At 48.7% G+C, this 125945-nt stretch overlaps 1 protein-coding gene, 1 non-coding gene and 1 pseudogene across 3 annotated transcripts; 2 read left to right on the top strand and 1 right to left on the bottom strand.

Moving 5' to 3' along the window:
• Positions 1 to 17503: 17503 nt before the first annotated feature.
• On the top strand, positions 17504 to 19015 carry LOC144138527 (26S proteasome regulatory subunit 6A-B pseudogene; annotated as a pseudogene).
• Positions 19016 to 22661: 3646 nt separating this feature from the next.
• Positions 22662 to 108345, bottom strand: LOC144138526 (uncharacterized). 2 transcript variants are annotated; one of them, XM_077670857.1, is made up of 7 exons: positions 106710 to 108345; positions 84383 to 84495; positions 46346 to 46494; positions 42033 to 42273; positions 36446 to 36568; positions 31568 to 31665; positions 22662 to 26296 (listed from the first exon to the last, which is right to left on the bottom strand). In XM_077670857.1, the coding sequence occupies exons 1-7, from the start codon at positions 106759 to 106761 to the stop codon at positions 25351 to 25353; spliced, it is 1722 nt and encodes a 573-aa protein (XP_077526983.1). In that variant the 5' UTR covers positions 106762 to 108345; the 3' UTR covers positions 22662 to 25350. The 2 variants fall into 2 exon arrangements, with proteins under 2 accessions (XP_077526983.1, XP_077526984.1); XM_077670858.1 differs by lacking the exons at positions 84383 to 84495; positions 106710 to 108345 and adding an exon at positions 49664 to 50060.
• Positions 108346 to 109976: 1631 nt separating this feature from the next.
• Trnas-gcu (transfer RNA serine (anticodon GCU)) lies at positions 109977 to 110058 on the top strand. Its single transcript has one exon. It is a non-coding gene; the product is annotated as a tRNA-Ser (tRNA).
• Positions 110059 to 125945: the final 15887 nt, after the last annotated feature.

The following is a 125945-nucleotide window of genomic DNA, read 5'->3' as shown; positions in this document are numbered from 1 at the left end:
CCACCACCACCATCCTTTCTCTCGCGAGGATGGTTATGCCCTTATCTATTGAACTGGATGGAGTGAGATGGAGTGGATGGCCAGAAAGTCGTGGTATCGGAACCGGTCACCGCCGCGTCAATTGCACTTTCTCTGGCGACGCCACTTCCGTGACGGATATCACGTCACCAAAATCTTTGTGTAGCCGGGAATAAAACACTTTCGTGTTTAAAAACCAAGCCTTCTGGAGTTCGAACGAAACAAAAGTATATATTTTCTTTTCACATCAAGTCGCCTCCGTCTCTTTGGCTAGCCTACTCGGTGTATCTAAATGGCTGGCACGTCTCAATCAACGTCGTGTAGATTCGCTCCTCCCAAGCATACCGTGAGCTCGTGCACCGTGCAGAGCTTCGACACGAACGTTTGAACAATCCAGCAACACTTCTGGGCGAAGTCTTCTGAACTTATTTACGCAGCGTAGAAGTCCGGCCTCGTGCGTTGGGAGGCGCCGGGAGGGAGTTAGCATTGTTCGCGACTCCCGCTGTCTGCGCTGCACGAGGACCACCGCTCCCGCGCCACCCAGGGCTTGCTCGTCCCAGCGGGTACTGAACGCCTCAGGGCCAATTATCCTAATCAACACTGCCGGCACTTAGGCCGTAAGAAGGAGCAGCTCGTGATAGCGGGAACGCTGGTTTCTGACACACCTGCGGGATGGCCCATGCAGTGAGTATCCCCGTGGCGGGCGTCGAAACAGCAGGTAACGGTCTAAATAGTGTTGCATCATGGCGGCCATGGGAGCAATCATAGTTGACTTCAGCCAACCCGACCAGCCGCTTCTGCTCACTGACTAGCCACAGTCACTGTTAATTAAGGATAGTGGCGCTGGCTAGTCGGTGAGCGGAAGCGGCTGGTCGGGATGGCTGAAGTCAACTATGATCGCTCCCACGGCGGCCATCATGCTACACTAATTAGACCATTGCCGAAACAGGAATGAACCACCAGATGCGGCTGTGGCACTGACCCCCGCCGTGTTGGCCGTCGCTGGTAGTGCAGAGGGCGGTAGAGAGAGAGAATAAACGTTTATTTCAATCAACAGGGGGGATTGTGCTGAAGCTTGAAGGAGGCGTCCTCAGTCCAGGATGCCTTGAGCGCGGGCAGCATCGATAGCCCTTTGAGCCAGCCGAAGCTGGTCGTCCAGGCTGGTGCTCGCCAAGGCGCTCTCCCAAAGCTCGACAGTGGAAAGTTGCAGGTTGGCAGGAATCAGTGGAGATTGGTCACATCCTCCGACCATATGGCGTAGCGTTCCGGGTTCTCCGCAAAATCGGCAAAGCGGGGAGTTCTGTCGGTCGAAAAGGTGAAGCCGGATAGGATGGGGGAATGTATTAGTCTGGAGAGCACGTAAATGACGTTCGTGCTCTCGGAGTAGAGATTTGTGGGGGGGGGGGGGAGCGAGTGTCTGACGCGACAGCCTGTAGTGCTGCGTGATCTCGGCGTAAGAGGTCAAGGGCTGCATGCGCTCGGTTTCGGCAACGCTGCTCTCGGCGCCCGCTCGGTGGGATTCCGCCGCCTCGTTTCCAGGGACACCGTGATGTGCCGGAGCCCATACAATTCTGATTAGCCTCTTCAGGGGCTGCTGCTGAATGATGCGTAGAGTTGTTGTGTGAAGGCGCCCCCTAGCGAAATTCCGACAAGCCTGCTGCGAGACGGTGACAATGACCGCTGCGTTAGTTTGTACGACGGCGAGCGCGATTTCCACTTCCTCTGCCTGTATAGTATTCTCGCATGCAAGCGAGAGGCTGCAACTGTGCTTGTTTTCGACGACTACGGTGGAAACCGCCGCGGACCTACCCGGATAAGACGCCGCGTCCGTATACGCTGTTGTTGGTTGATTGCCATAGATCTTGTATATGGCTTTTGCTCTGGCTTCCCTCCTGTCGACTTGGTACACGGGGTGCATATTACTGGGCAGGGGGTTTACCGTGAAGTTTTTACGGACTTCGTGCGCTAGGTTTCCCGTGAGTCCAGGCGGGTGGTCGAGTGGAGCCGAGAGTCTCAGACGTGAGGGGATCGCCCTCCCCGTTTCTGTAACCCCCAGCCTCGCTCTTTCGTTGGTTAGATGAGCCTCAATTAGCTTCCAGGCAGTGTTGTGAATGCCGAGCCGAAGAAGTCTTTCGGTGGAGGTGGAGACCGGAAGTCCGAGCGCTTGTTTATAGGCCTTGCGGATCATCGTGTTGACCTTCTGTGTCTCGGTGATGTTGAGCAGAGTGTATGGCAACGCGTATATAATCCTAGACACGACAAAGGCCTGGACGAGCCGAAGCAGGTCCACCTCTCCCATGCCACGGGTTTTCGTGGCGATCCGGCGTATCATGTGAGTCACCTGATCGGTCATTGTCCTGAGTTTAGCAATGAGTAGTGAGTTGGTCTTGTTTGCTTGAAAGGTCATTCCGAGAATCTTTATATGCTGAGATGGAGTGATGGTGTGGCCATCCAACTTGAGGCAGATGGTGGGTGTGCCTGGGACATGTTTCTGGCGTGGCGAAACGACTAGCAACTCCGATTTTTGCGGAACGCAGCAGAGGCCGCATGACTTCGCTTATTCGCTTACCACATCCGCTGCTTCTTGCAAGCGATCCTGCATTGCCCGAATTGACCCCGTGGACGTCCAGATGGTAATGTCATCCGCGTATAGGCCATGCCTGATCCCCGGGATGTTGATGAGGAGAGGCGGAAGCCCAACGAGGGCAACGTTAAACAGCACGGGAGAGAGCACTGCTCCCTGAGGCGTACCGCGACCTCCCAGGAGGAACGGTTTTGTGGAGGTATCACCCATTTTTACGATAGCTTTCGTGCCGGAAAGGAAATCCTTCATGTATCTGTATGTGCGCCCGCCGCATCCAAGTGCGTTAAGGTTCTGAAGGAGCTTTGTGTGCTGCACATTGACAAAAGCACCCTTGAGGTCAAGTCAGGATGGCCGTTGGGGCATTGCGGGTAGCTGGTATCATGACTTCTTCCTCAAGCTGGAGGAGGATACCTTGGGCTGAGAGGTGAGGACGAAACCCCATTATCGTAGTTGGAAATAGGCCCGAATTTTCAAGATAGGGTTGCAAGCGGTTAAGAATTACATGCTCGAGTATCTTGTCGACGCACGACGTGAGGGATATTGGCCTTAAATACTCAATAGATGGTTGTTTCCCCGGTTTTGGTATAAAGCGAACCTCCGCAGTTTTCCATTCCTCTAGTATACCTTCCAGCCACACGTTGTTGAGTTATGCTGTAAGTTCAATTATTGAATTGTCATCGAGGTTAATGAGCGCCTTGTTAGTAACCTGGTCAATGCCAGGGGCAGTGTGGCGCCTAAGAGCGTGAATGGCCGCGGTTACGTCGTAAATATGGATGTCTTAATCTAGCAACTCGTTGGGTTCGCCGGTGTAAGGTGGAAGTGCTTCGTTGGGTTCATCGGGGAAATAGCGGGTCTTTAAGGCAGCAAGGAGTTGCTTGTCTCCACCGGGGAATGCGTAAATTATTCGAGCCATGTTCTTGTGGGACTCCGTCTTACAGGCCAGCTGAAGCGCCAGCTTCATGTGCAACAGACAAAGCTGACCGAGTATGGCTTCTTTTCCACAAATAGGCAGCAGTAGAACCTTGCTTGCCTGCAAACAAATTGTTTTAAGCTCTGCTACGTCTTTTTATTTGCAAACCATATATAACAATCATCGGTTATAACGACGGGATTTCCTTTGCATTTGGATATGGTTATAAGTGGGCTAGACTGTATATGCTAAGACGAAACCACTCATTCGTGAGCGTCAGGTCCCCGTAGCAACAGAAGGACGACGTAGCCCAAGACGTCAAGCTCGACCAGGAGTCCACACTGTGCGCGCCTCACGAAAGCATGCATGATTCCCAATGACAGCAGAAAGATGGCGGAGTGGCACCGCGCGAGCTGCACCGAGAGCAGGATGCTGTGGCGCCGGGTTTGCCATCTGTGCCGAACCCCAAGCCGGTCTCGAATCTTTTGCAACTCGCGGAGTTACAGTCAAACCCGTTTATAGCGAACTCCATTATGCGCCACGATTATTTCGATATATCCAATAGTTCGAAATAGCCGAACCCGCCGATAACGAGTTTTTTTTTTTTTGTTACGAGTTCGCAATACGCGGGACCCCCCCACCCCATCCTCGTCCTGCCATCCCCGCATGCAGAAACGAACACCATAAAGTATGTCATTACCATACACAAAACTATCTATTTATTGCAAGCAATAAAGCCACTGTCCGCTGTAACTACCTACTTTCCCAAAAAGCGGTGATTCTTGTCTTGAATATCGTTTTGGCGGCGTCAACTAGCACATCATTTGCATCAGTTTGCGCTGCTGAGCACGAAGTCGCGGGTTCGATTCCCGGCCGCGGCGGCCGCTTTTTTGATGGAGGCGAAAAGCAAAAACGCCCGTGTGTACGAGATTTCGGTGCACGTTAAAGATCCCCAGGTGGTCGAAATTAATCCGGAGCCCTTCACTACGGCGCGCCTCATCGCCTGCGTTGCATCGGCGCGTTAAACCCTACAATCAATCAATCAATCAATCAATCAATCAATCAATCAATCAATCAATCAATCAATCAATCAATCAATCAATCAATCAATCAATCAATCAATCAATCAATCAATCAATTCGCATCAGTTGCAGTCCGCGTCCTTCAATATCCAAGCAATACTGGTGGAGTAAATTGACTGCCGAAAGCGCTTCATTAAGCACCGGACGGCCTTCACTCGCGACATCCTCTGCCTCTTCGGTGCTTCCAGCAGCGCCAGCAGCTATGACATCGGCGACTTTGTCGGTGTCCGACGGGCTCACAGTGAAGGCAACGTCGTCGTCGACACTCAGGCAATCCTCGAAGGGCACTCCTGCCAACACAACATCGGGAACGTTGGTGAGCTCTTGTCACAGTTCTTCGATGCTTCCATCTTGGTCCGGACTCACTGACTGGGAGGGTTAAATCATGAGACAGGCGCGTCGGAAACTGTTAGTGACCGTGCCGGGAGTCACATCGCTCCATGAGAGGCTCAACATATCCATCGCAGCCAATCGACATCTCAATTTTGGCGGCAATTCTAAGCGCGCCGAGTTCGAAATAGAAGATGTAAACTTCGTTATAAGAAATATTTTTCGCATGTATTTTCGTAACTGTGTTTTTTTTGTTCGATATATAGCATAATTGGCTCGATACGGGTTCGTTATAATCGGGTATGACTGTATTCCATCAGGGCGACAGGTGCGTCGGGTCGCTGCCAAGGGTGCATGGCATGCGCGACTATACCAACTATACCTGGCGCACAGTATATGACTCCGCCGGAGCGACGCACACGGATGTAAACGCGGACGCGCGTTTTTAAGCAATATCGTGCTTAATAACATGGCCTTTTTTTTTCCCACCTAGCTTTTTGCCGTCCTTGAAAAGATTTAGAAACAGTTGTTGTGACAGAAATCACAGAAACTTATTGTGTTGCGTTCAAAACATTCGCACTAAGGCACATATTGCGGCGCGCGGAGGAGCAGCCTGCTGCGTGATACGGCGCTTGGGCAGCTTCAGGTGGCCATATATATGTGTTTAGGTACCTATACTTGAAAAGCGTGGACACGTAGTGTTTAAGGAAGACGATGAAATACGATGAAATACGGAAAGAACAGTGGAGAATCCAAAACAACCAAAGTACACAAAGCAGAGGCAAGGCAGATAGAAACGAATATACGGAGAGAAAAAAATGGAAGCTAAAACGTCGTTAGAGATGTACAGGGCTGAGAAATCGGACATGAGAAATCAAAATTTCTACGATAAATCCCAGGGCAGTGCTTTGCTTTTTGAGGCTAGAGCAGGTTGCTTGCGAACTAAGAGCTTCGTGGGAAAGTATACACAGAACGATGGGGTATGCGTGGTCTGCGGAAAAGAAACAAACTGTGCGGCACATAGTGTTAGAATGCGAGGGTATGCATCCAAATCTACGTGAGGGGAATATTCCGCTTCCAGAAGCCGTAGGATTTAAGGGTAGAACAGAGGGAGTTAACTTCAGGGCTGTCGAGGCGACGAAAAGAAGATTAGAATGCGGGTGGACGAAAAGCAGGGAGGGGAATATTGCCTGGGACAGTTACCACCAGTAACAGGAAAAAAAGTATTTTGTGCCTAAAACGTTTTTTTGTGTCTGTTCTAAGCAGCGCTAGTAATAAATCAAGAGCGTAAAACATATGTATATTATTCATTTTTGGTAATATGACCCGTCATCACCCCGCTACAAAGGGGAAGCCAATAGCAGTCATCATCATCATCACCTTGCTGATCTTAAGTTGTCGCCGAGCATAGATGATGCGTCTCTTCCTGCTTGATAAAATTCAAGACAGCAGGTCGAAGTGATCCGGATAGCGGGGTAACTTATGCAAGAAGAAATCACATTTGCTTCGAAGTCTTTGCTGCGTTCTTTGAATCCTGCTCGCCACACGATGCTCCGCCACCCCCTGATCGGGAGGAACAACCATCGATGTCGCATTCTGCAGCATGAACGCGGTAAAATACCTGAGATACGTCTCAACGTACTTCCCTTGTATACAGGAAGGTGATGCTCCTCTCAATCGACCTCAATCCAGCACCGCCGACACATCGCACTGCCTTTGCGCTGCTGAGCAAAGGTCGCGGGTTCGATTCCCGGCCGCGGCGGCCGCTTTTCTGATGGAGGCGAAAAGCAAAAACGCCCGTGTGTACGAGATTTCGGCGCACGATAAAGATCCCCAGGTGGTCAAAATTAATCCGGAGCCCTCCACTACGGCGCGCCTCATCGCCTGCGTTGCGTCGGCGCGTTAAACCCTACAATCAATCAATCAACATTGCACTGCCTGAGATAAAATGCATTGCTTTCGCCTTCCGGCACGCGAGTAGTCGTACCTGTCCGCCTGAACCTTTTCACGCTCCCCCACAACAACTCAATGAGACATAAATGGTGCGCGTAGCCGAATGTCAGTAAGGTCCCTGCATGCATGCTGTTGACTGAGTCACCACCCGAGGCTGCTAGAAAGTGTGGCAGCCTCTATGGGATCACGCATTCAATTGCCAATGAATCTATTCATAGCCAATAAATACGGCAAAGGAGGCCGCGTCCTGTCAGCGGCCTCCTTTAGCATCGGCTTGTTATAGAGGAGGCGTTGGAAGGTCGGGTATGGCACTGGAACACGCACCTTTCAGCCGTTGCGACAACATGTTCTCGCAGCGGCTTTAATTTTTGTAGCGAAAGCTACACTACGCTACCTCGGGCAGTCTTCGCGGGGTGACCAGTTTTGACCTTGAGAGATAGAGGTCAAACCACAACCCTTTCCGCAGGCGCCCTATGCGGAGCAGCGGCCCGATGAAGGGGAGAGATACACGAACAGGGAACAAAGACGCGCGCGCAGCCCGTGTCCTCAGCTGGCGGAGGAAGGCGAGGAGGCCGCTGCCGCCACAGCGATAAGCGCGCGCCACAAAGGAAGGCCAGGAGGCCACGTGCGGCGGAAAGCCGCGTGCGATGGAGGAAGACGAACATCCAGCTGTGGTCGCTCGTACAGCGGCGAGGCTTAAACAACGCCGTGAGGCGAAAAAAGGTGGCAAATAAACAGTGTATTTCTTGCAAATGTGTATGCATATCATTTCAAAACCACACCTCGACAATGGGCGTAGCCAGGGTATACCAAAGCGAAACCACGGCAATTTTTTTTTTCCCGCTGAGCATAGCGCATGCCTAGCTACAAGCAAAAGTTCAATTGTTCGTCGGATGCACATATTTTCATAAAACGACCGGTACCAGGAATAAAGGAAGTTACTGGAGCTGCACGCGTTGTAACGCATAGGCTTTAACTTTTTTTTCTACACTTTGCACCCCCCTTGATTACATGAGGTGTCTACGCATCCTTGGGCACGGCAGCATAACGCCGTAGTCACTCATCTGGAGTCCTGGAAATAGGACTTCACCCATAACTCTTTCCACATTCCCGTCTTCCTATTTTCAAATAAAGTTTACTCTCTCTCTCTCTCTCTCTCTCTCTCTCTCTCTCTCTCTCTCTCACTCACTCAGCTACTACGGTGGCTAGGTGGCCAACACCCATGAAGCAACACGGAGCCAACCGCGCTCAGTTTCTCACATGACGCCTAAGTGCAACTCGGAATCTCGAATATTGCAGCAGACAATACTATAATAGCGCCAGCGCTGAAAAAAAGGCAAACGATCACAGCAGAACCGTACTTGGGGGTCCCGCTCAGAATAAGGGCTTCGTAGTAAAAAAAAAATTCGCCTACCTTCACCATTTAGATGCAGAAACTGAGAAAACGGCGGAGATGGTGGTTTCACTTGCTTTAACTTGGCTTTTAGCAACGGCAGTCGTCGCCCGGAATGATGCAGCTGGGCACCTACAAACGATCGCGAGCGCTACTTAGCACAGCTGCCGAATCAGTCGCGACGCAATATCGTGTAAATATCGCAACATCGCGTGATCACTCGAACTTGTTATATAACAGCAACAAAAAAAATCCCTTCACGATTAACAAACTGTCTTCTACCTGTTCCCCGCCCCTCAGTGCTGCGCGAACCGCGATAGTTTCGTATCTCGGCGTTATGCTGCACTTCCAGCAACGTTTTTAGATTAGGTTACTAACCTAACCTAACCTAATCTAAAAACGTTGACTTCCAGTTACATCGCCCAAGAAAACAAAACCAAAACCGGCGATAGAAATCATGCACTAAATGCATGAACATACATTATTGCATAACTGTATGCCACCGAAGTACTTTTAAATAAAATTTATTAGGTTTTTGCTCCTAAAATTTATTATATGTATTTTTAACCCTTCGACAGGCAAATGATTTCAGTGATCTGACACCCCGATTAGAATCGACATCAGCCTGAAGAAGCCGGACCTCGTGGCATAGTAATCCAGCACGTTTCAGCTTATTGTTCTGGGATTGTACTCGGGTTAAGGCGAGCAAAAATGTCTGCAGGCCCTCTACCGCTTGAAGATGAGTCCCTGTGGATGAGCGGTGGGCCACAGGGACGGGAAGTGCGAGGAGCCTGCGCGCTGCACTCTTGGCTTCACCGGAGCTCAGTGCAAGGTAGTGTGCGAGGAGGCTGCAGGATGGGGTCCTTGTCGGGCTTTGGGATGGACGTCACAACGGCGTGCTTCAGCTCTGCTGGTACCAGAGTTTGTTGACGTAGCCAAGAGGCCCCTCCTCCATTGGATTGCTGTTAAACCTTTTATTCAAAAAATGGAGGGCCGCAGCCCATGTGGCACAATTGGGACCGGGAGGGGGATTCACTTGACCAAATGGGTGCGTAGGTAATAAATTCGTGATGCTCGAAAGGTGGCATGAGTTTTTAAACACAGACTTTTGGCTTGTCTGTATGTCTTTCTGCCTGTCTGTCGGTGACTCGATTCAGCCAGACGGCCAAAGTGAAGCAAAAACTGCGCAATAGTCTTATATACCCACATCCAAATCTAAACGTCTAAGTCCGATGGCTATGTTCATACTTGTCAACATTGTTCAACAAGAACAAGACATTACGCAAATATAAGCCCGAAAATCAATACATGAGTGATATTTGGAGTGCCCCTTTATTAGGAATTTTTCCCGGATGATTGGTTTTCGCGATAGCTAATGAAATAATACATCAACTGCAGAAAACCGTCGCTTGCTGTTGCCAGCGCTACTCTAGCTCCTGGTGGCATTTAAAGGGACCCTGCAACACTCTTCATGGAGTGCAAGTAAACCTGCGCGACGTTTAGATTACACTGCCAGGAACACCCGAGCCAAATATTACACGTGCACGTGATGCGGTAAGCGCGCAAATAGCCGTGAAAGACGCGGAAAAACCGACCGCGCTCTCTTCAATTCTCCTCATTATGCACACCCTGGCATGGCCTCAACGACGTCATTCGGGCCATGGTTGTCATGGCTGTCCTATTGGCTGTCGGTTGTGAACTTCGCGGGTAATTTCTGGCATTTCCTCTAACGATCCGCCGTCGTCGGTGGTGTGTACCAACCTCTTCTATGTCTGAACCTGTCCGCGTACTTTTGGTGTTTCTTTTGTTTTGAGTGAGCGCAGATTTTGAGTGACGAACTAAATATTCCGCTGTCAACGAGCTCACTCGACAACAAACGTTTATTGCTCCAAAAACGCCCTACCAGCCTGAGCGCTTGCTTGCCAGCAGGCCGCCATGCGTGCTTTTTTGTGGCACGAGACCGGAAATAGACCCCTCCACGCTGCGAAGAAAATGAGAAAACTCCCCGGCCTGTGACATATCGAAGGAGAGAGAGAAACTGTTTATTAAAATGAAAATATTTACAAGGCGAAGTTTTGCCTCTCGACAGAGGGCACAGGTCTCGCCGGGAAAAAAAATGGTTTGAAAAAAAAAAAAAAAAAAGCCGCCGAACAGAACGCCGCGAGCCGGCCCCCTCTCCGGGAGAGAGCGCGCAGCTTTCGTCGCGTTGTCCGCGGTTGAGTTGAGAGGGAACAATTATGCGCGATTTCTCATCGCGCGTATTTTCGGTGATAGTGAACGAATTTTCACAATTCTTGCGGAAGGAGATTGCTGGGACAGTGGACTTTACCTCAAAATACATTCAGAGTAGTCGATGGCAAATGTTGCAGGGCCCCTTTAAGAAATTAAACGGCAAACGCAACGAAAGGTTCCACTAGATAGGTTCCACGTTCCGCTTGGCACGCTCGTGGAGTAGGGCGACATGGTTCTATAAGCATTGTAGTAGGGTGCCTCGACTCACGCGCGTCTCCGCCGTACCGCAGCGCTGGCATCGAGGCACCCTGCCTGGAGCAGTGGAACTCGGTAAATGTAAATTTATTTGAGCAAACCTCTAGCGTGTTATCTTGGTAGGAACGAGACGGGATACGAGCAGAGTGAGAGGTGAGTGGGAAAGAGAAGGGAAGCCCTTACTTGGCAGGGGCGCCAGTCGACTATCGTCTTTTGGCGACATTTGCAACGAGAGGCGCAGATACGCGGCCACTTTTTTTATCATGGCCTATTCACCGGTGTAGGCCATCGCTATTAACTCTCGCTAGACCGCTCTTAGTGGCGAACTCTATAATCAGGTTGATAGTGTGTTCATCTAATGTGAGGGGATCGGTATCGTTTGTGGGATCATGGTATGGGGAAGTAAAACTGCGGTAACGGGAGAAATTGGGGCATATCCAGAACAGTTGATGTAAATCAGCACTGACACAGTGAGCATTTCGGGTTAATGGGGGTAGTACAATTTGGGCATATTTCCGGTGAAAATGATGCACTTCCGTAGAATCTGGATTACGGAGCAGGGCCCAGGTGATGCCGCCCTTCACCGGGGCGCTAGCTACACGGACTTGCGCCAGCGCTACGGCAAGTTCAGCCAAGGTGGATGGTTTCCTGGTGTGATGTACTGGCGAATTTACTGGCCGAACATTTACAGGCCAATGTTCGTAGATGGCTGCGGTTACCTAGAGGCTGCCTCGCAAATTACTGCGCTAATTTCAGGTTGCCTTGCACCCATTTTAGTGTCACCGAAGTCCGTCGAAGGTTTTTCTTCTTTCGACAACATCGTGCAATAACTGCGCCCTCCATTTCTTCCTGCACAATGTTACTCTGCTTCGTTAGTCTCGGAGTTTATCAAATTTCACCTTGCGGCTCGAGTCTGTATTCTTTTTTAAAGTGAAAGTTTACTTCACTTTTTGCTGTCCTAGGCGGATGGGACTACAGGATTGTGAAACTGAACGGCAATATTGAATGGGTCATAGTTACCCATGAAATGCGAGAATGCCGACCGACACAGTTCGGATAACTTATTGCAGCATACAGTCGAACACGGTTATATCGAACACGGGTATATCGAATTATTGTCTATATCGAACTCATGAATTATCCCCTTGAAAATTCTGTGGATAAGTATAGGAATTCGTGCGTTTATATCGAACGGTATTTTTCCCGACATTGGGTATATCGAACGCCGCGTGAGCTGGAATGTGCTCTTCGGCGGTCGCTGCACCCCCCGCTTTCCGCAGTCGCTTAGTGCCTTTGCCGAAACCCTACAGGCACAGAAGCCCGGGCCTCGGAGCGTCACGCTTGCTTTCTCATGGATAACTGCTCGGCCAACCAAACCATCTGCGAGCTCGACAACATCGAGCTCAAGTTTCTGCCTCCAAACACAATAGCCAGGCTGCAGCCGCTCGACCGCTTGGCTAAGTCGTTCAACGTTGGATACAGGAGGCGACTCCTCGGTAGGCTTTTGATGAACCTCCGCGTGGGCACCTAGCTTAAAGTTGACCAGCTGGGGGCCATACACATGATGGCGGGTGCCTGAAACAGCGTAAAGCAGAGCGTGGCCAACTGCTTCCGGAAGGCAGGCTTCGTGACGTCTGAATTTTAGGAAGTTTGCGAAGACGGCGATGACGACGAAGAGGGCATGGAGGACACCTTTCGCGAGCTGTCGTCCGTTTTGCCGGCTGCTGTTCCAGCCGGAGTGTCTACCGGCAACTTCGCGAACGCTGACAGGAATGTTTAGGCTGTTCCGAGCGCCGGTGACGAGGATATCGTAGCTGCGGTTGCAGGAACCCAGGCTCATAGCTCGGGTGGCGAAAATCATCCGGACGCGGATGAAGCTACACGATCGTACTCCACCGGTGAACTGGAGGCTGCGTTCCGCTTCATTCGACGTAGTTGCGGCGACATGGAGGGAACGGGGATGTCGCACCTGGATATCCTCGAGAAGATCGAGACCAGCGTCTTTAATTCCATATACAGGACGAAGAAGCAGGCCAAGATCAGCGATTTCTTTTCACGCAAAGAAAGCATCCTGTTGCGTCGTTTGTGTGGACTTAGTTGTCATTCTTGATTGCACCGATCGGTAAGTGGTCGTCCGCCACAGGTGAGGTCTCAGAGCCCATATTTTTTATATCGAATTTTTCATATATCGAACTATTTCGCGATCCCCTTGGAGTTCGATATATCCGTGTTCGACTGTATTCGCTTCGTACAACATTCTTGCGCAGCGGGCCCTCATTTGTGCCGCGAGTGCAAATACCGCTCTGACATAAAGTGAGTTTTACTTTCAATCCGACCGCGTGTTACTTAAACAAATCTGGGTCAGCTGGGATAAGTTGAGGATAAGAACTCCGCTTCAAATTTGAGAAAATGAAGGAAGCTCACACGAACGCGTAAGACTTGAAGGTGGCGAAACTGTACGCAACCTTCACGACCATCCCGACGGTTTAAGTCCAGGATTGCAGCCGATTTGCTTCTTTTTCGCTGCCGCGACGACTTTTACTCCATCTTTGTTGCTATAACGGCGAAGAAGGAGCAAATCGAAGAAGCAGAACGAATGAACGAAACGCGCACATAGGCGCTCGCAGGCGCAACGTGTACCCTGTCACGTGTTCTGCGTTACGTTGCATATTGTTGACGAGAGGCTATAAATATGAAAAAATTAAAGCCGTTCCACTCAATGTGAAAGCTGCCGGAAGTGCAGAGCAGTGATTCGCCATATTGGGCTGAACCGCCGTTATCCGCTTACTGCTACCACACCTTGCAAATCAAATTTCCCGCCTTCGCAGTGCTCGCGCGTCCCCTGCCTGAAACTGCGCCAGCGGGAGTTCTGTTCTCTTTGTGCTTTTCTCCCCGCACGTGCCGGCGTCACACTGCCACATTTTGCGCAAGCGCGATTATTGGATTGAATTGGATTGGGTTTTGATTGGATTGAATTTGAATTCCATGATAAGCAGCAGTAAGCATGATAATCAGCCAATCCCAGACAACCAGGAAAGCTAAGAATAACCAGCTGAACCTTAGCTCACGCTACGTATATCCTGGTATAGCCCAGCTAAGCCACTGCTAAGCGCCAGCGGTTCACGAGTTTCGAGCGCTTATGACTAAATTAAAGCCGTTCCACTCAACGTGAAAGCTGTCGGAAGTGCAGAGCAGTGATTCGCCATAATGGGCTGTACCGCCGTTATCCGCTTACTACTACCACCCCATGCAATTCAAATTTCACTCCTTCGCAGTGATCGCGCACCCCCTGCCTGAAACTGCGCCAGCGGGAGTTCTGGATTGCAGTGGATTGGATTGGATTAGATTAAATTATATTTGCATTGGATTTTGATTGGGTTTGGATTGGATGATAAGCAGCAGTAATAATGATAATCAGCTAATCGTAGACAACCAGGAAAGCTAAATATAACCAGCTGAACCTTAGGTCACGCTACGTATGTTCAGGCCACGACCAACAGTTGGTCGTGATTCTGGCATAGCCGCTTGGCTTTCGAAGTCTCTGGGTTACGCCGCGGCGAAGGGACCGTGACAGGCTACACCTAGAGCCACTAAATAAGCTAAACTTCTTCATCTAGTGGCTCTAGCTACACCGTAACGCCGTGGCGATATGCTTGGTTCCAGCGAGCGAGCTAGGACGACAAGGCGAGCGCCTAAAGTGCTCTGCACTTAAAATAGTCGTAGCCGATTGGCTAAGACGACTTACTTTAACTCCATTGATCTGCCACATACAGGTTCGAATCCTGCCGGTGATTTTTTTTAGTGAAACGTCGGGATCAACTAGGTGCTAAACAGCCTCGCTGTATATTCAGCCGCGATAATCGCTGTAGGCTTGAAATACGAACGTGTCACCTCCTACACCACGACCCAGCCGCCTGCCCGTAGAAGCGCACAAAGCATTGCCGCAGCCATTAATTTATAGGATGACGGCAGGTCGTATATATCCCACAAGATCCATGAAATGATTGGTAGGCAGAGTTATTTCCAAGATCGAGTTCAAAGAGCATTTAACGAGTCTTTACAAAAAGAACAAAAAGAACTCATGGCCCCCATGTTGTTGGCTAAACTTGAAGACCTCCAATGACGAGGGTGTTCTCCGTCAGTTCTCATTCATCGCGTGGAGCCTGCGCTGGGTTGACCAGTTCGAAGCGGTCGGTGGGGCCGGTGATTTTTAGCGTGTCCACTATTGTTTGCGCGGATAGCTTGTGGCGCAAAATTATAGCCTTTTCTGGTGGTTCATCGACGGGATCACACACCAACCTATGCGTATTTGCCACGGATCTGATTATGTCCCTCTCTTCAGAGTCGAAGTCTGGTGAGAAGACGAGGTCCTTTAGTACGCCGTTGCACTTGCAATCATTCACTAGGTGCTCAATCTTGGCCCTAAAAGCGATTGCCGGAGACTCGTTAGGGGTGGAAGTTCCGCTTGGATTGTCAGATGTCCCCGCACTTACGCTAATGGCGTCCACGTGCGCCTTTGTGACATCGGCGGAGTACTTGTCAAGGAGCTGCTTTACCTTGAGCGTTGGGACAACGCTTCTCAGGTACTTGAGCGCCGCGCTTGCCGCTCTCTTCTTAGCTGTCGCCATTTCTGCACCGGCGGCCAGCATGACAACACGCTGTTTTAGTCTATACGTGCAAATAACGCCTCCAGGGCAGCTTTCCCGCTCGTACTTTTCTCGAAAGCCGTGAAGCGCGGCGGTGCGCTTCAAAACCTTGGCGGGGTCGGGGTCGGGGTCGCCGGTGAGGTTCACTAGGAGGACAAGCCCGGCATCAGCAGCCGCGAACACGGGATGGGTGGGTGCAGACGTTTTTTTCACGGCGACGCCGCTCTGTGGGCTCTTTGGGCCGAAGCAGGTTTCCCTTGGAAGATCCGCGTCCACTGCCGAGTTCTGCGAATAGAGCAGCAGAGACACCCAAACAGAGCGCAGGGCATCTTGCTCTGCTTGCGCTTCCTGCTCAGCTGACGCCCGAACTACGACGAAGCTCCCGCACGAAATTGTGCAGCGGAAGCAGGCCGGCGTCTTCACCTTTTTAGGAATGCTTGCCATGGCTACCACTGGGTCCACGGAACACCTTACGAAGGCCGAAAGCAACATTTCCGTAGTGGTGAATTCCTTGAGGGCGCCACTTCTCACCAACCGTAACAGCGGCACCAGGAAGCCGGGTAGGGGGATCACGTCGACAAGAGTTTCAGGAGTGGCCGCAACAGAAGAGTCGGTTGGCGCGGTGTTGCGAGGGGTTTTGGCCGCACCTGCGCCAGCAGCCTCATCGCCCTAAGCCCGTCTTTTGCTGGGGTGGGAGGGTGTGTGGGCACCACTCATCCTATGGCGGATTGCCGGGGGCGATCGTCGGCGGTGTCCGCGCTGAAGTGCCGAGCCTAACGTCGGCGGCAGTGCTGAACCTGGCTGCGTCGTTCACCGGGCACCTGCCTAACGCCTGGCTGGTGGAGTCTCTGGGTGCGCAAGGAGGCGGCGGAGACGCGATGGGCGTCGCAGAAAACGACGTAGAACGTCAGCCCCACAGTCGGTCGCCCGTTCGCTGGGCTGGTCACGAGCAAGTGCCACGAGTGCGAGGCAGGCGCGAGCTAGGCCCGTACCGCCCTTCCCGTGCGAGCCGCCTCTTTATTGTCATCATTATCCTTTTCCTTCAACGCCCTCCCCTGCCGCCGATTCTGATGACCTTGGCGGGCTGGCCTCAAGGAGATTGAGGCGCTGAATCTGGAGTTTAGTTTCTTGTCCTGGGGAGACGCGCAAAAGACGCGACCGGACGACACTATCTCGCTTTCGGAAAGCCCCTCCGGTACCCGTCGCCTGCTACACGCGCGTACTGGTGAGAACGTAGAAAACCACGCAAAGGTGACACACGAAAATCTTTACAGTAGCATTTTTTGTCCCCAGGCACTTGCGAGGCGGAATGGTTCAAAAGTTGCGCTCGGAAAAGGGCAAAGGACAGTGGCACGATCGCGGAGAGAAAAGCAACAAGATCTGATTACAGCAACCCACGCTCAGTTTCGCACACAAGCCGCATGTCGCCCAGCGCAAACTTGTAATCGCGAATATTCAAGCAGCGGTGAAAACATGTCAGACGATCACAGCAGGCGATCACAGCAGACGTACACTCGTCGTTCCCGCGAAGCACTGCGGCTTCGCGGTAAAAAAGTTCGCGTGAGAGATTCGCCGGCCGAACGAGACTCCCGAGGATGGTGACGCCGTCGACGTGTAAGCGCTGACCATCTCACCATGCGACGCCAAACCCTGCCGTGCTCGAACTTGACGTGTTACGTACAGACGAACGCTGCCGAGCACAAACGCCGAATCAATCACGGCGCAATATCGTGGAAATGTCGCGACAGTAGGCGCTATCTCTCGATCTCCTCGCGTGATCAATATTTATCGCAGCAAAGGAAATACCTTCACAATAAAAAAAAACTATCGTCTGCGTGCCGTCCGCCTCGCAGTGAGGCGCCCACCGTGGTAGTTTCGTATCTCGGCGATATGCTCAATTTACCGTTAGAGCGCGGAGGGAAAAAAAATCCAAAACCGACTCAGACAACCACGCAATGAATGCTTGGCACATGCATTTCTATATAGTTATATACTTCTTGGGTACTTTTACTTTATATTTTTGAGGTTGTGCTTCTTGAAGTTCGGTTTAATTTTGTTTTGCAACGCTCGCAGCTGCAGCATGATTGCAGTGCTAGCACCCGCATTCGTATCGGCATCAGTCTGAGAAAGGCGGACCTCGTGGCGAAGTAATCCAGAACATCACAGCTTATTGTTTGGCGATTGTACTCGGGTTAAGGAGAGCAAACATGGCTACAAGTCCTCTACCGCTCGAAGATGAGACCCTGTGGATGGACGATGGAGCTTCGGGAGACGACGTGTCAAGGATGTCCACGGAGGAAATTACTATCAGGACGAAGATGCTGAACGAACAAATCAGGTACATGAAAAGCGAGATTCTGCACGTCCAGCACGAGATCCAAGCGAAGAAGCAGATCAAAGAGAACGCCGACAAGATCAAGGTCAACAAGGCGCACCCGCACCTAGTGTCGCACGTCGTCGAGCTGCTCGACATCAACCCCGAGGAACTCGGCGAAGAGGACGGCGCCAACGTGGACCTCTATTCTCAGCGCAAGGGCAAGACTGCCGTCATCAAGACGTCCACTCGCCAGACGTTCTTTCTGCCACTAATCGGACTCGTGGAGGCCGAAGAGCTGCGCCCCGGCGACCTGGTCGGCGTCAACAAGGACTCGCACATCATCCTGGAGACCCTGCCGCCAATGTACGACGCCCGCGTCAGCGCCATGGAGGTAGTTGACCGACCCACTGAGGAGTACAGCGACATCGGCGGCCTGGACAAACAGATCCAGGAGATGGTCGAGGCCGTGGTGCTGCCCTTGACGCACAAGGAGAAGTTCACGAACATCGGAATAAGTCCCCCGAAGGGAGTCCTGCTCTACGGACCGCCAGGAACCGGCAAGACGCTCCTGGCTCGTGCCTGCGCCGCGCAGACCAAGGCCACCTTCCTGAAACTCGCGGGCCCCCAGCTTGTGCAGATGTTCATCGGCGAGGGAGCGAAGCTGGTGCGAGACGCCTTCTCGCTGGCCAAGGAGAAGGCGCCGGCCATTGTTTTCATCGACGAGCTGGACGCCATCGGGACCAAGCGTTTCAACTCCGAGAAGGCCGGCGACAGGGAGGTGCAGCGCACCATGCTCGAGCTTCTGAGTCAACTGGACGGCTTCAGCTCGAGGGCGGACATCAAGGTGATCGCGGCCACCAACCGCGTGGACGTCCTCGACCCGGCCCTGCTGAGGTCCGGCCGCCTGGACAGAAAGATCGAGTTCCCGGCCCCCGACGAAGAGGCCCGTGCCCGCATCATGCAGATCCACTCCCGCAAGATGAACTTCGCCAAGGAGGTGAACTTCGAAGAGCTGGCGCGCTGCACCGACGGATTCAACGGGGCCCAGTGCAAGGCAGTCTGCGTCGAGGCCGGCATGATTGCCCTGAGGCGCGCGGGCAGCGTCATTACCCACGAGGACTACAACGAGGCCGTCATGGAGGTGCAGGCGAGGAAGAAAGCCAACCTGAACTACTACGTGTGAAAGCACTTTTTTTTTCCTTCACTCCTCTTTTAAGCCCTTCATTCTTACCCATCTTTTCAAGTTTTTCCTCTCAATAAACCTTTTTGTCTGGTGAAAGGTTTTTGCCTTGAGCTTCCTTCGTGGCGCACCACTTTCTAATAGTAGGTGCTGTGTCATGGTTCTGTAATTACCTGCCGAACTATCATGTGATGGTGTTTCATGCTATGTGCACTACTGTCCTGACATTTAGAGTTCAAAGATGTACTGCTAATTTAGTCTGAACAATGCATAGACCAAGTGCAAGAAGAGGTTTGTATGGAGTAATGCTTTTGCATGTGAGGTTGCGGCGTATAGGTTGCATTCACTGGCGGGGCACACATGGAGGAAACCATGTGAGTGCGCCGTCACTGTTTATGCCGGGCTCCGTGGGATGGCGCTACTTGTCCATGCTAAACATGATATGTGTTGGACGTTCCAAGCTCTACCCCACCTAACGTAAAGTAATGCCTAGACTCTCTTACTCACACCTTCCCCCTACCCCAATCAACATCTTGGAAATCTCCCACCTTTTCTCTCACAAGTACAATTTATCCATTCCTGAGTCAATAAACTCCACCTCACCGCTCCCCTTAAAAGTTGGGCCTCAGCATTGCTCGAAAGCATCTTCCAGCCTCTGTTTGTGAAGCCATCCAAGTCACCCTTGACAAATGCTTACCTCATCACAGCCAGCTAGTCCGTATTCATGGCGGGACCATACAGGCCCATACTTGCAACAAGCAAACCAACACTCATCTCAGCAAATATTTTAACCATTTTTCGATACGCTCCATTGAATCTCCCACTGTCACGAGGGAACAGAATCTTATCGAACTCAGTACGAACTTGCTGAGGGCTTGCTCTTCTCAAAGACCTTTGAAACTGTAGCCAATCAGTCTTTGGCGTACCACTGGCACGAATAGGTTAAAATATGACCCATAACCAAGAGTATGCACTCCACGATTCACCCAGGCAGACGTCTCGCTCATAGCCAAGCCCATCAACAGACATACGGAAAACGCCACATCATCTCATACACAGCTGCAAGCCTTTATACCTCACCCCATCTTGCGATCTGGCAGCGGTCACTACCAAAGCTAAAGACGTCACTTGCGCCTCCCACAACACTTCTGCCATCTGGGTCGCCGAAGAATTCACCATAGCTCTTGCCAACAATCATACTACACCCTTTGCAAGGGCAGATCCAGGTTTTTTCTAAGGGGGGGGGAGTCAACTTCTATCAATGTTGATGATGATGGTGATGATTAGGAGGAGGACAAAAGGGTAGTCACCAAAATTATAGAAAACCAGAAATACAACAAATAGAGAAAAATCAACTATGTAGACATTTTCTGCAACCTGAGCGATCATCTTCTTGGGGGTATAAATTCGGAAATAAATTCCGCAATTTTCTAACCCAATGTTTCACTGAGGCATTCATGCTTGAGACACTATAATGAGTTATTTCTTTCAGTGCAGCGGCCTTTTCTAACCCTCGAAAAGGGGTCTACGAACTATGTTGGAAAAGCGCACTAGCTGTGTCTAAATTTGCATTGTCGACGCCCGGTTTACTCAGGAAACTAGCTTCAGTCCACAGCCTGCATGGTATGCTAACCGGTTAGGACATCTTTAATAAGTACGTGTTGTATCTGTTCACAGGAAAGGAATGAAAAAGATAAAGGCTGATAAGAAAAATCCCAAACGTTGCTGGAGTTGGTGGCATCTCGTGGCTAATGCTAGCCCTGGGACGTACGCTGACTTGTCCTGTGTTTTGAAAACTACTGTTTTAGGTTTTAATTTCAGTTGGTACCACCTGCTCAATCACTACCAGTTCTGTTTCCTGAATGAGACAGAATTTCAGTTCGTAGACACGACGTATTACTTGGCAGTTTGATGGCCAAGCTGTAGAAAAGGAGGTTTGTTACGTTTCATCAACCTCAGAGAACAAAGATTTTTTGTACAGAAGGATCACCTTGAGGCTCTACTGTCCCGTTACGAGTGACTCTGGAGATTAGCCTTTTGTATTGGCTCAATAGACTACATCAATGCACTCACCTGAAAGGAAACCAACACTTCATCAATGACCTCTGCATAAACATAGAATGCTTGATGACAAAAACACTGTTTTGAGATTCAAGTACAAAATCCTAATTGGAAGCATTTTTCTTGATGACAAAAACACTATTTTGAGATTCAAGTACAAAATCGTAATTGAAAGCATTTTCCTTGCGGTTCAAAGATTCATGGACAGTTTTTTTTTTTTTTTGCTTGTGAAAAAAATCTTTGGAAATCTGCACACACATTACGGTAGAAGGGGGAAGTGGTACAAATACACCAAAATGTACTTAGCAACGATGTGAATGCACTGGCACTTTCGTTTCAATTGGGAGCCAATTTAACTGCTGTCAAGAGGACACGTACAAAAGGGAAAATCTAACCAAATTCTCTATGTTACTAAGCTCCAATTTACATTACTGCCTGCCTTTGTGTGCAAACTTTCTCCAGAATGCAATATGTGAAGTCGAGATACAGAAGTAATCAGTCAAACACCAGAATTGGGCAGCCATTACTGACTCATCATCTCCATCACTTAACTCATCCATTACTCTCCATCGCTTAAGGACTCTCAAAAGAATTTCTTTTAATTTTTAAGTAAACTCTGTGAAACTTTGTCAGTCTTGCTGCTTTTTTCCCACAGGTTTCAAATATGCCATTACTTTTTGAGTCAGTCATTTAGTTACCAAGATAACTAGAGATAATTGGTCATTTTTGGAGGAACAATAGACACAACAGTGTTAGTCACAAAACTGTAATCTTTATATTTTTCAATACTATGAACCCTGGTGAGTGCAATAAGAGAATCGGTTTTTTGATGCACCACCTGGAACTAATTTTACAGCTCATTCAAATTTCGTGTTTGAAATGGGCACTCAAAATGGTTCCTTGCCACTGGTGCCACCAAAGTTTAATAAGCTGTAAAATTAGTTTCAACTGGTGCATCAGAATCTGATTCTTTAAGTGCAGTGTCCCCCCTTAAGGCCCATGTCTCAACTCTTGCAAGAGAGACAATTGTGTTCATTCAAATATAGATTTTTCTCTCAGTACCCTACATCCTCTTTCGCTGCTGCCACATGCTTCCTCATCTATACATGTATTAACATAATAAAGATCAGAAATATGCTATATGTGGATCCTAGCTTCGCGCCTGAAATATTTTGCAGAGCATTATGCTCCACATTTATTGAATCGTATGATTATCATATCTGACATTGCTGCAAATCAGTTGTTTCTGGTTTACTAGGTTACAAGTTGCATCCATTCCGATTTGTGCCCTTCCTGTAGTACAGCTTCATAGACATCGCGTGTTTTAATCGGTAACCGTTATTGTTCTTAGCCCAAATATATGGTAACCACATGCCTGTTTTTTTTTTATCCTAGAAAAACTGTGTGGAAAGGCTTAATTTTTAGGACCTAATGACTTGGTTGATTAACAAGGAATCACTTCAGCAGTGGGTTATCATAGCCCTGCCCTTGACGCCATCACTGATCCCTAATCCACCGCTATGGTCAAAAAGTTTGCAAGCCCACTGCTCTAGATTGGTGAAAACCTAGAACATCAAGTGGTAATCAGAGTTATCTAGGCAACTTGTACATAATGTGCGCTACATTAAATTACATTAGATGAGTGTAAATTATGTATATTACAATCTTATTGAATTAAAAAAATGACCAAACAAACTTGATAAAATCTCGTATACTTTATTTCAGAGGTTTAAATGTTTACAAGCTCTGCGAGAGTTTGTACAAACCTGCGTCGCACACAGTTTAAAAACGTGAACCACACACTTGAAACAGGAGCAAAGCTACAGCTTTGACATATATGCAAGATACCTCAGTTTTTAACCGAACATAAAGAAAATACACTTGGCATCTTGCATTGGCACTCTGGGACTTTTCGTAACCACTCGTCGTATTTACACGCATATTTATATCCATTGTAGCAAGATCTCCAAGTGCATTCCTCTGTGTATTTTGCCTTTTATGTACACAAACATCAAACAGTGCCTCAGAACGCGTTCAACATCCACTAAATGCATGCCAACAGCATAATACTTCTGGCACTTCACTCGGTAAAAATGACTTCCCAGTCATTGCGCGAAGAGCTATGCCAAGACTACTCGCAAAAGCGTATCACGACATATACATGACACAATTCAACTACATTGGAGCTTGCCACTGCAGTAAGGCTAAGTTGTAACAATCGCTGAACACGGGCAAGAGAGAGTCTTTGTGACTGTGGCAGAAGTCAAGTTTTCAGACTTGGTCAAGATATCTCAGAGAGGTTTTCTGCTACAAGGCTTCACAAACAGACTGCATTTAGATGGCATTCACTATACTGGAGAAGTATCCCACAGACATGTAAGAGGACATTAAGAAGGCATAACCTATCGATTACCGAAAAGTTAAAAGCCGGTGTTCCTTTTAAAGGTGCACTAACACAATTTCGAGCGCCTGAGAATGAGGAGCAATATCTCCCTCTTGAACTAAGACCGAAGCAAAATGAGGACTGAGTGCAGCCAAACGAGAAGAAAGCTGTTCAGGATAAAGTGATATGTTCAAATTCAAATGTGGAGAGACCAACATTCAATGCCGTAGGTGCATGTGGTCTATCGAATACTGTTTCACAGCTGTAATGTGACCGCAAAACATGTGAACAGGTCGAGTGTTAAAAAAAAGTCAGGTCATAGCTCGGACATCAACAGGGTAACCTTAAATACTCCCAGTAAAGTTTCAAAGGTAACTAGAAAGAAGTTGACATGTGGTCATTCTACAAACAGCGTGCAGATAAAAAAACTTTAAACAAACTTAACTAAAATGAAGTGCAAAATGTTGAACGTAAAATTAGCTTACTTAATCCTTGAAAATACAAGGAAATGCGCAAAGATGGGACAAGCAAATAAGTGGACAAACAACATGCTTATTTGTGAGCAAGAGTTTCGGTGAGAAAAAAAATTTTAGTATTATTTCTACGCTTTCTCTCCAAGGCTGTTGAAATGGATTACTGTGTTTGATTTGGTTGAAACATTTCAGTGTTGCAAAGAATGACAGGGAACAGATAAAATGTATGAAGCATAGTTCAGCTATTTGCCGACAGTTATCGACAGCAGGATAAGCTCACGGACATCTCAAGTCATGGCATTTACAGACAGCTTTCAAGATGTTTCTCATGCATGTGCCTGCTGTTTAAGTTTAATCAGTAAGTAACTATTTAAAATGCATGCCTAAGAGATAAAATAGTGGTTTTCAGTTATAGGGTGCCCGGAGGCATCTTATTTTCAACTTGAACGAAGAACTTGACCTGTTATAGATTTCACTGCATTTGTTTGATGACAAAAGCTGACTTCTTTGTTTGGATATCGACAATAAAAGCTTCAGCTTCTCTCAATTCTCCAAGAAAATGGGCTGCACAAGTATTGATGGTTCTTTTTTGGCCAAGTAACACGAATTGTTTTCCCCCAAGAAAAACGCGTTCAAAGTGGCATTTTTGTGCGACAACCCTTTTCACGGGATTCAATAATGTCAGCTTAAGAGCTTTCAGTTATGCTTGTTTTGTACAAGCTCGAAAAACAGAAAGTCACTGTTTGCCATGAAGGAGAGAATCACAATTGTACAGACTTAGTTATCAAACTGGTGTGATGTTTCTGTTGTACCTCAAGAAAGAGTTTTGACAGCCGCATGGCGTTTTCTTATTCCCAGTGTCTGCTAATAAAGTTTGGTTCCAGACAAAAAAATTAAGCATTTCACGAAATGATTCACAGGACTTGCCTGCAAATAACAATTTGACAAATTTACTTTACCGCCCCCTTAACATCCGTGTTTGTCCACTAATTCGCCTACCCCATCGTTATACTTTCCTTGTGTGCAATACAAAGGGTGTGTATGATAGAAAGACACGTCATTTAACAGCCAAGTGAGCATTTTAAGAAATGACTGTGGGTACATTACGCAACCATGACTTAGTAATGACGGTAACGCTAGGCTGTGTTTTCAAGGTTGAGCTCGAACATCGCTGGCAATAAGTCTGCACCGATTCGCCCAACAAGGGCCCTCAAATGCCAAACTCATTGCAGCAACTCATTGTGAAGAGGTTTTCTCAGGGAAAAAAATGAACACAAAAGTGTGGAAGCGTTGCGCTCGAAGTTACACAAAATATTTCTGTTGCTCGTGGTTCTTCTATACTGAAGTCAATTTTTACCCGCAAAAGAGTGAAGTTGGCGTAAACTCTAGCTATCCTAATTTTGTGTTCCCGTCCCGAGTGGTTCGCGTTGCCGTCCTGAGCGGTTTAAGACAAAAAAGGTTCCCCCAACAGCTAGCCAGCAGTCTCCCTTCTCCCCCAGTAGATTCTCACGGCGATGCCAGACGACCGCGACTTCACTTTCCCGGAACTTTACGTTCCACATTTCCCCGGCGCAATAGCCGTCCCCTTCGGACAGCCTCCGCGTAGGTGATCCCCCCCGGCAGCCGATACTTGACCTCCTCCGTCTGACAAGTTGGTCCCGGTGCAACGTCGCACAGCTTGCTAATGTCCAAGTTGGTCTTCCACTTGCGTTGCGGTGGCGTGTTCGGACTCAAAGCTCGAGTCTGCGCGTTCTTGCAGCAGGCCGGCGCAGCCGCCGCTACCACCTCCGCCGGAGGCGAAATTTCCACCTTCTCAACAATGGCTCCATCCGTCACAGTCCGTTTCAGCACCGCAAAGATCTCGGCAAAGAGCTTCTTGTACTCCGGCGGACTTCGCGAGAAGTGCTGACCGAGCGGATCGCCCTGGCTTGCGATGGCTGTCAAGTCCAGTGCCAGCTGTCGCCTCGCTTCGGCTGTTGACCCATCCGTCTGCACTCCCTGGTCGGCGAACAGCCGCTCCGCGGCCATCTCGGAGAAGCCGGAGGAAAGCGATGCTTCTCCGGACTCGGCTGACTCAGCATCACTTCCGGTTGAGAGCGACGGGTAGTCGGCCTTTTTGGCCGCCGTTGCCGGTGCGGCGGCCGGCTTGGTGCCGGACACCCATCCGGCTTCGGGGGCCGGACCATCTAGGCCTAACGACCGGCAGCGTGCATCTAGGAGCGCTTCGTATTTGTCAATTAGGAGGCGATACTGTGCGTCCAGTTCGCTCAGCAGAGACACCTGGCTCTCGGCGTCCTGGCTTTGTGTGGCCGCCGGTTGGGTGTCGACAATGGCTTCCGGAAGCCCCTCCTGGTCTCCGTAGACGACGAGACCGTCTTTGAGCTGGACCATGGAGAAGTGGTCGAGCTCGGTGAGCTCTTCTTCCGGTTCCTCGCATCGGTCGAGCTTGCTGAGTGTCCGGCAGTTTGGGCAGAGGTGCCTGCGCATGGGTGAAGAGGAGGCAGCAACCCTGATGCAAAGGTCAAACAGGTATGCTGAATCGGTCAAAGTTTGAAATGCGAACAGCACGAGTAAATATGTAGGCATTGCATTTTCTTCATATTTACTGATGCATGCCGAAAAGAGGGTCCATATTCCGATTTTTGGAATTTAGTTATTACAGTAAAACCTCGTTACAGGAGACACCGTTACAAGAGACACTTGGTTGTAAGGGAGATTTGAATGAAAATGGCTTGGTTGGTTTTCCTATGTCCGCCATGTTAGCAACTTCATGTACAAACGACCTTGGTTACAAGCGATGTTTCCAGGTCCCTTGAGTGTCTCTTGTAATGAGGTTTTATTGTACCAAAATATGGTGGGGGAATAAAGCAGCTGGCCATGTCTGGCCAACATCTATAAAACGCAGGTTGTCACACCAACTGTAAAGATCTGATACAAATTTACCACATGCAGCCTTAAGGTTTGCCCCAAACATTTCATTTTCGGTAACAAAGACTCCCACTGGGGATTCCAAAAGCCTGGCAGCAAGCCTGCCTGTTTTTCTTTCTTTTTTTGCTTAGAATTCTTGCTGGCAACGAAAATGAACACTGGAAGTTATAAAAAAACATTACTGGAAGTGAGGAAGTATTCATTTTGCTGTTTGTCATTTTTTTTATCGTTTGGTGCAAAACTTGGAAAAACCTTCCCTGAGTTGCAAATCGCGGGCTCAGAATAATTCAGCGATAACCAATTTGCACATATGTGCCCTCAGTTCAGCAAGCTTGAACAGTAAATCATTTTCTCAAGGCAGTTCATTCCAGTAAGCTTTAATTACTACATGCTGGCTGTTGTCACATGTCAACATGTGTGAACAATATTTCAAGCCATGAAAGACTTGCAAATACTGAAAAACGGGAGCGATCATAAAACATGGACTGATAAATGCGAACAAGTACTTGCTCTGTTTAAGAAAATAAGTACAGAAAGATACAACATCTACTAATTGCCAGAAGACTGGATAGTTACTAGTCATCCTTAATTAAAAAAGACATCTGAGCATTCTACTACTGAGTGCATGAACTTGTACAAGTTCATGAGGTTTTACTTACTAAAATGCCTTTCAGGTTGCTCTGGAAGCCACTGAAATGAAGCCTTAGGGAAATCAGGTGTGCTATTCTTGAGGTTCCGTATACCTGTCTTACAATATCAGAGCAATTTTGGAGCAAGCTAACAGCTTTCTGACAGTTCCGCTCCCGTACTTTGCTACCATAGTGACCAGTAAGTGCAATATGCTTCACAAAATTTCAGGGCCAGATAGTCTTAGAAGGAGGCTTTGAACCTAGCTACAAATGTGAAAAACAACACAAGATATTTCGGGAAATTTAACTTTCTGTTTTCACATATGGATATTGTGTCTTAGGCATACGCCTGCCTTGACCCAATCATGACACGTTTACAGTTTAATTACTGGCTGCAACACCTATTTTTCTGATGGAGGTGAAAAACGGAAATGCTACAGTAGTATCAAGAATTCGGGGCACATGGTCTAGTTATTTAGACCATCAGGGTGTCTTTAATTGTGGCCCTCGATTATAGTGTGCGTCACAGCCAAGAAGTAGCTTCAACATGCACGACAAGTTGAATTTTTTCTTGAGCCTGCAAAGTGAGGGAACAAAAACCCAATGGCACATACCCGCTGTGTGGATGACTTGATATTATACAAACGCGAAACAGTTAGAAACGAAAAATCGGGCAAGTTTCTGATCTTGAAAACAAATTTTTTAAGCAGCTAAGTAAGAAGCTTTATACGACAATGCGGCCAATTCAAGGTCAGAATACCAGTCCTCTAAAAAAAATTTGCCCTAAATCCTTAAAATTTCCAAACCGCAATTGTTGGGCACATTTGTGGCCACTAAATTTCGCAATTCTGAGCTCAGGCTATACAATGCACCTAGGCTCTGGAATTTACTTCTTTCCCTTACATTTCATGACATAATCAAACACCCAGTTTTAATACAATTGAAGGCACTTATAAAACAGAGAAGGAGGGCTTACACTATGCTTAATAACTTGAGTTTATTTTTGGCTCTCTATAATCTATCAGAGGCTTAATTGTTGAATCAAATAATTACATTTACAAACAGCTGGCAAATTTTTACCTTTACAACTGCTGCCTTGTTGCCCGCACCATACTAAAACTACCATACTTATAAAGGCTAACAAGGAATATTATTGGATGCATTGGTAAAGTATACAGCAACTGAATTGTAGCGAAAAAAAGAGAAAAAAACTAAGATAGACACCTGGTTCTGGTTTTCTTTGGTCTCCTAGTTTATACCCACATACATACCTACATTCCACAACTTGTTTTGTCTGAACTCTGCTAATATGCAGCCATGTACGGCATAGTTCAACTTCGAATGTAGTACACCCATAATTGTTGATCTGGCCATTACAGCTACAACAGAACCCCAGTAAATCAGTGTCTGTTAGACCATCAAAAATGCTTACGACGAGTTTTTTTCTACTCACACAGATAGGACAGAATACGGGATGAATAGTGCGAATGTTTTCATGGTGATGTTCGTAAGAGAATTAACTGGAACATTTCAGTGTTCTTGCATCCCTTGATAGGTACAAATTCCCACTCCAAGAATGAACCAATGCATAAAAAGCCAACATAAACATCCCAAAATCCTTATATATGAAACCAGAGCTCTTAACAGGTGCCACCTAATGTACCTGACACCCGCTTATGCGTATTACTGTAGCAAGTTGAAAAACAAAGTTTTGCATTGTGCCTGAATATTTTGTGTTTAGTCACCGCAGAATACAAACAGAAATTTGTCAGTGTAATTAAAAACCCAGTGTTAGCAGGGGAATTATTGTTCTGAAGCAACACCGGAGCTGTGAGGTACAGTGCATTGGTTGGCACTGCAGAGTAGCTTCTTTGACCCACAAAAACGCACACCAAGTGTACTTCACTGTTTTCATTTTCAACCTCCATGAGAAACATGGCTACACTTTGACAGAAACAAAAACCATAACTTTGTGCCCAGTTCCAAAATAAGTCAGTCAGTGCAATAGCAGTGGTTACTTCCAATATTACTAAATAATTGCAACTTACAACAGTTATCCTTCTGACTGAATATGTATAATTATGTCTGGAATGCTACTGTGACTGCATCTAAAGTGCAGTGTACATCCCTTAGCATCTATGTAGCATGAGGAATGGAACGTTTCCCATTACCATTTGCATACATAGATTTTGTGTCCAGATATAGCGAAAAGCGGATAATATAACGAACTGATTTCAGTTTCCCGATGTGTTCGTTATAAGCGGGCTTGACTGTATTTACAAACCAAGCTGCGCGCACAACCCACCTTTCAAGCATTCTTTCTTTACCACCACTCAAACGAACACCCCTTAAAAACACAGGCACGGTGTATATTTCTAGTCTATCTCGCATCAGCTGCTGCTGCAAGGTTTTTCGGAATCATGGACGCAGCTTCAAGTAAACGTTTGATTTTTTTGAAAGAGGGCGTTTGCCATTTTTTGGAAATAGGAAGACTGGATGCCCTAGTAGCAGAATCCCGGCCAAAAGCATTGTGGTCATGCACTCGGAACGCAAGCCTTTGCAGTTTTCCACCTTGTTTGCTCGAAAAGCTGTAGGCTGTTGCTTATCGGCACAACATTCCAGTGTGGCAGCTAGCTATCTCCCGAAGTGGGAAAAGGGAGAGGGCGGCTGCTTATAAGCGGAAAATTCTGCTAAAAAACTTGTGGCACAGTGGCTCACTATCTATCCCCCAGACGCGCCAAGGGAAATGTGCAAACAAAAAAGTGTTTTATTTCTACTTTCCCAGGGTCTTATCCTTTCAGCCCTGATTTCTTTATTCCAAACAAAATATTGTTTTCTGTGTGCTTTCTTAAATTTTAGGGCCCAAGAAGCCCACAGAAAAGTGAGCTAATAGTGCAAGCATTCATGATTTAGAAATGAGGCAGCAATCAATTAGGACAACTGGCAAATAAAACTTTCGCGTTGAGAAGGAACATCTTTTTTTGCATGTTTTCCTCAATGTTATGACCACATGAGCCTACAAACAAAAAATGACCTTCATAGTGCACGTATTTATGGATTTACAAGCTTGGGAATAAAGCTAGGACTTCTGTTTTTTTAGCCTCAATGCCGTAATTTTGTCTTCACTGAAGATTCTTCTTCTTTGTACAGTCCAGCTCCTCTAAAATTCAACAATGTTATGTCTATCATAATAGGCATCATTGAAGAACGATTCCTCAGAAAACTAGCAGTTTTTGTTTTGTTCTCTATGCGTTAGAGGAACTTTTATGCGATGGCGTCAATTAACACTTCCAGGGCCAAAAGGATCGGAGGGTGAGGCGAACGTGTTGTGTTTAATTGTTGACTCCTGCATTTTTTTAAATTGTGGCCCTGAAACGATGCGCCAACTGCTTGTGCTTCGGATAACCGTTTATTTATGCCATAAGTGGTCAGCACTGTAACATGGAAATCTAGCAAAGATGACGACTGTCACAATCAAAACATTCACCCAGGCAGTCCCTTCAGTACGCATAAATGTGAAAGCCACAGTTTCCCTTACAAAATTGGTTATGTCAAACTCCTAAGCTTGGGTTCACACTTCTTGGCCATACTAACAACACTTTATAAGTAGCCCTTCTGCCTCCCAAAGAGATACAATTGCATGAGGCTCCACTGTTGCCCTACAATATGATGTAGTGTACGCTAAAAGTGCTGTACTAGAATCTACACGTCAAACAAACAGTGCGATCTTATTGTATACCCTTTGACATAGAGCGCAATCACAAGCATGAAACTTTTATTCATGCCTTCTCTATCAGCTCCATTTTTTTCTGCTCAAACAGGTGAATTCGTTAAACTATTAGGTGCAAACTCGAGTTAGCATCGAAATGTATATAAAGACCAAAAAAGGCAACCAACCACCGGATTGAGCAAAAAATTAGGTTGTCTAGCTATGCAGTTTAAACTACCAGCATTGTAGCCCCCTCTCTGCTGAGCACTTGCTGGTATTAACCAGCTATTCCCAGTTTGTGGTAGCGTGAGAGCATAACACGCCACCTTTGGAAAACCACTTGACAGTGTCATGTGGTGCTGTAACAACCCAATACAGAAAGAAAAAAGGTGTGTTGTGTTGCAGCGCTACAAGATTGAGACAACTGACAACTAGGCACATTGTCAACGAAGAGACGGTAAGAGCAGATTCAAGAGGCACTTGCTTGTCATCATCCAAGATGTCCATCTCCATCTGGAGGTTGAGGCACTGGTGCTCACGCTCCTGCGATGCCAGCACCTCCTCCTGCAGCCGCATGTTCTCCTGGGGTGGCCCAGCAAGGACGCAACAGAAAGAAAACCGGTGCCCAATCAACTTGCTGCAAACTTACTAGTATATCGGGAAAACAGGGGGTGCGATGTTAAATAGGAGCGGGGAGAATACTGAGCCTTGGGGTGTACCTCTACTCCTGAGGGTGATAGGACCCAGTAGTATACTAGTAGTATACTAGTATAGCATGCGTTGTGGTGTTGATAGCTGTGAATCCTCTGAGTAATTCGACAGTTCTTCCATATGTAACCACTAACAGTAGAAAAAGCACATGACGGTTTCTCGTGAAGCATACATGTATGTGACTCGTTTCACATCTTGTTTTCACCAGGTGACCATTTTCTTTTTGGTTTGCTTTGGTAGCCTTTCATAACTGAGCTGGTGATACACCGCCACTACGATGGTTCAACACCGCCACTACGATGGTTCAACACCGCCACTACGATGGTTCAACAAGTGAGCGTGCAGGCTGCGTTCTGTACGTACAAATGTGAGTAGTCACTCTAGTGTCATTTGCTATTATTTTTCTTCATTCGAGAGTGAGTGGACACAAAAGGCCCATTTTCAGTCAGAAGATGGTCTTCCTCCTTGACATGTGCTTACACTCCCTAGAGCACACAATAGAAGATGCAACAAGCACACAAACTACAATTTGGCTTTCCGACTCGGTTTAGCGGTTCAGTGAGTGTTGTTAACTTCCCACAATCTATGACAAACTACATTTCCTTTTCTCAAGATCCCAACTGCTCTACTAGAGCAGCAATAGAAGCTCCCTATCCCACTGCGAGAAACACTTATGCGTCATCTCATTTATGTAGGAAATTTGGACCTTCAAGAGTTCGCTCTCTTCTAAGCAGAGAAGTTTCACTCACATCTGGGGAGAGCTTTGCAATTGCAAAAGGGCTTCCTCGGTAAAGCCAAAACTCTCCCAGTATTTTTTGACTGCAGCAGAGGAATACCTCACTGTTCTCAAATGTGTAACGGTGCTAAAAATATGTACTTGCAGTGCAAAGGTGTGAAGTACACAGAAACTGAAATTCAAAACTGTAGAGGCATCACATTTCAGCCAGGGAGCAGCAACTTCTGTACTATATATTTGAGGCACTGGAAAAGGAACAAAACTTTTTCAACAGTGTGCCAGATGGCATGAAAGTTTGCCACTGCACCGAGAAGTTAATAGCCACAGATCCTCTCAGTGTGCGACTATTTGGACCATTAATATATGGGAATGGTCACCAAGCTAAACTTGTCAACTCGGTTTCTGCGAAAGCTTTTCCCCAGATTGTGGGAAAAGCTGGTGCAAAGTAGCTAGAGAAATGACGCTGTTTACAGAAGCATTTGAATTTTTAAAAAGAAAATGTTTTATGCCGGAGTACAGCAAGACCTCATCGATGTCATATCCATCATGGAAATCATGGGATATGACATTCCCACAAAAAGTTCCACTGACGCGGCGGCGCTAGGTTTCGAGCCAACGATCACTCTGGCCGTTGCGGGAGGTGTGAGACGCTCTGCCAACTGGGCTATGAACTCACGGCAAAAAAAACTGTCAACGATGACGACTGGCGAATGTCGCGCTTATTACTGCTTTAGTGCGACGAGAGACGTCAGCGGGAAGTGGAATGTGTTCACGCATTCACGTTTCAAGCTGTGAACTCTGCTTTCGTGTTCCACAAGCTCAGCTCGTTGCAACGCAACCACCTGCCGTACACGCCATGGAGCAGGACCGAAGTGGTCGCACGTTTTTTTCATTTTATTTCACTCACTCTCTCACTCCCTCACCCCCTCACTCAAGCTTGTCGCTGCTATTTATGGGAGCTGTTGTTTTATCATCTTACGGTCTACTGAAAAGCAGTGCCACTGTTGAATCTTGCTGCAATATTACGAATCAGAAAGCTGAGATGCTGAGTCCCAGTGCAAAATTTCTGCCGAATTTGCTGCCTGGCAATCAGCAGGCAAATGACATCGCAGTTACATGAGAGCTGTTTCCCCTAAGCAAGTAGTGGCGAATGTTTTCTGAAAAGTATCATGGGAGGAGACAAAACATTTCTTTGTGGTTGTGATGCCAGACGAAGAATCCAGTGATTGGAACAGGCACTAAAAGGCAGTGAATTGTTCACAAACCAAGGTGATGAGACATTGCTTTTGGGTATCATGCTGAAGCAAGGGTACAGTGATTGCTACTGGTGGCAAAGACTATCATGAGTTCGTCACAAATCAAGGTTAATTCACGTGCTAATAAAGTTCCTTTAATACTCCCCTGGTAAGGCCAACACTCTCCCATTAAGCCAAGTTAGTAACAAGAGCTCCGATAGCAAGGAAAGAGTTGCAGCTGAATGTTCTTTTGTGTATCTGAAAGACTTTGTGAGCAGCTAAGGGGCCCAAATTGCATTGCCATAACAAAGGCTTAGTCTTCTTTGTAAACACACACAAAGAGTTAAGCATGCCAAGTTGTTCTGTAAACAAAAACACTTAAAACAACAATTAAAAATGACAGCATCTCCACTCCGTGGATGATGGCGAGGGTGCGGAGTACAGGGACTCGAAATGACATCCAATTTGTGCCCCGACCGTCATTTGATTTGAGCCGTGAGTTGCACCTTGATTATTCCCTAAATCGCTTGATGGTGGTGTGCGCACGGATGGACGCAGACAGACATTGGGAGATCCTAATGTACTCTGCACCGTTACAGGTGAGGGAGTAAGTGTTTGACTCTCGGGTACTAACTCATGGTCGTAGCCCGATGGGTGAGACAACTGACACCAACTCTGTCTGGTCTACCAGGCACAGGCTAGAATCCTGCCGGTGCCCGTGTGATTTTTTTGCGATTATAAATGCTATGCGCATGGACGCGGACGGACATTGTGCGGTCCTAAGGTACTCCGCACCTAAAACAAATTTTATACAATTTAACTGTCACTTCAGGCCAACAAGGACAACCTATCCTGTGGGAATTAAAAGAGCGAGTGCGATATAAAGCTCCGAGCAGTTAGCTGCAACTCTGCTCATCAAACATTTGACCCCAGAAATAGGGGAGCCCGAGCTAATCATAATCACACCTGTTATATACCTAAGTAATGATTGTGAGGCTTACGCTTCCCCTAGGGGTTGAACTGACAAAAACTGGCATCAAAAACAGTTGTTGGCACACCTGTCGATTGGACGTTGCAGTTAATGCATAGATGACTTTCTAGCCAGCTATCTTAGTTCCTCACCCATCTAGTAAACAGAGTGAACCGCTCTTTCTCACTTTTTTAAGGTCCAGGTACCTTCACCCGTAAACAGATGGCCACAAAGCGCAGAAGAAGAAATTGTTTGGGTTGTTGCCTCCGAGCAACGCTGGCAGGGGTGAGACAGCCCAAAGAGATTTGGGAGCAGTTTTCGGAGCAGCAAAATTTCGATTTTGGAGCAGAAGAATCTTGATTTGGAGCATTTAGGGACATTTATTATATGGTCTTGTGAGCTTAAAAAATGATAACTTTAGCAATTTGAAGGGTCAAGTACACAATCAAATCAGTTTTGAATACACAGAACACTGAAACAGCCTTACGTGAAAGAATTTTTTAAGAGTATCACAAAGTTCTAACTGCACTACCTCCTTCCTAACTAGTGATATTGTGTTGCAGCTGTACGCAACACTGACAACAAAACTGCCACTAACATTACCAAATTTAAGGGACCTGCAATTGTGGGGTGTTTTTTTACCATTTCAATGCTAAAATTATTACTTTTGTAATCCCAGGCTGCGTTGTACGAACGAGTGTAGTCACGGCAACAGTTGAGCAACTTCGAGCTAACGGTCGCATAGCCCAACCAACCTACCTGTTGCAGTCCGTGGGCGCACGTTCACCCCATGGTCTTTTGAGTAGCGTTACTGTTTAGCCACCTAGATTTTGGCATTAAATTTCACTTCGCATACATCAAATGTTATTAGTCGCGTGCTATGGCAACCATGCAGTCCTGCAGCCATTGGGCGCTGCCTGAACAGCACAGCCCGCAACTTTCGTGTCGACCGTTCCACCCCCGAGGCTCGCGATCACACTTCAAAGCACAGCAACACCTCAGCATTTTATAACACCACAGTGAGCCAAAAAGTTCACCTCACGAACCCGATTATACATGCATGCACCGCGTTTCGCACTTTAGGACAAGTCACGCGGAAGTCTTAAGCCCCACATTTCAATGAACTTTTTTTCGAGCCGCGCAACTTCTCGTAATCTCGCACCAATCTCAAACCATAACCCCCGGTTAACGTCACTGTTCAGAGCTACAACTGATAGAAATAATAGACTGGAACCCAGCTGATTGCGTAAAATAAACCATGGAAAATATCGGCGATGCGCACTGAGCGCGTGAAGTAGGCAGAAGCAGCCGGATCAGGCGGTGGCCATGTTTGTAGCCCCAGTGATGTCCAATCAGGAAGGCCGTTTCAGCGAACCCGGACGGAAAGGCAATCGTGTTTTTGAAGCTATCGTTTGCTTAATTTCAGTCTTTCTATTTCTGCCATTTCTGTGTTTGCAATTGACCGACAATAAAAGTGGTGACCAGGCTGTGCTAGGCTTTCGTTCCCGCCAGAACTGACATAAGCATCAAAATCCGTGCCTTTCAGGCTCTTCTGGAGCTGTTTGGCGCAATTTTCGCAATTTTCATGCTTTTGGAGCAGCTTGGCGCAGAGCAATGGAATTGTATCAAAAAGGCGCAATATGCACAGCTGTCTTACCCCTGCGCTGGGCATCAAAGGGTTAGAAGAACAAGAAGCGTGAGGCTGCCCACCTGCACCAGGTTGTCCACCTCGGTCTGGAGCTCCTCGCGGGTCTGCTGCTCCTTGGACAGCTGGCACTTGAGCCGCGACAGGGAGCACCGCAGGCGCACCAGTTCCGTGCCGAAGGGGCTCTCCTGCAGCACCAGGGGGGAGGGGGAAAGTGCCTCGCTTGTAGTACATACACAGGCCGAAAATGCGAAAAATAGATTGAAAAAAGAAAAAGAAAAAAAGAAACTGGCGCAGCTTGCACTAGTAGTGCAAGGCTGGAGAACCAGTAGAGCTGGGGGGTCAACCTAGCTTCCCCCCACACTGCCAGCGAATCCCAAGAGAGAGGGAGCAGCTGGACCTGAACAGTGCAAAGACGTTTTGGGAGGCACTGTCAAGCAAAGATCATTAAAGTATGTATAGGGTTGTTGGTTTATAGTAGCTGGTGTATATAGTACTAGCTGGGAACTGCTGTTTAGTCATACAGTAGCTATATATCGTTTAGCTGGTGGTGTATAGTAGCTGGTGCCAGCAAGGACCAGCTACTTCAAGCTGGGAATTAAACCCAGCTTGAAGTTTGAAATTAAACCCAGCGACCATAAACAAGCTGGGATGAGCTGCCATTTTCTCGTGGGTTATATATTTTCAAAAGGGGGGGGGGGGGGGGGGGTAAAAATCAGGTGCCAGTTTTTCAATCTGCCAATCGGGGCGAAATTAGAATTTTTGTAAGAACATTCCAAAATTCTGGCTTTTTCACTTTAAAGCCACAGGTGTGCTGAGTAATAAACTCACTTTATTTTACTTATATTTTGTTTATCACGATACCCCCAATCAGAAGTAATCATGAGCTTCTTAAATCTGCCGCATTAAAATTGGTGTTCTTTTCAAGCTGGTAATCGGGGTGCATCAGGGTTTCCTAGCAAATATCTCTCTAAAATTTGGCGTTTCTTTGGAAATGAATCAGTAATGATGACAGTAAAAAGCAATAACTTCTAAGAAGTGAAACATTTTATTTACAAAAAGTTGGCGAGTGGTTTTTTTACACATCCTCGTTTACATGCATTATCATCTGCATGCACAACTTGTCGGACTCCATTCAAGACGTGTCCAGTCATTAAACGTATCTGAGCTGGGAGAAAGTTCTCTTGACTTCACAGCTTCCATTACCTCTGCACAACAATGTCAGTGCAACATTCGCAGCCTGGGGTAGCTAGCCATACAGCCATTCCAATACTCAATGAGTTGGAAAGCTGTGTCTGGTCGTTAAAAAAACCGGACAGGTGGCAACCCTACCGGAGAGAAGAAACTAGGGCTAAGGCAGGGCAGCATTCTCGAACAATCAGACCACAGAAACAACGCCGATGATGACGATAACTGAAGAAGAAGAATGTACAAATGTGCAGAATGATGATGAGTATGTACATGGAGTATGGAAGATGTTCTGCGGAATGTACCCATCAGTTTACACAATATTGTTTGCATAGTACTTTAATTATGAGATTATCTGGGATGCTTTAGAGGATAAAACAACTGTTACTTTAAGTAAATGGCACATGATTTAAGTTCAAAAAGCCAGGGCCAACCTGTGTGAAAAAACACGAAAGATGCTCACACTAACACGCAAGACTTGAAAGTAGTGAAGCCGTACGCAAACTTCACAACCAACACGAAGGACACGACTGCATTTGATTTGCTTCTTCTTCGCCACTGCAGCAACGACCTTTACTTCATCACTGTTGCTATAAATTTGAGTTGCTTTCACTTCTTTGGAAGTGATAATCATTGGACATCACCTTGGAGGGGCATACGCTATGACTTGACTTTCTAGTTCTGAGCAAGTGCTGCCACGATTATAATGAACTCTGGAGATTTCTGGGCCAACCTTGGCCAATCTCCCTGAGTGGGTATGCTTGTCTTGCCAAACGTGCGCAGGGACCACTGTGTGGTTGTCGTGAGGGCCGCACACATAAGCACTACGCATTTTTTTGGTTTTGTTAAGGGCCGTGCGGTCACCGTGAGGCGTGCGCTGACATGCATGTGCTAGGAATTTCTTGGTATTCTTAACTGTGGACACGGACCATCATCATATCATTATAATCGTCTTCAATTCCATGGTACCCACTACGCCAGACAGGTGGCCCAGCGGTTGTTACCACTCACCCACACCACACGGCCCGCCCAACCTCTCACGTAACTTGTCCTAGAGCAGCGTGCATTGCCTGGTCCACAACACGCCTTTCTTATGCATTAGTGTCAACCCTGTGCCACACATTACAAAAAACGCATCGTCCCTCCACCCCAACATCATGCTATATATATAAGGGTCCAACAACCGTATTATGTTGCCTGTTGTAGGCGGTCCGTCTTTTCCCTTGTGCCTCTCAGCCTTCGGAGCTCGAGCTCTGCGCTTTGCTTAGAGTCATTTGGGCGCTGGTGTGTGTGTGTGTGTTGCGAGAGCTCACAACACCCACGTCAGGTCTGAGGCTGCGTCCTCTACGACCCGGACATCACTGCTTCCAGTCGTCGTACCTCCCAGATACCGGGCGAGCCTGCTTCCCAGCTGGCCTGCACTTGTCTCGACACCACTCGCCAGATGTGTGGAGTTCGCTGACCATGGCGGAGATGGAGCCGGCCTTAATGCGGTCGCATCTCCTAGGTGCCGCGTGAGCACCGTTTCCATGGCAACGAACTCCCAGAGGACCACGGCTGGCCGCCGAGCCACGCTTCTGCCGCACTGGGCTTTGCTTCTACCGACGCCGGACGCATGGGCTGAGCTACGCTCGCCTATGCACACAGGCGTGGTACACCGCACTTATGGCGGTGCGCAGTGTGCGTGACACGTACACGGCGTCTCTAGACCCCACGGGGCACCTGGAGTGATCTGGGTGTTGGTGCGTGGCAAGCACCGGGTGTAACCGTAGCCCCCACATTCAAGTTGTGGTCCCGTGATGAGGAATTGTAAGCGGAAGGGCAGAACGCGTGAACGGGGCGTTTTCCACACCTCACGGGACACCTGGAGCAATCTGGGTGTTGGTGCGTGGCGAGCACCGGGTCTAACCGTAGCCCCCACATTCAAGTTGTGGTCCCGTGACGAGGAATTGTAAGCGGAAGGGCAGAACGCGTGAACGGGGCGTTTTCCACACCTCACGGGACACCTGGAGCAATCTGGGTGTTGGTGCGTGGCGAGCACCGGGTCTAACCGTAGCCCCCACATTCAAGTTGTGGTCCCGTGACGAGGAATTGTAAGCGGAAGGGCAGAACGCGCGAACGGGGCGTTTTCCACACCTCACGGGACACTGGGAGCGATCTCGGTGTTGGTGCGTGGCGAGCACAGGGTGCAACCGTAGCCCCCACATTCAAGCTGTGGTCCCGTGACGAGGAATTGTAAGCGGAAGGGCAGAACGCACGAACGGGGCATTTTTTTACTGTTTGTGCTCATGTTAACAGTTCGTGTTTCGTCGGCAGCGAATAATGCTTTGTTCACCGAGAAATAATTTCGGTTAAATTTTGATACTCCTGGCAAATCGTTTGTTTTTGTGACGTGTGCCATAAAGTCACAAGGACGACTCTTCAAGCCAACGTTAGGTTCCTACTGCTATAAAATGATGAAATTGATATGCGTTACATTTAAGTGAAAACAGGTCGTTCTGGAAGCCTATAAGCCCCTACTTAACTTGCCTTTGGTTTTCCCAGCCTCAGCCAACTGCACAGCTGAGCATATTAAGTCATATATTTTAGTGCGGTAAAAGAGCTAGCGGGTCACGTGGCCATTCCCTTTTTTCCCTAATTTTATAGCTTATCTGAGCGAAGTTTTCATTAAAAGTGGGGTCAGTATGATTCTAACGACGCAATGTTTTGAATGAGAAAAACTTGTGTTTCGTCTGCATGGCCCCTTTAAGCCCACAACAGGAGGTTGCTCTTAGGGGAGGAGTCGACAAATGCCACGGATGCATGGAAATTGTGGCATCAGACTGAAAGGCCGTCAAAGCTGGCAGCGACTTCATAAGCCATTGGATTTCGGATTGGCCTGGATGGCTGTTCCCTGCTACGAACATCCTTCGCTTGCAGGGGGTTTGGTTTGGCAGGCTCCATAGTGGTAGCTGCTAAGGGACATGTCCTCAAAGCATACCACTCGCCCACCGACATCGGCCCCTGTGGAGCTAGTATGGACCCTGGCCCCCTACTAGCATAGCCAGCAACGGTACAGTACATAAAGCGGCTTGAGACCTCCTCCCCCAACCTCCTGCTTCTTTTACGTCTTACAAAATCAGCACACATCTCCGCAACACACCGCAGATGCTGCCTCCACCTCACAAAGACCTCTGCAATCACTTGCTCCCACTTTCTTCGTCATTTCAATATTTTCTCATTTCAATATTTTGTTATTGAAGGGGGGGCGTGGCAAGAAATATCGCTTCTGTATTTATGAACCGAATTGAATCAAAGTAGGAGCATCTATGTAGCTAACCAGACTGACGACAAAACTGAAATCAGTTTAAAGATGCCATCTATACTTTTTGAGTTAGAAGACTAATTACGCAAGCAGTCAACAAGATTGTTATGTCAGTCTGATCAGAAACGTCTATTCTGTGCAAGGAAGCTATTAGATTATTGCATTATATCCTTTAGGCATAAAGAAAGAACAAGAAAAGTTTCACCTTCCTTTCGAAATCAGAAATAGTTTCATGTCAAAAAGAAAGTGAAACTTTTCTGTTTCTTTTTGGATACCTAAAGGAAATAAAGCAATAACCAAATAGCTTCCTTGCACAAAACAGACTTTCCTGGTCACGATGAGATAAAAATCTTGTTGCATTCTTGCCTAATTAGTTAACTAATCTTCGAGCGACTTTGTGAAGGTAATTAGTCTGGTAACTCAAAAAGTATAGAGATATCTTTAACCTGATTTAAGTTTTTGTTATCAGGTTGGTTAACTACATAAAATCTTCTAATTTGAATATAAAATTGGTCCATAAATAACATAAATACTTTTACTTGCCACGTCTCGTTCAAATATTTTCTATTCGTACTATTTCAAACCCCTGGGCATCAAAATGTTGCCAGCTGCGCAATAAATCCAGGTGCCAGCTGCGCAATAAATCCAGCCAGCAGCTTGTAGCCAGCCAGACTCTGAAAATGGGCTGCGTGGTTGAACTATTGCACTTGAATCTAGCCTTATATTATCCCCATGTGCATTTCTCCTGTTTAAAAATAGGTTCCGCTTGCGTACGCGCTCGCGTATAGTCGATATTCACATGCAATAACTTCGCACGTGAATGTAGCGTGACGGAATGACAAATGGCGAGGGGGCTCCTTAGCACTTAACGGAGCTTAGCAGGGTTCCCTGGGACCAAAATGCTTAAGAACCCCTGCTCTAGATGAACTACTATCACCATAGTGGTTACAATGTGCCTTGGTGTCTGTATTATATGAGTCTATAGATTCATCACATCGTACGTTTCATCCCTCTTGGTCAGTGCTGCTGATTATGATTGGTGTGACGACAGGTCATGGTGTATCTACCTCCCTACCTACCCATGCAAAACCTTTTTTCTTGACGAAGCGCAGATCAAACCCCAGAGATGTCGCCTCAGTCAACCCCCTCCAGGTGCTCACCTCAAAGCCGATGAAATCGGTGCCGGCGTCCCCGCTGAGGCAAACCGAAGGCAGGAGCTGCTCGACGATGCTGGGTCTCTTCTCCAGAGGCGGTGGCACTGGCTGCTCGCCTGCCGAGATAGCGGCAGGGTCGGACGCCTCGTCCCCTTGGTCCTTGGGCCTGAGGCTGAGCCTGAGGTGGTCGGCGAGCTCCTGCAGCTCCTCGCACTTCTTCTCGAGCGTGTCGACACTCGTGCTCAGGCTGTGTCGCGAAAATGAGGCAAGAGCAGAGGGAAAGGAACGTGAAAATCTCCAACTCAAGGTTTAATGCGCCTAACCTACACCTGGACTATGAGGCACACTGTAATGGAGGGCTCCGGATTAACATTGACTACCTGGGGATCTCTAATGTGTGCTGCGTGAGGACACAGGTTTGATTCCCGGCTGCAACGGCCGCTTTTTTGATGGAGGCAAAAAGCAAAAACGCCCGTGTGTACGAGTTTTCGGCGCACGTTAAAGATCCCCAGGTGGTCGAAATTAATCCGGAGCCCTCATCCACTACAGCGCGCCTCATCGCCCACGTTGCGCCGGCGCGTTAAACCCTACAATCAATCAATCAATGCAACATGTGCTGAAATCTGGACAGGCTGATGTTTGCGCTTCAACTCGCACTTTGGGCTCAGCAGCAAGTCTTAGTCACTGAGCCATTGCGATACAAGGGGTACGGATGTGATGTTACACAATCTCTGAAGATGAAGATCACCTGTTGTGACAGAAAGAGGGCAGACTAGACATTGTGAATTACAGGAAAGTTTTGTCGTTTTTGTCGTCGGAGCAAACAGATACTCACCAAAATAAAGAACAATCAGATAATAAGAATGACAATTCATGTGTACAAATACGGCTGAGCCGGCTTTCGTTCCGTATGTGAACAAGGAATCCATACAGGCCCAAAAACACATCATTTTTACGCAATTGTTGTTTATTGTGGCGAGTGTATGTTTGTTCCGACCATGTTATTTCTTCGGTCAAATTTTGGAATAGGGAAGTTTTAGGCTACAATTAACTTTCCTGTGATAAATTATTCTGTCGAAACGAAAGTTCTCTAAAATCCCTAGTGAAATGTTTTTATTAGTAACATTACATCAAGAAAAGCCTGACTTAAAAAATTTTGTTTTTCAAGTAAAGCTCTACGCCACTTGGAAAAAGAAATTAGGCCTTCTAAGACAGCCTGTGCAGTTGTTTTGATGTTTTTAAACATTCTGTTTTCGACTGTTTGTGTTTTGCATGTTGCTCTGCTTTTCACTTTTTGTGTTCTAGGTTCAAGGTGATAAATATTCAGCTGACAGTCAGCGCCCATGTAGTTGTTTCTCACTTTGTAGTGTTTCTTATAGCTGGTTCCATGCGTGGAAAAATATGCAGAGCTTTATTAACTCCTGCTATCATGGGCAAGCGGGTATCAGAGATTTGAAGTTTGCAAAGAACAGCTGCGATTTAAATGTTGGTTTCTGTGGAAGGTAACTATATGTTTCTTTATAATTTATAGGTTCATAAAAATTTGACAGATTTACCATTATTCCCTAATTCAAACAATTTTTACAACGATAAATACTTTGCTGCTATGTACGTTTTCGGTGGTCGTTGTAGTGTTTACAACACCTCCCTTCGCCATCACTCTGTTAAGAATCTGTACATGGTCGCTGTAACAATACACGAATTTAAGCGAAGGAAAGATGAATTAACCTGCCGCCTCCCTGCTCTTCAAGCATTGTGCGTATAACAGTTGGAACCCCTTTGTTGACGGTGGAGGGAATGTTTGCTTGCGATAGTGTGTAGAAAAAAATTGGTCGCATATCTGATCACTTCGCTGGAAATGTCATTGAAAGACTATATGTAGTCTTCTACCAACCATGATATTTAAAAGACGCTTTTCTCTTACCCGCCCGCCCACCTCTCACGATCTTCCCCTCCAGTCTCGCTCCCCCCATGATAAACGTGGAGAAGAGGTTTGCTCAAGACAATTCAATTTTTCCGCGTTCCACTGCTCGCGCGCCATGCACAGGAACCTTTAGTTACTGTTGGACTTCGTGGAATGGTGCCATGATGTCTTTGGTCGGGTACAAGCTGTTACTGTATTTTTGGGTCAAAACATTGTTTTAAAGCGTATTTTTTTATATTTGCTATCGTTAAAATTGAGCAGTCGTGTATTTGAAATTAAAAGAACACTGCTAGTACCAGCTTCAAATATGCCTAACGTTTTCTGGTTGCTGAACATTTTGACATGTATGCAGTGTGTTAGTGGTTCAGTGGTTTGGAAAAGTTTTGCCTACGTAAATTTCCCGGTCACGAATTCATTTTAACTTCTGGACGGACGGACCGACGGCGGACGGATCAAAATCTTCGCGTTCAAGTAGCCGTAGAAAGACTACCGTCTTTAAAATTTGCCTTTGCGGTTAAAATTACCGACTCGCTAGCCCACAACTTTTCGTACAGTGGGCTTTCCCGCACTGCTCTTGTGTTGTGCGAAAGAACCAACCAACCTAACTGCTCTCGCCACGCGGAGAAGCCAGCTAGACGACACCATTCGTGTGGTGAAACAAACTTCTTGCACTGCCACGGAAGTTTAAAAGAAGGAAAAAAGAGGGGGATGAAGGGGGTAGGGGAGAGGGCGTTCTCTGATAGATAGTTCTACGGGAACAAGTTACTCCGGGCACGTGCAAAAACAAGTAAGTACGGTTGATATGGCAACAGACACTTCAAGGTGACCGTCGTAAATGTCGTCATGACAGCTTCTTCCGCAGATATGTCACGCAGCAGTTTCAGATAAAAGGTGGGGCCGTGGAGCGTGCATTTAAAACATCTCCACTAACGTAAAACCTGGGGAGGGGCGAAGCATGCAGCGTATAACTGTATTCTTGGCGCATTGGCGTTTTTGCCAACGGAGATGAAACCGTTGGGGGGTAGTGCTATACAGCTTTGCTGTAAAAGTCGCGTGTCTTTAAAGCACCAAGTGTTCTAGCGCGAGGCGTAAACGAGTGACCTGGTGTTCTTTAGTACGCGTTACGAAGTGTTCTAGCACAAGGCGCAGTGTGTCCCGGTGTTTTTAACCCGAACGTGTTTTATTCCCGGATACACGAAGATTTCGCCGACGTCATATCCGTCACGGAAGTGACGCCTGTACAACGAAGCAAGCGGCCTGTAAAGGGTGCACCACTGCGCACAGGGTCTTCTTGCGGGGAAGCAACCTTTAGTACTAAATGGGAGACCAATAGCAATCATCATCATCGTCATCATCATCATCATCAGTACGTTATACTTAGGGTTGCTCGTTTTCGGGTTTTATATTTTAACACGAACGTGTTTTATGCCGCGATACCCCAAGATTTCACTGACGTCATATCCGTCACGGAAATGACGCCAGTACAACTTTGCCGAAGCTACTCGCCAGCAGGACGGCGCTCGCCATGCAAGCGCACCCACAAGACAGCCGCCGACCCCCAAATCATGCTCAGCTGCAGATTTCGCTGCACATTTCACTTTCGTGTTTTACCGATTCTTATGACAGGAATCAACCATAATTTTTTAGTACGCGTCACGAAGTGCTCCTGCGCGAGGCGTAAACGAGTGTCCCGGTGTTTTAAATGCAGAGCATTTCAATAACTCACGATGTCACCCGCGTTGACGTCCGTAGTCGTAGTCCGCAGCCCTCCCCCTACACTATATAAAAAAATACTATCCGGCGCCTGGTTTCGATCCCTCGACCCTGCGGGCGGAACGCAATGTACATGGTGCTCTACCCACTGCGCCACAAAGCCGACACAGAATGGGGGGCTACGAACGCGCCTTATATCCTTGACTCTTTCAAACTACGTCAAGAAGCTGCTGATACAACGCATTCACTACCACCAACTCCCCAAACACTAAACGTTAACGCAATACACCCACCCCCTATGCGACGCATTTACTCGAGTCCCCCTCGCGGGGAGATGGGCCCAATTTTTTTAGTACGTGTTACGTTCTAGCGCGAGGTGTAAGAGAGCGTAACGGTGTCTTAGTACCGTGATTACATGAGACGACGATTACGACGACGACAGGAGACGCCAATAGCCCCAGCCCCAAGGGGCTTCGCCCCTAAAAAGAATCGCTCTAATATCAAACGCCGCGCTTGCGCTGTACGCTGTCGCAGCGCAAACAATTCAAAGCGTACGCCTTCACGGGCCCTTGATCAGATAAGCGGATTTGAGAGCCGCGCGTATACGAGCCATATGTCGTAGTATCATAGCCTCCATAGGCTATGATACGACGTATGGCTCGTGACTCACCCCGTGACTCACCTGCGAATGCGCTTTTTGTCGGATCTCGACTCCTGCTGGAGCCGCTGGTTGCTCTTCTCCAGCTCGGCCACATTCTGCTCGAGCTGCTCGTAGATCTTGAGTCGAGACTCGTTCACCTCCCGTAGGCTGGCCGCTTGCCGGCTCAGGTGCTGCGAATGACAAGGCAAAACACCCGCGTGAGCTAGAGTTCGTAACGTGCATATACGTCGTCATACCTCAAAGAGAAGTAATGTTTCAAACAAGACAAGTGCAAGCAAGTTAATTACTACTACACAGCTTCAGCAATTTGAAAACTCAGTGAACTGGAAGTCTTGGATGATGAAATTTTGAGGTTCCGTAAAGTCGGTTCCTTCCCCGTGCTCAAAAAACGGGTCTGAACGGAAGAGGGGTTCCGTTAACGTAGGCGGCGCGCTTTTTACGGAACCCGTTCCGCTGGGGCCCGCTTTTGCCGCACGGAAAGAGCGGAAAACCGGTTTATAACTCCCCATACCATTAACCTTTCGCAATTACTCGAGGATTTTCTGCGGCCGAACAAAATTTGACGTAATACGTTTAAAGGTGCCCTGCAACGTACGCTTTCGATAAACGCTGTCACTGTTTCCTTCGTGCCTGGAAGCACTGCAAAAACTACAGTTATCGCCAGCACAGAGCGGCACTGAGTGATTTGTTTGTCGCAGCAGATAGGCCTTGCAGTCTGCTTTGCTTTTGCTGCTGTTTTATTTAAAAGGCAACCGAAGGCTGTTGTTGCTGCAACTGAAAGACGGCCAATACCCACGACTTCGCTCGAATGACGTCATTCGAAAAAACAACGCCAAAACACGCGAAGACAGAACATTGTTTTGAGAAAGTTTACAAGCTATCCGAAGGGGATAATGCAATGCGTTTAGGCTAAAGCTCTTTGTGACCCCCTAATTCTAAAAAAAAACCGGATGCGCGTTTCGAACGCGTCCTAAAAGCATTCCAAAAGGGGTGAAACAAGTGTTGCAGGACCCCTTTATCAAGACACACTCTTGCGCCAGCCCGCAGTGCTGCACGGTGCATCCTTAGAGCGCATTCGGAATTTGTGAGCAGTATAGGACAGGTAACCTTCCGGAAGCGACGCCATTTGAAAATGGTACGAAAAGTCAGGGCGCATGTTATACAATGAAAGAGATTTCGAAAGGATCGCAGTCAGTTCAGAACGGAAACAATACCGCAAGGCTGACTGAATGCCATTTTAGTAGCCCACCATTATTAGTTCATTGCCAGCAATGTTCACTAACAAAATCGAGCATGGAAAATCAGAAAATCAGGCAAGTTCAAGTAGTGCTCCAGCGGTTTCAATATTTCACCCACTCAACAAACAAGCATATAACACACTTTATGTATACCATAGGCGTCTGATTTATAACATGGAATAGTTTCAGGAACATAAGGTATTAGTACAGGGGGGATTAAAAGAAATACAAACAACGGAGCACACAGCCTCCGATGCATGCCGCATCGTCTGGCTGCACTGTCAGTAAACTGCGCGCATGCGTAGTTCTTTAAGAGCGTTTGAGAGTGTGGCCTACTGTTAGGGGAAATGCTTGATAAAGAAGCGACACAGATAAATTATTCTGAGGCGCCTTTCTATGCTCTGTCGCCACTGAGCATCCTGCATCTACTACATTCGATAGCCAAGCGCGCAGCAGGCTGCTTGGAGCTAGCATGATCCCGTTCAACGACCATCCCGCTCAGTGGCGACGCAGCGTGAAAATGCGCCTCAAAATAAACTATCGGGGTCGCTTCTTGATAAAGCATGTCCCGAAAATGTAGGCCACACTCTCACACCCTCTCGAAGTGCGCATGCGCGCAGTTTACTGACTTTGCAGCTAGACGGTGCAGCATGCGTCGGAGGCTGTGCATCCCGTTGTTCGTATTTCTTTTAATCCCCCCTGTACCTGCGGCCTGCGAGCAAGAAGACGAGCAGAAAATAAAACCACTTACAAAACGTAAGCTACGAAACTGAAATAAACGCTTTCCCTTTCGAGTTTCGAATGCAGCAAGTATGATGTCATTGTTCTCGAACTTGCTTGCACTATACTATATGAGACCGTCTGCATTGTTCAGGATTTTTTAAAAACAATTTCCAGAGTTTGCCAACCAAAGAGCTCGACAGCTGGATTATCAAAACCGCTTTAGAGGAAACGCTGCTCCGTTGCATTTCTTGCATTTAGAAAGCAGCTTTTGAGTTTCCCTCAAAGCCCCTCGTCACTTTCACTAAGAAAGCACACGTAGAAGCGCGGCCATGAAAACGAAAGAACAAACGTAAGAACAGTGTATGTTATGTATTCTTTCGTTCCAGAGCCGAAAAAAAAAATCTAATCTACTTTAAAACACTCGCATGCGTGGCTGAAGGTTCGTAAAGGGGTCACTTTTTTTTTGGTTGGGGGGTGGGGTCACCACAGTATTGTGATCATTCAGAACCCCAATTTTGGTGAAAACTGATCACCATGTCAGTGCAATTCACAATAAACCAGCGCGTTCTTTGAACATGGTAGTCGTTCCTTCTCAAGATGACCTCCTGTCCTCCTTCTATGGGCGTGTCCAGCAAGCACTTTGCTGAGTGATTAGCTAACGCTCCTAACCTTTACTACGTAACAAGTATATATCACACTAGCTAAAAGAGGTGTAACATCATGCCGGAGGACAATGACATTGCCAACGGAAGATAAAACATGGAACTACTACTGTCTAGCAGACCGACGCAAAAATGGGTATTGTGGCAAAAAAGAAAAGAAAAAAAAAGTGGGTAGCGCCATCTTGATGACCCGGCAAAAAGAAAAAAAAAACAAGGTTACTCAGTGCACCTAAAGTCTTCGAACCGAACGTGAGCGTTCTTTCGTGTAAAGCAATATATTTGCCAACCATAAAAAAACAAAAACAAAAAAAAAACAGAATCCCGCTGAAATTAGTTTAGGTCCTAACAGCAACAGATGTCACCAGTAAATGCAACTAGAACCAGCTGGTCTATTCAGCCTTTCTGGGAGCTCGCATACACACAACGCAGAGTTCAAACCTCTGTAACCATCCAGCCATACCACCTGCGTACACCAAAGGCCTGTTAAAACCAGCTGTCACATTCAGCTCGGCACAAATCTCGCGAGTTGCGTACAACCACCTGTGCCACCCGCGCATCAAAAGCCCGAACCAAGTGCGCGCACACAGATCTGACAGCTCCCCACACTCGCATGTACAGGTGGCGAGTTAGCCCTTCCGGGTACCGCTACATACATCCGGGACACGCAATACCTCTCCGCCGCCACCACCCACCCACCACGGCCACCCCCAACCCACCCAGACACAGATGGAGCAGAAGGAGGCACAGCTGCTGAGCGCCGGGTCACCCCTGAGCAAGGCTTCGAGGCAGCGCCGAAGCAGCGAGTCCGACGATGGACACATCGTTGAGCGCAGCAGCTCCGGACATGGGCCGACACAGACCACAAACAACCGGACGCGGTTCCTTTTCCTCTACGACTCCGCTAGAACAGTCGTGATCCGCTCCGGGCGGGGGGCCGACGTGGACTAGCGGCGGCGGTCACCTGTAGAGGCGCCGCCGCTGTCGGCGAGCCAAAACCTCGCGGCTGTCGCCTCCGTTTTCTCTTTCTGCATGAGCGAACACACAGGCCCAGTGTGCTGCGAACGTGACTCACAGCGCCGCTTTCTTTTTGTCTCGAGAATAAAAAAAAAAGTGAGCGGTTGCTGCGCGGCGCCGCCCGTACGCATACTCGCAGAAAAGCTTCTGGAGCGCCGCGCGCGAAACACATGCGTCTTTCGAGATATATCCTCGGCAGCGCGAGGTTCGCGATTGCTTGCGAGCGCACAAAGAAGGTTATGCAAGAGAGAAGGAAGAAACAAATCTGAAAACGGTCCCGCGAACGGTTAGCGCGCGTGATAACGGCAGCTGCGTGTCTCTTAGGCTTACGGGTCGTGACGAAAAGGGGCGACAATTACTCTACTTTCCTCCGTCTCCACCCCCTCCCCCTCCCCTTCACTGGATTCGGGTAGAAGCGTGCATCTCGCTCGTTCTCCAGGAATCGTACGACGGCGCGGAGTTCAAATGGTCATGATTCAGTGATACGCGACAGCAAAGTCGACAAGTTCCATAAGCTTTCAGGAGACCAACAATGGTAACCGCCCACTAAATGCAAACGCATAACTCCCAGCCGTATTGATATCTGTACTGCAAGCGGCCATGTCACGGAAGAAAGTAAGAAAAACAACCAAGGTAAACGGAAAGTCTATGATCAGTCACAATATGCACACGTCAGAAATGGGTATGAACCCACGAAAAATGTCCAGAGTGCTGCGAAAGTCGATGATCCGTCACAATTCACGCATTTCAAAATGGGTATGCACCCAGGAGTATACGCTATGAAAAGCAACGGATGTATTCCCGCGGAGCATGGTGGCGGCCGGCATCACAGTTAGAGCGCAAAAGGGAAAACGAATTTGGGACACCATCAAGAAAAACGGGGCGAAACTGTTCAGCCAGCGCCGGTGTACAGCATCGGCTTTATAATAGGACAGGATGCCGTGAGATAAGATTTATGGGACTACCAGTGCTATTTCCTCCAGCACGCGTGTCTCTGCGTTCCAACCGTAGATTAGGAGTGGGCGCTTGTCGCCCGGGCGACGTGCTCCCGCGTGGGGTTGGCTGGTCGCCCCGCCTTTGTGATTGGAATTCAGCGCAAGATAAGCCATGCGGCAGCAGGTGACGTCGACGCTCCATGTGAAAAGCCGCTATTAAGAGACCCCCTGCCTGGTGCGTGTTTGCTGTTAGAAGCCTATGTTCTGATTGTTGTCGCAACTGTCGTAATATCTTTAAATAATGACGTCATTTGACGTCTCAGCCAACCGAACTGCGTGAAACGCCGTTCTATAACGTCCACAGCGCACGATATGGCAGTCGATACGGGACACAAAATATGCCCACATTGGGCTTGGGAACGGACCGCAACAGGAGCCTGTTCTGGAGCGTACGAAGCATATATGTGAGTAAGGCCGCTTTCCACGACGCAGAGGGCTACAGCTGTTATGCTAGGTCTCGCCACGATGTGCACGAAAAAAATATAAACAAACGACAACAAAGAAATAGCTTTTACTCTTGTATGCGGCCTATGCCGAAACGGAAGGCGGTCTTTACAGAAGTGCATGAAAAATATGGCGCAATGTGAACTATAGTTGTAAGATTCTGCGGTTATAGCCACAGCACCCAGCCATAGCAGCCAGCTAAAATCCCCCCCCCCCCCCATACCTTTTAAAATCCTACCCTTTTAGTGCCCTGTGTGTCGTCTTCTGTGTTTCTGTCCCTCGTCTTGTGCTGCGCCTCGATACATCGCTATGTACCAACTCGCCCAAACCAGTACTCTGCTTAAAACCCACACTCAATCATTATTCACCTTTTTGCACTTTTTTTTTTCATTCAACGCAGCTCTGCGCAAAAAAAAAAAAAGAAAATTCAGAAGGATTTTTTTTTTTTTTTTTTTGCATTCAGGTAGTGAAAAGTTCCGCCGAAATCTCTATGCTCCAGCGGAAGTCCTTCCCGCTATTTCGGCCCGCATCTACAGCTATTTATTTAGTACACAACGAAGCCCGGGAATTTCGGGAATTCAAAACGATCCGCCCCCAAGCGGCACCGAGACAGCCCTTTCACGCACGCTTCGTACGAACGGTGACCACCGAATTGGCACACACATTCCGTCCCACGCCAGGCTCCCAGCTGTTCCTCATTTCGTAAGCAGGTACAGACTCGAGGAGCGAGCAGCCGGCAACGCGAAGCACTCCATACCATTGACCCCGTCGTTGGCCCTCTCGGCCTAACGGAGCTTTCGACGGGGAGTTCGCACGTGAGACATCGCCGCCTCCCAAGGAAGGCTCGAGAGAATAAATATTAAAGGAGGGCGCCATAGATTAATAGGTCCGGGTTCGCATCCCTCAGTATGCGCTGACCACGCAACCATCGCGCACGTTTCCCACCCGCCGTTATTCAGCGACCACGCTCATTCAAAGACGCGCGTATACCACGACCGGGCCGCTTCAAGCAGAGAGGTGAAAGTGCGATGCACCTCGATTCGTGCGCTGCCCTCTCTCTCCGCGCGTTCGTTAAACTCGCTCACTTCACTTCTCTTTCCTTTCGTCACTCTTGTATATATTTTCAGGCCTCGCGTGCACGGATGGTTGTAGACAGCGTCTCCCTTTCATCTCCTCTCCTCTTCCATCCAGGGATGAAAAGACGCGGAACATCCGGATGATCCTCGCGATGGTCTTTCCGTGCGCCCATCGTTCGAATCCGCCGGGCGCTTCGTAGAGGGCCCTGGGGGGCGACCACCTTGAGAAAAGGGGTGCTCCCCCCGGCACAAACGAAGATCCCGCGAGGAAACCGTAACGATGCGTAGGACGGACGGACCGGCGACGTCTCCCCGGTCGGTTTTTCACTAGCCCTCCTCGAGGGGCCAACGACAACGCACAAAGACGCCTCGTGGAGCGGGCAAAGTAACGGCTGCTTCGTCGTACAGAGGTCGGCGGGTGGCGGTGCCTTTGAAAAGGTTTGAGAAGGGCGCGCTCGCGTAATAACCGTCTCACCGCCACCACTGCCAAACCACGGTCCCTCCTCTTAGCGAGGAAATGTACACGTATGTGATTCGTGCCCTGGCAGACTGAAACCCGGTTCGTGCCGTTCCTTCCGGAGGCCGGGCCGTGCCTTGACGCTTTCGCTATGTACTTTGCCGCGCTGTTTGTCCGCTCGGTCGAGGGGCGGTTCTATACGTTGGTCTATAGACTGCACGGCGTTCGGGCATACAAACCGCACGGCCCTTAAGGTGATGTCGGTGACCTACGGGGCGAATGGTTCGTGAGGGATGGTGGGTGTACGTGTTATCACACCCTCTGGGGAGAACAAGAGGACGACGAGCAGAGCAACGTGAGAAGTGGAGCAGTCGTCGAAAAGCAGCGCAGTGCAACGGGGGAACGACAATATGCAACGAATAGTTCGGTACAGTTTCGGAATTTCGAGAGTTTTCGAACTGGTGATTCGGCATCCTCACAGAAATTCTCAACAGCCTCGTTGGTGTACAGGCTGACACTACTTTTAACTTCCTTTAACTTGTACAGCCCGCCAACGTTTAGTAAATCTCCGGAGCGTCGACCGGCGGGTAGGTCAGCGCCCTACAGCGGTGGAAAGCGGCGAAACGAGCGAGAGCGGGCGCGTGCGCAGAACGATCAGGCCGGTGCGAGCGTCGTCTGCTAGGATGTTCCGCCAAGCACCATTCCACCGATTCTCCACGTTGCCGGACTGTGAAAGCATTTACGCGTGCGTAAGTTTATGCGTAGAATCGGTGGTTCGCGTGCCTCCCCTTTCTTTTTTTTTTCCCATTATCTGTACACACGTACACACGCACGTGCGCACATTCACACAGACAAACGAGATTTGTCTATTTTTTTATTGCCGTAATGCGGGCGCGTACATGTGTTACGAAAATAAAGAAGGGTAACGAACAAGGTTCACGCGAAATCGCTGTCAGCGTCCGGTGATCAACAGAGCCGGCTGCTTACCAGCGGAAGAGTGTGTATCGTGCTTGCGGGAACAGCCTAGCAGACGACCCTTGCCCCGGCGTGACGGTTCTACGCATGCGCAAACTCTCTCTCATTGCGCCGCTTTTTGACGCACTTAGTAACTGCTGCTTGTCTGATACTAACATTCACTAATAGTAACAAAATTCTATGAATAATTGCACTTTTTTTTATTTCACCTCACGATTAAGAAATGTTTGCAAATCCACCTGCTGACTTGTATAGGCTCACATTAAAATGCATAATTCGCTCAAATGTTCGTTCGAATTCACTCAAATTCGCTCAATAATCACTCAAATATTTGATTTTTGCGACAAGCCCACTGACTATATCAGAGGACTTTCCGCTGCTGGCTATAAAAGCAAGAAGAGCAGATCGATGTATTTCTAAGGTAACTAGTAAGTGATACTCGCTCTCCTCGTGCATCCCGTTGGCTTTCTTGGTCAATTTATTTATTCTGTAAGTGTGACATGAGTGTGTTGAATGTGTCGCTGTGTCGAACTGCACGCTCAGGCGATCAACGTTGTCACGCATAGGTTTTTTACTAGGTTATGCATAGCCAGTTGATAAAAGCACAAAGTACCCACTAAGTACCCAGTGGATGCTATGACAAGTACAGTGAAAGCTCGTTCATTCGAACTCAGTTAATTCGAACTTCCGGTTAATTCGAACTCACGCCCTTGTCCCGGCACAGCCATGTACATTTCAATGGGGGGAAAACTCCCGATAATTCGAACTATGATCCCCTGGTTTCCATCGCTCCTCGCAGAAGTCGGCCCGGAGTGATTACAATTTGCTGCAAATCTAAACCAAACCAAATTTACTGGAGATGCAAAAAAAAAAAAAAAAACGAAACAGAAAAACAACAGCGTCGCGAGCGCTCTACGCTCCTGGAAAGCTTATTTCGCTTCTGCAGAGGGCGCCGCGCTACCGGCGCCAGTGCTCCGGCGCATGCCATTATTATTTACGAAATCACCCGCCACAAACGTGTAGTAGCGCCTAATTTGCGATATAACGAGTCCAGAGGTGGTTTCTTTGTGTTCCGCCCGCGCAGTGTGGCGCGATTTCCGTTGATTTTGGCGCCCTCGCGCTAATTCGAACTCCGCTTAATTGGAACAATCTTATGGTCCCCTTCGAGTTCGAATTAACGAGCTTTTACTGTAGCTGGTTAGTGTTCTGTTAGTAAGAAGTGCCACGATCTTTTTCTAAAGAGTGAAACGCCAAACATTGCCAAGCTTAACCTTCAAAGGCAGACCCAAGATTCTTAGACCAAGAACCCAGATATTCTTAGCACCCATACTGCTCACCCGACCACCGCCTTGCTCACGTGATCAACATCTGCTGGAGACTAAAGACCCGAGTACAGTTTTAATTTCATAGGGAGGCTGCGGCCGATCGAATACTGAGTGGCTAGGGTAGCTGGACCCTGTTCTAGTGAGGGAGCGCTATTTGTGTCTCGGGGACCTTTCGTAGTAGAGTTGAACCTGCCTAGTGCGACCTCAATAGTATTCGGAGATGTTATTTAGCGGGATAACATAGCAGAAATCTCTGGGATTTTAGCCCCATTATTTGCTTGAGGTTGCTGCCCACAGATGGCGAAAACCTTTGATGAGTGTATACCGCTCCAACATGACACTGACACCAAGCAATGTTTAAATTTCGGTTCGAACTGTACGGAAACGAATAATAAAAAAAATCTTGGATTTGATGGAACTAACGTTATATGTCTCGAAATGCCGGCCATGCGCAAACGTCCACGTTCGGAGCTTGTTCCCTCAATGTTTCGTTTTCGCTCACTTCGTTTTTACCACTTGTGCTCGTTCACTTGTTACGTGTCGGCCTTCGTTCCTTAAACGCACAAAAAATCGGCCAATTTTAATTTTTTAATGAAGCAGCAGCAGCAGCAGCAGCAGCAGCAGCAGCAGCAGCAGCAGCAGCAGCAGCCACAGCTCACACACCTTCAATCCCATCATCGTCGCTACCGCAAGACCTTAACACCGGCATTCCACACAAGCATTTTTATCAAACCGCAATCCGTGCTCCGGCACCTCTCGCGCCCGCAAAAAAGAAAAGAAAAAAAGAAATCAGAAAAGGAAGTCGACAAGCGTGCTACTTCGCCTTTCACCTCCGGCACAACCAGCCCAGGGCACTCTCGGAGACTTGTTTGTCCTTCTTTCGAACAAGGTCCTCACAGAGCGACGCCCGAGACGGGAGCGAAAAAGAAAACAAACAAACAAACGAATGAAAGGCAAAAGCGAGCGTGCCGGTTCATAGACAGACCTTGATCGGCGATAGGCGACGCGCTAGCGAGCCAATAGAGACGCCGACGCCGCGACGGTAATCGTGGGAACACGACTCGCGGGGGGCGGAGGCCATTAGGGTGCCCGCGATCCCTTTCAGCAGGGCCAGACATAGCGAAAGCGAAGGTGCATTGAACAGGATGCACCACGGAATGCTAACGTACACAAACAAACCATAGTCGCAACTCACGACCGGCAGCGTGGATGGCCTATCGAGTGCGTGGTCACGCAAGCCAAATCTAAACAATAAGGCAATACGAGCGACAACCAACGTCAAGAGAAAGGAGAGAGAAAGGTCTACTGCCTCTGTGCTGCCTGCCGTCTTCGTGCCTTACAGATCAGATCACTGGCACCCGATAAAAACAGCGTATACAATGGCATACCTGTGCCTCCTACTTCAAGGCCTGTCTGCAGCACTGCGTGCGTTGAATCTCAAAGCACAACCATCTCAAAGCACAACGCAAACCGGTAACTATTCGGTACGACTCACAGCGAGTCGGGTGGTTTATAGATTGCGGCAGTCGTGTACATGCTCGCGACACTTCCGTAGCGACGTCCGTTCCACGGACCACGAAAGCAGCATTTTTTGAGTTATTTCCCGGAGTTATTTCCCATAGTTCTCCCGCCGGAGGACTATGTGCGGTAGTTTTCATTAGGTAAGTACTTATACGACATCTTGCATGCATTCGACAGTTTTTCGGGCTTCCACAGGAAGATAAATAACCTAAAGTTGCCATTTCCCTGGTCCGTAATCTTTTGATCGTGGTTGTACGTGGTGCTTTTGGGTGCACGACAGCAAGGAGATGCGAGCCAGTCGGCCAACTACGATTACTATGGACACTAAAGAATTTCCAGAGCTAACTGAGCGCGGCGTTCTGAAAGCAGAGATGCCGCGTTTCGCCGACGGATCGCACTGGCTCCACGGTGGGCGCCAAATTTGGAGGCACCGGCGGCGTACCCTTATCAACTGACATCGCAGGGTGAAGATCGGCAACGAGAATTTAATGTGTACCGCTGATTACGAAAAGTAGGGGAGGTCAAAGCTCCATTATACAGGCAGTGTCTCGCACATAGGCCACCCGTTTCCATGCTCGTGTCACTGAGGTCCACAGGGACACATACCCTAGACAGAAACACGCAAGATAGATATTCTCCCCCTTAACCTCATAACAGCGAGTAAAGGAAAAAAAAAAAAAAAAACTCGGACGGGGGCAAAGAACTGATACGGGGAAACGCCAGTCCTAGAGACACAAGCATGGTCCGTGGCCAGGTCGCGCAAAAATGAGAAGCACACACATATTCCTTCTTTTCTTCCCATCTATCTTCACCGGCAACAACCAAAGCAGGTGGGGGACGGGACCGAGATAGAAATAGCCGCGGGAGCATTACCGATGCGCCTTCGGGAATATGGGCGGCGCGTGATTTATGCGCATGAATATCTCGCAGCCGACGAGTGGCGAGTATTGGCGAATGAAGGCCAATTATTCCCACGACGGAGAGAGCCGATGGGCGAAACGAAACTCGACCCCGAGGGCTGCGCGCTGCAGACAGACTTTGGACTCGCAGGGGAAAGAAGCGACACAACAAAGCGAGAGTGCATTTGCAAACCGGGACGCCAGACGACAATAAGCGGCGGAGGGCTGAATGACCGGCCGGACAGACGGACCGACAGGGCGGCGGCGGCGGCGGCGATGCCAGACAGCGCGTCGCGACGCCACGCCCGCCTGCCACCCAGTTCCCGTTGTGTCCGCTGGGAAACGACTTCAGAAAGGGAAAAAACGAAAGTGCGGCGTTTCTTTTTGACTCAAGCGGCGATGCTGGTGGCCGCCGCTCAATTAGCGACGTGTATCGAGATGTGCTAACTAGAGCACTGCACGGGCCCGGGCCGGCCCGAAAGCCCGGGACGGTTCGAAAGCCCGGGCCCGACCCGGCCCGCAAGCCGGGCCGGGCCGACCGAAGTCGATTATCGGCGGGCCCAGGCCAGGCCCGGGCTCAGTGCCACGGGCCCGGGCCAGGCTCGGACTTGAATTCATAGGCCAGGCCATTAATAGTTCCGACGTGAAGTGTAGAAAAGAGCATAAAATTGAATATTCTGAGTATACTTTTACGCGCTTCTTGATGTTAGTTGTACACATTGTTTTAAAAATGTGTTTTGCTAAGGCTGATAGTCACTATACTGTAACTTTAGTGACATTTCATGTACTGCATCAAGATTTTATATTTTGGTGTATAACATATCAATGATACGGTTACAAGAAATGCCCTAGCGGGGAAGGAATAAATTAAGCCACCCTGGAGCTGTGCACCTATGTCTATGTACGTGTGTTTTAGATGCCGAACCAATCTAAATGCGGCTGCCGTGGCTGGAAATCAAACTCGCGTGCTAGAGAAGCGCCACCGCTTAACAACCACTCCAGGGAAAATATTTCAACGCACGCACATACTGGCGGATTCAAATGGAGAGCAAGAAGTTTCATTAATACCAACTTGTGACCGAAACAACCACATGAAGTTGCCAAGAGTCTGGTCATCAAGATGATGGTGTCTCTCGTGTAAGAATACGAGCAATTATTACACCCATGTGCACGGCGTGAACTGCAGACGGTGTGAGCTAAACTACGTGTACTTTTAAGCCCTTATTTTTTTGCGTTACAATTGAGGGCGTGCTTGTACAGACTACATGCTCCATCTGATTTCCCGCTACGAAGACACTCGACCAAATATAATAAACAAATTTTCTTCAACGTCTAAGGCCAGGCCTGGTCACACACATGCGGGCCCTCCCTAGGCTAAAAAAAAAAGACCGTGCCCGGGCTGGGCGTGGGCTTGAGACGACGGGCCCGGGTCGGGCCCGGGCTCGGTGTTACGGGCCCGGGTCGGACTCGGGCTTCACAAAGCGGGCTCGGGCCGGGCTCGGGCCTTAAAATCAGGCCCGTGCAGTGCTCTAGTGCTAACATCGGGATGTCGCGGTGTGCAAACCATCGAACCTAGTGCCGCATGAGGCAAAAAAACTTTACCATGCTTTCCTAACGAAAGCTGGGAGAAGCGCGAAAACTTGGCGCCTTACTAAGCAATTAGAAAGCAAGCTTAGGTCCGCCCAACGTGCCATGGAGCGAATAATGTTAGGAGTAAGGCTTGGGGACAGAACACGAGCTACCTGGATTGGCGAGCAAATTCGGATAGGCGATATATCGTAGTTCAGGTTAAGAAAAGCAAATCGACTTGGGCTGGCCATGTAGTTCGACGAACTGACACCAGGTGGACCACAAGGACAACAGAATGGGCGCCGAGAAACGGGACTAGAAGAAGGGGAAAGCCATTAACTCGATGGAGAGATGAAATGAGAGAATTCGGAGGCAAGGAATGCACTCGGGCATCACAGGGCAGAAACGGGTGGAGGTCAATATCCGCGTTTACATGAATGCGACAGAATGCGACAGGAGCGCGTCACATTTCCTAGCGCATCACGAGTAATGCGATGCGCTAGCGCTTACATGTAGCGCATTACACCTGGTACGATGGTGGCGCCATACTGTGTCGCACATCGAAGGTAAAGCAGCGTTTCTGGCGCTTCCAAAGCTTCCGGCACGGCTGGTTCTCGTTCTTTTTTCACGACTCGCATTTTCCGGCGTTTTACACTCGATTTAGGCGTTTTTAAATGCAAAGCTGCGTTTGCAGGGCTTAGATTTCTTGTCGGCATAATTCCTAATGCGATGCGCTCGCGTTTACATGCGCTTCGAAAGTCGACTTACGCGTCTCAATCCACCCCGGTCTGGCGCATTAATGCGGCGTGCTTTCCTAGCGCATTAGCCCCGTTTACATGGATGCGATGCGCTAGAATTGATGCGATGCGATGCGATGCGCCTCTTGTCGCATTCATGTAAACGCGGCTAATGGGGGAGGCCTTCGTCCTGCACTGGACCTAAATAGGCTGTTGTTGTTGATGATGATGATCATCCGCTTTTCGCACTTGTCAAGATTACAATTACTACTGCCCCCTTTCCCTTTCTTTTCTATTTTCACTTGCGCTGTCCTTGTCGTCAAGACGTCATTTTTTTCGCGTTTTTGCCATGCGGTATTTGAAATCAGGTTTAAAGAAAAACGTGAAGGACAAAGAACAAAAGTAAGAGAAAGGGAGGGTGTGAAAATTCTAAGATAGTGAGGACAGCAAGAGGAGTAAGCGAGTGGGAAGACAGATCATATAGGTACCGTATTTTCGTGCGTATAACCCGCCCCTGCATATAATTTGCACCCTCACTTTCAGCCCGCTGGAAAAAAAAAAAAAAAAAAGTCATCGCGTATTGCCCGCAAGGCTGCACCAAAGCTACTGCCCAAGCAACACATCACATACTATGTGCACAGAAAAAGGGTGTATTTAGCAATTAGAATACACTGACTGCAAGGCGAAAGTCACAATTCACTCAGAGACTGCTCTCGCTAGACTTATCGCTTGAGCCGCAGTCCTCACTGTCGTACACAAGGTCATCTTCACGGCACAACGCGCAGTGCCGTGAAGGTCCATTAAAGGAAAACCCCCGCGTATTACCCGCAGGCCTGCTTTGCCACTAAAATTTTCGCATTTTTGGTGCGGGTTATACGCGCGAAAATACGGTAAAAATGCTGTCCAGTTTTTTTTTATTTATTTTTACAGAAAGTTCAGCAGAGGTCTGATATTACAGGTTCCTGCTGATATTGCACGTCCCTAACTCCTGTTTTTGTGCACACAGCGGTCGTATGGATCCAAGACCAGCCACTCAGGCGGACGTCTATTGGTGGCAAGGGCGGACCGATTAACTGCCCACGAAAAGCCGCTGCCCCTCGGAACACAGATATGACCAGGTAGCAAAAAAGAAAAACAAAACCCGCAGTATTTTTCTCCGACCTTCAATTCGAGGTAAGATGCCGGACAAACCACTACCGTCCCGAAGGGCGCCACTTATACACTCTTAGGCAAAAAGGACTAAAATAGGGACTAAAATACAGCCGTTAGTCTTCGCGGGCGACCGTTCATCTTCAAGGGGAGTATCTGCGGCAGAGTACGTGCCGTGTGCATAAATGCGGACTAACTGTTCGTCCCCGACGATCTATAAGGAGTAACGGGAAGACGAAACGCATGCAGTTAGTCTCTTTGCTGCGTCGTTAATCCCCTAATGGCGTCGTCATTGCCCTTTCGCGCATATGTCTGCGAACAGTTTTATATTTCCAAAACACAAGCCATTGCAGTCACTGTGTGCTTTAGATGGTGCCACGGGAGAAAATATTGATGTTAGTTATAAGAAAATCGCCTAGGGTTAGTAGAGCGGCGGGTAATGGCAAGGAGCGGCGAAGCGCGATTGCCATACGCTCCTCGGCGAGGTTATGTTGATACGCTGTGTTGCATATACGATTCGTGCAAAGTAATAACGGCCAATGAAAGCTTTCAAGCGCCTTAACAGTAACGCAAAAAATAGTGACAATAGCAAAAGTGGATTCCTGAGCGTAATGAATATGTATATGTTTAACAGACTAGAAAAAACGCATGTTGCTGATGACAACTGCAAAACAAAAATGCTCGCTACAGGTAAGCGTCTCGAAGTTATCTTTTACACTCGGTACATAATTGCCTTGGGCACCAAAGCTATGACAATGCTGCAACTGCTGTAAAACCGGCTTGCATTTCGCAGTCGCAATCGTCTAGCGACGCGAATTTGAAGAATTCAGGCTAAGCAACACCAAATTCGCTTTCGCCGATGCAGGAAAATATGGCATGTTTCCTTATTCTGACACTCACACAGACGACACCTTTCACATACGTTACATAGAGCACTTAACATATGTATCGAACACTAAGAAAGCACTTAGCTTGCGCTAATTTGTGCGGAAACAAATGAGTCGTCCGATCGCCCAGCTACCTATCTCAACTAGGCGACGACGCGTTGATTGTTATTTACGAAAGAACCATGGTTGTGAGGCTCTACTTCGAATCGAACTGAGCAATAGTCCCTAAACCTAGCAAAGCGCTAAGCGCAAGGCGCAAAACGCGGTCACGTTCGCTTGCACAGATAGAAATTCGGGCACCAGTTGCAATGGATCTGTTGCGTTATGCACAGAACTACACCCTGTACACTTGAATATTATCTGCCGCAGGAACCGTCCGGCGACGTGGTCTAGCGGATAGCGCGTCGGGTTCCTTGGGAATAATTCCAGGCGTCTGGGGTTCGATCCCTGCCGGTGCTGGCGTTTTTTTTCTTTTTTCTGCACTCTACGCAGTTCGTCCTTGGGGAGTATCGGAACGGACCATCCGGGTAGGGGACTAACCGTTCGTCCCCTCGCAGTTAGTCCCCAAAGGGACTAATGATTGTGGCAGAGGCCGTTAGTCCCCGAAAGGACGAACTTTTAGTCCTTTTTGCCTAAGAGTGTAGGACGCCGAAGAAGACGACGACGTCTCCAACAACAAACGGGAAAGAGACAGGAGACGGCGATCTTCGCGGTCCGCCGATCACGGATGGACCCAAGCCGCGTGAAATCAGCGGCCGCGCAACTTGACGGCTTCGCGCCACTCAAGTGCCAATTCAGTGAAAGAGAGAGAGAAAAAAAGAAGGAAACCCGCGATGTCCTACATAATAACAGCCATTCTTCCCGCGCCGATCTCGGCCGACAGCGTCTCCGGAGAACGCATAATCGCAGACGTCTCAGTGAAAAGCGCATCGCCTCGTCCTCCCACTCCCCCAAGGCATGCCACAAACACGTACGACGTGCTTATCCACCGCCCCACACGTCGGTCAAACAGGATGTAAGCTAAGCAACACGAACCGGAACTAGAGGCAGCGGTCAGTTTGTTTTTAACCCGGAAAGACAGGAGCACGGGAGCAGCGACCGAAATTAATAAAAATTTCTCCAGCAGCTGGAAGCCAGCAGGCATTTGGCGTTGAAGTCGTGTATATGGCTCGCTCGCTCTCCTTTTTAACAAAGAGGCACTTACGGACATTAATGATGCATGCCTTCCGGCTGGCCGAGAACTGGACCACAACATCTTGGACCAACCGAATGGCCAATTGGTGGCGAGAGGGGTTTTAATGGCTGAAACCGTTTTTAGGGACGAAAAACGCGGACGAGTAGGCCGTTGTTCTTGTATTTGTAGTTTTCTGACGGCGCTCGTTCGCCCCCTAAAACTGGGAAAACGGCGCAGCTTGCACCGGTGGTGCAAGGCTGGAGAAACAGCAGAGCTGGCGGCCTCCTCTCCCTTCGTCGGAGACCCGGTTGCTGCTCCGCACTTGGATTTTCCAACTTGCCGCTGAAAGTTCTCCATGACTGGCAGCCTGCCCGGACCGTTTTGTAAGCAGGCTTTCACATCTCTCCCAGGGCGGACGCGTTAGCACGCGCTACAACTCGCGGCCAAGTCTAAAGCCAACGCCCGCGCTACGAACCCAAAGGAAAAGCTGTGCGCCCGGAATGCGATGATAGCTCAATCGAATGGACGCCGGTTTCATAACGCGAGGACTCAGGTTCGATCCCGACCGCAGGAAGCGGTTTTTTAGGGGCGAAGCAACTACGCTGTTGGCGTCTCCTGTCGTCGTCGTAATCGTCGTCTCATGTAGTCACGGTACAACACCGGGACACTCATTTTCCAACGCCTCGCGCTAAGAGCTTCGGGCTTTCAAGACAAGAGACTTTTACAGCAAAGCTGTATACCTCTACCCACCAATGGTTTCATCTCCGTGGGCAAAAACGCCAAGGCGCCAAGAATACACTTACACACTGCATGCTTCACCCCTCCTCAGGTTTCACGTTAGCGGAGATGACCCGTGATTTCTTTTTTTTTTTTTTCCACTGAAACAAAGTTCTATTTTGTCTTGATTGATTGTAAGGTTTAGCGGGCCGACGCAACGCAGACGACGAGGCATTCCGTAGTGGAGGCATCCGGATTACCCCCTGGGGATCTTTAACGTGCGCCGAAATCTCGTACGGGCGTTTTTGCTTTTCGCCTCCATCAGAAAAGCGGCCGCCGCAGCCTGGAATCGAACCCGCGTCCTCGTGCTTGTATTTTGTCTTCATAGCCCCTCTTTAAGCGGAAGGAAAGGCGCTGCAGGCATCGCGTGCATCGACATCGGCCACGACGAGTCCGCCAACAGGTCCGCATTATCGCCCATCTCAACCGAGGGAGCAGCTCGCAGCGGTTCGCGCGTCCATTAACGGCTTTCAACGACGTTTCGGATTCAACCCCGCGAAGATGTATGAACAAATCACTCATAGGAGAGGAAGACCCATGGAAGTCACGCACGCAATCTGGTCCTTCCCCGAGACGTGCTTCGAGGTTAAGCACCCAAAGGGTTGCCGCGGACAACGCCCCTTACACGGAGACAGTCTTGCAATCAGCAGAGCCGAGGAGGAAGGAACAGTACGAGGCTACTACTGTGCGCGCAGGGGCCGGCCAGTCTGAATAAGTGGCGGTTGCAGTGCGACTGCGGAGCTGTACGGCAGATGTACTCGCACAGATAGCACTGCATCGGATGGAGGGAAAAGTACACCTCTCCGCCAGGGCGGCGGGAGCCAAGCAGTGATCCAGTTCGCGTGGCTATGGCGGCGACGAGGGTGTCGTCGACCGATTGGCCCGGCGCGTACGCGATTCCTCGATTAGGAGCACGGCACGTCCTTCGGTATAGCGCAGTACGTTTGTGTACGTTCCGCTACGCGAATGAACCAAGGATGCCTCCTGGGCGCGTGCACGGAGGTATATGCTCCGGTAGACTCAGTCGCACGGGAGGTCTGACCGGGTCGGCAGTTGATATGTGCCGTAGATAAATAGTTTAGACATTTATAACACCGTATCTTGAGACTTTGCGTGAGCAGGAGGACCCAGCCACCATTTTGACTGAATTGCAAGATAGCACGCTTCGAAGGAAGTGATTACACTCTTAGGCAAAAAGGACTAAAATAGGGACTAAAATACAGCCGTTAGTCTTCGCGGGCGACCGTTCATCTTCAAAGGGAGTATCTGCGGCAGAGTACGTGCCGTGTGCATAAATTCGGACTAACTGTTCGTCCCCGCCGATCTATAAGGAGTAACGGGAAGACGAAACGCATGCAGTTAGTCTCTTTGCTGCGTCGTTAATCCCCTAATGGCGTCGTCGTTGCCCTTTCGCGCATATGTCTGCGAACAGTTTTATATTTCCAAAACACAAGGCATTGCAGTCACTGGGTGCTTTAGATGGTGCCACGGGAGAAAATATTGATGTTAGTTATAAGAAAATCGCCTAGGGTTAGTAGAGCGGCGGGTAATGGCAAGGAGCGGCGAAGCGCGATTGTCATACGCTTCTCGGCGAGCTTATGTTGATACGCTGTGTGGCATTCAATTCGTGCGAGATAATAACGGCCAGTGAAAGCTTTCAAGCGCCTTAACAGTAATTCAAAAATTAGTGACAGTAGCAAAAGTGGATTCCTGAGCGTAATGAATATGTATATGTTTAACAGACTAGAAAAAACGCATGTTGCTGATGACAACTGCAAAACAAAAATGCTCGCTACAGATAAGCGTCTCGAAGTTATCTTTTACACTCGGTACATAATTGCCTTGGGCACCAAAGCTATGACAATGCTGCGACTGCTGTAAAACCCGCTTGCATTTCGCAGTCGCAATCGTCTAGCGACGCGAATTTGAAGAATTCAGGCTAAGCAACACCAAATTCGCTTTCGCCGATGCAGGAAAATATGGCATGTTTTCTTATTCTGACACTCACACAGACGACACCTTTCACATACGTTACATAGAGCACTTAACATATGTATCGAACACTAAAAAAGCACTTAGCTTGCGCTAATTTGTGCGGAAACAAATGAGTCGTCCGATCGCCCAGCTACCTATCTCAACTAGGCGACGACGAGTTGATTGTTATTTACGAAAAAAACTATGGCTGTGAGGCTCTACTTCGAATCGAACTGAGCAATAGTCCCTAAACCTAGCAAAGCGCTAAGCGCAAGGCGCAAAACGCGGTCACGTTCGCTTGCACGGATAGAAATTCGGGCACCAATTGCAATGGATCTGTTGCGTTATGCACAGAACTACACCCTGTACACTTGAATATTATCTGCCGCAGAAACCATCCGGCGGCGTGGTCTAGCGGGTAGTGCGTCGGGTTCCTTGTGTATAATTCCGGGCGTCGGGGGTTCGATCCCTGCCGGTGCAGGTGTTTTTTTCTTTTTTCTGCACTCTATGCAGTTCGTCCTTGGGGAGTATCGGAACGGACCATCCGGGTGGGAGACTAACCGTTCGTCCCCTCGCAGTTAGTCCCCAAAGGGACTAATGATTGTGGCAGAGGCCGTTAGTCCCCGAAAGGACGAACTTTTAGTCCTTTTTGCCTAAGAGTGATATACCCAGCTGGCTGGTTACGTTCAGCCGCGGGGAAAGGTTATGAAAACTAGCCCTTCAAGCTTTCTTTGGCGTGATTGAACTTCTTTCAAAGCACCACTCGTTCGACGATACGCGTCAATTTTTAACAAAATCAACATGATCATCGTCGGTCCCAGGCAATTTTAATTGCGCTCGGAGGCCTTGCGAAGCTGGAGTGGCAAATCAGTTGATTTGGTCATCAAAAAGCGTGCACGACATCCGAGTAGCGATGACTTCAGTCCTGAAAATATTCGCCGAAAACGGGATTGCGTCTTGCGGATGGATTAGACTGGATTGGATTAACTTTTGTTGACTGAGCTTTGCTTCACCGGGCAGACACATTTGACATGAACGACCCGCTGTAGTGAAGAATGTGGAGAAATGGAACGCGGAGCATATACCGCTCAATGAGACTTCTCGTTTTACAAGCCCTGCGTGTGACGTATAGGTTGTATTCACTGGCGAGGCACGCATGCAGGTAACCACGAGAGTGCGCCGTCACTGGTTACGTCGGGCTCCGCGGGATGGCGGCACTTGTCCGTGCCGCCATCCCATGATGCCGCCATCCCATGGAACGTCCAACACATGATGTGTGTTGGACGTTCCAAACTCCACCCCACCGAACGCAAAGTAATGTCTCGACTCCAATGTAAGTGCGTTTTATAAAATCTCCGTTGACACCACCGTTGAGAATCGGGTTGAAACAGAGCAGACGACGCACGCCGGTGTTTTTTTTTCTGCGGCGTGCGGGCGCCGTGACACAAGCCGCGCCATGTCCGTGGTGCTTCGGCCATGTCTGTGGCCGTTTCCAGTGTTGCCAAGCGAAGAAATTGACAACTAAACTTTTCAGTGAATACCATCTATAGACTTGCGCCAGGTTAGAAAGTTAAGGCACCACCCCCGTATACTTGTGATGGCGTTAACTTCAGCTTGAGCTGAATGACGTCACAAATGTTTTCAGGCTTTCACGTCACGTGAAAGTTTCGCGTACGTGGTATGACCAGTAGGCCTTAAGGGGGAGGGGGGTCGTGAGTCCATTGCACGTGCGGACATGTCCATATCCATATTATCGAGTGAAAACGGCGAGGTTCGCGCCACCGGGCCCCGTACACCATGCATACATAATTTCTCGCGATAATGGACGCGCTACTGACGGCGTGCGCTGCGATGCGAGGTCGTGCGCGTGATGAAATGGCCGCCCCGCGGAAGTGCGCCCAATCTCGTAAGAACAACGGTACGAATTTCACGTTACGAGAGCGGTCGTTACTGTGCGCGAAACAGCGGAAACCGCGGACTGCACGACGCCTATTTAGCGGGCATTGTTAGCGAGACACGCGGCCCGACCTCGCCTAACGAGATAACTATCTCGAAACCGCACTCGAAACAGGCTTCCGGAACGAAAGAGCAGTCTGGCAACACTGCGCCTTCGCGACTTGAGTACGCACCACTAAAGCTTAGCAGAACTTTCATTGGCCCTAAAAATTACGGCAGATGCTTCGAACTATTTAAGAATGTGCACGCGAAATGCTAGTTGGACCTTCCGTTGATCTGCTGTTGAACTTTCTGCTGCACTATTGGCCACACTCGTCGCTTGACCAGCCCCTGGGCAGCACCTCCCGAAACCCGTTGCGCTCCCTAGCCATCGGCAGGAGACTACTGTTGGCGCCCACCCGTGCCTCCTCTTCTCAAAGCAGCCTGCCTTCCCCAGGAAGTAGTCTAAAATCACAACAGGAATACCGCAAAAACCTAACAAGAATGGCGGCACTTGAAAGAAACTCGAGGTGTCGGCACTCCATGGCACGCCTCCGCAAAAAGGGCCATCTTCGAGAGGCAAGCCCTCCTCCGATCTCCTTGGATCGGAGGAGGGCTTGGAGGAGGAGGAACACTTTAGCCAGAAGCGCTGCACGAAACACTTTCAATGTTTAGGTACATCAGTCCTGGCCAACGTGCTCTGATGAACGGTATTAAAAAAAAACTTATTCAAGCACAATGACCTTTAGCCCATATACCACGTGAAAGCACAACAGCACAACGAGCATCTCGACATCGGATGGGAATTCAGAACGTCACGCAACGCTAAAAAAATGTTGAGGGTGAATTGAAGCCATGCTACAACACTTAAACGAGCTGATAGCAGAAATACCAAGATCACGCCACACGATTTCCTTGCCACGAGTCCACACAGTTAGGAAGGATCTGGACACGGAAGTTGGAAAAGAAATGACCAGCGTGACAGAGGTCAGTGCCCGCCTCGTATGCAGCGACTCTCGCAAGATGGCCGCCGTAGCCACGTGGAGCAAAGGTCGCTGCGTGGCCCCCTACAGGGGGGCGCTGCAAACATCCCCAAATGTATAGCTGACCCATATAGCTTCTCTTCGACAGCCTGGCAGGGCGTTGCAGAGTTGCAGAACACACACAAGGCTTAATTTCGGACGTTTACTTTTCGCTGGAGCACAAGCGCGTTCTAAAAGCGCCACAATCTTGAACTGTGAAGCCCCGCATCACGGGTTCGCGGTCAGCCGCATTTCGCTCGCAGTAGCCGTCCGTTCGAACAGAAAAGGTCTCGGAGAGAGAGATTTAGTGCCAAGAACAATGCAAGAACTGCCGTCGCGTTATTAGAGCACGCGCCACGCGAGACCGAGGATGGCGGCACTTCAAAAAAACTCGAGGTGTCGGCACTCCGTGGCACGCCTCCGCAAAAAGGGTCATCTTCGAGAGGCAAGCACCACTTAACAACGCTCAAAATCGCTTCCAAGAGGATAAAAGCCTCAGCGTTGGCAAAACGCTCTGTCGAGCTGTCGGCGCTGAACGTCTATATAGAGAGCTCGGAGGACCAATCGCCAGACGGCTGGACGACAAGCACCGCAATGCGCTATATATGGAACGGCGAGTTGCAGGCGTTAAGCGCACGCGCGCCTGTACGCAACACGCAAAAGCAGAGGGGAGAGTTGGCGCCCCTGCAGTACGCCGCAGTTTGACCCCGTAATTGCGGGCTTTTAACTCAACGCGCGTAACGCCGGCAGTGGCCGTAAAAAAAAATGGGGGTGTAGTACGGCCGAGCGTTCGCTTCCTCGAACGTTCGGCTACGTCGATCTTTCTGCTCTGAACTAGCGGGCGAGGGGGCGACCAAGCAGCATCGCAGCAGGCAGCGGTACGCTTATATATAGGAAGCGAGAGGGCGGTGGGAATTTGAAGGTCGTATGAAGGTCGTCTGGTGGCACGGTCCATTAACCCTGAGGGCGAGGATGTACGGCGACGGTAGCAAACAGAGGCAGCTAGCTTGCTCAGAATAACGTTCGCAATGGATGGACGAATTTGGGTCGAAGCTAACTACAGGTCAACCGCCGTATATGTATCCAAATGGGCGGACCGGCTCGGAGGTTATTGCCTCGTTTGGATTGTTAGGTCGCAGTTACCGGCCCCGATGCGGAATGTGGGAAAACTAATTCCCCGGAACAGGGTATAGGCTATGTTTAGATGCGAAGCGAGCAACGGCGTGGGATGTTAGCCGCTCTATAAACGAATGTCGATGGTGTACCTTATCAAAACGTGTGGTGCAGGTCTTCCCGGTAGACCCAATTAGAGCCCGAACGAATTAGCGGCCAGGGACGATGTAAAATACACGGCAAATGAAACGTGAACACGAAAATATGAATCAAAACACGCAAAATTGAAAAATACTGTCCGTTGAGGCGTGCTAGTGGTATAATCGGAAAGCCACATTTCCGGCATTGTTTTTGTAACCAAGCCACGCGTTATTTTGACTTGTATGAAAAGAAATTGCGCTATTTGCGTGTTATGATTCATATTTTCGTATTCGCGTTTCATTTTATGCGTATTGTATGCTCGATCACAACGCTACACGCGTACAGCTAAGGCGGAGTCGTCAAACTACCCGCTATTATTATTGCAACGTGTTTTCAAGACCAATACAAAAAAAGGCGTGACGCGACATGGCAGGTCGATTAATTTCAACGCTAAGTCCACTTAAGCGAAAACCCCTCTACAAATCACCAAGTGGGTCGTTCGAGGAACGCGAAGCGTAATTAATTAATCGCGTGCAGGCGCCCGTTGTGATGGATAGTTAGTTTCGTTTGCTTAAACAAGTCTCCGAAAAATGAATAGGATGAGCTCATTAAGGCGAATGCAATATTAATGGTCCATTCAGCGAATCCGGAACAGAAGAACGGCTCCTTGGGGAGCGTTTCATGGGACAAGACCTTCCATATCACAAGGCTTTCCAAGCACGAGGAAATCCCTGGCGGGAGCTTAGAACTCGGCAGCAGAGAGAGGTGGCCGACCGTACGCCTGCACACCACAGACTCACAGAGCGGAAGATCCCAATCGAAAGTGCGAATAGACAAGCAGATAAATTCCGCCATCCTAGTCAACTCTCCCGTTAGGCGGCGGCGAAACAAGCAGCGGCGCAACGCGTAGGAGACAGATCGAAGCCATCGGACAGTGAAGCTAATTGCGTACGCTCAAGCGGCAAAAGGACGAATCTATAGTTTGGAGCGGTGTTGCTATACATACTCCTCATGCATCAAATGGTTTTTGCGACGGTATGCGGCCCCCGGGAGATTAAAAAATAGATTAAATGGCCGCCATCCCGCCTTGAGAAAGATGCCCAGCGAAGCTTTTGTAAACCACTACACACGCTGATGGGGTGTGGCTAGTACTTGCGCTCGCCTTCTCTGGCGGCAGAGCTTGAGAGCACGGCTGCAAATCTAGTTTTTTACCAAGAACACATAGGGGGAGGGGGGTCAACTGTTCACAAGCGTCTATCATCTATCGTGCGGTTTCGATGCTTGTTCTGCGTTTTTTTTATCGAATACTGAACTCTATGTTGTATGGCTGATTGCAAAGAAAGATTGCGCTGGACTTCTCTGGCGGCAAATGCTGGGTCCTGCCGGGGTTTTTTCATGGCGGGTTAACAGCGCGAAAACTGGACGAAAACACGATAAGGGAGAGACGAGCGCTGCTCCCTTTTCCCCCTTTTCGTGTTTTCGTACAGTTTTCGCGCTGTTAACCCGCCATGGGACAGTACCAACTAGCTCAGCTTACAACACTCCCGGTTTTTTTTTTTTTTTTGTTTACAACTCCATATTTTCCGACCAACTATAGAAGCTAACAGCTTCGCTGTAAAAATCGCTTTTCTACCAGTGAAGGTGGGGGACCGGCGAAGCTTTTTAGCACACGACATGAGAGGTGACACGGGTCTAAATTTGCATGCCCTGGTTGAGCGCGGTTAAACCAAATTTGTCGAGCGATAGCTCTGTTCTCGCGCCGAGAGCGCGCAGTGAACGCGCTAACAATTGCGCCGCAAGAAAGAACAGAGACGCTCCTCGGTGCTGTCGCAGGTCTACCAGCGACAGCGCAGTCATCTGGGATACAGCCGGCGCCTCATTGTATATTCCCTTCTCCGCACCCCTGCCCTTGCAACGAACGAGCGACTAAAGGCTATCACTGCGCAACCGCACGAGGCGCTGGCTTGACCACCTTGGCTGAGGTTGAAGGTCAACCTGACGCTACGAGGAACCATTCATTTTCTGGGTTTGAATTGGAGAGAGAGAGAGAGAGAGAGAGAGAGAGAGAGAGAGAGAGAGAGAGAGAGAGAGAGAGAGAGAGAGAGAGAGAGAGAGAGAGAGAGAGAGAGAGAGAGAGAGAGAGAGAACACTTTATTCAAAACCGCGGTTAAGTGCGTTCGGTGACCGACAGCCGCAGCCTGCCGATGACAATGGCAGCTCTTTCCGCGGGACTCTTCTGGGTCTGCAAGTCCGAGCTGCCCAGCGCCTTCTCCCAGAGCTCGTCTGAGGGGATCAAGGGAAAGGGGTCTTCAGAACATGCCCATATGAGATGGACGGGAAAGGGGTCTTCAGAACATGCCCATATGAGATGGACGAATGTGCCCTTCGTACCACACGCAGGGCAATAAGGTGACGGATATTAAGTAGGGTGAATATGGTGCAGTATGTAGCGAAATGGCCGCGTAGGCGCCACAGACGTTCTTCGGCATTAGTGAGATCCCGATGTGCGGGCGGATACATTCTGCGGGAGAGGCGGTAGTGTGCAGTGATTTCTTGATAGCTTAATAGGCTGTCTCGGGATGATCGGGCTCCATGGAAGGGGACGAGGCTTGGTCCCACTGGGGTCGACGTGAGCTCCCGAGTTGCTTGGTTGACCGCCTCGTTACCCCCCGAATCCTGTATGGGCAGGAGTCCAGATCATTGGAATTGTAGTAATAAGGTTCGCTCAAAGGCGACTCTTCAAAAATCGATGCCAAAAAGCTCGCCGGCATTCATAAAATATGGTTCGCGTATCACAGGTTTCTAAACTACGCGAAGCAGGAGGAGTGATTGATAGCGTTGATGTAGGCGAATTCGCGGGCGTTATAGTCACGAAGCCTTTTCTTGTAGGTGTTATCTGCTGTTCTTATCTTTGTATACGCAATGAGTCTTGTAACAAGCGGCGCCGTGAGAATTCATATCTAGTACTAGTATACGGTAGCCCAAGCAAAGGTTTCTTCACTGACTGGTGATCGCGATAACCTAACGCATTATTGCAAGCAGCCACTAGAATAATACCGATAACGGCATCCTTAAAACTGCTTTTAAAGTCGGGGCTTTAAAATACGGCGTGTAAAAAGGAGAATGTTGATGTTGTCCACAAGGCTGCCCTGATGCTGAGCAAGGTCCCGGAGCTCCCTGCCCGTGAGACAAGCCAGGAGCCCGTCGGCCGGGGCCTGAGGTCCACACCGCCGACGACAGTCGTTCGCGGCCCCTCTCCGTTTACCCAACCCTCTCACAACCTGGCTGGAGGTGACCGGGAGCTCCTCACCCGAGCTACAGCTCATGACCACCACTAGGGCTCACGATTACCTGGCGCGCCTCCCTCACCTAAGGGCCACTCGCTAGGACTCGACTCGCCAGAAATAAAAGTTATCTCTCTCCCTCTCCGTCGGGGCTCCTACCCTTCACCTTTCACGCATCGCCGCGGTTGGCCGCAGTTTATTCACGGCAGCCCGTGGTTTGTGGATCAGCCACTCATCGTCACCGATATCAATCGAAACGGCGCGTGCGCGAAACAGTTCGTCTATCGAGGGCGTAGCACCAAGACAATATTTGATTACAGAATGCGATATAAACCTGGCCGAAACCAAAAATTCGCGCTTACGTTCGTACGTCGACCATGACGACGAATCATCATTACCTGCTCGCCACGTTAGAGTAGGGCAGGATTGTGATATGCTAAAAACAGGCAGTAGGGCTATTCCTTTTACCTGCATCACTGCCTCACCGTACAAGGTTTACACCCACTTTATGTGCAGCCTGTTTCTCTCACCTCGCCCTACTGAGCTTACACTCAGTGTGCACTGGATGCAGCCAGTGTAGCATCATGTGCATTGGCCTCTTTTGGCAGCAGCCAGCGCATACACAGCTTCATAAGCATTGGCATCACAATATCGAGCTTACACTGAGTGTGCCCTGGCTGCAGTTCGAGTGTAGCGCCACATACGCACTGGTTTCGCCTTGTCGAGCCTAAACTCAGTGCAGCTAGTGTAGGCTTTTGTTCTTCCCCAGGGACGGTGACAGATGAGTAGCCTAGCGGAGTACAACGTCTATACTAGTCGCGTCAGCGGTGAGCGTTAAGCGCCTCTAACAACACTAGTGCCGCTCTGTAACCGTGAATCGCGCGCGCAGACGACCTCGGACGGCAAAATAGCGAGCGCAGCGATCTCGCCCCCAAAACACACACCGTACACACGATTATGCACGCCAAAAAGGGGCGAGGCACACATACGCAAGGTCACGAACGTAACTTCTGTCGTATGAAAAAGAAAAGAAAAAAAAAAACCGAGAGAAAAAAAAAACGAAGGGGGCTGGGTCGCTAACACGCCAAGAAGGAAGTATATACGGACGGGGATAAATTGAAGCGGGAAAAATGAATGGCGCCGGTGCTTCAGGGCGTTCTCACGGCCACCTCAAAACGCTCGACAAGACGAGCCCGCGCACGTGCGTGCGACCAGCGCACGTCTGAGACAAGCGCGCCTAATTGTGGGAAAAGACCGAATACGCGAGCCGCATGCAACTCCGCAATGCACGGCGCATACGTACGCGCAGTGGTTTGCGTACAGGTGCGGCTGTTTAACCTACAACAGATAACGAACAACTAACGAGCAGCTATCGAACACTGAACGAACAAATAAAATACGCGATACTGAAAGAGCGTCCACCGCCTCGTACAACCGTTAAACCGAAAACCGCTAACGAACGGTTAACAAACAGGTAACGAACACACAACTAACAGGGTACGCGTCCGCACGTATACCGCAACAGAAGAAATACAGCGAGGCCGAACACGTACATTCGCACGTACACTTCCGACCGTCACCTGGCACCCATTCGCGGTGCAAGTTAATTTAAATTCACCGGAGGCCAAATTCCTCCACTCTCACAACTACACGGCGCGGCGTATATAGTTAGCGTACACGTGTAACTCTTTAACCGAGAACAGACAAGGAACAGTTAACGAACGGTTAACGAACAAGTAACGTGTGCGTACACCGCCACGGGGGCCAAACACGTAGAGCACACGCACTCCTGACCGCCACGGCGGGGGGAAACCTTACCCCAATTCGCGGCCCTAATTACCGCAACCGAATTCGTTTAAATTCTCGCGCGCTGGAATTTCTCCACTCTCACACGCAGCGTACATGCCCTGTCTCGCTAACGTGTACATGCAACGCCGAAGGATAGCGTGTACGTGCTGGCGCGGGCAGCGTTTGCAAAAAACACGACCGGCCCCGTATTCTAAGCAGGCCACGTAGCCGCTGCCATGCATTGTGCTGTCTTACACACCGTGGCGCTGACCTTCTTGTCAACCAATCGGTGTTGTAGATTGTTTCCTTTTGTATCACAGCGTACAGAAATAGGGGGGAAATGCGAGGGGGGAGATTCTTATCTCCCGACTGCAAGACAGACATCCATGAAGGAAAGAGACCCGCAGCGGTGGCGCAGTAACTAAGGCAATGTGTTGCCGAGCGCAAGGTCGCGGGTTCGATTCCCAGCCGTGGTGGCCGCTTTTCTGATGGAGGTGAAACGCGAAAACGCTAGTTAAAGATTCACAGGTGATCAAAATTAATCCGGAGCCCTCCACTACGGCGCGCCTCATAGTTGCAGCGTAGCTTCGGCGCCTTAAACCCCCGAAATTTGATTTTTTTTTCTCGTTCTCGTTCTGTTGTTCGTCACGTGACTCTCGGCATATCCGCGAGAGTCACGTGACTCTCGGCACATCTCGGCACGTGACTCTCAGCACAGTCGCCGTTTACGTCATCTCTGCTGGGCGACTGACAGCTTCACTTTTTGATTATTTACGCGATTATTTTCTAGGTACTGCCCCATAGACTGGTATACTCGTTTCCTGGGGATGCCAATCTATCTATTTATACCAACTTCTGTTTTCACTTCAGTGTCCCTTTAAATATTTTACAATATAGTTGCTTTTTGCAGCCACAGACAACTTTTGAGCTTGCAGGCAAGCTATGTTAAGGACAAGTGGCACGTTTCGCCTCGGTACGTGACGTCACGCTCGCTGAAGCGCGGTTCGCCTAGTCACTATAGCGCCAGATTCCGACACTATATGGGGAGCAAGTTTTTCCGCCGACATCGGGCGACACTCAAACGCAGAGCGGATTAGCCAGTTGTAGCCCTTTCTAATACCCGGCCCCACATTTGCAGGAAGAAAAAAATGGAATACGTGAAAAACGCACGTATCCCCCACACAGAGAACAAGATCCCGCCGGATAATCACTCCGGTTCCGAAATGCAACAGAGCGGAACCGCGAAATTATGTCGCCATACAACGCGCATTGAGGCGATGTATACACGGAACCCGAAACCGCCTTACTAAGATACCGCCGTCACGTACGACAAAAGGGGAAAAAACAACGGAATACTCGCGCCAGCGAACAATAATTTTTCGAGCGATTGGGCGCGTTCGCGTAAATTATTCGCGTCCCTGAGACAAGAACCTGTCCGACGCCGGGGGGCCGATATAACGGACCACGCCTGTCTTTTCGGTGTAACGGGAACATCGTTATTGCGATATCCGCTACACCACGCGTGGGCGAGCGTGCTCTATCTCGCGCTGCGATCTCCCGAGACGTCGCAAGGCGGCAGGGAGGCCGCTAACGAGCCAGGCCCCTTGTGCGGCTCGTTAGAAGGCTTGCCGCAAGTCTGAGGAGGAGGGCCCGGGGGTCGTCCGTCGCTTCTGAATTACGGACGCCAAGGCTGCGAAACGGTCCGGCGATGTCCTTTGGCGAGCGGCGCGGTGATGCCGGAAAAAGCAGCGTATAAATACGGTGGTTTCGGATTGGACTTGCGCCAACCGGGACACGGCGGCACACTTAGGGTCGAGAAGGTGCTCGATGCGCATGCGCTGTGGGCAATTGCCGTGTACACGCATTGGAACGCACGTACTGTGTGGTATGGGCCTGGAATGGGCTTGCGCATTCTGATATGAGCAAGTGTGAGGATGGTGTCGTTTTGTTCTCACCTTGTTTCTGTCTTGTTTTTTCTTTTTTCATGTCATCGTCATCATCCTGTCTGCACCCACTGCAGGGCAAAAGGCTGTCCCATAGATCTCCAATTACCACGGTCCTGTGCTAACTGCGACCAATTTATCCCCGCGAAATTCTTGATCTCACCGCCCATCTAACTTTCTGCCTCCCCATGCCACGCTTGCCTTCTCTAGGGATCCACTCTGTTACCCTTAATGACCAGCGGTTATCTTGCCTTCGCATTACATGCCCTGCCCAAGTCCATTTCTTCTTCTTAATTTCTACTAATATGCACTTAACACGCATTTGTTCCTTGACCACTCCGCCCTCTCCTTGTCCCTTAATGTTACACCTATCATCTTCGTTCCATTGCTCGCTGAGTCGTCCTCAGTTTCAGTTGAACCCTCTTAGTGAGCCTCCAAGTTTTTGCCCCGTAGGCGAGTACTGGTAAGATGCATCTGTTATACACTTTATTCTTCAGGGACAATGGTAGGCTGCCATTCATTACTTGAGAATGCCGGCCGAATCCCCTCCACCCCACGTTTTTTCATGTATCATGTTCATAGTACATATGTCCGTGTTTCGGTGTTCAATGGTGTTAAGCGAGTTGAACTATTCAGTGTGAGTTTCCTCTCTTCACGATGAATTCCTCGATATTATAATCTTAGCCGATTATAAGTGCGTGACAGACAGTCTCGAATCGCTTTGATCGTGACATTACAATATAGCAGCGGTCGCCAAAAAGAAAGCAAATCGGACGCATGAATCAAAGCATGATTATAAGCAGGCGCTTCGAAGTTAAACCGTTCTCGTTCAAGTATGCATACTTCATGTTCCCGCTTAGTGTCTCTCGTCTTTGTCGCATCTTTGTCGATCTTCTCTTTTCGATCTCCTCTTTTCGATCTCCTCTTTTCGATCTTTTCGCCACATTCGCGTCTCGTCACTACCATTCGTCGAACTCATCGACATCGCAACTGTTCGTTGTTCCTGCCGTTCAGTTTTTGCTGCGCCTGCAGCTCGCCGAACTCTTCCGGCTGTCAGGGACTATGAAAATAAAAACGAAATATCCCGGGCCATCCCCACTAACGTGAGACCAGGTGAGGGGCGAAGTATGCAGTGTATAAGTGTATTCTTGTCGCCTTGGCGTTTTTGTCAACGGATATGAAACCGTTGGTGGGTAGAGGTATACAGCTTTGCTGTTGAAAGTCTCGTATCTATGAAGCACGAAGCGTTCTAGAGCGAGGCGTAAATGAGTGTCCCGATGTGTTCCTTTAGTACGCATAACGAAGCCCTCCAGCGCGAGGCGTAAACGAGTGTCCCGGTGTTTTAGCACCGTGACTACATACATGAGACAACGATTACGACGACGACAGAAGACGCCAACAGCCCCAGGCCGTAAGGGGCTTTGCCCCTAACACAACCTCCTTATATTAAAAGAATTGCTTTTGGTAACCTAATGAGCTCTGTCCCACCTTTGAGATACTTTTTTTTAGCTCGGTTGAGCTCGGCGAGTTGTAAAGGGAGTATGCTGTCCTCGCGGTGACTCTTAAAAAGTTGCGAGCGTTCGACGCAATTGGCCCGTCACAGACATCTAGTGGCAACAGCACATTATGCCTATGTCTATGCTTCCGCACACCCCAATGCTTATTTATGTATGCGATCGTTTGAACTCCTTAAAGAAACACAAAAACGCGAAAAAAAAAAAAACGGTTTCGCACAATCTGACTGGTTTTCGTCCAAAATGACGCGAATTGAAAAGACCGTTTGGAAACGGCTGTTTTCGGTCAGTATAAAATGAAAAAAAAAAAAATTGGCCACCTTCGCAGCTGAGATGCGACTGAGGAAACAGCGGAGCTGGTGGTCTTCACTGGTTTTAACTTGGCTTTTCTTTGGCCTGCGCCCCTTTATTAAAAAAAAAAGTGGTTAAAAAAAACGAAGCTTTCACCATGCACACCGGGTCGAATCAAAGTCCACAATCCACCCTCCTAAGGTCCAAAATCCAAACTGCCAAACTCCGACGCCAAGGTTCGCTTCAACTCAGCCAAAGCTCAAGCGAACGCCCGCGCTACGAACACAAAGGAAATGCTGAGGGCCCCGAATGCGACGACAGCGCGATCGGAAAGATGCCCGTTTCACAACGCCAGGGACCCAGCTTCGATTACGACGCATAGGAAGCGTTTTTTTGGGGCGAAGCCCCTTAGGGGCTCGGGCTGTCGGCGTCTAATGTCGTCGTCGTAACCGTCGTATCATGCGGTCACGGTACTAAAACTACGGGACACTCGTTCACGCCTCGCGCTAGAGAGCTTCGTGCTTCAAAGACAAGAGACTTTTACAGCAAAGCTGAATACCTCTACCCCCAACAGTTTCATTTCCGTTGGCAAAAATGACAAGGCACCAAGAATACACGTATACACTCCATGCTTCGCCCCTCCCCATGTTTCACGTTAGTGGAGATGGCCCGGGAATTTTTCTAGAGGCACACACTCCCAACATCTGTTCGTAAGCTCCCTGTCCCCTCGCCACTTTCCCCTCACACTCCTCGGCCTAGCATCTTCCCCCTCTCCACATCACCTGGAAGAGTTTCCTGTTAACGATCCGCGCGGACAGACGAAAGCTTGAACAGTTCCGCCCTTAAAAGCCGCCGTTCTTTACGAAACTGATGGTTTCTGAGATCAAAGCCGTGCCGCCATTTTGTGCCAATTGGGAATAAGGGACACCCGCTGTAACGACTCGGCAGTTGTCCCCGTTCGACTTGTGATGCTCTCGCACGCCAGTGTGCTTCTTCCTGTACCGTCGCTGTTCTCCACTCACTGAGGACTAAACACTTGCAGCGTTTCGCCTCTTGCTCTTCCTCGTCGGAACGGAGGCGACACGCCCGCAAGCCGCTCGCCAGTCCCGCTACCTCGATGAGACGGCGGCCGTATACTCGTACGCCTCGGCCTTAGAGCCACAAACGGTAGCAATCCGTCTATTTGAATAGAACGATGACCAACAAGGAGCATCTCAGAATGGAGCAGCCACTGTCATATTCTGCAACTTAGTCGCAACCATGACCAGCGGGGTACATACCATATCCTAAAATTTAATCTCGACACGCTCCCAATCGCTTTCTGAGTAGAGTTCAGCAAGCCGCGCGGTCAAGCAGCCTTCAAATAGTGACAGTTCAATGCTCTCTCCTTCAAAGAGACCGCCTCTCGACAACCTCGGCCGCTCTAAATTGATTGAAGAAAGGCTACAGCGTAGCGGCCGCAACTCTTTCTCAGACAGTGTACACACGGACGCGTGGGAAACACAACTGAATCACGAGAGTACTGGAGGCGAGAGCAATGCAAACGGTCCTCCAAGCCCCTTCTCCCATTCGAAAAAGAAGGAAGAGAGAAAACCGCCCCCACTGAAGCACTCTTCACGGTTCGACCACCACGAACAGGCCCGGCGTGTCAACAAGACATTCCGAACGGCGGCCGCTTGCCTATATAGGCAAACAATCGCCAAGTCGGTCAGCTTGCTGGCGGGCGTGCGGCCCGATTTTTTAAACGCGTTCACGCGGGCACACACACGCACACACAGGTAGCAATCGGCGCCCTCCCGCCGCGATCGCGGCGGACAATAAAGAAGCCGCGCGCTGAAAAAGCGCGCGCAGTTTAAACCCGCTTAATGCGCCCGGCACTCCAAAAGTACACACACGTGGCCGCCGAGCGAGTTCGGCGTTATAGGCCCGGTTCTTATTCTTCGGTTCTTTCAATAAAACCTGCTAGCCCCGATAGATACCGCCTACGCTCGCGGTGGAATAAGTATAAGGGGTTTGTACGGTCCATATACACTGACACAAACGTTGCGCGTTCGCTTCGGCGAAAAGAAAAAAGGAAAAAAAAAAAAGAAAACTGCACAGAAAGCGTTGAAAGTAAGCTTTTTTTTTCTCTTTTCTTCACTCGTAACTGAAACGGCTCCTTGGAGATTTCTATACGGACTTGCCGTAAAATGAGACCCCACAAGAGACTCGCTGGGGAGGCCGGGATTATTATTACGCGCTGGCGTGGAGTTGCACCGTTAAAACGGGCAGCCCCGAACGGCGACCGCCGAAGCACTCGCCGCATGAATTCACACGGGGGAAAATATAGTGGCAGTACACGCTATACTCAGCCGATCGAACCGGATAAATGTATAGGGAAGAAAAGAAACCGGGGAAAGGGGTTCGCACCGTGGGAATTCGCTCTTTACAATTGAGCCGACATTCCGTAGCGCCCTGTTTGCGTTGCGTTTTCTTTTTTTTTCGGCAAGAACCCGAGAGCCGTCAATACTTTCAGGAAGAATTTTTCGTTGGCGCGCGCGTGCCGCAGTGCAGGCATGCAAACCTGCCTGAGTGTGCTTGCGTCACCTCAAAAGGGTTGCTTAACGAGCTACTGGTAACTTTTTCATTTTATTTTAAGGCGAAATCCTCAAATGACTAATCAAACATGACATGTGACCCTAGTCGGCGGCGGCGCGATAACACCAATGAAACCGAAACTTCGTAAGTGGCCGTTTTGGCGTGTTTAAGGTAAAAGAACAGTTTCGTTATCATGCGCCTGATCGTATAAAGACATTGGAAGAAACAAATTTGTCAAGAGGAACAAGTTGGGCGCATAATCGCGCTCCCAAGTGATAAGCAACTCACCCGTCTTACTGGAAAAAAAAAAAAAAAAGAAAAGACACGGCCGCTGCACTTTTACAAAGTTCACTTATGGAGCGGAAGCATCGCGTCTTCCGAAGCACTTTAAAACTTCTGAGATGAAACAAATGAGGCAAAGTTAAGCACAATTCAACCTGGTTTTCCCGAAACCCGATTTTTCGGTCGACTACCCGTCTATGGGGAAACGCATTAGTTTTTTTTTTACACGACGCCATCGGTTCCACTAAGAGAGATTTCACTTTAATACTCCATCAGGGTCGTGCTTGTATACCCTAGCTACCAGTACGCAACTAATTGTGAATACACTTGGAGTCGCTGAGGTGTGAGTGGAGGTATCAGCCAACAGCGCCCGGAATTTCGGTTAGGGAAAGGTGGCCACACTGCTGGCTCTTCATGCTGCGATCTGAACTTTCGCTCAATGAGAGAACCAAACTTAAAGATCCAAACGTGCCCAATATGCCTACGTTCTCCAGGGATGCGACTCCATCAGTGTCACCGTGTACCTTTTAGAGCGAAGCTGTCTACGGATAGGGTCCAGCAGATCGCCTCCGCTAACAGACGATATAGACAAGAATGATGGTTGATGATGATTGCTGATGATTGCTATTGGTTTCCCCTTTGTAGCGGGGTGATGACGTGTCATCTTACCAAAAAGGACTAATATACCCATGTTTTATCTACTCTTGATTTAATACTAGCGCTGCTTAGGGCAGGCACCAAAAAACTTGCTACGCCCAAAATACTTTTTTTTCTTCCTTTTACAGGTGGTAACTGTCCTAGGCAATATTCCCCTCTCTGCTTTTCGTCCACCAGCATTCTAATCTTTTTATTCGTTGCCTCGACAGCCTTGAGGAATCGGAAGCAAATCGGAGCGCCACGTTGCGGCGCCCGCTCAAATCATTCCCGGGATCGTAAAAATGTGCGGGTATGAAAAAAACTCAGCGTATGAAAAAAACTTTCATCGCATGAAAATTCTCATAAAAATTTAAAAGAAGCCCCAGAGCTTTTATATTTTTTTATAGGACGGCATATTTTTCCCCTGAACAGATGTCTGCCCAGCCGTGCACTCTTCATTAGAGGTGAGGCCAACTTTAAAGGAATCGTCGAAATTTTGATCTTCGTAAGACGGCTTTCCCACACTGACGGATGCACTGTGAAGCACGTCCATCCTCGGAAGGAGTATCATTTCAGAAAGTGGCCCCAACTCCCGTTTTATAAAAACTATACCGAAACATATTATATTACAGTTAGCGGCTAAGCCGACTCAAACACTATGCTTCGTTTTATTTACTTTTCTTGGAAATTATATAGTTCGAAGGGCAGTTGTAAATGTCGCGGAATTCTCGTCTGCTGCCAATACACAGGCTTCCGCGGGAGGGAAATGGGCCGCCCCATGTTTGTCCGCTGGAATAAAACTGATTGATTGTGGGGTTTAACGCGCCTACGCAACGCAGGCGATGAGGCGCGCCGTAGTGGAGGGCTACGGATTAATTTTGGCCACCTGGGGATCTTTAACGTGCGCCGAAATCTCGTACACACGGGCGTTTTCACTTTTGACCTCCATCAGAAAAGCGGCCGCCGCGGCCCGGAATCGAACCCGCGACCTCGTGCTCAGCAGCACAACGCCTTAGCCACTGAGCCACCGCGGCGGGTGCTGGAATAAAACTCCAGTTCGTACAAGTTTCATTCGGCTAATTAACTAGTAAGTATATGCCCAATTGCTAATCACAATCAAACGCGCTTTGTTTGGTGTTACGAGCTTTGGGGGAGAGCTCTGACCAGCTGCGACTTCAATGATCAGCGCCTGCTCGTGTTGACGGCCCGAAGAGCTCAAGGGGCCTTAGACTACGGCCTGATCAAAACATATTGTCCCTCACGTTGAGGCTCGGCGGCACAGCTTCACTGGTCATCCTTCTTCGCGGAGTAGAAGGGCACTATTTTGTAGCATAAGCTGCACTGGCCGAGGTTGAGCAGTTTCGCGTGTGCCGTGAAGGGCCGTTCTGCGCAAGCGCGAGGTACATTGGATTGCATTGGCTTGGATTGGTTTGGCTTGGCCTGGATTTGGATTGGATTGGATTAAAGTGGATTGTGTTGGATTGTGTTGCGTCATAGCCGCGGCAGGCGCACTGGCGCCGGCGCGTTCCCAGGTGTGCGCCTCAATTGCGCAGTAGCCAATTCTGACGCTGCACATGAGCCGCTTGATAGCCGTTTCGCGTGGCGCGTGAAGAACCGTGCTGAACATGCGCGAGGAGCAGTGACTGGACGGGACTGGACTGGACTGGACTGGATTAGACTGAAGTGGATGGACTGGACTGGACTGGATTTGACTGGATTGCTGAACCTTAGCTCACGCTACGTATATCCTGGCATAACAGAGCTGAGCCACTACTATTTTTTTTTTCGATTTTCAACAGGCTCTAATCATTTAACTGATCAGCACACGACGCAGCACCGTAAGGTATCGACTCCCAGGTTCCCGCCGCCGGCTGCGCGGTTCACGCGGGAGAGGAGGAAACGCCGCATCACGGGCGCACGCATGCGCAGTATATACCTGCAGTTCTTGTTCCTGCTCCTCGATGAGCACCTGCTGCTGGCGCACCGTCTCCTCGAGCTCCTGGTTCCGCTCCAGCAGGGTCTTGCCCAGCTCAGCCGCCAACTGCAGGTCTGCACAGGGCAAGGGAAAAGGAGTTCAGAACGTCAGTACTGGTGTTAAATTCGTATACGATCAAAATCACGCGCCCGCACTCTCCCCACGAAGCAAGATTCCAGTTTGCAGAGAGAGTGCGGACAACTGTATAGGCGCTCACGCCGTAACGAGTACACACACGCTTCGTTATTCCGACGGCCATCGTGGCTGGCCAGGTCATCCCCGAGCAACCCCCGCATTCCTAACTAAATGAACGCGGGGGCTGCCGGTTTATTACGCATATTTTGCCTAAAACGTACCTGCTGTTTTCTTCGTTTGCGCTAAACAACAAGGAGGTGTATGACAAGCGCCAGCGATTCACGAGTCTCGAACGCTTATGACTATATAAACCGCTTGTTTTTCGAAGCCTCTGTCACGGGCTCTACTTGGGTCCGTTATCTCGCTGCGTTGCCCGATTGCGGCAGTCGCTTGACGTTGTGACAGCGAGCTACGACGACAAGGTTGAGCCCATAAAGTGTTCTGCGCCTTAAAACTTCGCTTCCGAAATACATTTCACAGGAGCGTGGACAGCTGATTAAGTTGGGAAGGTTCATTTCGGCAAAGTAGACTTACGGGAAGAGAGCGCCGGAGCAAAGTACTCGCAAGGCATCATTCAGTGCAGTGGCAGCAAGCGTCGAGGCCACTGGCACGAACAGCAGCAGCGCGCAGTGAACAACCTCGTCCTCTTCGTTCCTGGCCACCCCAATCAGTGCTGCCTCAGTAGCGGCAATCATTATTACCACGTCGAGTTTGGATATGGATTGACCCTTCACGATATGGATTGACCCTTCACCTCGCTGGCGGCTCTCTTCAGTGTTGCATGTTGCACTATATTTCTAAACGTTTCTGATGGAGGCGAAAAGCAAAAACGCCCGTGTGTACGAGACTTCGGCGCACGTTAAAGATCCCCAGGTGGTCAAAATTAATCCGGAGCCCTCCCTTACGGCGCGCCTCATCGCCTGCGTTGCGTCGGCGCGTTAAACCCTACAATCAATCGTCATATTTCTAAACGTAAATTGTGCAGGCCTAGATCCGCCTCTGTTTACTCCTACTTACGAGCTTTGGGGGAGAGCTCTTACCAGTTCCGACTTCAATGATCAGCGCATGCTGGTGTTGAGGGCTGTTGAGGCTGGGAAAGCTCAAGAGGCCTTGGACTGAAGACTACTCCCCGTTTATGTGCGCAATAAACATATTTGCTCTCTCTCTCTCTCTCTCCCTCTCTCTCTCTCTTCTTACACAAAGGTAGTTAATGTTCCATGTTCCTGCAAGCCGGAAGAATCATAGGTAGTTTGAATTATGCGGCGGAGATAGATCACGCTGGTCAAGAAAAAAAAAAAAAAACATCCTGAGGCTAATGAACACATTCTTCCGCAAACGCAAAAATCCAGGGCCATCTCCACTAACGTGAAATCTGGGGAGGGGCGAGGCATGCAGTGTATAAGCGTATTCTTGGCGCCTTGGCGTTTTTGCCAACGGAGATGAAACCGTTGGGGGGTAGACGTGTATACAGATTTTCTGTAAAAGTCTCGTGTCGTTGCAGCACAAATCTCTCTAGCGCGAGGCGTAAACGAGTGTCCCGGTTTTTTTTTTTTAGATCGCGTTATGTACTAGCGCGAGGCGTAAAGGAGATTCCCGGTGTTTTAGCGCCTTGACTACATGAGACGACGACGGTTACGACGACGACGACAGGAGACGCCAACAGCCCGACCCCCTAAGGGACTTCGCCCCTAAAAAGAACTCGGAAGACACCGTAGAACCTTTTATGCTTTGTGAATGCGAAAGAAACGCCGCTGGCTGCGCCTTCATCTTTTGCGCTGACAGAAATTGGGGCGGTTGCGCCGCTGTGTGAGGTCAAATTGAGCCGCTTGCCCAGGCATCGCCTAGCAACGCGGTACTTCATTTGTGTTGTCGTTAACGCGAAGCTCGTGCTATGAAACGCTTCGAAGTCGCGTGGTAGGCATCTTTCAGACGCCGAAGCCAACTTTTTCGCGCAACGAGCCATTGAATGTTTTCACTTTAAAATCCGCCTTGAAAGGGTGCAACCCGGCAAGCCTAGTTACGCTGCGGTGAAGGCTGAATACAGGAGAAAAAGTGGCTCAAACAAAAGATGGACCTTCATTAAGCAAATCTGTTGGGAAAGTTGGTGCATTATGATTCAAAAAATAGAGCGCGACTTGGGCAACGACAGTGGCGAGGGAGCTCTTGGAAGCGTTTTATATTAAGCAGAAAGGGGACAAGTGTGTCAGCGATACTTCTGTGTTTTTGCGTGCCAGCGAGTTTGAATTTTTGAAAACGTCACTTTGATCATGTTCTCTGGTTGATGCGTTCCATGTAGTGTACCGAAGTGCGCGTGCGCATGCTCCTGATGATTCATGTATAAATATGAGACGATGCCTCAATAAATGTTAGTTGCAAGTGAGCGCTTGTCCCGTCGTCCTTCTTTACCGTCGTTGTCCAAGTCGCGCTCTATTTTTTGAATCAAAAGATGGACCGGTATCGCACGAGAAAACTCTAGAGCCCTACCCAAAGTTTATCCATGCACGAAAAATAAACTAACCATTTATTTTAGAGCAATGCCAACAGTAAAAAAATATATTTTTGCTTAAAGGGACTCTGCAACGCTTCAGATAAACACTTTCACCCTTTCCGCCGATCCTGGAAGAGCTGTTAAAGCTGTGGTTACCGCCAGCTGAGAGCGGCAGTGTGCGATTTGCTCGGCCCAGCAAATACGCCTTGTAGTTTCCGGTTTGCTTTTGCCGCGTTTTTTTTTTTTCTTTAAGTGGCTATAACGTGCGTTCATTGTTGCAACTGAAGAAAAGCCGGCCAACAGCCCCTACATCGCTCTAATTACGTCATTCAAATGTTCGAAGAACGACAATACCACGAAAGAAAGAAAAAAAATTCAGCGCGTTTTCAGGTTATCCGATTGGCCGGTAGTTCGGGTTCCCTATTTTAAGTACCGGATGCGCTTGCTGGCTAGGTTATGAAAGAATTTGATATTTATAAAAGAAATCTTGAAAACAGTTTTTTCAGGGTCCCTTTAAATTATTGATGCACCTGCAAAGACTTTACAGGTCCATAGGAGGGAGGGGAGGCAAACTGCCACACGTTTTACACAAGTTCCTGCGACCCTGGCATCAACTTTGTAAATGTTTGCGCGGACCTCAAGGTCTCGAGGTATATTAAGGGATCTCAAGGTTTGCGCGTATCTCAAGCACAGGCATAACGCCTCTCATGCCTGTGTGCTACACGGAAACTTTCAATTGACAGTACACTGATTCACAAGTGCGTCCTATAGATACAGACAATGCACCAATCGATAAACAATACCTTCGAAAGACCTTCAAAACGGCCGTGTAGCGCAGGAATTAGGCACCTAAATACTAAAGGGCGCATTCCCACTGGAATCCCGCATCAGAGAAAGCGTGCAAGTTCGTCGGATTCAGCGACACAACAATTACCACACCCCCGTCGTCCCCTAATTTACGAAACAAGAGTGTCGGCGCAGTAACTACTCAACCCGCCGCAAGGTTGCGATATTTGACCTGCAGTAGTCAACGCAAAAACACCGCGACCGCGATGTCTGACGAAGCGCTTCTTTAAAAAAAAAAAAAAAAAACACACACACACAATGGGAATTGTGACAGCGTGTAAACGGGTGCTATATTGCAAACGTGTGTCACGCTGAGCGGCCGACATGTCAGCACGACGCGTACTACGAAAGAACACGCGCACAGCTTGCTCCCGTGTTCTGCCAACGGCGAGACGACAAAGCGCAAACGACACGACCATGACCGACAGGGATTGTCTCGAGCGTTCCGCCTCATTACCGCTTTTCTTTTTGTGACAAAGCGTCAGATAATTTCCAACCTTCTTGCTGCATCCAACATCACCCTCGCCAAAATTCCTAACTAGACTGCGCCTCACTGCTGTGCGACCACCCGCTGTTTCTTTTTAATGCGAAAAAATTAAATGGCTCGCTGAGTGAAAAACCCCGCGTCAACGTCGGCGTCCCTCGTGAAGCGTCCCATAATGGAGCACGGGTCGTTCCATAGGACAACGAGTTCCATAGCGCGAGCTGTCTGTCTGTCTGTCTGCCTGCCTGCCTGTGTCTGTCTGTCTGTCCGTCTGTCAGTCAGACGGAGAGAGAGAGAGAGAGAGAGAGAGAGAGACGAAGCGACAGCTAATTGCCGACGTTGTTGTATGATATCCAACCTCTCTATCTCTCCCCCAAATTCTTAACTAAACCGCCTCACTGTCACTCACCAGTCGAAGTAACATCCGCCGTTCCTTTTTTTTTTTTTTTTACGCAATTCTGGGAAGAAGGAATTTTTTTTGTCGAATTTCGAGCCTGTACGCAGTAACACCACCTTATAATGAGATCGCTTTATTCGAATTCTCGCTTCCCCGGTCCCGAATTCCATGCACGAAAAGCAAATCCCTGTTTTTAACGGAGCACCGCTTGCAACGAAGTCAGTTTGATGTTCCAAGATTATAAAATATAAAGTATTCTAACGTGTAAATCCTCGCTATAACGAAATCGATGTGTTCGAATCATCCCTTCCACAGTCCCAACCACCGTGCAAAAAAGCAAATCATCCTCGCTTTTTTTTTACCGAAGCACCGCTTACAAGGAAGTTAGTTTGCTGTCTCAAGGACTTCAATATACGGAGAATATGTCGCGCACCAAAGCCGGAGCCACCATCACGCTCTGGCACATATCTACTCATTTAAACATAATGAAGAAGAAATAAAAAAAGAGAACACGATGAAAAGTGCACCCTTTATGTAGTACAGCATTTTACTTTCTTTTATTATTTCGAGGTGGACGAGTTTGACGCTTCGGAGTTACGCCTGCGTTATACCGTGCTCCACATGCTGCAAGGCTACGCATTAATTCCGAACACCTGGGAATCAGCGGAGTCCCCCTAAAAGCCTGAACGCGACCCAGAGCCACGCAAAAGAAGCAGTGCACTCAAAAAACGGCAAGCACTTGTCGTAACAGCGCGGAGCCTAATCGGGGCCAGACGTCAGTCCCAGGCTCGCCGCCTCATTTTACGGGCCACCGCGCATGCGCATACACACACACAGATGCAGCTAACCTTCCGGCTTTAGCACTCAGACGAACGAGGGCGCAAATGGGGGTGCAAGGTCGGCCGAGTTGTACGTTAAGCTCGCCAAATGGAGGACTGACTACGTACAGTGACGTGATGCAGATCGTGAGACTGATTCCAGACCAGACGCGTCAATCGAAACGACGAGGATCAGGTCGCGCTCCCCCCTCCATCGGCGCCGTCAGAAACGTGGGAACCCTGTCTGACAACATGCGCAGGTTCCGGAGCGTCACTCACTTCGCGGCATAACAAGAGGCAATTCTAAAGCAGTTCAGTTGGCCACGCTGCCCTCGTCAAAAGCGGAGCGATCGGAAGACGCCTACCTACCTGTACTAACGTGATAGATTGAAATACGAACAACGGAGCGCGTGGCTTTCAGTACATAGTGCAAATTTAAAGCGCAAAAAATTTAGGCAGAAAACGAACTAGACAAGGACAAGCGCTTGTCCTTGTCTCGTTCGTCTTCTGTCTAAATTTTTTGCGCTTTAAATTTGCACTATGAATTACCAACTAGATCGAACTCACACGTTAAGTTATATTTCAGTACCTGCCACGCCTACTGGCGACGGGCCGCGCATGCGCAGTGCGAACAAGTTACGAGAGTTCGTGACCAACCTTGATATGGAAAGGCCATCGTATTTCCATTGTCCGTTGGGCGCTCAGCACGAAATAAAAAATAAAGGTATATATTAGCTGCGTGCGCCGTTTTCACTGATCGCAGCAACAAAGTTAGATAACCCTGGCGTGGGCGGGCGCCGAACGCGGTGGGAAGACAAACCAAAACGCTTACACGCCGAACTACGGTGTTTCCACATCAACGTTGGACACAAACTCTCGTAACTTGTTCCCACTGCGCAGACGCGGCCCGTCCCCAGGATGCGCGGCATTTATTGAAAGCCACGCGCTCCGCTGTTCATATTTCAATTTATCACGATAGTACGCCGACGTGATGGAGCAGCAGCAGGGGCAGCACTCGAAACTGTCGTAAGGTTCGCCATCCTGCGTCTTGCCAGGTCACTGGGTGTGCGAGCGATACGATCGCTATAGCTTGGACGATGCAGGCTTCACTGCGAGACTCCAACGCAACGCGTGGCACTTCACTTCGTCGAACTCTTTCATGCGGCTTCAAAATGTAGTTTGGCTCATTTAGTCATTCACTTCACCGGACTTGAGCAGGACTAGGGTCTAACTTTACCAAGACGTCTAGCAAACGTCTACGGCCCAACCTTATCTCTAATACATGCGCCCTCAGCGGCCGTCTCGCGAACTGCTCCAGTGACGTCACAAATGGTTTGTAGTAATTCCCGACACTGTCCCAGGTTTCGTAATTCTGATTTTAACCCATTCTGCACAAGCGCAGTTCCCTTGATCTGCTAAATTTCTCACCGCTGACTAGCGAATGTTGTCACAGCCGATGTTTAGCCAATCACTTTTAGCTTTCCGCGTGTACCGTGTGTTCCGTGCGCACCGTTTGTACCGGGACCCGACCGAACACGTGCGCATTCGTTTCGGTACGGCGAACTAGTTCCGCTGACGGGCGGCCGGCCCTCGCCGTCCCCGCACGCGCATGCGCAGTCGAATCACGGTACACACGGTACGCACGGAACACACGGCACGCAAGGTAAGCTAAAAGTCGGTCAATAGAGAGTGATAGCAGAGCGGAGAAGCGGTCTCGGGTAGGGTACCCGGTAGGCGACCGGAGCTACTGCGCGTGAGCAGAGGCGTTAAAACTGGTCGTGCGCGCGCGCAAGTGTACCGGGTACCGTACCGGGACCGGTTTTCCGCTCTGCTATAACTCTCTATTAATGGTGCTGCGACGGAGACGGAATTCTCGGAACGCGGAGAAAACACCGCTACAAAACGGGAATGTAGCAGACTATATATCTACGGGCGCCGATTTACAGCTCCCTGCGAGTAGGGGTTGCGAGCGTCAGCCATAAAAACGAACGACCTGTCGATAAACTAACGCCGCCGCAGTTGGTTTTGGTTGTTGTTCCAAGGGACGCTCCCGACGACTCTTCCCGCCACGCAAGCAGCGCTCCGGCGCGTAGGTTCTGTAGCCCTCGGTTGCCGCATTTATTCCGTAACGCTGTTGTATTTTCTCTGCGAGCTGCCATTCTTGGGCACAATGAAAGCTCTGGAAGGGGTCTTGGACAAGTGCACTGTAATCACGGAGCTGGCGTAAACAGCCGTTAAGGGGGCCACGAAGACAACATACAGCTTTGTTCAGTTAGAGCAGTGGTTCTCAGCGATGACTGCCCCGGGGACCCCTTTTGGGCTTGCGAAAGTGTACTTTCGCAAGTGTACTTTCGCATTGGGCTTGCGAAACTGTACTTTTTAATGGACTTAACTGGTATCCTGTCTTCCTGGCCACTTTCAGAGGCCCCGACCAATGATGTCAGGCGTCGCCTCGCGCGAAACGCACTCGCCTTTGCCGGTCACTTGCCTTTGCAGAGCCCCAGTTTTACCAATGGTCACCGCTTTCTGGGCGAACAGACCGTGGGAACGCATTCCACGGGCTCATCATCCCTTGTCAGTTGTGAATAACCGAAAACAACGTTACGAAGTGCGTCCCACAGCAACGCGTTAAATTCGGCAAAACATACAGGCATCTCTGTCCCTCTGGAAAAAGAGAAGACGCTGGCAAAACGCAAGCGTCGTCTTCTGCACTGCGCGAACATACTGGCAAAATAAAATACCCTGCATGTTCGAATCGAAGATTAAAACGAAGTTTGAGAAAATTAACTGTATCCCCTACTGTTCTGAGGAAGGCAGCTGCAGCTAGTTCAATCATCTGACCTAGTTTCCTTTTGCATAAAAACAGGGCGCTGACGAAGCTAAGTTTCTCTGCCGCAACGTTGGCAACACTTGTAGGTCGTTACATCGTACGAAGTTTTCCGTTTCTTGTGTCCTCACCATCTTTATAGTTTCATTGCTCCAAGGGTATATACAGGTACACACACATATAATATATATATATATATATATATATATATATATATATATATATATATATATATATATATATATATATATATATCAGGGTGTCGAACCGGAACCCAACCGAACCGAAAACCGGAACTGAACCGGTATTTTTGCCGGAACTGAACCCGAACCCGAACCGTTATTTTTTGAGCACGCTGAACCCGAACCGGAACTGAACCGAAAAAAGAAATAACGGTTACCGGTTCATGCCGAAACGGTTCGACCCTCCGTTCTTGATATTGCACAGTCAATGCAATTCATGTCTTTTTTCTTTCACGTACCATAAACCTCGTAAACGCTCGCGCACATTCCACGCCAGACAGTTGAACACTATCACGCTCTATGAAACAATGTAGCAATGGTCTGTTACTGCTAAAACCGCGAGCATAGTGCAAGCTGACCGAACGAAATTTCATAATCGGCAGCTTGCAGGGGATAGAAAACGACTTTGCCCTCCCCTAGCTACGACTTTATCGGACCAGTCAGGCTGCAGGAGTGCTCCACTGCGCAACAGCGAAAGCACACACCCGATGTGTGCAAACATTTTGCATTTCATAATTTGTTTAAAAGGTCTGACACCTGGAAATTGTTAATACTTGACAAGTGTGACCGCAGGAGCTGCTCAGTGGCTAAGCCGTTTGCTGCTGACCACAAGTGGCCTCGATCTCCCTTCCACACGACCGTTATTCTGAAGTAGATGGAAATCGAGAACGTCGGTGTATCGAGATTTTGATCCACGTTTAATATCACCAGCTGGTTAAAATAAGTCTGCTGGCCTGCAACATAGCTGCGCCTCGAAACAGAGATATAGCGCGGGGCATCAAATGCGCCAGTTTTTTTTAATGTGTTTACAGGGAAAACAACAAAAAGGAAAAGGCGAATCACGTTGTTTTAAAATATTAAGCAAAAAGTAAGTAAACCGGAATATGTAAAAAAAAAACCTCTAAAACGTGGATATTGCTCTATACCTTTCTTTGCCCTGCCTTTCACAACCAAACGTGTCATCAATGCGAAGGAAGTGATTTCCGTGGTCAGTTTTTGGGGACAGTACAGTGGACAAGTTCCGTTTTTTACAGATACAAATAACAACAGAAATGTCAGGGAAAACTGTTAAGGTGCGCACTTAATCCCTTGGCAAGAAACTGCAGCCCTCGACCTTGTCTTGGAAGCAGAACCAGTAACAAAGCAGATGACACGTGCAGAAAGGTAGGCTGGTACCTCACACTGTCCTATTCGCCCAGCGATCATGTTTTCTGCTTGTTCTGCAGTTTTGTCTCTTGCAGATCTGCTTTTTTCGAAGGTGCACTTGTACTGACTGCCCAACTCGCTACATTACTTCTACTGCTATTCGTTCCGGAGGGGAGTAGTGCTGTGAGCGAATTAAAGAGCGCCTAACCAAAAACGTTCCATCTCATACTCCGCGCGTCAAATTTCCCTTTCATTTTGTAACAGCATAATCTGTTATAAGATTCCGCAATGTAGCACACGGAACGATGGCCGAGGTCAGGCGGTACGATGACATACAGATTGTAATGCGCGCATCCGGTATAGCTATCGCAAAAAGAATTGCAGTGGTTAGAGCAATAATGCAGTGACTGAGCGTTAACTACTTTTAACAAAAGTGTGGCTAACACATTCGATAAGGTGACAGCTAACAAATTATTCAGGGTGACCAAATAATCTAATTCATTAGTAGTATTTATGTGCCTGTTGTAGCATTTTTCTGTTTTGTTAGAAATATAAAAAATGTGCGCCATTGGTATTAAGCACGCACTGGCATTTGAACGAACCAGTACGCAGGCCTAAATTTAAGGCTTCAAGGTTAGCGTGATGGGCGGTTTCATAGTGACGATTGCGATTTCAATAAAAAAGGAAAGGGCAGAAAATATATCCCACCGTCATTTTCTTGGCGGTGGCCTTATGAATAGTCGCTAGGACAACATAAAGTCTGAGCGAGAAAGTAGGTGGTGAATCGTCGCCGCTTCATCTTTTTTTCTAATATATCGTGATTGTTTAAAGTTTGCTTTGCAATTGCGCCACTGCCTTTGGGGAACAGCAGCATTTTGAATTTTTGTTTGTGTTTTGATTTGACTGTCGTTTTAAACTACTAAGTGATTTTTTTTAATTTCAGTGATAATTCAACTCATCGAACCGGTTCGCGAACCGGTTCAAGCTCCCGAACCGGTTCGCGAACCGGTTCGGTACGTGATTTTGTCGAACCGGAACTGAACCGGAATGAAATTATTTCACCCGAACCCGAACCGTAACCGAACCGGTATTTTTTTCGGTTCGACACCCTGATATATATATATATATATATATATATATATATATATATATATATATATATATATATATATATATATATATCGCTCTCTTACCGGCCGCGTCGTTTGAGCAGCACTCCATCAAGACGTCTCCGAGAGGTCAAAGGGTCGCGGATAAGCAGCGCATAACGAGAAGAGCCCACCTGAGGCCGTGAAAACAAGTAAACAAACAAACAAACAAACAGCTAAGACCAGAACGCGTCACGCCATTGACCGCCAAGCGTATACCGCGGAATTCCATATTCCCACGGCCACGCAAGCAGCAGTCACAAACGTCACCCCCTTAGCGTCCGCCAACGGCGCCGCTTCGCCGTCTTTTTTTTTTATGATTATTATTTTCCCGTCCAAATTCCTCCTGCCGTATTCTTCCGGCTCAACCGCGCGGAGGTTGCGCCGACGGGAAACGCAAGGTCACCGATTTCGCGCGCTGCGCCGCGAATATCTTTCCCTCCCTCTCTCCTTTCTTTTTCCGCGCCAGCGCCGTAACAACCGCGCGCATTTTTTCTGACCCGGCTAACCCCCGCCGTGCAAAGCCAACGATCCTTTCCAGCGCTGAGAAGGAGGAACCCACGGGTGGTCTGAACGGGCAGCAAGCGGGCACAGATGACTGAACCACCGGGGTGCGGCGGCCTCCGTACGCCACGGCATAATAGGAAGACGCGCCTGATCCTCGTTCTTCCGAGGGGGGGGGGCATGCACCGGATTCCGGTGAAGTCACGCGGTCATTACACAAGTCGGATTAAAGCGAAGCTCGCAGGATTAAGTAACGAGGGCGTGCGGATACCTGGGCTTGGGAGACAAGTGTAGAAATCAAGGTTTAGGACATGAGGCGACAAATCTGGTCTTCAAGGCGACGCAGTACTACAGGTCAGCTGAGTTTGGACACCCACGAATCTCTCCGCAGTGTGGGTAACGTGCGCTGAAAGTTAGTTTTAAATACGAAAACGTGTCTATGTGGACTCAGCGAGGAAACCTTTGTCTGTGTGAATCTTGATGTGTCAGTTTCAGAGCATAGGGAAATGCTATGAATAGAAGGTCCTAGGGCCATCATATTTGGTACACGACTGTTTATATTGCCTCTATAAATGTCTTCCCAGTAATACATTTACGTATAGTGGTCAAGCCGACTTTGAATGGGCTCAGTATTCAGTGCTGAATATGAATTCAAGGGGTTTTTATAGGGGTGTTGGGACTTCCTCGCTGCTTGCAGACGACACCGATCATCATCATTCATGCTGCTTTTCACGAGCTGTCGCATGCTCGCGTGGCTGCGCCGGCTCGCGCGCTTCTTCTTCTAGTTTCCATTAAAGCGTCATCGTATCATGACGTGTCGCTCCCCTTCCTGAGCATCGCGCAGCAGCTGGCGGACCCAGAGGTCCAACACATGGTGCCGAAAACCCGGGACTTCTAGACGACGCCAAGCCCATCGACGCACGGAGCCGCGAAAGCCCAGAAAAAGACGCGGCGCCTGCGATCTTGGCGAGTTCCCAGCTGCGTGCGACAAAATGGAGCGGCAACTTCGACGACGCCTCAGACTACGGGCGCAACTGGATGGCCTTCTAGCGGAAGCGGAAGGCCACTTAAGAGGAAATCTAGAGGTGACACCATCTGCAGTAAGTGTACTGCTCGACCGAATCAGCGCATTTTATGCACAGATTGAGAAAGTGGATGACGCGATTTTTGAGGAGACACCAGACGACTTGCTAGAAAGCGAGACGTTAGACGCCGGAAAGTACCGCGACAAGGTTGTCACCTTGACGGCTAGTCTGCGTTTCAAGATTCAGGAATGCCGGTCTTCGACGCTACGCCCGGCGACCGTTCATTCACAAACACAGGGCAAGTGCACATCCTCACAAACAGACCATCCACTACAAGACTTGGACGCATGGAAATTACCTCGGGTACCCTTTGGAGATAGTTCGAGTCCTGTCATTTTAACGGCTACTTTGAACCACCAGCTTCAATCCGTGGAAAAGTGGCACACAACGACAGCCCCACTACCACAAGACTCCACTGCGAACTATCCCCTCGTGGAAGCGGAGTCCAAGTGTATGAACTATCCCCTCGTTGAAGCGGAGTCCACTACTGAAGAAGCCATCGAGATGCTCAATAATGAGATGATCTTCCGAGAAGCTTCAATGACTACATGTATATTGGCCAGAAACGACCCTGTTGTTGTATCTAACGCCTCAGAAGAAGTACTGACTTCACCGGAAAAATCAATTTGGTCGCCTTCTGGAACCTCAAAAGTGGTAGGACTTCATTGCAACAATGAGTCGGACATCTTTCCCTTCACCTCCCAGATAATCCAGTACTACCGGGAACAGGCCTCAAAGGATACAGGTCACCTTCTTCAGCCAACGTCTGTAAAGCAGACCGAGTCAAAAGGGCACGAGCGCCAAAACAAGGCACGAGCCAGAAGACGCCATTCCGAGCCAAAAGTGAGGCATCAAGCGAAAATTGTGGCGCTGCAGACACGGAACTTAACAGAAGAACAAAACAGAACAAAAACAGAAGCGCCAAGACGTCCGCGGAGAAAAGCACAGAGAAAAGGCAGCGAAAGCACGCCCTCCCCGAAGGTCCGACACCTGCAAGAGAAGTTTTCCGTTTGCAGCAACTTTCCCTTGTTTAGGTTTATAAAACTTTCCTGCTCCTACCTTCATGAATCGACTCTGGCTTCCAAAACACTGTGGACAAATTGCAAGAAGCGACAGGTTAGGCAGTGGAAACACCGATGGCGGAGGAAGCGCTCTCTTGACGGCGGACGACTGATGCACGGGAATCTCAAATCCAGCCAAGAAAAAGACACTTATGGAAGGACAGAGTCATTCTACTCGGCGAAAAACGTCATAGAAAACTGTGGACCTTGACGCAGCGATTAGAAGAGTCGATCGATCGACGGGACGAAGTATCAGGACTTGCTCTCTACGCTTGCCCAGCAGCACTTCAGTCCAGCATGCCGTACTCCACCCTTCGGAAGCCATGGACCTAGCGTCATCTGTCGGCGGGGGAGACTGTTGGGACTTCCTCGCTGCTTGCAGACGACACCGATCATCATCATTCATGCTGCTTTTCACGAGCTGTCGCATGCTCGCATGGCTGCGCCGGCTCGCGCGCTTCTTCTTCTAGTTTCCATTAAAGCGTCATCGTATCATGACGTGTCGCTCCCCTTCCTGAGCATCGCGCAGCAGCTGGCGGACCCAGAGGTCCAACAAGGGGTATTTTGTAACAGACCCTTGAGTCTTCAAGTGTCTTACCAGCACCGCATTCGTGCGCAACAGTGAAGCCGCTCTGAAGGGGCTCAGTTTATAGCATAGCGGCTTACGCCTTGATCCCACAATTCCCATTTGGGAGTTTCGGCAAACCTTTGCATTTTGCACCAATTACAGGTACAAGTATGGACAGCGGAGATAGAAATCGAACCCGGGACCTTGTAATCAGCAGCTGTGCGTCATTGTGGCCGCAAAAATGGGCTATGGGTAACGCAGTACAGCAAACACTGGCCAGCCGTACGCAGCCGTAAGCAGTACCCTATTCGCCGAATCCAAAGAATTGCGGATGTGTAAACTGTACCTCACCATATACAAAAGACAAGTGGAATTCGCAAGCCGTAGCGCCTTTCCTGTGGTCCATATACTCCGTTTCCGCGGGAACAACAACAAAAACAACAAAAGTTTGCATTTGTAGCGCGGGCTCTTAAATAGGGCGATATACATTCTTGATGAGATTATTACACAGACTCAAAAAATATATCGCAGTATTCGCAGTAAAGGAGGCGCACGGCACGCAGGCAACACCACACACATAATTAAATTTCCTGGCAGTGACCCAGTATCCCGCGTGTACCTGAAAATGACCTATTTACTGCCTTGCAGCCACTAGTCAAATATTTACAAAAGCCAGTAACGAAGCTGTTACCCCCTTATCTAATCACCGAGAGCACACGGTGAGCAAAATACTAGACTCAGTAATCTTTGCCTTTTAAACAGAACCTTTTATTAAAGCTGCGACTGATAGTTATTCACGATACGCCCCAATATATAACTTCCCACTGTTATATAAGCCGCTCGAGCGGTTTAATGCCATAATTTGTTTGAGGGTAGCGCCGATGAAACACGTTACATATGTTTTTTTTTTTTCAAACCACACTAGTTCTGTAGAAGCCCCTGTACTAACAGCAGACGGGAATTGAAAGTTGCTTGAAACTGCAGAGTGAACTAACTACGAAAAGTAAGTGTAACGACAGAGTCGTCTTAGCGGCAAATTGCAGTATCTATTCCAAAACATTCAGATTAGATTAATAGCTTTACGGAGCCTTCGCGAGGAAGTTGACTTTGCCGTAAAGCCTGTTCTGTCATCGTCTTTGTCTATACCACGGGTATCAAACACCCGGCCCGCAGGCTGCATGTGGCCCGCTGACCTTTCGACTGCGGCACGGCCCGTTCATGAGTGTCTTCGTTCATTGTTTTTATTTGGTTTCCTTTTTTTTTAACCAAATGCGCGAGTGCGCTCCTTTTTTCTTGAGCCACCCAATGCGGTCACCATGTGTTGAAGCATCACCAACAATTATTTTATATTTCAGGACCGGCGTCCAGATTTTAGTCGTCCGGGAGATCGGTATCGATGGTTTCTTGAATACTTACGCCAAATTCCATTCAGAAATGACCCGTCATATTGACAAGATGTGGGAGAGGACTTGTCTTTCAAAAGTCCGCGTTTGGTGACATTTTGATACCCCCCCCCCCCCACCCCCTCTCGTTTCAAAATTCTTCGCTGCCCCGGCCCTTGCGAAACTAAACTTCGTGACAGCGGCTCGCTCACAGATGTGAGTTTGAGACCGCTGGTCTATACAGACATCCGAGACGACTTATCCACAGGGGTGGTACGGTATAGCTATAAAAAGAACCAATGCATTATGCCTTATTTTATGCGTTCCGCTTGCATACGCCGGGGCTCGCAAGGAAGAGCTTCATGCGTTACATCTTTGCTTAATGCCAAGGTCCGCAGCTCTATCTGTAGCCTCCGGCGAATCCATAAAATTTTCATGTCTACAACGACCGAGAAGCGGCTGCCTTCCACGAAGTTCTTTCCGTTTTACGATGCACAGTGCATACGAGATTGCCGCGGCGGCGCACTTACGTCAATTTATGCGGTCTGCATAAAAAAAAAAAAAACAGCATGAAGGAAGGTATTGCTAAAATAGCTGAGCCAATCCACTGTTGCAGTATTCAGGTGGCCGCGCGAAATATCGTTAATCTGTTCGAATAACTAGTGCCACTTCAAAGTTGTTGAACTGTTCTAATCAACCACGGCGTAACAAGTCAAAATTATGCACTGCTACAAGGGACAAAAAGAAGTTTTTTACTTAAATATTTTTGAGGAGGTCTTAAACTGGAGAACACAATTGCGTAAGCCCGAAATACTTTCGTTTCTTCGCTAGCACCTCCTGTGCACCCAGCCTCCTTTAATTCAAACACACGCCCCCTTCCCGGCGTCACACTACAACCGGATCACGCATAGCTTCAAACGTGGTACTCCAACAGCGAGCCAAGGACCTACCCTGTCCCCGCCACTTTTCATCCGGCAATTATGCAACGACCCTCGCAAGTTAACTTCGAACCGTTCAGTAGGAGAGAATTGTGGGAGGACGACACTGGCTTCGCACGCACAACACGCGATCGTTCGATCATATCTCAGCTTCGAGAAAGCCCTCAAGCGTTCCGATCGACCCAACCGGCGCCGGATTAAAGCCGGGGAAAACAGGATTAGGATTAAAGACCAAACGAGGAGGAAGGCGAAGCAAGAGCAGCAAGGACGAAAAGGAGAGCACATAGAACCCCGTCCCGTGGCGCTCCTTCCTATCTTGTTTCTCTCTGCAACGTGACGTCGAGAACAGCTCAGTGAGAGAAGAGAGCCACCACACGGCTTCTCGTCGACGTCGTCGACGCCGCTTCCGGGAAGCGGGGAAGCCGGCGTCTTGTCCGCCCCAGCTACCCCCGACCGTGACAATTCCATTGCTCGCACACCAGCCGCCTGACGAGACACGGGCGGGAAAAGATGAGAAAAAGATGGAAGCAGCAGCGGCGGCTGAAGCATGCGCGGCGCATACCGCTTCCTTTTAACTCTCACCGCGCTTGTAACGACGGCGAAAGCGCAGGTGGAAGCAACAGCATACGGCGCTCGAACGAAAGGAGAAGGCATTGCCTTTGTGGTGCGAGATGATCGTTTCGTAAGCACACTCCGTGCGTCAGCGGCGGCTGCAGATGCGAGACGAAGATCACCTCTGGGGTAAAAGGGAGAGAACTTCGCTGAAGTGAACTGGCGGCTATGACTTCGTCTCCAACCATTCCGAAAACATCTGCGGCTTATAACGGCGACTTAGTTCTCCGCTAGCTCAAGCGACCACGGGATAAAAATCTTACGCCGAGCGTTGATTTGTTTTGCCACTCAGTTCTAATGTTCATGTACGGGTAAACCGAGGCGTTGATTTGTTTTGCGACTCAGTTCTAATGTTCATGAACGGGCAAACCAAGGCGTTTATTTGTTTTGCGACTCAGTCCTAATGTTCATGTACGGGCTCCTGCTCCTATGTACTAAGACGAAGGACCGCAGAGGCGAGTAGTACCGTATTTACTCGCATAATGATCGCACTCGCGTAATGATCGCACCCCCTGAAATTTGTCGTCTGAGTTCGATTTTTTTTATATTTCCCGCCGAATGAACGCACCCTGAACTAGCCGCAGCATTATGTCGTATGCGTGCCAGGTCTAGTTGATGATGGTCGTTCGTACCTCTGTTTCCTTCCCTCTCAGAGGACGTGGCTACTTTATTGCGGCGGACTCGCCAATAGTAGCGATATCGGCAAGCATACGTTCAATATTGATGAAGAAGAAACTCTCACTAAATGTTCATAATGTACTCACAGGACAAAAAAAAAAAAAACACGCTCATGTTGCTGCGTCGGCCGCCATGTTTGTTTTGATGTCCCCGAACTGTCACAGTGGCAGCCACTTATTGGTCGAACTGTTGGCACCTCGCAGCAAACTCGTTCCAGCGCGTTCCGTAATCGATGCAAACACTGCATTTTGCGTCCCTTTGCAAAGCAGCTGGCGGTGGTGTGCGGAGTTCTTATTACGTTGTTATTTATTTTTTATGTTCATCTAACCTATCTCAAAAATTTGGCCCACGACTTGCTTGCGTTTTCTGTGCTCAAAAATGTTTCGCGAAAAATTAACCCCGCATAAGGACCGCACCCCTAAATTTGCATCAATTTTTTTAAAAAAAGAGTGCGATCATTACGCAAGTAAATGCGGTAGTTTTTCCAGGGAGAGACCGATCGACTACAGTTATTCCGTGTTGTAGAGCACTGCCAAAACCCAGAAATCTTCAAAAATGAGAAAAGAAATATAACGCAATAAAAGTACCCAACAGAATACAAACACCGGTCCGCGGTCGTAATGGGAACTGTTCTACATGCTGAAATAGCTACAGTTCAAACTACTTAGTGAAATCAGATTTTACGAATGTCCCGAGTTAACGAACCAATTTGGATTCGCTTTAACAAAACGCTTTGCTCGGCGGGTAGGCTCGCGGCTGAAACGAAACGAGAGCGCAGAATGAGTGGGACGAGATATAAAAATAAGTAAACGGCACTGGCGCTCACTACCAACGAGCTTATTAAAAAAATCGCAGGACGTTCTTTTTCTCTGATAAAACTATTCAGTAGACAGCGCTTCTTCGGTCTACTCCTTTTCCTGTCTCGTTTCTCGTCGAACTGAGCTTTTGTTTCGTTTCAAATTCCGATTTCCTCTCCGAAATTGCTAGGCTCTCGATTGCTCTCGATTTTGCGGTCTTTCCGATATGACGAGCAACTCTCGTAGCCCGCATTCAAAAGTACATTCGTAGGCAAACAAGCTTAACGGGACCCTGCAACACTTTCGACAAACGCTTTCACTCTTTCCTTCGCGTCTGGAAGCACCGCGAAAGCTACAGTTATCGCGAGCACGGAGCGGCACTGCGTGATTGGCTCGTCGCACCAGATACGACTTCCGTTTCTGCTTTGTTTTTGTGGCTTTATTTTTGAAGTTGCTACCGAAAAGCGTTCACTGCTGCAACTGAAGGAAAACCGGCCAGCAGCCGCTGCATGGCCTCAGTGACGTAATTCGGGCCGTCGAAAACGTCAAGACCGGGAAAGAAAAAAATATCTTTTGAGCGAGTTTATCTGATGGGCATATAGCAGTAATTCCTGCCTGAGGTACTTTGCTACCCCCCAATCTAAGTACTGGGTGTGTTGGGTGACTACGTTCTGCAAGCATTCAAGAGTTTCAAAAAAAGTTGAAAAGTGTTGCAGCGTCCCTTTAACAGCATGGACCGCTTTTCGCGAGCGCATTTGTCTGTTTTTTTTTTTCACCAGCTTTAAGCTTTGTAGGACCAGTGCTCTGATGAACCTCGTCACTTTCATCTGACGTCACACAGAGCATGAGCAGTGGAGGAGAAGCACTGCAGACGATTTCACGAGACCTTGCTGCAGAAGATACCGGGCCTTCAAATGTATTTTTAGTTCTCCAAAGAGCGTTAAAAGGTCAAGTACTGCTGTTATATGTGCTTTATATCGGTGTTGACGCGTACAAGGAGTGATACATGAATACCACCAAGATGCAAGTAACGCGAGCCGATTTTAAATGTGATCACGCGTCGGATCTCACATTCTCCTACATATGCCCTCTTTGCTTACCAACATGCCATTTGCTTATAATCACGTGCTAGAAGACGCGGCAAAGTACCAGCTGTTGTGAACGCGCTCGCTTCCAGTATCAATCATAGCGCCCTAACAAAATCCCGTCATTGTTCGCCAGGGGCGGACACACGCGAGCGCCACGGGCTAACGCCCTCACACCACACAGCTGAACGCTTGGAGAGTCATTCAAGGTGTAAAGGCAACATTTAAATACAACCGCCTCAAACCAATTTCTCGACGCAATACAGTGTGTATGTCGGTCTGTCTCCATCTCCAACTCTCTCAAAGTAGGTACAGTAATTGAGAAATGAAAAATATGAATCAGAACAAGCAAATACCGCAGTTTCTTTCCGCACAAGACAAATTGACGCCTGGCTTAATTGCAGTAACAAAGGTGGAAAATCTAGCGTTCCAAATATACCAATTATTACTAGAGCTTCACTAGCAGCATTTTTCAATCTTGCGCGTTCTGGTTCATACGTTCGGGTTCCCGCTTCATTTGCCCATGACAGTCCGTACGAATGTGCATATGCACGTGTGTAGATGCATGTGTGTGTACGTACGAACGAACAAACATGTATGCATGCGCGGTGTATGTATGTATACATGTATGTACGTATATATGTATGTATGTATGTATGGATGCACGTACGTATGCATGGATGCACGTACGTATGTATGTATGTATGCATGTATGCACGTACGTATGTACGTATGCACGTATGTATGTATGTATGTATGTATGTATGTATGTATGTATGTATGTATGTATGTATGTACATATGTATGTATGTATGTATGCACGTACGTATGTACGTATGCACGTACGTATGTGTGTATGTACGTATGTATGTATGTATGTATGTATGTATGTATGTATGTATGCATGTATGTATGTATGTATGTATGCACGTACGTATGTACGTATGTACGTATGTATGCTTGTGTGCATGCACGTACGTATGTAGGTACGTATGTGTATGTACATACGTACGAACAAACATACGTGCGTATGTGTGTACGTATGTGTATGTACGTACGAACAAACGTACGTACGTGTGTATGTACGTATGTATATACACGTACGAATAAACGTACGTATGTACGTGTGCATGTATGTGTGCACGTCATAGAACGATGGAACTAAGAACACAGTGGGCAGACAAGAGAAAACATAGTCACGCTCACTATGACCTGAACCGCTCACGCAGTATCCAGGATATAAAGGCGCTAAGAATACGATAGCTCCTTCCGCTCTTTCCGAGGTTTGATGCACTAGGACGCCAGACACCTATCGTGCACTTGATTTCGAGCTCCGAGGACCAAACGTAGGTTGTGTGAAAACTATGGATACCAACGAACGAACGTTCGTTGGTATCCAGTCGTTGGTATCCAACGTTCGTTGGTATCCAACGAACGAACGTTCGTTGGTTGCAGCGTTGCAGGTCCTGTTTCTGCAACACTCGGGTCAACCATACACCGAGATTAAAAAAAGCTGGGTGGATCAGAAAATCTGCCTCTACAGTACTCCAAACGATCTCCAAACGCAAGGCACTTTAAAAGGCTCAAAGGGTAATGCCAACCCATATAATCAGTGAGGCAAACCCAGCGCAGAAGACACGCACCACTGTATTGACCAATGCTAACAATGTCGGGCATTGTGTTATCCCGTGCTGAAAATTACGTCACAACTGCTAGCACTGTGCGTAAGCTGCGATAGATACCGTTGCTGCGTCAGAATGAGAATGCGATGACTTAGGTGACGTTTTTTCTTGTTATTCCACCAATTTTTACACTTTCCCCCTCAAGTAACGTGCACTTCCCCAGAAGTCCGACATGATCACGTGACACTGATATTTCGCTGTTCTTTTTTTTTTTAACCGCCTCATACGCATATGTGGTTACCGAATCGTGACGCAAATACAATGACGCAGTATACCGTGCATCGTTGTGCTTGCGTCACATTGATAGCCATGCACGTTGGAACGTGCTCGAATTTATGCTTACGTACGAAATGGCTTTCTTTACGACGCTATTTCGCGGGACTCAAGCGACAGTTCTGACAATGCGAACGGGCAAGGCAGTCCATAATCTAGCCTGTAGCCGCGGAAACGGAAAAGAAACAAAAGAAATGAATCGGTGTGACAGGTGTGCCGACGACGTGAGCTCCATCTATAGTTTTCCTAAATGCTTGTACAACTTACACAACCTTTATAAGTGGGTTCAGAAGCTCTATAGCCGTTGCTTCTTTCTGGGACGAATCAACACATAAAAGTATTCGCTCATGCGAGTTGAAAAGTAAAAAAAGAAAAAAGCTAAAAATGAAATATGCAAATGCGCGTTTTGTATACTTTTCTTTTTTGTTTCACCTGCGCTATGGCAAACAAAATTGCGAAAATTTTCGTGATTGTAGAATTAAAATATTTTTTTCTTTGCTTGTGCTATGTATGTAAACTGTGCCCACAAGCATTTTTCCTCGATAAAGGACACCATTCATATATGCGCATTGAACACTTCGATTTTAAGCTTCGATACGCGCATATTTTTGTTGCAATTCACGTGTGCTCTTTAATGTCAGCAGTTCTTACGTAAATGAAGACGTTATTCAGCTGATGAACGCAGAATTGAGTTCTCTGAAGATGGCCGTCATGGCTCAGCACTAACCTTCAAAGAGCTACGGTAGTGTGGAAGATTTTCTTTCCCTTCCGTTGGTACGTGCATGTGCGTGACACTTGTTTCACATCTGGGTTATTAATTCTAAGTGCCGGGATACAGTTGTCTTAACATTTTACGTTAAAGTACAGTTGCGTAAACATAACGGCAGACTTGATTAATGAATCAATAAATTATATATTAAAGAAGAGGGTGTAGGCTCCAGTCTGAAATGAAGCGAGCTGTTCTGAGGTAAAGGCAAAAGTAAAAGAATACCCATAATCGGTATTGCTAACCCGCCAGGGATGTACAATAAATGTTCCTTTGGTTACGATTATCCCGAAATACCCGAATTCCGAAACGCCGATATATCTTACTCGTGGTGTCGTCGTCTTGATGATAGTAGAGGTAACGGTAGACAGAATCCATGGTTTTCTTCCTCCGGACACCAACACTGCTCCGTTTTACACGTAACTTTCCCGCACGCGTTGTTCTCAAAACGCACCGCAAAGCACAAATCACACGAGCGCGCACGTTGTATACGAGAAACTCCGGTACACAAGCACGCTGTGCAGAGCTAACGGTTCACAAGCCCGGGGCTGAAAGAGCCTACCGTCGCTGACGCCGGAAACACTGATCGGCGCTCGAGTCTGAAGCACGACGAGACGTGGACGCAGCTTTCACGGCTGTAGCAACGGAGACAAGTCGTCCGTGGTTGAGTGACATCTTCACACGCCGGCAAAGAAACACCACCACAGTTTCATGACAAAAAAAAAAAAAGAGAGAGATAAACTTATGACTAAAGCGGTATCGTCACTATCGGAACAGTGACGACGTTAGGCGTGAGTAAGAGAAGGAGACTTCACCAAAAATACAGGGGGCTGGCTGATAAGCGCAGTTTCAACGCTCAACCCAAGCACCAAGTCCGAAGCGTTAAAGTCAACACCCTACAAATATGCAGGTTCACTTTTAAGTGGACCGCACCGGCAGGTCGTTATCCCTGACCTCTCACGTTCCGACGTTGTTCACACACACACACAAAGGACGTCAATCAGGAGGACGCGCGGCGACGTATCGGAGAGCGAACGGGCGAGGAGCCGAAACGTCGTCACGCTAAGTGCCGCAGCCGACGGACATCCGACCACATTTCAAGCCAGCACGCATTGTCACATCCCGGTCCCACCGAGGTCGCCAGATGCGGAGGACAGCCGACGACTGTGCAGGCGGAAGTAAACAGTTCCTCCTTCCTCCGGAAGAGACGGTTGTGTCACTTTCGTCGCCTCCTTTCTTCCGCCTGCGTAGTGTCAACACAAAGCCCGGGCCAAATATCCTCTCCGTCACTGATTACGGGTGCACTGTGCCGGCGAACCGATTACGATCTAACGGCAACGCTCATCAATAACAAAAAGCAGAAATCGCACGCTCGTGAACGTGACCTGGGTACCGCTCGCGCCTTCTTCCACCTACATCTCCGGCGTCGTGCGAGGACTGTGCGGCAACGTTGTTCAGAGCTTAGGAGAGCGCATTCCAGGAGCGCCAACTCCAACACGATTTTTCTCAAGAGGGCGACGACGCGTTGCACATTCCACTCGGTCACATCTTCGCCTCGCAATTTTCTTCCAGGACTATGGGTTAGGATCGCAGGTCTTCAAAGCGGGAGTAGTTGGACCGTCAACGGCGCGCAAAGACACCCGTTACCGCCGACAGCTTGAAGAGCAAACAAGACGCGACGGCGTGTTCCACATAAAGGGGAGTTGGGACAGGGTGTGTTCCACATAAACAGGGGTTGGGACTTGGCTGTCACTAAGCGGACAGAAACGCCGTCAGAATGACACCCGAGTCGAAAAGAAGCAGACGCGGCAGTCACCGCTCCGGCGAAGAAGACACAGCACTCGGTCGGGAAGCGAGCACTGCAGAAGAAACCGGCGCGCACCGAGCACGAGGATTCCACAGGTGCCGCCCGAGTTCCTTCCAGACAGCTGGCGTGCGGCGACGGCAACGCCGGCGTCGTGCAGCGCGGTGGAACAGGACGCGACTGCGGTGCGACGGCCTGCCGACACTCCTCGCACGCCGGCAGAGAGAGAGAGGAGGCCCGTGAGCGCGAGAGAGTAAACGAGGAAGAAGGGCCGAGCAAGCAGCACAAATCGTGTGTACGCCGCCGCCCGGTGGAGCGAGGGGGGGAGTGACGGTAAAGAGAACGGCGGGGCTTCGCGCTGACCATCAAGGTGGCTGTCTATTGGACGAGCCCGGGGATGATCTCGCGGCCCGTCGCGAGAGGCAAACAGATGCGGCAATGGAAAGCGAGGTGGGATTCTCGATGAAGAAGAAGCGGTGAGGTGAAAAGAAGGGAGCAGGAAACCGGTTGGATGCGCGCGTGGACCCGCGCACCTTTCCCGCGCTCCGGAGGAGCAAACACCTCACGGAGGTGAAGAACGCGAAGGCACCGTGGCCCACCGATTCACGTGGTCGGGCACGAGCTATTTGCTAATGCTACGCCCGATGTATACACAACAACTACCGGGATGATCTCCATAGCGATTGCGTGTTTCGCGTGGAAAGGTGAAGAGGGGACGGGATGTGGGGTGGTTCCGCTTCTCGACTACATCCGCCCGAATTCCAATTCAAATCGTGGAAGATGGGATATCAGATCGCACGGACGAAATATGCTGCTTGAGTTGATGTCAAACGCCGATGGGTACCTAGAGAGCTGAGATCCAAGGCTCAGAGCTCAGAACTTACGGAGGTGAGAGACGATAGGAATTTAATGTAATTGAAAGGTGCATGGACAATTGCTAATACAAATTTAGCTCCCATCACGTTTATTGACTCATTCGCTAAAACGTTCACTAACTAGCTCAACGTTCGTTTATGCACTTGGCTCAAACACTCGCTGGTTCACTCACTCACTCACTCACTCACTCACTCACTCACTCACTCACTCACTTCTTCAAACCCTCACTCTATCAGTCAATGGGCATAATTCACCGCCATGCTAGCATCATCCTCATCATCACCAGCCTATCAACGCCCACTGCAGGGCGAAGGCCTCTCCCATGGATCTCCAATTATTCCGGTCCTGCGCTAAGCGCGACCAATTTATCCCCGCAAACTTCTTGATCTCATCTGCCCATCTAACTTTCTGCCGCCCCATGCCACGCTTGCCATCTCTACGGATCCACTCTGTTACCCTTAATGATCAACTGTCATCTTGCCTTCGCATTACATTTAAAGCAAATTTGTTTTTTAACCGTTATTTGCTTTAAATTACACTCCTTTATGCTAGCATGTCCTGGACGTGGACAGGGCACGCTAGCATAAAGGAGAGTAATTTAAAGCAAATAAAGGCGAACAAACAAATTCTAACCAAATGCGATACAGAGAGGTGCGAAACCATTGTGGGGCATACAGAGTGACCAGCGAAGAAAAGCGCGAAAGAAAAACATACGTATTGATACCTTCCCGCTCAAACGGGAATTTAATGCCAGCGTCCATCATGAGCCGAGTTCACGCGCTACCGCTGCGATGCCAGCGAGCACGTTTCGAAACAACCGCCTCGACCGGTACAGCTGCCGTCTTCCGCAAAGCGCGCGGCACGCAACAAAGCCGGCGCACAAGTGTGCGCTTCAAAGAGCGCCGCTCATCCGGACGAGGTGGCCGAGAGGTTAAGGCGATGGACTGCTAATCCATTGGGCTCTGCCCGCGTGGGTTCGAATCCCATCCTCGTCGAGATTTTTTTTTTTTTTTTACTCTCGACGCAGTGAAACGATTGCCAACACGTACTCAGTTCTCGTCACAGCGTGCAAGAGAATTACACCGCTTACACATCGGTCTCAAAACTAATAGTGCAGAATTTACACGACCCAGACACACTTATTAATCAGGCTTATTAATTTCGAAACGTCCCGTCTTGGCTTCATTCAACCCCTCAATGCTTTGGTTTTTGGAGAGAAGATACGCGCTTTAAACCATTCAAAGTTGCACGTATGCCTTGCCAACCGTTTACCCCGTGCGTGTTCGCGTTTCTATGAACATTTTATTAATTTAGTTTGGGATATTAGGAGGTCTTTTCCCGACAATGCACAAACTTCCTTAGCTTCTCATCGAGGTAACATTTTTTGTGACTGGTCTGCGCTACCGATGGTGTCATTGGAGCAGTCAACAAGGTGATTTAACTGTCCCACATAGTTCCGCGCCCCACATATTTAACATGTTCCGCGTAGTCCACATATTTCAGGTAGCCCACATATTCCACACAGTGCAACATGTTTCAGTTGCCCACGTTTCGGATAGCCCACATGTTTCACTCATACATATAGACCACATGTTCCACATAGTCCACATGCCAGATAGCCTATACGTTACCCATAGCCCGCGTGTTACACATAGCCCGCATGTTACAACAAAGCCGAAAAAAATCGTCCCATTTTTATCAATGTTAAATTTTGAAAAGACAAATACAGTCCGCTCAGTCACTCAGCGCTTTTGTCTTGCTCTCACTGTGACCCTGTTTTAAGCCCTCTCAATGGCACCTGACTAGCCCAACTGGACCAACTATAGCGGTATCACCAACTGGCCTTGGAACAAGACCAAAATCGGTTTATTGTCAACTGACTTTTTTTTTTCGACCCAATAATAACGCTTTACCGATCGCACGCTCAGACTCATTTAAATTATAGCTTTGGAAAGGTTTTTGTCACTACAAAACCTCTGATCACGGTGGCCAACGGGCACTGAAATACGTCCATACACGGACAAGCAGATTTCTTCAATTTCATCGCAGCTTTATAACACCAGGAAACGCTTTCATTTGTTAAGGTTTCGAAACAACAGAACCTACTGGCGTGATGTACACCAAACGAAACACTTAGCTGTATAGAAAAAAAAAAAAAAACGGAAAGCGGCAGCTTACCTGATTACTGGAGCAGACGCAAAATTTCAGACGAATTGTTCAGTTTTTGAATGGTTTTGCTATTCCTTGGTGAAAAGCGACCCTGTTTCGAAACATGTAACGAAAGCTGCATCCAGCATGGACGCTCTTATCACAAACAAATTACAAGCATAGCTTTATTTCTGCAGCTAGCGATTCACATTTTTCGTGCCCTTACAAAAGCAAAACCACACAAAATGTGCCACGTACAGGCTGAGCGCCCGCAGAAAAAGACCAGCAGCGAGACGAGGCTGCTACCTTAAAGGACCCCTGCTGCTACCTTAAAGGCTGCTACCTTAAAAGGAAAAATACGGACCACGGTGGTGCTGCTACTCAACGAGCAGAAAAAAAAAAGAACAGCAATGAGACGAGACTGCTGCCTTAAGGAACCCAGTTTAGTACCATACGGACCACGGTGGGGCTGCTATTCAGCGAGACGCTAATACTAGTAGAAGCATTGAGAAAGTGCTTGTTGGTTAGAGAAGTTGGGCGTGCTTCTGCGAGTGCCTCTGCTTCTTGGGTCATCAGCGACGTCTGGGTCGTCCTCATCAGACCATCCCTCCCTAAGATCAGGTGTTGTCCCTCTAGAGGCGAAGAATCCCGCCCTTTGGCGATGATCTGACACAGGCGTGTCAGACTAGTGACCTGTGCACTAATCCGCCCCTATCGATCATGAGAGAGCTGGATTGCCCTTGCTACGCTCCTCAAGCGTGGTTGGTGATACGCTTTCATCTTTTTTAACACTGGTAACGTCACGGCATGTTCTAGACGGTTTTGCCCATGCGCAGTTAGATTATCCTGTCGACTGCACCTGTTAAATCGGCGCTAGCCCGGCCTATTGATAAAGTGACAGCTCCTAGGTCTACAAGGAGAGCGTTTACTGTGTATCAAACCCGCAGCACCATCCCCTATGGTTGCCTTGAAATGGACCGTTCAACACTTCCTATAAACACTTACACTCTTTCCTTCGCGTCTGGAAGCGCTGCGAACGCTATAGTTATTGTCAGCACGGAGCGGCACTGCGTGATTTGCTCGTCGCCGGCCAATAGCCGCTACACATCCCTGTAATGACGTAACACCAGCTGGCGAAAAACGCTGAAACGGGGAAAGAGAGATAAATCTTTTGAGCTAGTTTCAAAGTTATCTGATGGGACATAGAGCAGTAATTTCTGGCTGAGGTACTTTGCGACCCCCTAACCTAAGTATTGGATGTGTTGGTTGACTGCGTTCTGCAAGCACTTAAGATTTCGAACAAAGTTGAAAGGAGTGTTGCAGGGTCCCTTTAAAGGGTACTTCAAGGCAAGGGCACTTACCTTGCAGTGAAATCATTTGACGACCGTAAAGTTATCTACATGTATATTGAGCGAAGGACCTTGGCAGGAGGAGAGAATACGGGCTGGGCACACCAAAAGACTATAACGATACCCCACAAGGGGAGGAGGTAGGAGGGAGCATACAAAGCCGTCAGAGATACGCAATACTTCGTTCCCGTCGCCAAAAAGGGCTCGGGGAAAACCATGACGCGAGCAATTTCCGGCTCACGTGTATGCATACATGTTTCGTCTCTGCTCTTCATAAGATAGCGCAAACAGCGGCCAGAATGCTTGCACCACCATTCCCATACAAGACACGCTCTTTCACCATTACGACAAAAACTGTGGCGACGATAAAGTGAATCCCCAATATAACAAAGCCCTTTGGACAAAAACTTAACTCGTTATAAGCGGCATTTCACTAAAAATAGGTTTATTGCTCTCCATGTAATGTAGAGAGGAGGGGGTATCGAAAACTTCGCATTGAGCGAAAATTAAGTAACGCGATTGTGTTGTAACGAGGAACTTACTGTATGCGGTCACGCGGACAGGAAACTGTTTCGCAGCTCCCGATGTGATAACAGTGGTGCTGACGAGAACCCTACCGCGACAATCTTGGTCACAACGTCGCAGTCCCTAACCTAATCCGAATCCTTCCACTGATTTCCCAATCTTCTTATCTGGCGCAAGCTCATTTCTCAGCACTGCTCATGCCATAGTGTGTCGTACTCGATATGAAATCAGGTCCAAGCGTCTGTTGATTTGATTGATTTGATTGTAGGGTTTAACGCGCCGACGCAGCGCAGGCGATGAGACGCGGCGTAGTGGACGGCTCCGGATTAATTTTGACCACTTGGGGATCTTTAACGTGCGCCGAAATCTCTCCCACACGGGTGTTTTTTTTCCAAGCGTCTGTGAGCCGTACCTCAGCGAGCGTGGCATCATGTAGAGGCTGGGAAGTGTCCCAATTCCTAGCTGTTTGGAGTCGCGAACAAACTCAGAACGTTGTCTGTGATTGAGTAAACAGATACGTTTTCTTTTTATATATGAACAACACTGCCCTTAGCCGTTACGACAAAAACTACGGCGGACATACAGTACACCCCAGTTAAAAGAAAGTTTCATACCAATATATACTAGGCGGAAATCTGTCGCTGCAGTGGCGGGCCGTCGTGGGCGCCGCCATTCGTTCCTTTCCCACTTGGCTTGGCTAGTCACACGGCTTCTTTTTTGTCTCAAAGCCAAAATTAACCAAAAAGGGTAACATTTTTTTTAAGCTTCTAAACAATCGCTGGCAAATAAGCGTTCTTGGAGCTTCAATTTTATAATAGCGAAACAAGTTCGATAGATATTTTACAGTAATATTGTTGCTTTTTTGGAGCCAGAGGCAACTTTTCAGCCTGTTCGTGAGCCATGCCAAGGACAAGTGGAACGTGCCTGCCCGGTACATGACGGAACGCTCGCTGAAGCGCGGCTTCCCTAGACGGTGGCGCCAGATTTCCCTCTAGTATATATTAGTATGAAACTCTATGGGTTACAACGATGTCTTCTGGGGAAGAAATAGACTTCGCTGAAAGCGATACTTCGCTAAAAGCGAGATGTGCTTTTTATGAAATTCGGCGCGGAGCATGAAAACGTCGATTAAACGAGATTTCAAACAGCAGTTTCGTCTAAATAGGGTTTACTGGACCGTAACAGTTTCATACTTAGAAGAAATGGGATCAGGCATACGTTTGCAACGCCGCCCTCAACACGCACACTGTTTTATGCAGAAATGCATTATAGTCGGGGGTTGTCGTGCGTCCCTTGGCCGGCGTGCGCAACGCGTCTGATGATGATTGTGGCATGATGCCCCTAGGGATTGGCCAACCAAACAATCCATCACGAGATAGCTTCGCGTTCAACCACCATCGTCATCTTCCCGTAGGGGAACCGCTGAAGAAGAAGAAGGAGAAGGAGACAAAGCTGCGAAGAGGAGGGCTGCGTGAGTTTTGGCTACCGTTATCCTCCTCGGCCGGCGCATCTTCCCGATCTGAACCCGGTCGAAGAGCGGCGCAGCGCGCCTCGACCCCCCTTCATGAGCATCAGGCGGCTGACTCGAGGCAACGGGCAGTTTGGAATCAAGGGACAGGCGGTGAACGTGCCCATCGACGTATCGAAGGTTGTGCGGTGCCTTCCACGCATGGTACCCGAGGACGTTGCGTTCGACGTTCGCATTTCTGCATCCTCACAATCCCCCTCGGGGAGGTGCGGGGGAATTTTTTAAAAGGGACGGACAACCCATTTTTGTCGCGTATAGGTTCTCTAGCACATATGAAAGCCAGAGTTTTATATAGCCCGGTAACCACAAGCAATTTCTAAACAAATTGACGGAAATAATTTTAATTTGGCAGCAACCTTCCTGAAATCGGAAGTGTGGCGGTTCGTAGTGTCGAAACTTGACACTACAATATGTGTCCCTGTCACGTGACCTGCAAACCTAGCAGCTACTGTAACTGCCGAAACGCTTATTTACGTATTGGAAACCTTTTAACACAAGTATTTGTACACGGTTAAATTGTATCTGTATTTCTAAACATTATTTTGAAAATTTTAAAGACACGCCACCGGCCATCGCTGGGTTGCCTCCATGCCCAGAATCAACGCCAGCGTTCAGTAAACAGACCCAGCGAAGGAGCTTTGACGATTCTGCTTGAGTCAGGGGCGTTTGTTCTGCCAAATATTTGATTTCAGTTTCCAAGTACGCCAAGGGCAGCTAAAAAAAAAAAAAAAAAACCCCGTCGTGCCCGGGGAGAATCGACTTCCCACCTCCACAACGTGTATCCAGATTCTACCTATCGCATATCCCAACAGATGGCGCATTCGTGCAAAATAGACCATTGCATTAAAAAAACACAAAGGAACAGGAGTGCCTGCGATTCAAACTTTTTTAGCTGGGGACAAGTTGGGGACAACAAGCAGCAAAACGCCTCAGCCACTGAGCCACCGCGACGGGTCACGTATCAATATACATTTAGATCGTTCGTAGATGCGATTACCTAGTGCGCGAAGAATGGTCGCACGGGTTCTTCGTCTCTTAGTTCTTCGTTTGCGATTTCGTTCGTTGAAAGTTTGACGATCGATGGGACGCACTTTCAGCGAGGGTTGGACGCACTTTTAGCTTTCAAGCTTCTCTCAACGTTGTTCTCGGAAGGAATGGTAATTTTTTTTGCCTGGGCAAAGTGCTATATAGCGCCTTCCGTCGTGGTCGTAAGAGTTACGCTAAGCCGCACCGACGTTGCACACACCCGTTTCGCACGATTAAATGGGAACCAGGAAAGAGCAGCGTATCACGCCACACCGGTACGCCAACAGTACTCACACGCAGAGTGAGCGGATAACATGCTAGTGAGCTGCTCATGCAAAATCGACAGGGAAAGAAATCGGCCGAGCGCTGGCCACGGAAAAAAAAAGGAAACATCATAAGCCACAAGAAGTCAATAAAAAATCACGCGAAGTATGCCTGCAGCAGAGTTCGCAGGATTTTTGAGCGCCAAATTTCCATCCTAAGGGGAGACACTTGAGGCTTTTTTTTTTCGAAATGAGCCATATCCACCTAACGCTATTTTGCGAAACAAACGGAGTTTGTTATTACACCTAAACGCAATGCCGTCAAAGCTATCATATCATATATTTTACATCTCAGCAAGGGGAAGATTATGGCCGAAATCGAGGGTTGGACGGAAACCCGTCTGGTCAGGAAAACACATGACAATAAAAACTGGCACCGACCAAGAATGTTTAAAATAAAAAAAAAGACGTTTCGGCTCCCGTACGGGTGCCTTGTTCACAATCCAAGTCCAATTCTTGTCCAAGATTGTGAACAAGGCACCCGTACGGGAGCCGAAACGTCTTTTTTGGATTTTATAAACATTCTTGGCCGTTGCCAGTTTTTATTGTCAAGTTTATGGCCACAAGTAATTAAAAATCATGCCGTAAATATAAGCAATATTGGGGTGATAAGCTTGGATTTCACTCGAATTGAATTGAAACACTCAAGTTGATGCGGCATTCTTATAAAAAAAAAACTTTATTTAAACTAATTTTCAAGCATGGGGTGATTGAGTTTTTTGGCTGAAAAGGCATTAGAATATGAAGCAGGGCTTCAAGAACAGTAGAACTATACATGGAGAGCAGGTGAGTCCTCTTGCCACCATTAGCAGCTCTTTTCGAATTCTTCCCTCGGATACTCTTCTTGGGCACGCCTGAAGGCACTCACGAAGAAAGCAAGCTGTTCATTGCTTTGCCATGAATTTGCAAAACGCTTCACATGCTCGTTTCTTCTTCTTCACCTTAATCAAGTGGCTCATACTCTCAGAGGGGCGAGGAGAGAGAGAGAGAGAGAGAGAGAGAGAGAAAGAGAGAGAGATTTGCCAGGACTTGTAAGCGGCGGCAATTCTGTTAAGTACTAAAATGGTAAATATGGGAGTGAAAAACATAAATACATGCAGAGAGTTATTTCGTAGGGTGGGGTGAGACGAAATGAAATCATTGTTTCACATCTCTAAGTTTCATTTCATTGACTTCTTCTTCCGTTCACTTCGTCGTTGACATCTGGGGACATATCTTTCTCTGATCGCCTAATTGCCGTATAAATTCGTAATAAGCCATCTACGAAGAGCAAAAAAAAAAAAAAAACAGGAAACAAAATAAAGTTTCAGAAAATACCCACGAAACAGTTTCAACAGTCAATGCAAAAGCAAACGCCCCTCGGGCACGTGGATTTGGCTAATTTTGATCCGTGAAACAGCGGGGTCTGCAGGGATTAAAAACCAGCCAAGAAGACGAAGACACAAGCAAGAGAGAGAGAGAGAGAGGAATTTTATTGAAATGAAATAAACACAGAAAGGTCGGCCTGACGGTAGTATATCTGGCCAGCTATTCTGTGTGTGGAAAGGGAAAGTGGAGGAAAGAGTGTGGATAGAGGACGAGAGAGATGAAGATGGCGGAGAAATAAATAAATGGCTATGTATACAGGGTGTCCCAGCTATCATGCACCAAGAATTAAAAAAAGAGTAAAGGCGTAACTCGAAAGAAACCAGGTGCATAATGTTTGCAGTACTGTGAAGAAGCGGACTATATTTTTTTCTTTAATGAGACTTAATTAACTAATTGTAATTAATTATCTAACTCGAGAAATACTCTCCTAATCACTAAAGTGTCAATGAGGCACTTGTAGGTAACCACGAGGGGCATCTAACTGCGCTATTTTCAGCGATGGACTAATTGCGTACACATTTATTCTGACTGATAAAGGAAACCCGCGAAATATGAAAAATACCACGTGACGGCGCCTCCGCGCGCACCGTAAAGCAACGCCCTCAAACAGGCTGCCTCTGAGTTAGCCAGAATGAAATAGACAAAAGAAAGAAAGAAGAAATCGCGACGGAGTTTGTTCCTTATCTGCACACGCGTCCAGCGAATCTTGCTGCTGCTGCTCCTTCCATGCATGCTATTATCAAGGTGATGCGCTGTCTCTTCGGGCGGGTAACACGCAAAGCAGTTGCTTTCAATCAGCTTTGTTTGGGGACGCTGCTTTACAATGCGCGCGTAAGCGTCGTCACGTGGTATTTTTCATATTTCGCGGGTCTCCTTTATCAGTCAGAATAAATGAGTATGCAATTAGTTCGTCGCTGAAAATAGCGCAGTTAGATGCCCCTCGTGGTTACCTACAAGTGCCTCATTGACACTTTAGTGATTAGGGCAGTATTTCTCGAGTTAGATAATTAATTACAATTAATTAATTAAGTCTCATTAACGAAAAAATTACTCTCCGCTTGTTCACAGTACTGCAAACATTATCCACTAGGTTTTCTTCGAGTTACGCAATTTCTCTTTTTTTAAACCTTGGTGCATGATAGCTGGGACACCCTGTAGAAGATGCCTATACCGATACGGTGTATGTGTTAAAGTTAAGCCGGACAGGCCTCAACTACAATATCTCTGAGAGGCCGCTGCTGCGCAGAAATGTCAGCACAGCTTTAAATGCACTGTAGGAACGCTTCGCGTCTGGCCAAGGTCCCAGCAGCACTTCCTCCGACACCACACGACAGTCCAAACGGGCCAATGTTCTCGCTAATTGTTCTCGAGGATGCGCATAGCGTGGACAGTGGCAGAGAACATGCGAAATAGTCTCTGGTACATGGCATGTCTCACAGTCGGGGTCACTCGTAAAGCCAATGAGGTGCTTGTAGCGACGGGTAAAGGCTACGCCAAGCCGTAGTCGGTGAAACAGCGTGGCGTAGTTTCGCTGAATACCAGGAGGTAGCCGAAACTGGCAGTCGGGGTCCAGGCGGTGCAAAGAAACAGACAGGACGATGCTGGACTAACAACTTAATTTTATGAAGTCAGCATCGCTAGTCCAGCATCGTCCTGTCTGTTTCTTTGCTTGTGTCTCCGTCTTCTTGGCTGGTTTTTAATCCCTACATCATGAAAAAACAAGCCAGTTTTCCACGTTGCTTCAGCAGGATGTGGCTCATTTTCGATACGAACTACGACCTGCGTACGCGTTTTCAGGGCGTCATCTCAATTTTCTTGCCACCTCTTTTTTGGGGGAAAGTTGCCGAGTTTTGCTTGTCACTGCAGTTTTATCCGAGTTAGTTTCGGTTTCTGGATCAGGCTCATTTCGAAAAAAAAAAAGCGCCTCACTTACTCATTGGGCTGTGCTAGCACCGATTTAATTAGCGGACTGGGCAGGATCATCTCACTGCGCATGCGCAGGACAGTCCACGACCTGCCAAGACGTTATCAAAGCTTAAAGAATGAAAAAAAAAAAAAAAAAACTTTTCAGCTTTTCAGGAGCCATTTCATCATTAAGGAGTGCTAAAGAGAGAATAAACTTCTTTATTGGCAAAAAAAAAAAGAAAAAAAAAATGTGGAGTGGTGTTCTCATTTCAGGACCCCATTCGTGGTGCCAGCTGCGACAGCCCTTTCAACCAACCGAAGCTGGTCTTCCGGACTGGAACTGGACAACACGCTCTCCCACTGCTCATAAGACGGGCGAGGAATTCTGTCCAACTTGGGGTTTTTCTGACAACCCCACACCATATGGTAGAGCGTGCCAGGTTCGCCACAAAACTGACACAGAGAGGAGTACTGGGTCGGGTACATTAGGCGCAATTTCGTCAAGTGGGGAAACGTATTCGTCTGAAGCAGCCAAAGTATTCTTTCCTGGGCTTTCGTTAAGGATTCGTGGGCCGGGGGGTAAATCCTGCGCTCGAGCCTGTAATGCTGGCTGATCTCGTGGTAGGTGAGCAATGGGCTCGCAGCCTCTATCCCTCGTGGTGCCCGGCGGGATAGCTCTCGGGCAGTATTATGGGCGGTGTTGTTGCCCTGGAGGATCGAATGGGCTGGAGTCCAGAGTATTTTGACTCGGCGGTGAAGCGGACGTTGAAGAAGAATATTTAAGGCACATTTGGATATTCTTCCATGCAGGTAATTTCGGCATGCCTGTTGGGAGTCTGTGACAACTGTATCTGCGGTGGTCTGAGTGCTAGTGCCGATTTATTTGGCGCAGTCGGCAGGATCACACAACTGCGCATGCGCACCACAGTATACAGGACCTGGAAAGATGTTATCATTGCTTTAATAAATGAAAAAGTCTGCATGCCACTATGTGACACGATCGCTGCTTCGAACGTTTCCATATATCACCTTTCCCCGAATCTGTCGACAGCCCCGATACCAGTATATTCCGTTGCGCTGCGTGTCCCAGATACTTCAAGTAAAGCAACCCAGACTGCGAAACCCTGTATCGAAACCCGTATTAAACGTATACATTTTAGCGAGCGCCGCCTATTGAAGCGAGAAATCCACGTACCGTTACAAACGCTGCCGTCGCATCGATACACCGAACCGTTGCGACACGCAACTAAGGAAGTATATGGCGTTTGCCGCTTCCTTGTTAATGACCCTCACAATATAGCCAGTACGGGAGGAAGGGGGGTGGTGAAAGCAGCGCTTATTCGTGCTTAATCACCCGCCGTCCAGCGCCGGTATCAAGCGGCGAAGGCTGCCGCACGGCGGCACGAGGAAGGGATTCGGACCGCCATTCACAGAAGGGGGCAGCAAAGCGGCCTCGACCAAAAGTCGTGCAGATCGCAAACCGACGAAGAAAAGCAAGAAAATGAGAAGGGGGTGGGGGAGGCGGTGAAAGCAGAGCGGCGCAGAGCCGCCGCAACAAAAGACAAACAAATTAGAAAGAATGGAAAGGAGAAGAGCGCGAGTCCAGCACCACACGATTCGTGCGGGCAAGGCTGTCGTCCACATGCGGACAACGAACGGACCTCGAGGCGCGGCGCGGAGCCTTCCTCGCCGTTTTCCTCATTTTCAAACGCTCTCGGGGCAGCGGGTATTATACGGAGCGAAAGGCGCTTCGCAGTCCATTAGGAAAAAAAAGTAGTGGCGTGCCGCTATGCCCGCCAGCGTACCCTATCCCCTCTGCTTTTCATTTTCTCGCTGACGTCAGCCGGCGCGCACGTCGACAGCCGCGCGCGCGCTTGGGGGATGCTGCGCGGCGAACAGAAGCAGGGGGCTGGCAGGCTTTTAACAAAGGGAAGCAACGGCTAAGTGACCACACGGCGAATTTAGAGCCCGCAGTGGCCGACGACGGAGGCCTGCAGCGCTTTCGCAGCGCGCACGGTTGTAATTACCCCGGGTAGTGGGGCTCTAAAATTGTATTCTCCCGCGCACGCACGCCGGGTCGTGCGTCTTTCTGAGAGTTGTAAGCGACGGGTAAGGACTACGTAGCGGATTAGAAGTGAAGCAAAGGCTTCACTTCACAAAGGCCTTGTGATAACCAACGGGCCTACTCTCTCCGAGTTAAAAGGAAAACACTGAGAAGGTTGCACAAAAGAAAGAAGGGATTCGCACTACCGAAACGCTGACGAACCATTTTCAAAGTACTGTTAACTTAAACAACCCCCTTCAGCAAACCCATCCGCAATTTATTCCTCTCTCCATCACGGACTGATTCAACTCGGTGGCGAGATCACCGCCAGCTCAAAGGAGAAACTGGATCGGTATACCCCAGTGACGACAAGCACGATGAAGACGTGTGCGTGCAAAAGAGGTTTGTCCGGACTATTAATTTATGCTGTTTGCTAAGGAACGCTGGTTCATGCGAGGGAGGGAACTCGGAAGGGAGGACGTTATAAGTTGATGGTAAAAACAGACAAAAGAATAACCAGGCGATCGTAAAGCGGGCCTGGTAAGGTGTCGGCACCAAGGAGGTTCCTCCTTGGTCGGCACCCCACGCGAGACAGTTTCGGGCCCTTTTCTTCCCCTCTTCCCTCCACCCGAAAAATCTCATCGCATCGCGATCGTAAAGCACAGCAAAAACCGAAAAAAAAAAGAAGCATTGACAGCGAATCATGTCGTCGGCGTGTGTGTATATGTGTGTGTGTTAATATTTTCGGGTTTAAGCAGCCCAAAAAAGACTAGACTATGGTCTTTAAAAAAACAACACGTGTTTTATCGCCCCCAGTACGCCAGGCATGAATTGCGGTACCAGCAAAAAGAAAAAAAAAAGTCAACTGGGTGGGGGGGACAGCAAGAGAGAGAAGAAACGCCAGCGTATGCGCACTGACTGTGACGATCTGTCGCGACGAGCTCCGTGTTTTTTTCCCGTCCTGGCAAAAGAAGAAGTCCGCCGTCCCTGTCGTGGCTATTTTTCCACGTCCAAGGTCTCTCCGTCCGCAGCTTATGTCCGTTTGTCGCCAGTGATTGCGTCTTTTTCCCATGGGGAAATTACGCGTTGGCTCTGCATGGGCGAGGCCACGACGACCGATTCACACACTGGCGCCGACCGCGTAAATGTGCGGCCCAGCCCGCATAGCAATGAAGCCCGCAACAAAGCTGCGGACGCTCGTAGTACTCCTAAACGCTCGGGGAGTTTACGCTATACGTCATCAGGTATACGCACCATATACCGTGTTTTATAAATGCTAAGCACCGCCTTTCGCCGACTTCAGCACTGATAAAGCTCCTAAAGCATTGGCTGTGGCTCGAATGAAGCAAGAAAAAAATTCCAGAAACCCGAAAGTGGGAAATGTCCGCGCCTTTACCGTGCTCTTAACCAAATTCACGCATCTCCACGAAGTGAATCATGACGAGTGGGCGAAGCACTGGTTCTTACCGTAAATCACCCGTGGCATTGCCCACTCGCGCATCTAATTGAGGGACAACGCGTGTGTACAGTACATACGATTCCAATCCAATCCAGGCCAAATCCAATCCAATCCAACGCTCCTCGCGCATGCGCAACCCTGTGTACACGGACGCCAAGCCCCAGACAAAGCGAGGTCCTAAGGTGCTTCGCCCCTAAAATTCGGCTTCACTGCTTTACCCAGGTGCACTGATAAAAAGCTGATGATGACGAAAAGCAATATCTTCAGGAACAATATAACCAATGTGATATTCAAGTCCGATGGCTCTAAGGCGCTTCATTAAATAAGTACCCCCACAAAACACTGTTCACCAAGCCGCTTTAAAGTGGGCCTCCCTACTAGACACATATGCATTGCTGAAAAAACGTCACTTTCAGGGCTGTATAAGCGGTCTTGTATGAAAATATGAAGTCAGTAGGGCTATTCATTGACAGAATTTCCTTATCAACGAGGCGGACCGCGCTAGAAGGCTACTGATTAACCTGGACCCCTCGAGCCTCTTGCATCTAATTAAAATATTATCTTAGGCGCCAAGCTACAGTTGGCCTAAGAGGGGAAGAACGAGGGGGGGGGGGGGGCACCGTAATACGAATCAACCTAGATCCCCTGGAGATGTTTAACAAGCGCCGAAATCTCCACACATTGGCGTTCTTCGCTTTTCACCTTCATCAGAAAGGCAGCGGCTGCGGCGGGAATCGAACACGCGCACGCGCACTCAACAGCACAACTGCTTAGCCGGTGAGCTACCGTTCCGGGTCACCTACTTCAAGGATTACGGGTTCTGAAGAAAAAAAGAAGAGCGGGGGGAGGGGGGGGGAGCGGCCGTTAGAATCGCGAAAATACGGTAATACCGCGATTCGGAACTGTGCCAAATCGTTCCCGCAAAGGCGGAACCCCAATTAGGACACGCGTCCGAATGGAGAACCTTGTTTTTGTCGTCCAAAGAGGGCAGCAAAGAAAATTGTCATTACTAGAGTTTCGTTTCTTTCTTTTTAACTAGCGCTATAATGGGCTTTGGCGTATACAGAACCCTATATTTTTGCTGTGTCCATTACTAAACGTGTACGAGGCCACGTGTGCAGTTAAAACTGCTTTAGAAGCTGTAATCGCAAGTCATTTTCTCGATTTCCAGACACGCCCAACCAGGTCGCGTTTTAGCGTATTTTGAAAAGATAAAAAGAGAAAAAGATAACACCCTGAGAGCGCAGAATGTGAGTTAAAGGAGTTTTCAAATGTCTCGGGGCAAATATGCAAGCAACTGGGGATGCCAAATTTAGAACATGGTAAACGCGTTAAAGCTGAAATAAGGTCGTCGGACTGACTTCGTTATAACCGGTACTTCCCTAAAACAGGGATGGTTGTTCCCTGCACTGCAGTTCTAACCATCAGACTTCAAAAAAGCAATAGTTCGAATCAAGTGCGCTTCAACCGTTATAGTTATAGAGTTTACTCTATGTATGTATGCATGTACGCATAATGTGCGTACGCATGTATGTATGCACGGATGTATGTATGTATGTATGTATGTATGTATGTATGTATGTATGTATGCATGTAGCATGCATGCATATATGCATGCATGTAGCATGTATGTATGCATGCATGTAGCATGCATGCATGTATGTATGTATGTATGTATGTATGTATGTATGTATGTATGTATGTATGTATGTATGCAGGTATGTATGTATGCATGCATGTATGCAGGTATGTATGTATGCAGGTATGTATGCATGTATGTATGTACGTATGTATGTGCATATGCATGTATGTATGCATGTATGTGTCTATGTATGCATGTATGCATGTATGTATGTATGTATGTATGTATGTATGTATGTACGTATGTACGTATGTATGTGCATATGCATGTATGTGCGGATGTATGCATGCATGTATGTATGTGTGTGTCTATGTATGTATGTATGTATGTATGTGTGTATGTATTATGCATGTATGCATGTTGCATGTATGCATGCATGTATGTATGTATGTATGTATGTATGTATGTATGTATGTATGTATGTATGTATGTATGTATGTATGTATGTATGTATGCATGTATGTACGTATTTGCGCGCACGCGCGCATACGCAGACGACAGAGCGCGCGACGCTGACATACGCGTAGCAACCTACCATCCCCATGCGGCCCAATTATTGCAGCGTCGTTCCCGGGAGGCGTAGCGCAGGTAGCGGAGAAAGCTGACTGACGTCTGCACATCGTACAGGCGTATCTACAAACTCGCGTACAAGGGGAGCAGGAGCACATGTCTGTCTGCGCCTCGCGCGCCACCCAGCGGCGGTGGCGGCTAATAATAGCACTGTGTGGCATGGCCAGCCTCGGTGCGCTGCCGGCGAACACATTAGCGATAACAGCCGGTGATCGTCCAGTCTCGGCGAGGCAAACCCCTTCGGGGCCGATCCGCCTTGATATATATGGCCGCGGCGCTGAACCCGCAGGCAGTACAGCGCAGTGCAGAGCATCAACCTATACCGGGTACGGGATAGCGCGGTGCGCTTTCCCAGACCCTAACAACAGAGCCTAAGAAGAGCTACTTCTACAAGAGTCGGCGATAATACTTATTACAATAGCCCTGGGCCTTCCGCGAAAAATTTGGCGAAACAAACAAAGGAACGGTGAAACCTGAGAGCAAGGACTTCTCAAGTGTTAACCACCCCGCGAAATAAGCATGCAGAGTTAATTAAATTCTCTCTTGAAGCTAGAAAACATGAGGCAGCGAGTGATCGACTTGCATATACACGAGCACCAACAAAGAAGATCTGGCCATGAAAAAAACATTCCTGATCAGTAATGGCCGGGGTGCATGTCCAGCTATATAACAAAAAAGAAACCTGTTCAAGCTTGCAACAGGCTACAGTCGTCAAAGGCGGGAAGCAAAACGACATGTTCAGTATACTAGCCAAGTCCAAGTCATTAAGAAGAAAAAAAGCGAAAAGAAAAGCAAAAGAAAATTCTTTACGTAGGACTCAATCAGCGGTGAAAAAGGTCTAAATAAGCAGCTGTAATCAAGAAAAGAACCATTCTTTTTTAACATCCCGGCACAAAGGCCCTGGTGCTTTATTCTTTCCAATTATTATCGCACCTCCAGCGCCACATCAATGAAAACAACAATATCGTTACCCCTCCTCTCTCTCTGCAGGAAAG

This window comes from Haemaphysalis longicornis, unplaced genomic scaffold (assembly GCF_048455015.1).
Source record: "Haemaphysalis longicornis isolate Haplotype H1 unplaced genomic scaffold, Haemaphysalis longicornis Haplotype H1 scaffold_5, whole genome shotgun sequence".
Taxonomy (NCBI): domain Eukaryota; kingdom Metazoa; phylum Arthropoda; class Arachnida; order Ixodida; family Ixodidae; genus Haemaphysalis; species Haemaphysalis longicornis.
This window is presented reverse-complemented; position numbering and strand designations above follow the sequence as displayed.

Coding starts and splice junctions, on each gene's coding strand:
- LOC144138526 (XM_077670857.1), bottom strand. CDS start 106,761: ATGGATTCTGTCTACCGTTACCTCTACTATCATCAAGACGACGACACC. Junction 46,495..84,382: donor AGCAGGAACAAGAACTGCAG/GTATATACTGCG, acceptor TGTCATTCGCAG/CACCTGAGCCGGCAAGCGGC. Junction 42,274..46,345: donor GACAAAAAGCGCATTCGCAG/GTGAGTCACGGG, acceptor TTCGCGACACAG/CCTGAGCACGAGTGTCGACA.